Consider the following 141,636-nt stretch of genomic DNA (forward strand, 5'->3'; position numbering starts at 1 on the left):
TTTGTGTAGCACGGCTGACAATTATCTACATCAAATTTAAATCCTTTTATGACGAATTAAATTGAAGGACAAAGCTCGTTTACAGTTTTAAAATCGGCTTCTTTATGTTCAGGAGGAATTTTAGGAGTTTTGTGCCAACAGCCACTCCACACCTCGGTCATCAGATTATTGTGAGGCCTGGGTTGACAAACTGACAGAAGATCCTGTATCACATGACCAAGGAAACGGCATTAAATTTTAATTTTCCCGGAAGTTACCCATGCGACCTGGAGGCGCACCGGCTTCACAGACTAGAAACACCGCACTATGGCCTCGCTCTGAGACTCCTCACACGACAGTGGTGTACGTACCGAACCGGCAATCCGTCACCATCGACGCCTGATCATGGACCTGCGGTCCAGAGGCTTTTCCCGGGGCCATCGGAGTTGTCAGTAGTACTCCCAAAGTACTATATTGTTTGATTTTGAGCACTGTCACTTTTGCACGCCCGGGGATTTAAACCGAAGTGACAGCAACAGCACTCACCCCGGCTGCCGGTTAGCTAACTAGCTCGCTAAGTCAGTAGCCAAGAAAAGGGCATCACTTTTCTTTTGGAGTAAACGGACAAGGAATTTACAACACCACTACTTTCATTAACAGAAGACTGATCAGAAGCCGATCCCCGAGTTCACATCTTACAAAATATTCACTACTGATTCCCGGTAAGCCTAAAAACATCTGACGGTGCTAGGGGTAGTGCTAGCTTGAAGTGCACCGGAGCCTGGTTTCATTTTTGTCAAAGGCACACAGGCTAGTTAGTGTTAGCTGGTGTTAGCAGGCCCCGCCGGCTGTCAGTCCACACACTGGGAGGGCTAGCCATCTTATCTTGGCCGGAATATGATAAGGGATAAAACAAGTGTAATCTGAACGTTTTAACGTCTTTTTGGTGGTTGTTGTATCTTGTACGGTGCTTGGCTGAAGTTAACCTAACATTAGCTGAAGTGACAGCCAGGGTTACTCGCTCTCGTGGCTAATGGTCACCGTTGTCACCGCAGGCTCAGTGAGGTAACGGCAGTTAGCCCTAACGCTAACGGATTTATAGTTTAAAAACGATTTTCACTGTGTTTTTATACCTAGCGACACTTTGATTCAAACCCTGAACTTAATCGCCCTTTTCGCATGATATTAGCTCCAGATGTATGTCAGGCTGATGGTTTGTGCCCGCGGAGCTTGTTGGGCCCGTAATTAAATACACCTCGGAGGACAGGGTTGGGCTAAACCCAACAATAGCTCAACTGTAACCTAATCGTTGTCAAGTGTTGCAACATCACTGCCACAACCGGGTTATTTGTTGTCCTTGAGATTTTATTAGTAAACACACCGTCCATCGGCACGGCAAAAAACCACCTGGGCTCTGCGCAAGTTAAGGTTAAATGTGGACTCAGCGTTGAGCCACGTAGCGTAACTAAGAGAAGTGTCTATGATAGTGGGACACGTAACGTTAGCCGGCTGTTAGCTAACGATTTAACCAGCTTCGATCGGGAACGCTGCCACGCTAGCGGGCCAGTAAAATGCCTTTTATTGTATAACTTGGGTAAGACACCGTTGTAATCTTTTCCTAGAGTACTTGTCATATTTAATGCCGGCTCATAAGGCTGTTGGCCATCACTGCTGGCAGAACCATATGGTAGCTTTTTGCATTGATGCCTCGTCTAAAAGAAGCATGGCACTAACTAGCAGCTAACGGCAGTTTCTGTGTCAGCAGGTGGATGGTGTATGACACGTCTGCTAGTAATATTCATCAGTCTATAAAAATCATACCATGTCTCCACTACTCGAGCACCTGTAAAACAATAATTTCTCATATTAGAAAGCTGTATTCAGGTTTTGAAATGGTTATCGATTTAAGGTTATTTGAGTGGATTATTTGCACATGTAGCTAGCACATCCAGGGGGCAGTAGCCACTGTTAACATAGTAAATGAACTTTGACCTGAGGTATCCATTTTCTTAAATTCACTCAAAACCGAACCAGCCCAAGTGGTTTGGTGGCAGTCACATGAGCTAAAAGTAGATCCACAAACCACTGCAAGTCATCTCCATTAGTATTTGCTTTTTGCTGTTTGTCCAGGGCATGATGTTTTTTTTTTTCCGTTTTTTTTTTTTTTTCTTTTTTTAACGCACCATCTGTTCAGTAGTTGATTTCAAAGGGGGTCTGGAACAATTGTTAAGGATTGTAAGTCCAATGCCCCTCCTTTGGAGTGATTTAGTAACCACCACGACCCTTTTTCTACATAAACAATAGGCAGTTTTCGGTGGAGGGTAACACACACTGTTGCAATCTGATTTCAGCAAGGAATCCGCGAAGGGTATTAACACTAACTGCTCAAAAGACTACATGCATGACCTATGCAATTTAGAAGTGAACAAGATTGTGAGAGGTGGGAGTGTTATCATAGGCGAAACCACAGACCACACCCTCACTGCTTGGTTAGATGTTGCCACACTAATGGTTCATGTCTTCATACTGTGTTGTCTGATATCTGACCTGCAATGCTGCAATTATTATTTGTAATGGAGATGAGCTACACCACTGTCTGCTGGTAAAACATTTTTAAAATCAATTTTGAATTGAAAATAATTTAATCTTATTGCCTTTGATTATACTTGGCTAACAGCTAGTTGTTGTTGTTTTTTGTATTTATTGCTCCTCTCTTCCTCAGAAAGGCTGGCAACACACCGCCACCCTAATGCAGAACCATAAAAGAACGTGAAATGAACAAACCACCACAGCCTATAACGGGACCCACTTCTGTCCCAAACCCTGCCCCTTCCCCTGGATTGACACAGGTGAGAGTCACTGACCTTGTAGAATTCAAGTTGTTTAGGGAGTTTAAAGTTTGGTAACATCTATTTTTGCTCTATTCTCTCCTGTCAAGGCTGCCTACGGCCCTGGGCAACCCCCTTCTCTTGTTTTTGCCACCCCTCCACCTCCACAAATGAACTCTGCACCACAGCCAAGACAGGTATTGTGCATCGCATGTTTTTTACCTCTTTGCTAAGGTTTTTGCATTCAGAGTCTAAGTATGTGATATGTTTTGCCTTGTTTGAGAACCCTCCCTTTCCTGCTATTTCACAAAGATCTCTGACATGGCTTCTCCTGCTATAAGGCTTTGGCTAAATCTGTGTATGTGTTTGCTTGTTATAGCCTATTTGTCATCTTTCTCCTTGAATGTCAATCTTGACTTCTTTCCTCTCTTCTGCTGTCCTCCCAGTTTGCTGCAGGGCCCCGTACTTTACACCAACAGGTACTAACACCCCTCTCTTTTCCTTACATCCCCTCTGACTCCTTAGTTTAATGCATGCTTTAAGTTCCACATGTTGGAGAATTGGACGAGAACGCAGTAGTGTCTGTGAGATGAGTTAACTTTTCCTGAGGTCCAGTAATGCTTCCATATCTCATTCTAGAAATGTGTATTTCTCCATAAGACCCATTGTGCAGGGTCACAATGTTTTAAAAGCAGAGCCCACCCAGGCCTAGGGCTGGGCGATTTTATTGTATTAAAATTTTTGTTTTTGAACAATTGAAAATGCCTAAAATGCAAAATTGAGATGATTATTCTGCTGCCACTCAAATGCCAGCACCAGCAGTTCTCTGTAGTTACAACACAATCGTAGGCTTTCGCTGTATCCTTGGGCATACCTGCATGTCTGAGCTTTGCTGGTCAACAACAAGTTTGAGTATTGGCAGCCGCAGTCACTGAAGACAACGAAACAAAAGTAGTCATGTTACCTCACTGATATGGAAATAGTTTGGTTTTGCAAGGCCCGATGTGGAGCAGAGAACCTTGCTGTGTGAACTTTCTGAAAACTCTTATTAAAATTAAAAGTAAGCACGACAGACCTGTTCCAGCACCTGAAACAAAAGCATTCTGTGGAATGGGAGCAATTTGTGTCTCATGCTATCCCCCGTCACAATTCCAAAACCACATCTGAAAAACAGTCAACTTAAGCTGCCTGATTTTTCCACCTTCACAATGAATGGCAAAACAGGTAATTGTTATTGTTTGTTGATAATGCACAGATACAGCTATAGTTCTTAATAAAGAAAAGTATATTTTTGAATTGCATCTTGTCTTGAATTCATGTAGGCAGAAAAAAAATCAATTGAAATCGTGACTCATCCGTAACAAGGGGAAAAAAATCGAGATTTAATTATTTGGCCATATCGCCCAGCCCTACCCAGGAATTATTTATTCACTTCATTCGTCCTGCATCTGCATATACCTGCAGTATATTATATATTATAGTATTTTATTTTTTTTTACCCCCCTGCTTCTCTGCAAAACATCATACCAAACTTGTCATATTGACAGAGTAACTGACTGTACAGTGTACTGTCATTTTTTTTTTTTTTTTTAATCATTTTGTGGTCACGTTGAAAATCAAAACTGGAACTGGCTTATTTGCAACTTTAGATAACCCTTACATGCATTGACACTGTTGACGCCTGACTGGGGGTCAGCTTAAAATTTTAATGTTAAAGTGAATTGAATTTTGGTACTTGCAGCATTCTAACATGAGTTTCTGCATGCGCCTGCAGCCCTTAAAACGATTCTCTAATCACTCAAAACTGGGATTGACGAGACTTGAGGGGATCCTACGTGTATGCAGACCTGTAGAGTTGCATGTGCCGCTAAGATTGTTTGAGCTCACTGTTCATGACTCAGAGATACACTGCTGCCTTTCATCCCCTTCCTTCTTACACCTTGTAATCTCAACCTTCCTCATTGTCTGTTGTCCTCAATCTCACTCCCTCTCTTGCTCTCTGCTCATGTGTTGTGCGGCTGAAGGGTGGATACAGAGCATTACAGGTAACAGCTTTTTTTCTTCGTTTCGCCCCCCCCCCTTAACCTTGGCTAACCTCAGTGTGTCAGGGAGACATGACACCCAGTACAATTTAGACTCTGTGTAACCCAAGAACTGAACTTGCTGTACACATTGGCAGTTGCTGTGAGTGCATTGCTTCCAGTAAAGACACTAAGTGCACAAGCAGAACAAGAGGCTTGGCCGTGCTAAAATACATTCTTCATCGTTCTTTCCCTCCGTTTCTTCTAATCTGTTCTCCAGAGTTACTATCCAAACCGACCGGCCATGGCAACCAGTGCTCCAAGGGTACAGACAAGTAGTGGCCCTCGACCTGTTGGACCTACTCACGTCTACCCGCCCAGCTCCCAGATGATGATGATTTCCCAGCAACAGCTGTCTTTCGCTGGCTCCCCTCAGGGCTACTTCATCACCCCCCCTGGACAGGTTGGTTCACATTAATAATCATCAGTTCGTTAAAATGGCACTCTCATTACTGCTCTACCCAACAACCTGCCCATATAATACTGTGTGCCTGCTCCTTATACTAGGCTACTGAGTTCCTTAATGTGGTGTCTTTTAGACTTAGTCAGCCCTACAATTATTTAGGAATCCCTATTTAACCTACTGGATTTTCTGAGGGCTCATGTAATGTGTTTTGCTGCCACAGAGGACTTCAGTTCTTCAGGGATCAGATCAGGGTATAAATCATCTCTTCAGCAGCCCAGAATTACTGGTGTCACAGAAAGTCATGATGGGAAGCATAGAAAAACTGTGTAAAAAATGCTAACAGCCAGAGAAAATGATTCTGACCGCTTCCAAGAGCCTGACAGGAGAGTGTGTGAGCATGTGACTGATAGAAACAAATGAAGAATTAGCTACATTTGAAAACACATTTGGACAAACTACACAAATGTTATAGGTTCTATTCTTCCAAAAACAGGTGTTTTGAAAAGGTGGGTCATCTTTCATTAGTGTCAGTACAGTACCTTACTGTGGGAGATGGCAGAGATAGACCTGAAGCTCCCGTATCTCAATTATTCCCTATATTGTAGTTTTTTCTGACTCTTTATTTTGTGTCTGCAGTACCGGGCCCCATACATGCCTCCTACTCAGCAGTATCCCGTGACCAGCGGTACAGCAGGCTTCTACCCGGGAACCAGCCCTGCTGAATACCCCACTTATGGTGAGGGGTTTTTACCCAAGACCAACAACAACCAAGCACAACCATAAACATGATAATTATCTTTCAAAAGAGGTTAAACCTATCGTAAGCATCAAAAACCCAAATTTATTTTAAGTTGAAGCATCTGGTTTCAGTCCACACCCATTTGCACACCTCTTTGCCCACTACATGTCGCTGGATGTGTCATGGTTTTGCCTGGCGGGTTGCTGTGTTTTAATGTTTCTCTGGGTCAAAACACTACTATATGTGGTGAACTGCCACTTGCATGTGGTCTGGCTTAATTCTGCTTTGGCCTGTGTTCTCTCTATCTGCAGTCTCACCTGATGCTGCCTCACAGGTTCCATGAAATGGCTTTGAGACTTTTGCTTCTGCTTCTTTTTTGTTCTTTAGCTGGATATATGTCCATATGAAACAGGATGTTGGGGTGGGATTTAATGATAAGATGGAACTAATTTGAATATTAATGACTTTTAAAAGATTAAGCAGGACAAAGAGTCCAAAATGAAAGGCAAGCATTTATTTAAGTATGATCGTAACCACTGCGCTTTTTTCAATTTATTTATACATTTATTTTTATTTATTTATTTTGAACATTATTGGAAAATGTCTCCCTAAACAGACCTGTGTTACTGGTGCAAATGCTCATGTTCATGACAAATGTTGTTCTGCAGATTTTTTTATTTTTTTTTTCTCCCCCCCATGAAGGATCAAACTAAAACCTCACATTTTATTGGCTTATACAATACACACCCCTGAGTGCAAAATGGTACAGTGATGAAAACTTTAAACTCTCCAGGCAGAAGAGAATGATTTTGATTTTAATTATTTGCAAAAAAGCTGATATTTGTTTGGCATAAAAGAACAAGATGCAGCCAGGAACATGAGGAAAGAGTGCAGTAAAGGCATTGTTCATTTCATGGGACCTTTTTTAACACCCTGCTTCCTCTGGATCCTCTCATTAACTCATTCTGCATCTGTCTCTTCCTGCCCTCTCTCCTTCTTATCTTCCTCTCCCGTCCCTCACTCCCTTCCTCTCCTTTGCTGCGTTGGTTCAGAGCCCTCTCTTGCTGCGAGGGAGAGGCGGGGTGGTGGAGGGAGAGGAGGCGGGCGAGAGAACGGCCGTCTCTCTCTCCACGGTGCTCCTCTCACCTCCCAGCGCTACCCCGGTGAGTAGTGTGTGTGTGTTGGTCAGCAGGCTTCGGTGGCAAAAATCTCTGTAGCACTTCCTGTCTCTAGTAGTGTTGTTAATGTGTTTTTCTTTTTGCAACAGGTATACATTTTACATGTAAATGGGATGCAAAGTGTAGGCCACATACACAAAATAAAGGGGTGATATTCTTAATTTCAAGAACTATTCGCAAGCACCAAAAAAAAAAATTCACATGCTAAATATTTTTAATAAAATGGTGGAGCGTTAGCAAAATGAATAATGGCACACTTTACCATCCTCTGATCCATGAAATCAGCTGACTTAAATTTTCTGCTGACAAGCAGCCTGCCTACACAGTGCCGATGTTGAGCTGAGAAGTCCGGTACAGTGTGCTGCTGCCGGCCAGCAGATCTCCTGCTAGCTGGGTACTCTACGCACATTTCCTAGCCACGGTCTGGAATTGAAGGTCATTACTTCAAAAGCTTGCGTCCTAACCGATGGCATTCTGAATATGGAAGTCACACAGGCTAGCTTCTTCTGTAGGAGGGGGCAATTGCATACTAAACTCCCATGGTTTCATAGTTTCAAAGGTTATATTTGTATGTATCTTGAGCCACACAGCTCATATAGGCTCTCAGTGCGGACCCTAGTTTTTGTGTTCCTCCAGGAATCTCCACTCTGTAACTGCAAAATCTGGGTTTTTTTGTGTATGCGTGTTTGTCGATCATCAGTAGGGCTTCCAGCTGTGGAGACACTGATATGGATTTTTAGCAAACACAGAAGTTTTCAACAAGCAAACGTGTATATATAGCGGCACCTTGAAGCCCTGTTTATGACAGTTACACACGTAATTGCATGCCAAACATGCCAAATACAGAATTTTTGGTCATAACCACAGGAACAAAAAATCTTGTGAATCTTGGCTGGATAGTCATTTAATCTAAAATTGCACTTGAGTATTGTTTTCTTTTCATTAATGCTTTTTGTTTCATTCCAACCTTACAGCAGGAGCATACTATCCAGCTCAGCCGCAGTACTCTCCATCTGTCCAGCCTGCACCGGTCATGATCAACCCCGCCCAGCAACAGCAACAAGCCCCCCCTCCTCAGCAACCACCGGCACAGTCACAAGGCCCACTAAAGAGGGAACGCAAACCGGTAGTGTGTCACAACAAAAGAGCAGCATATCTCTTGTCTGGGGTCAAAAAAAAAATTGAATGGAGAGAGAGTGTATTGTCTGTTCAATGTGGAACTTTCCCTTTTACCTCAAAATAACAATAGTATTTATTATGGTGGGTGGCAGCTATAGATCAGGATCGTTACATACTGTTTGTACTTTATTGTTGCATACGTGTTTTGTGGAAACGTAACCAATATTTGCGGTTTCTCTCGATAGATAAGAATACGGGACCCCAACCAGGGTGGGCGTGATATCACAGAGGAGATTATGTCAGGTGGAAGGTCCACTACCACACCAACTCCCCCACAGGTAAGAATGCTTTGGGGAAGACCACTTTCTGTTGACTTAATGAAACTCTGATCTTAAGTACACAAGGTTATGTACATAGTTGAAGACAGAATTGTTTCATAAATTATATCACTGATTGTAAGTAAAGTTTTTCTTATTTTAGAAATATAAACTGCTGTCAGCTATTCTTTACTGACTTAAGGTACTGTTGTGTGGAAAATTAAGTAATGAAAAGCACAGTAAAGGACAGAGCTCTAACTGGTGAAACTGGACATGTAAAAGAACATTTTCAGTTTGCAATTCTGACTTAAACTGATAGTTGACTTTCCAACGATGCAGCAATTTTCCTAAATTTGAAGCAAGAAATATGAGTATTGTACAGTTTAAGGTCTTAAGATGTAACTACATGTAAGGAAATAACTAACAAAACATATAGCTTTAGTAGGAGATCATTGCTTTAATCCATTTTGTAAGAAAAGCCCGTGCTGATGGAGAGAGAGCGCGCCCCCCCCCCCCTTCGGAATTCTCTACATACTACCCCCGAACTTATTTATTTTTCACAAAGGTGGTTGCATGTTTTCACATCTCTATGGTAACATCTCATAATTAACAACTCAAATCTAACATGGAGTTTCACAGAACAAGCAGAAAGCCAAAGGAAGTGTACACAGTTATGCACTGTTGTTGTTTTATTTGAGCTATGGTTACATTTTTAGGCTTGTTTGCATTAACTTGCAACTGCATTGAGTTGCCAGAAGGGAAAAACCAGGAAAAATACGAGAAGCACTTTTTTAAATAAAAAAACACTACAGCATTCAAAATAAGCACTGAGTTGAATCAGTACCTCTTTGATGCAGTCTCTAAAAGTAAAAATGCCATTTTGTAATGAATTGTATTGAATATGTGTAGGGGTACATAACAAGCTGGCAACTTGGTGTTTTTCCTATTGAATCGGTGGTTTAAAAACAGCTATTTTATGATTGTAGGCCTCCATAGCAGATGTAAGTCCTGCACAGACCAACGGTGAAGTTGTACAGCCTGTCACTACAATGACGAGAAGAGGTGAGTACATTTTTCTCATTTTGGTTTGCACAAAAATACAAGCTTCCCATGTTCCCCATTTTCCTTTATGACTGATATGTGACTATTTCATGTCTTTCATTGGGCAGATGAAAATGTGGAGCCTCCTGTTAGCACTGAAACCCCTCCACCTCCTGTCACAGCAAACACAGAGCCTGTGGTGGAAGCCAAACAGGAAATGGACAGCCAGATGACACCATCTGCCGAATCAGCTACACAATCTGTAGGCCCCACAGCTGCTACTGAGGTGCCATCCCCGTTGATAAAGGACCAGCAGTCTCCCTCTTCCCTCTCTCCTGCAGTAGCATCTACTACTACTCCTGATGAGGTGGTAAATAAAGACGATACTAAAGTCAGTGACACAGTAGACGCTCCTGTTGGCCCTTCAGCATCAGTAGCAGACGCACCTGCCAAAATGGAGGAACCACAGGCCTCTCCCCCAGCTCTAGCTGAGAGGGGACCAGAAAAGGTGGAAAAGAAATCAGAGCAAGTGAAGAAAACTGAAAAAGAGGGGCAGGTCACCAGCTCCAAGTTAGAGCATGCAGTTGAGGTTGCAGCAGTAGTTACCCCTGTTAAAGTAGCAAAAGAAGAAACAGCTACAAAGACAGAAGATGAAATGTCGCAGCCTCCACTCTCTACACAGGAACCGGCTGCTCCACAAACCCAGAATGCTGCCCCGAGCTCTGGCCCCGAACCTGAATTCACACCGGTTGAAACAGCAAAGCCTCTTCTCTCAAACGGCCTTCCTCAGGACATTGAGGAATTATCTGTGGGCAGGGGACTTTCACACACTACACCCCTTGACCAGCCCGACGCTTCTCAATCTCAGGAATCCACACCTGTAGCTAAAACAGCAACGCCAGCTGAGGAGAGGGAAGAGGAGGGAGGAGAGGGAAGAGGAGAGGGAGGAGGAGGGGGAGGAAAAGGAGGAGGAGGAAAGGGAGGAGAGGGAGGAGGAGGAGAGGGAGGAGGAGGGGGAGGAGAGGGAGGAGGAGGAGGAGAGAGAGGAGGAGGAGAGAGGAGGAGGAGGAGGTGAAGGAGAAGGAAAAGGAGGAGGGGGAGGAGGTGGAGGAGGTGGAGGAGGTGAAGGAGAAAATTGAGGAATCTCCTCCCGCCTCTGTAAGCTGCCCTACAGAGGAATCTACTATGCAAGGTAGTTGATTCTCAGTTACATTTATGATTGTCATTTTTATCATTCTGCTGTTACGTGAGATTTTTAATGTCACCAATTTATCCTTTCTTTGAAGCTGCTATGTCTGTGCCAAAGAAGAGGAAGAACATGAAGGAACTCAACAAGAAAGAGGCCATTGGGGACCTCCTGGATGCCTTCACAGAGGTGTGTATCAATCCAGATAGAGCTTAAGAGTCTCAGCAGTTTCAGCTGAATAAATACTATTTTTGAGGATATGACATTCTGTCTATTCATCTCTTCCTGTTTTGTTTGCTGCAGGAGCAGGGTTCCAAGCCTGCTTCTGAACCTTCGTCCACTCAGGCCGACCCGGTCCCTGTTGCTCCAGCTGAACCTCCCGTCGAGGCTGCAGATGAGACCTGGGAGGAGAAAGAGGACAAGCAGAATGCAGAACACGACGGGCCCAAAGCCACACCTAAGCCAACTGAGCAGAAATACCAGTACAAAGAAGGTAGTGTGTTGTGTATAGTTGAACAGTAACAGCAACTGTTGCTACAATGATTATTTTAGGTGTGCGTGCACCCTAAAGTTAAAATTTTAGGGGTAAATTTAAAAAAAATGAAAGGGTACACGATAAATGTGAGGTCGGATGAAGATTTCTTTGCGGCTTAGGTCTTCAAGTTTCAGAAAGAACTATATACAGGTCCTCTTTTTTAAGAACACAATTGGTTAACAATTCAAATCAGCACTGGCAGTGTGGAATATCAGGAGCGAGATTTGGAGAAACCGACTCACTGTACGACAAGTTTGTGCCTCTTCACGTGTCCCCTTTAAGGCTCATTACAAAGTTTTCCTACCCTCCTCAGTGCTACAAAGCTGTACATAACTCTAAGCTCCTTTATGTTTAAGAGACGATGTGTCCTCAAGAATATGTTTTCCACATTACATTTAATCCTCTGCATTTTCACGTCTCTTGTACATCCCTCAGAACAATGGAAGCCGATAGACCCAGAAGAGAAGAAGCGGTACGACAGGGAGTTCCTCCTGGGCTTCCAGTTTATCAGCGCCAGTATGAACAAACCCGAGGGCCTGCCTGTCATCAGTGATGTGGTCCTGGACAAGGTAAGTGATGTTTTGCCTAATGCGGCTGTGGAGTAATAGGCGCTTTGGTTGCATTTGTATCTGCAGTCTATAACATTTAACTTCTATTATGCTGAAAACTTACGAGTCATAAAGAAGTAGAACCGTATATTAAAATGGCTGGTAAGGATTAAGCTGATGCTGCGGGAGGCATATTCCCCTTAAGCTGATATTTTATTACAAGTTAATATGTAAATAACATTGCGCTGTGATAATTAGTCAGTGGCTGTTAAATATCCTCTCTTCTGAGCAGGTTGAGTAAACCCACAAATATAAAGATCATTTAGGCGTTTTAATAATTTGTTACCATTACTGTCACAAATAGATGCAACTGATGACAGAAAATTAACTTTGCCAACATCTTTCCTTAAACTTGTCCATACAGCGTAGCAGTCTCCCCAACCTTGGTGTATTTGTGTTAATGGTGGCATCTCTTTTCTTGTAACTGTGACTGTAGAACATCACATTATAGAAAGCTCATGCTTGCTTCACAAGTACCCACTATAAAACTATTATTCTAATTAGACTTTGGAACTTCAAAATAGAGGTTGGCATCCTTTTGGAATATTCTGGTTTTCTGCATTAACTGGTCATGAAATGTTATCTGATTTTCAGCTCAGTATAGACAGTATAGACAAACGTGTTGTGATTATGTTAATAACACCGAAACAGTTATAATCCTTTGTCTTTATTGAACATACCTCACAGTGCTGGTGGAAAAAGTAAGTGAATCCTCACTCTTCAGGTCATTCCACAGCATCGCTATTGGGTTAAGGTCTGGGCTCCAAATCTAAAAGCCAGAGTTCCTTTGTTTGAAGTCATTCTGTAGCAGATTTACTTTGATGTTTTGGGTCATTGTCCTGCTGCATCTCCCAACTAAAGATACCTTTGGGTACTTCACCTATGGCATTATGTTTTCATCTTCCCAAAAAAATCAACCTTAGTTTCATCAGTCCACAAGACATCCTGTCAATATTGTTGTGGAGTGTTAAGCTGCTCTTTGGCAAACTTTGGTGTGCAGTGATGTTTCTTTGAAGAGCACCAGCTTTCTCCGAGGTGTCCTGCCATGGACACCATGCTCCATTGCAACCATGCACCATGATTTGTGCAAGGTAGACCCATGAATAGAGATGTTATCAACCTCGGATGATTCCTTTAAGCCTTTAGCTGTTACTGAGTTTCTTTTTGACCTCACTGATCATTCTGCATTGTGCCTTTTGTAGTCATCTTAGCTGGGAGCCCACTTCTAGGGAGAGTATTCACAGAAATAAATCCTCTCCATTTATAGACAGTTTGTCTGACTTTGGACTGATGAATATCTAAACTCATCAAGATGACTTTGTGATCCTTTTGCAGCTTTATGCAAATCAACAATTCTTGATCATGAATCTTTTTTGTGAGGCATGGTTCACATCCTCAAATGCTTCTTCTGAATAACAAACTCGCACCTCCAATCTCGTTTCCTTGACTGGACTCCAGGTTTGCTAACTCCTGACTCAAATTAGCATTTGTTATTGTCATTAGCTGAGGGATTCACATACGTTTTCCAACCCACACTGTGCATGTTTGAACGATGTATTCAGTTTGGACAAGAACAATACAATGATTTGTGTGTTACTTAAAATAAATAGTTTGTACCCTAAAGAGATGACCATATATTAAGACACATTATTACATAAATGCAGGTAATTCCAAAGGATTCACTTACTTTTTTTCAATTACTCGTTTCTTTTTTTGCATATTGAAGAGACTTTTTCTTAAAACTACTTGATGCGTAATAATTTAGTACTTTCAGTGTTGTTTGTGTGTGAACTAGACACAATGACCACTCGGTGGTCACTGACATAGAAGCTGCAAGGAAGTATGTGTGTCATTTTACTTCTTACTGTACCTTCAGGTGAACAAGACTCCCCTTCGGCCTGCTGACCCAGCTCGACTGATGAGCGTTGGTCCTGATTTTACTCCCTCGTATTTGGGGAATCTTGGGAGCAGATCAGTGGGAGGACCACGAGGCCCAGTGAGTGAATTTGTTTGTTCCCTTTCCTGGGTGGTTTGTTGTTAAAACGAAAAAGGGACAAGAATTTCTGTTAGATTTGTTGAGGTTTATTTCTACAAACATTTCCAAATATGTATCCCTACTACTCCCTTCAGCCTCCCGGGCCACGTCGCTCCCAGCAGGGTCAGCGTAAAGAACCCAGGAAAATCATCAGCAGCATGTCCCTAAATGATGACGTACAACTCAACAAGGCTGAGAAGGCCTGGAAACCCTCGGCGAAGAAGTCCACTCGCAGCCGCGGCAGTGAAGAAGCTGAAGAAGACGATACAGAACAGGGCAAGACTCGAGAGCTGTTCAAGCGTCTGCGCAGTATCCTCAACAAGCTGACTCCTCAGAAGTTTCAGGAACTGATGAAACAGGTGACAGAGCTGACAATAGACACGGAGGAGAGGTTGAAAGGAGCCATTGACCTCATCTTTGAGAAGGCCATCTCAGAGCCCAACTTCTCTGTGGCCTACGCCAACATGTGCCGCTGCCTAATGGGAGTAAGTCATGTGATTGTGTCTGAATCTTGTGCCTGTATTATTTGCTCCAATGATGACTTCTGTTTTGAGCCACGTGTCTGGGCCACTGAAAGTTCATGATGGTATTGAGGAACTGAAGGAGCACACTCTAATCACTGTAAACTTTCATTTTCTGTTAAATAATTTTAACTTTTTATGCCATATAATTATTAGTGAGATGAAAAATGTATATTCATTAAAAGATACTAATTGCACTCAATGTTTTCCTCCTTCAGTTGAAAGTTCCTACTTCGGACAAGCCCGGAGTTTTTGTCAACTTCCGTAAACTGCTGCTCAACCGGTGCCAGAAAGAGTTTGAGAAGGACCAAGATGATGATGAGATCTTTGAGAAGAAGCAAAAAGAGATGGAGGCTTCCAAAGATGTAAGAAAAGCAATCCTCCACGTCCCAACCACCACAGCCTGTTGTTTATTTAGACTAAACTGATTATTTAACACCCAAAAGTAAGCATAAACATCTACTTGTATCTGACCTCAGGAAGAAGAGCGTGAGCGCTTGAGGGTGGAGCTGGAAGAGGCCCGAGACCAGGCCCGCCGCCGTTCACTGGGTAACATAAAGTTCATAGGCGAGCTCTTTAAGTTGAAGATGCTGACAGAGGCCATTATGCACGACTGTGTAGTGAAACTACTTAAGAATCATGATGAAGAGTCTCTAGAGTGTCTCTGCAGGCTGCTCTCCACTATTGGCAAAGACCTGGACTTTGAGAAGGCCAAGGTAAGAAAAGCATGAACTCAGATGGATGAAGGGTGAATTGTGAATTACGTCTCCAGTGATGACTTTTATTTTTGTGCCACGTGTCTGGGCCACTGATAATTAGTGATGGGATTGAGGAGCTGAGGAGACAAACACATAAATCAATCATTTATTCATATACACTCACGGTCCATAGCCATGACTAAAAAGCCGCTTTTTTTTCTGTCCCTGTCAGCCTCGTATGGATCAGTATTTTAACCAGATGGACAAGATCATCAAAGAGAGAAAGACCTCATCCAGAATCCGCTTCATGCTGCAAGACGTCCTGGACCTCAGGAGGGTAAATATTAATTCATCCATAACAGTATATTGAAATAAAGAGCTGATAAGAGTCTAAAGGTAGTGACTAATACTCAGAAGTATTTCTGATTGAGCAGAATTGTGTTATACTGTGTGTGAAGTGAGAGATTATAAATCACATGGGAATCTTGAATGTTGATATCAAACGACTGGTGTTGGAACATTTCAAACTGTTTTATAACCATCTTCCGTCTGTGATCCACAGAGTAACTGGGTGCCTCGTAGAGGAGACCAGGGTCCTAAAACAATCGACCAAATCCACAAGGAGGCAGAGATGGAGGAACACAGGGAACAGATCAAAGTCCAGCAGCAGCTCATGTCCAAGAAAGAGGGAGGTGGAGGCAGGATGGGAGGCAGCATGGGGGGCCGAGGCCCTCACACACCAGGAGGTGGCCGGCCTACCCAGCCTCAGGATGAGGGGTGGAACACAGTGCCCATCTCCAAGAACAGGCCCATCGACACCACCCGCCTTAGCAAGATCACAAAGGTAATGGAAGTTTTCACGAAAATTCTTGCCTAAAATCTTGGTGCCTGGAACCCTAAGCTTCAGCTTTTCATTCCGTTTCTCTCATGGCCTTGATGCTTCTCAGCATAGTCACATATAGTGTTTGAAGTCTTGATTTCTTTTGCTAAGTTTTTTTTTTTTAGATTTAAATTTTCTTAAGTTTAACTTGATGATTTGAGACTTGGCCGAATGTAAATGTAACTGGTTTGTAAATGTAACTTTTTCTGTTTCCATGCAGCCTGGTGCTCTAGACTAGGAAGCAGGACAGAGGAAGCAGGACAGAGGAAGCAGGGACAGAGGAAGCAGGACAGAGGAAGCAGGGACAGAGGAAGCAGGACAGAGGAAGCAGGACAGAGGAAGCAGGACAGAGGAAGCAGGACAGAGGAAGCAGGACAGAGGAAGCAGGACAGAGGAAGCAGGACAGAGGAAGCAGGACAGAGGAAGCAGGACAGAGGAAGCAGGGACAGAGGAAGCAGGACAGAGGAAGCAGGACAGAGGAAGCAGGGACAGAGGAAGCAGGGACAGAGGAAGCAAGGGACAGAGGAAGCAAGGGACAGAGGAAGCAGGGACAGAGGAAGCAAGGGACAGAGGAAGCAGGGACAGAGGAAGCAAGGGACAGAGGAAGCAGGACAGAGGAAGCAGGGACAGAGGAAGCAGGACAGAGGAAGCAGGGACAGAGGAAGCAGGGACAGAGGAAGCAGGGACAGAGGAAGCAGGACAGAGGAAGCAGGACAGAGGAAGCAGGGACAGAGGAAGCAAGGGACAGAGGAAGCAGGGACAGAGGAAGCAAGGGACAGAGGAAGCAGGACAGAGGAAGCAGGACAGAGGAAGCAGGGACAGAGGAAGCAGGGACAGAGGAAGCAGGACAGAGGAAGCAGGGACAGAGGAAGCAGGACAGAGGAAGCAGGACAGAGGAAGCAGGACAGAGGAAGCAGGACAGAGGAAGCAGGACAGAGGAAGCAGGGACAGAGGAAGCAGGACAGAGGAAGCAGGACAGAGGAAGCAGGACAGAGGAAGCAGGACAGAGGAAGCAGGACAGAGGAAGCAGGGACAGAGGAAGCAGGGACAGAGGAAGCAAGGGACAGAGGAAGCAGGACAGAGGAAGCAGGGACAGAGGAAGCAAGGGACAGAGGAAGCAAGGGACAGAGGAAGCAGGACAGAGGAAGCAGGACAGAGGAAGCAGGACAGAGGAAGCAGGGACAGAGGAAGCAGGGACAGAGGAAGCAAGGGACAGAGGAAGCAGGACAGAGGAAGCAGGGACAGAGGAAGCAGGACAGAGGAAGCAGGGACAGAGGAAGCAGGGACAGAGGAAGCAGGACAGAGGAAGCAGGGACAGAGGAAGCAGGACAGAGGAAGCAGGACAGAGGAAGCAGGACAGAGGAAGCAGGGACAGAGGAAGCAGGGACAGAGGAAGCAGGACAGAGGAAGCAGGGACAGAGGAAGCAGGACAGAGGAAGCAGGACAGAGGAAGCAGGACAGAGGAAGCAGGACAGAGGAAGCAGGGACAGAGGAAGCAGGACAGAGGAAGCAGGGACAGAGGAAGCAGGACAGAGGAAGCAGGACAGAGGAAGCAGGGACAGAGGAAGCAAGGGACAGAGGAAGCAGGGACAGAGGAAGCAGGACAGAGGAAGCAGGGACAGAGGAAGCAAGGGACAGAGGAAGCAGGACAGAGGAAGCAGGGACAGAGGAAGCAGGACAGAGGAAGCAGGACAGAGGAAGCAGGACAGAGGAAGCAGGGACAGAGGAAGCAAGGGACAGAGGAAGCAGGGACAGAGGAAGCAAGGGACAGAGGAAGCAGGACAGAGGAAGCAGGGACAGAGGAAGCAAGGGACAGAGGAAGCAGGACAGAGGAAGCAGGACAGAGGAAGCAGGGACAGAGGAAGCAAGGGACAGAGGAAGCAGGACAGAGGAAGCAGGACAGAGGAAGCAGGACAGAGGAAGCAGGACAGAGGAAGCAGGACAGAGGAAGCAGGGACAGAGGAAGCAGGGACAGAGGAAGCAGGACAGAGGAAGCAGGACAGAGGAAGCAGGGACAGAGGAAGCAAGGGACAGAGGAAGCAAGGGACAGAGGAAGCAGGGACAGAGGAAGCAGGGACAGAGGAAGCAGGACAGAGGAAGCAGGACAGAGGAAGCAGGACAGAGGAAGCAGGACAGAGGAAGCAGGACAGAGGAAGCAGGGACAGAGGAAGCAGGACAGAGGAAGCAGGGACAGAGGAAGCAGGGACAGAGGAAGCAGGACAGAGGAAGCAGGACAGAGGAAGCAGGACAGAGGAAGCAGGGACAGAGGAAGCAGGACAGAGGAAGCAGGACAGAGGAAGCAGGGACAGAGGAAGCAGGACAGAGGAAGCAGGGACAGAGGAAGCAAGGGACAGAGGAAGCAGGACAGAGGAAGCAGGGACAGAGGAAGCAAGGGACAGAGGAAGCAGGGACAGAGGAAGCAGGGACAGAGGAAGCAGGACAGAGGAAGCAGGGACAGAGGAAGCAAGGGACAGAGGAAGCAGGACAGAGGAAGCAGGACAGAGGAAGCAGGACAGAGGAAGCAGGACAGAGGAAGCAGGACAGAGGAAGCAGGGACAGAGGAAGCAGGGACAGAGGAAGCAGGACAGAGGAAGCAGGGACAGAGGAAGCAAGGGACAGAGGAAGCAGGACAGAGGAAGCAGGGACAGAGGAAGCAAGGGACAGAGGAAGCAGGGACAGAGGAAGCAGGGACAGAGGAAGCAGGACAGAGGAAGCAGGACAGAGGAAGCAGGACAGAGGAAGCAGGACAGAGGAAGCAGGGACAGAGGAAGCAGGGACAGAGGAAGCAGGACAGAGGAAGCAGGACAGAGGAAGCAGGACAGAGGAAGCAGGGACAGAGGAAGCAGGACAGAGGAAGCAGGACAGAGGAAGCAGGGACAGAGGAAGCAGGGACAGAGGAAGCAGGGACAGAGGAAGCAAGGGACAGAGGAAGCAGGGACAGAGGAAGCAAGGGACAGAGGAAGCAGGGACAGAGGAAGCAAGGGACAGAGGAAGCAGGACAGAGGAAGCAGGGACAGAGGAAGCAGGACAGAGGAAGCAGGGACAGAGGAAGCAGGACAGAGGAAGCAGGACAGAGGAAGCAGGACAGAGGAAGCAGGGACAGAGGAAGCAAGGGACAGAGGAAGCAGGACAGAGGAAGCAGGACAGAGGAAGCAGGACAGAGGAAGCAGGACAGAGGAAGCAGGACAGAGGAAGCAGGACAGAGGAAGCAGGGACAGAGGAAGCAGGACAGAGGAAGCAGGACAGAGGAAGCATGACAGAGGAAGCAGGGACAGAGGAAGCAGGGACAGAGGAAGCAGGGACAGAGGAAGCAGGGACAGAGGAAGCACGGACCGAGGAGCCAGAGACAGGGGTCCAAGCAAAGATCTCGCAGGTATAAAGCCCAAACAGTAAAAGCAAAGATTTAAAATGGATATAATAGGAGAAGAAAGAAGTTAGAAGTAGAAGTAGAATTGTGTATACTAATGAAATGAACATGCAGGAATGAGGAGTACTGCGCTTTGACTTGCATTGTTACCTTACTTTTCTGCAGCTAAGCGTGAGAGTGCCCCCACTCCTCCTCCTTCTCTTCCTAAACCTGCTTTGACTGAGGAGGAAGTGGAGAAGAAGACGAACGCCATCATTGAAGAATATCTCCACATCAATGACTTGAAGGTACAAACATAACACCATGCACACATGCATCCCAACACTGAATTTTACTTAAACACATGCATGTTAACAGGTTTGCAAGGAAATGCTTGGATTATAAAGCCACTCTGATGGCCAGCATCTCTCCTTGTTGTTCTGGTGCTGTAGGAGGCGTTGCAATGTGTGGCGGAGCTCAACAGTGCCTCTCTGCTCTATGTGTTTGTGCGGAATGGCGTGGAGTCGACACTTGAGCGCAGCACCATTGCTAGAGAGCACATGGGCCTGTTGCTACACCAACTTATAAAGGCAGGGACATTGCCCACACAGCAGTACTACAAAGGGTGAGTATTTAACAGGAAACACATCACACTGTGTTCCCAATGCCTGAAAGGTTTTTTTTTTTTTTTTCCTTTTCCCACATCGAGTGCATTTTCTGAACTCTTGACGGTGAGATTTGAGAAAATGAAACTAAAGAGCATTTAAAGTGAGATTGATTGCTTTGTGTTTTTGGGGTTGTAGGCTACAAGAGATCCTGGAGGCAGCAGAAGACATGGCCATAGATATACCTCACATCTGGCTCTACCTGGCTGAACTCATTACCCCCATGCTCCATGAGGGCGGCATCCCTATGGGAAAGCTCTTCAGGTGAACTTCCATGCTGGAACTCAGCAAAAAAGGATTTAATCAAATAAGTCTAATCAAGCCTAGTTCCTTTTGATTAAGGATAGAGGCTGACGGACGTTGATACCTCTGACTGATGGCTCCCTGTCTGTAAATAGCATTTGATCCTTTGTTTGCATAGATTGAGCAAGATACGTCCTTAATTTTTTTTGTTTTTATTTATTTTTTTAATGTATATGTCAGTAGGATGTAAAGCAGCATTTTCAGGGTTTTTGGCAGTTCTTGAGGCCTAAACACGCAACTCGAAAACATCAAACCTGAATCAGTAGGATAACTCGGACAACCTTTTATCAGCTTCTCACAAATGTTCCGAATGTCTGAGTCAGATTTATGGACATATTTAATACATCTTATGGTCAGTTCACGTATCCTGGCACAGATGTTACAGAATCACACTCTTTTTACTGCAGGAACTCAAAGTTACTCAAATGTCACTGAGCCATCTACCATCTGCCGTCTGAAATAAGGAAGTTTGCAAGTCAAACATAAAACTAGGTCACTTATTAGCAGTTGGACCACTTTAAAAAAAGGGCTAAATTTTTTTTTTTTTTTTTTTTTTTTTTTTAAACACATCAAATATTTAGAACAATCTTGCTTTTTTTTACCCTGAGTGTAACTATGGCTTTATTAATAATGGCAGTAAATAAAACAACAGAATAATAATTTGGTTTAAAGAAAGTGAAAAGATTAATTTAGTATAATTGTGTTTTCAGGGAGATCTCAAAGCCTCTCGTGCCTCTGGGGAAGGCCGCCGTGCTGCTGGTACAGATCCTCAAGTTGCTCTGCAAAGGAATGGTGCGTCCTACTCCAATCTCAAAAATCCGATCCTGGATGCTTTCACATGCATACTGAGCTCTCATTTAAACAGCTCTTTCGTCACGGCCTGTTGTACTTCAAAAAACTCCCTCATACTTTGTAGAGATTTCAGAATGACTGGATTTAAATTATTTTTTTTTCTTTCCCCCTCATTAGACCCCTAAGAAGGTCGGAGCCATGTGGACAGAGGCTGGGCTGAACTGGAGCGATTTCTTGCCTAAGGATGAAGACGTCAACAAGTTTGTCACAGAACAGGTGTGTAGGAATTGGTACTGGACGATATAACACAAATAACTTAAGACAACCACTCAGGCTGGGTTGGGAGCGTTGGGAAGAAGCTTTTCTTGATGGGGATAGATGGTTCTCTGATTTGTTTTGTTTGTTTTTTGTTTAACATAAGGAGAGACTGTAAGCACTCATATAGAGAAGGCACACTCCATAATTAACAGCATACAGTCTAATAGAAAAATTACACAATTTGCCAATATTTGTCTTAAATATTTATAATATAGAAATAAATGCTGCAAATCATCGACACAAATGCAGACCTAATGCGCTATTAGGGGTATGATATTTTCAAAAAGATCCAGGTCAAACGATTTTGAACTGGCACATAATTCATTTGAAATAATTTGAACGAAATCCACAAGTCAGTAGGGCAGAAATAGGTTGAGCCCTCAGCCTCCCCACAAGGCGAACTACTTGAAGTGGCCTGTTGTGCCTATAGACTTTAAATATTGAATTCGAACAGGTCAGAACAGTTTGGAATTTTTTTTTTTTAAATTGTTTTTTTGTTGTTTTTTTAAAACCATGTTCAGAAGAATGTTCACATTTCACATAAAAAGTAACAGCTCTATGCCCTATAGCTGTAACTCCATGGTTGCAGAAAAGAATAACAATAAATAAATATAACTCTAATATATTACAATGAAATTGTGACTATTATGGTGCTGTTTTTTTAATTTTTGGTTTGGTTTGTTTCTGTGTTGGATTTTGGCGGTAAAAATTAAAGCCAAAAACAAAAAAAAACTTGTTTCAAGAAAAGATTGCTGCAATATTTAAAAGTAAACAACAAGTCAATTACTTACAAGAGTATCCTCAAGCTTTCTTTTTTGGTTACGTATTTCAGAAAGTGGATTTCACCACAGGAGAGGAGATGGAGTCAAAGGAGGTGGGTAAGAAGAAGGTCCTGAGTGGAGAAGAGCTCAGCAAACAGCTGGACAGACTCCTTCAGGACAAGGCCAACAACCAGCGTATCAGAGACTGGGTTGAGGTGTGTGACAGTACTAGCGATGTTGCTCATGTTTTTCTCAGTGGGTTTTACGTCACACTGGAATATTCCATGCAAGTTTTTTAATAGTTATAAAAGTTACATTAGTAATTTAAGTTCCCCCGTTAAACTTTTTTTTTTTTTTTTTTTTGGGGTGCGGGGGTTCTCAGGCTAACTTGGATGAACAGCAGATGGCTTCCAACCAGTTTGTACGGGCATTGATGACATCAGTGTGCCAGTCTGCCATCATATGTAAGTATGACTGATGCAGCAAGTTAGAAGTAAGAGCTGCCTTGTTAGTCACCACTGTCGAAACTGTTTCAGTATTGCTGATATACCAGTATCACAGAACACCAATCACAATATGTGGTTGATTTTTGCTGCTCAGGAATTAAATGTTTATAGTGGCAAAAGAGAAGTTTGATCTCTGATCGTGGTTTGTCCTGCAAATGTTTGTTACTCCTCTCTTCAGGCGACAACCCGTACAGGGTGGATGCACGGCAGATCAACCAGAGGGCCAGTCTGCTGCAGAAATACCTGTGTGACGAGCAGAAAGAGCTGCAGGCCCTTTACGCCCTCCAGGCTCTGATGGTGCACATGGAGCAGCCTGCAAGTCAGTGTCCTGCTATTAGTCTACGTCTGCTAGGAGTAAAGTTAGAGCTAGACATAGGTAGAAGTAGACAGAATAACAAATACCATACAATACAGTAGACCTATAAGAAATTGATGGAGCTCCTAGTTTTTTGAGTATTGATTTTTAGGATTCAGTCAAATATGCTTTATTATTGAGACCTTGCAAACGTTGTGATATTTGTGACTAAATAAGCAAAAAACCGTTTAAATGAATCTTCTTTATAACTTAGGTTTTTTTTTTTTTTAAACTCTCAAAACTGTCAAGAGAGTGAAGCTGCAAAAAAAGTCTTCCTGCCGTTTTATTTGTGTCCAAATTCTGAATGTGACATTTATGCAGTACATTAAAAAAAAAAAAAAAATAATGCCGCAATGCTACAACAAAAGTGGTTTCCATGACACGTTCACTACTCTCTGCTCACTGTCCAACGATGCAATGCTTCCATTTGATAGATGCAACACTACACCTGTGATCCCTATATTAAATTCTGATTGGTTGGAGGAAAAGTGATTTTATTTATTTATTTATTTAGCCAACTTCAAACCATTGAGAAGAGCGGCGATAAAAACACTGACAGAGAGATAAACAGTATTGTTCTAAATTCCGCAGAGGGTAGTAGGTTCATGTGATGTTTAGGGCATTTCATCAAATATGATAGTAATAGTTAAACATCCACTTTTGGTAAGGATCTGTTTATTTCTTTACCAGCCATTAAGACTCCCATCCACACTAAGTAGATGCTGTTTTCGTGTGAAAACGACTTGTCTCCACACGAGTGTTTCTAGGTCATTTTCATAGAGACCTCTGCTCGTGGTGAAACACCTGAACCACAGACAAACAGAATACAAAATCAACATGAATGGAAGTTAATGATTACTACTGTAATCGACTACATCAATGTTTAATATGAGAGATCCAAAAAAGTCAGAAGCAACAGGAAGTTCTATTTACTGCTACACAGCTCTAGACAGTGACTGGGCAGTCTGCGTGAGCATTTTTGCAAAAGCTTAGTTTTCCCTGCATACACTGAAACACCAAACCAGCGTTGTAAGACTCATCCACTCCAGAGAGCATTCTGAAAAACCCAAAAGCATTTTTTTAGGTGAGAAAAATGCAGTTTCAGCCTTTCATCCAGTCTAAAACAGAGAGAGAGAGATGCATTTTTTTCAAATTTAAATAGCTTAATGTGGACATAATCTCAGAAGATCTCTCAAGACTTCTCTAAATACTGACATTTGTTGAAAATTGGTATTTGACAAGTGTAGCTGCTTTTGCAATTGGTTAATTGTGGTCTCTTTTATTTTTAAGTAGGAAATAATGAACTGTGGCAAGACAAAAGTCTGCATTATGATGCCATTTGCCAAACACAGGAGATATGCATTAGCAAAAATGACTTTGCATTGACTGAAGGACATTGGTTATTTGGTTAAAAACAGCCCAACCAGACAAACCTTCAACATGCAGCAGACACTGAGCCTGTATGAGCCTGTATTTATTGCAGGGCTGTTGTATCGTATAGTTTGTGTTACTTTTTGTTCTTCCCCCCCAGCAACAAAAATCGGGTGCGGTCTAATTTGCTGCAACAGAACCGTCAGTTATTTCATTATCAACGTCAGATCGGAACTGACCTGACCTGTGTGTTCTGTCTCTGCAGACTTGCTGCGGATGTTCTTCGACGCCCTGTACGATGAGGACGTTATTAAAGAGGAGGCTTTCTACAAGTGGGAATCCAGCAAAGACCCTGCGGAGCAAACGGGCAAAGGTGTGGCCTTGAAATCCGTCACCGCCTTCTTCACCTGGCTCCGCGAGGCCGAGGAGGAGTCTGACAAGGACTAAAAGACTGAACTGAAAGCTGCCGCCCCCCTTTGGCAAAGCGGGGGCTCTGCCGGCGGCTGTGGAGAGTTATGGACAATATTGCCAGAGAGGCAGACTCAAATCAATCCTCAGTGAGGATAAATCTTTATTTCTTCTTTTCTTTGAGGGATGAACTCAGAAAACAATCATTTCTCTCTACCTTCCCTCTCTTGCTTCCTCATTATTTCCCCCACCTGCTTGTCACAGCAAGTGTCCTAATCAAATAAACTTGAAAACTGATTCAGCAGGATTGCTTGTTAACAAGGTGTGAAGTATCCCACATCACTACGAAACTTTTTCCCCCACAATAATAGAAACCAACAGGCTCCTTTTCTATGTTTCCAGATACTTATAATGCCTAACATCCTATCTGATCTGCAAGAATAAACAGCAGGGCGTTTGGTGTAGTGGGTTCCCTGATACGTGGGTATCATCATGCCATAATGTGTGTTCAATCCAAACACAGCTCTTCTATGTCTTTGTCCCTTACTGGAGTGTGCAGCATGACCGAAGTGTGTTTCTATTAATTATACAGGGGATGAAGCCTTGCTAGAAAAAATGTACATGAACTAATCTTAATTTGATGGATGGAGTTTTTAAAGCAAAGGTTGTCTATTTTCTCTTCCTGTTTCTTATCATGAACCTACAGAGAACAGAAACATGGAGGACTGTTGTTGACCTTTGACCTTGACTACTAGGGGGTGGTCTTAATGCTTCCTCTAAGCCATCCTCACCCATCCCCAGTAGTGAACCACACTGACTGACTCTTCATCTTTACCTCGTAGAGGACACTTAATGACCCAATCACCATTAAAACTTGAAATCTACAGAAAATTGACTTGATGAAATATATAAAGTTTAAAAAAAACAAAAAACAAAAAAAAAAAACCACAGAAATGATCCGAAAGCCTTTTCTACTTTAAGTGGAAACTCATTTCAGGAGCGTTCTGTAAATATATGATAATAATAATTACAAAAAAAACACTTTTTTTTTTTTTTTTTTTTTTCCAGTTTTATTTTTCAGAAACGATAAATTGCTGATGTAATTGCAGTGTATCCTTTTCCAACAGCAGTTGTCCAGATGCAGAGAGGTGCTTTAGATAATCCATTGATTATTAGTTTTATTGGAATTTTGTAAATATTTTTTTGCTTTCTTTATTTAAGAAATTATTGCTTCTTTTGCATCGGAAACTGGAAAGATGAGGTAACGGAACATTGCAAATAAAGGACTTATTAAGTTGCTGAGCAGAGTTTTGTATAAGTCTGTCTGAAACATGTTGGATGTCCACGTTATTTTTTCAAGTTCCGCATGACGTGGTTATGGGTTTTTTTTTTTTTTTAGGGAAGCATCAATCTGACACTGACCTTATTAAGCAGATCGGGTATCAGCCATGACTTTACCAATCCACATTAAATACAGTTTCTGTGCCACAAAACTTCAGTGTGACCAATATCAGCTACATTTATTCATTCACAGCGAGCTGCTCATAGTACAGTTCATAGACTTGGAACAGGAGGGCACTGGTGTCCGATCGGTTTAGGTAAGATTGAATATGTGCACCTGTATGTTTTACCGAAAAACCCAAAGAATCTTCACAATTGAGAAAGTAAAACCAGTGACAGCTGGAGTCATCTGACAAGCCAAAAATGTTTTCATTCAGTTTGCCTATTGATTCATTGACTAGTGGTTTCAGCTACTGTAATATGTCTGCAGTTGTATGCCGTAACACTATCTGGACCCTGGTCGACTGCACAACATATTATTCTGTAGTAATGTGATTTAGAAACACGCTCCATTTATTTAAAAAAAAAAAAAAAATCACCACAAACCCGCCCTCAAAAAAAAAAATTGACTCAAAGTGCCTCCAAAAGACAGAGCCTCAGTTGTATTTGATAATTTGCTTTTAAGGCCTTCGTCATTTCAGTTGATATTGTGATTTTGTGGTGTGTGTTTGCACTGAATCAGATTACACACACCCACAGAGAGAAACCAACTGATACCGAAGCGTCATATTCACTGTGTGGCCCCTGGAGGTCCGGGCCCCCAGGGCTTTCGGCCGCTGTGCGGCTTTGGGTGGTGCGCATGTGTCCCGTTATGCCATTGCACTGCAGGTTACATAGCTGAACAAATCGGGTCAAATTGTCGTGGCATCCTGCTTTTCTTGACACCGGGCTGTACTAGATTTCCCATCCCGCATGCGTCCGGTTGAATCTGTTCACAACATTACCGCTGATGAGTGGGATAAAATATATCTTAAAGAAAGAAAGAAAAAAAAAGAGATGGCAAGTACACGCTGCAGTGCTTTTCTATGAGCAAAGCTGCAGGTTACTGTATCTTGATGTTGGCTGCAGGGCGGGGGGTGAGGGGGGGGCGGGGGGTGACACCGCCTCGCGTTGATGACGCTTGCCATCGGGAGACATTTGGACAGCCTATGTAACCCACATACCGAGCAACAAATGGTGCGTGTGTGCTGGGGATGTAACGCGCTGGGGTGAGGAAGATGTCTCCGCCGACTGTGTGGCATTAACGCTGCACCGCGGGGGCCCTGCGGCACGAGGACCGACGGCGCGGTATCATCTGTTGATCGGATCGGAGACAATTAAGCGCATTGTCATGAGCCGGCGCGGTCCGACCCGCAGGTGAGTACCGCGAGCCGCCGTGCGGGAAAAAACATGTACAGCCAGGCGAGCATCGGTAGCGCTGCCAAGGTGGGTAGGAGGCGCAGGGGTTCCCGAGCCGTTTGTCCGATGCAGGTAGGGAGCCATTGGTATGCAATCGGAGACTTCAGAGGCTGCCGGGAGACCCGCCGCTGCCTCCGCGCCTGCCGCGCGTTATTTTTCCCCGTAATTGCAGGGCTACAGGCCTGCACCCATCAATGGCGGGGTGATGTGTTATTCAACCGCTTCTGTTGCATGAATGCACCATTTCCAGAAAAAAAAAAAAAAACTGCTGCAGCTCCCTCCATTCATGCCGGATACAGGCTCAGGGCTGAAGATGTCTGGATGCAGACTCTCTGACTCAACTCGCTCCCACTTGTTGGTCCCATAAGTCACATCACTGGCTCCGAGGGATGTCAGCGGAGGCATCACTCCGGTTAGACATGTTTAGTAACATCACGTTCACGCCGGTCTGGCTCTGCGGGGAGCAGACAAGATAATCCAAACACTGCAAGGGGAAAGGACTTCAAGGAACTTGGTAGTAACTGCAGACGCCGCTGCGCATGCGGTTGTTACCAGGATGAATGCCAATTAGCAGCAGTTGTCGGCTGCTAAAGAGGTCTGGCCAAGAGCACGGCGAGGTGTGAGTTTTTAAAAGCAACATCACGCAGTTAAATTAAATTAAAAAAAAGTAAAAATATCCATCAAGGCGAACAGTCTCAAAAATCCTGACAAATTGAATGTCTAACAGACTGGGGCTGCAACTTCCATTTAGTTTTTTAGTCTCTAAAGAGTAGAAAATAGGAGAATCAGTCTCCCAGAGCCCAAGGTGATATCTTTAAATTACTTATTTTCTCCAATCAACGGTCCGTAACACCAAAATATTCAATTTACAGTTCTTTAAAACAAAGAAAAGCAGCAAATCTTAGATTTGAGAAGCCGGGACCAGTAACTGTTTGGCCTTCTTGCTCGTTAAATGACTTAAACAATTATTTGCAACTATCAGCAAAACTGTTTGACATCTATGTCATTCAAATAATTGACTAACTGTTTCAGGTCTAAAATAGAAAAGTGCATCAACTGACCAGCAACAGTCACAAGTGTGCACCAAAAGGAAACTAAAGGGATGTGACTTATATACTGTTTACTGTATCCGGGTTCCCACCCTGGGGACGGACCTTTCCAATGGGTCTAGAGATGAATCTGAGTGGCGGCGAAGTAACTAATGGGATAGGAAAGAAGAAGTAAACATTGTTCCTCAATATAAATTTCTATTTTGTCTCAAATTGGATAGCGTGTCTAGTGGCTACACATCATTCAAATGAAACTCATGAGCTCATAGACGCATGCAAGCGGCGACGAGGGGTCGCAAGTGGATACTGCTGAGGACACCAACCAAAGAGGCGATGGGGCTTGACAATTGCTGCCGCCTGGATACGTCTACATGTGTAGCAGTGTTTGCAGTTGCGAGGAGCAAAGGCCATTCTCCGTGGAGCCTCTCGTTTTGACTGCCTGCTCGCAACGAGATTCTTCAAAAGGCGAAACCCGTGCGTCTGAGATTCAGGAGGGAGCCGTGCAGAGCTCCACATGCTCCACATGCGTTGTGTTTATCGTCTTTTGGGCATGAGGGACATCTGCAGAGGTGACATCTCACAGGTGTGTTTCGCAGCTTAAGCTCTCCTCTGAGGAGCGCTGAACGTCACAAGGGCGGTGGTAGCTCTTCACTCCCTGCCTGCCCGTTTGCCTCTGACACACATTTACTGTCATCTTTGGCTCTATCATAAGCCTTTAACCACAGTCAGGAGACTCTTCTTTCTTAGCTGCTTTGGGAGCAAATCTGCTTAAGGATATCTGTCAAGTCATGCACGTGCTCACGGTTGTGTTGAGGCAACAGTTTTCCTGCTTGGTGAAAGACTCACCTGCCCTAAAAAAACACAATGTATTTCAAGCCTATCCCATGTACTGCTGGCACAGGTTCGGCCGACCCACGAGACATGCGGCCATACGTGTATTTGTTTCGGACATGGAGAGAGTTATGCAGTGCTATCACTTTTAATAGGGATCAGCAGCTTCGGGGTGAGCAGGCCCGGCTGGAGCTGCTTACCGGAGCTGGTCACACGCCATGTGTTAGCCCGGTTGCATGGAGAATGTCACCACTGCCCTCAACTCCCTCAACCCCCAACCATTTTAACTGGTTTCACCGGCTTACCGTGGCTTTAGCATCTGTGCAGTATATTTAGGGCATAGCTGTTTGCTTGTCTGCCCGGTGGTTTAAACCGTCAAACCCAAGCTGTGACTCTTAGTTGTGTTGGTCTGCTGCGCTGTGACACCATCTCTGCATGGCCATGATGAGGCTGAGGTCGAGGAGTAGGGAGAGAAGGGAGAGACAAATGGAGCAAGAGGTAGGAAAAAGACCTTTTAACAGTAAATATCTCCGTTTGGGATAAAGCGTTGATTTTGGCATGGAGGCTAGATCAGTAGTGTTTGTCATGTGATTTGTATTTGAGTTTGAGCCTTTCATTTAGATGCTATTACAATGTAAATATCAGACACAGTAAATATTGCCAAAGTAAACATTTTCTGCTTTTGGGAATATTGAAATAACTGGGTAGTGCTGCACCAGGCACACACAAATGTTGACAAAACAGAGCGTATTTTTTCTATTTTCATGCACTGGTGGCACTAAGGAGTTTAGCTTAAATCTAATCTTTTTTTGCAGGTGAAATTTGAGGAGAGTGAAATGATTCCAAAGTCAGGCAAATCTCCAGCAGACTCACGGAAAACTGTCAGCATCCATGAGTTTGCAGCACTTGCCAGATCCTCCCTAAATGGTAACAGCCTTTTTAACTTTGAATAAATGCCTTTAATTCTTTCGAGCTACAACTGCAGACTCCGACCTCCACCTCTCTATCTCTGTGTCCAGGGATCTCGCAGGCAGTGAGGGACCATGTGACAAAGCCCACGTCCCTGGCTCAGGGACGTGTCGCCCACCTCATAGAGTGGAAAGGTTGGCCCAAACCTGCGGGCCCTCCACCGGCCGCCCACTCCCACTTCAGCTCCTACTGCCATCTGACTGAAGGAGAGAAGGAGGCCCGGTTTGCCGCAGGTATTTATTTCGGTGACCTTTACTTGTCCCTCAGACAAAGATATGCTCCCTGTCCAGTTTTTACGGTTCTAAAATACTCTGTGGCAAGACACCAGTGCAGTGTAACCAGCTGGTGTCTGTATGTCACTTGTCTGATTGTCGGGGCATATGGATCCTCTTATTTAGCTTAGTTTAACTCCAGCATCCTCTCCTGGCGGACCCCACCTTCTGTCATGCACCTAATCCCCTAAAAGTCCTGTATGTCGGCGGTCCGCCCCGCCCCGCCCTCTGCGCTGTCTCTTAGGTGACGACTTGTCTTGGCAGCAGATGGTGGCCTCTTAGACACTCTCCCCAAACACTTCACTGCCCACCAATGGTCCGGCAGCTCCTATTGTTTCGCTGTGGCTCATCCACTCTGCCGCCAGTGACATTGGTGGGGTTTGATCGAGAGGGTTGGGGGGTTGGAAAGTAGGGTACGCAGTGAGTGTACACCATTTACAGTATAAAGTCTGTATTTTTTCCTCAAAACCTGATCAACACACAAATAAAGCCATTTTTTCTTGCTTTCTAGGTTTCAAAAAAGCTTGAGACTTGAGTTGAAACAATCAGTCAACTGACAAAATATTAACGTAAACTATTTTGATCATCGATTAACCGCTTTTCAAGAAAAACTGAAAAAAAATTAGCTGGTACTAGCATCTTAAATGTGTGTATTTTCTGCTTTTCTCTATTTTATGGAATTGCAAACTGAGTATTTTTGTGTTTTAGCTTACTCTAGACGAAACAAGCAATTTGAGGACGTAATCTTAGGTTGTGGGAAATTGTGATGAACATTTTTCTTAATTTTCTAATGTTTTATAGATTAAACTATTCAAGAAAATAATTGCCAGATTATAAAACCTTACTTTTCACTTGATCTGGCGTAAGAGTTTGTTTCTTAAAATGATTGAAAATGATATAGGAGGAAAACGTATGATACATACATTTTTTTTGTAAAAAATGGCAATATGGAAACAAATGAACCCCCCAAAAAGGAGACTATAAGTCTGGTTGACAGAATTACTCCAGCCTTGTTTAATATAGATATTGATATGTTGGCAAAGCCACCGGAACAAACGGATTTCCCCGGTCTCTCTCTGTTAGATAAATTCACTGTGATTTTCATCCCTTTCAGTGAGTCACAAGACAAGTCTGAGGCATCAAGGGAGGATTAGCAGGAAGCAAAATCAGAAAAAAATACATTTTTGCTACATGATGAATGTCAAATTTTTTTTTAATGTTAATTTCTTCCGATTTTCCTGTAATCTTTGCTTTTTAAAATTCTTGGAAAATTTTACACCTGAAAGTTCAAATAAGACAAGGGTGATCACATACAACCAATCAGCCATTCTTTCATTTCACCTCACCCAAAGAAATTAAGTCATATGCCGCAAATATTGTTGTTTGGATATATTTCAGATAGGTGTCTGGACACAATCAAACAGTATGTATCCCTCAATTTTCTCTACCAAATTATATTGAAAAGCATGTAAAGGAGGCCTAGGTACACTGCTTACTAATTGCCCGGTAAAACCTTGGAACTTTTAATATCAACCTAAAATTTTGTTGACTTACTGAAAAGAAGTGTGGGAACCAGGAAATGTAAAATTTAAAGAGTTTCATTATCCGTGTTGTTCACTGTAGAACAAAAATATGTGTGATTTTCTTTTTTTCCCAGAAGTAAAAATTATGTATTCAATGTCCTAAATTTTCATGTAGATAAGAAAATTAAGTAATTTATGTTTATACATTTAATGGTACTGGTGTCTTCCTCAGTTGACCATGTTTCTGTGATGTTTACATGAGAAGTTACTAAGCGTTAAATGGAGGTGAGTAAAATCAGGCAGAATCATTTGGGAAACCACTGCATTCATTTATTGGAGTTGTGTTCCTGTTAGGAGTAGCTGAGCAGTTTGCCATTGCTGAGGCTAAGCTGCGTGCCTGGGCATCTATGGACGACGACGAGGAAGACTCCAACGACGAAGACTCGCACAGCAGCGGACAGACTCACACCTTCTCCAGCCAGAGTTCAGGTATCCACAGACTCCCCCATTTTGTTCATTCCATCTCATTTCACACATCGTCTTCATTTTGTGCGTCATCACTGACAAAACGCCTCATCTTCCCACCCCCTACCCCAATAATCCATCCACCCCCAGGTGTTCTGACTCTTTACTCCTCCCTCAGACGCCGCCAGGTCCACTCCTATCACCGGAGCGCCATGCCAGCCTGAGGGTGACGGCGGTGAGGCGCCGAGCTCCGACAGTCCCCTAGACTCCAGCAGCAGCAGCGGCAGCCTGCTCTGTGGTAGGCCTGCATCTGACCATGACCCACATTCATCCCAGACCAATTCACCTACTTTACCGAGCGACTGCATGAGTCCCTTCCTGGAGGAGGAGAGGCTGGGTGATCATGGGGAGCAGCTGGCCCCTTTGCAGGAGCAGCGCAGTGAGGTCTGCGTTCACCACAAGCCTGAGTGGAGGCCTCCGGGCCGGAGCAGCAGGTTCGACTCCTGCTACTCCACCTCTCACTCCGAGTCTCCCGGAGAGGAGGAGGAGGAGGAGGAGGACGAGGAGGAGGAAGGCAGCGTGTTTCATGAGGTTCGGGTGTGGCACTGCAGCCCGAGGAGTTTCTTCTCCGACCGGGCTTCTTCCGGAGTGGCCTCCTTCGATGAGGAGGAGGAGAGGGAAGAAGTAGAGGAGAAGAAGGAGGAAAAAGAGTATTTGATGTGATGTGTTGTCCACCTTTATGTCTCTTCGAGTCAGTGTTGATTCTGGATATGACATAATCTATTCTGCTTTCACCGTAAACCTCTCTCCACCTCCTCCTCCTCTCCTTTCCTTCCTCTGATCATCTCTTCCCCACTCGCTGCCTTCTGTCTCATCCTCCAGAGCTTTCATGTACTGATCTCGCTCCACCATTTATCGCTGCTGTAAACAGTATGTACATTGGAGAGTTACACCAGAATGTAAAGCTGTTGTTCAAACTGAGTTTTGTACATTTTTTGTGAAGAGTCATGTGCTGCTATTGCATTGGTTTTCTATGGATATTTTGTAGTGTTGTTTTATTCTGGGTCATGCTGCGTCACGTGGGTCGGGCTATGTTTGATACTGAATGTCTGAATGTTCTGCATATATAAATATGATTTTTTTTGAAAGAACATTCTTTGTCTTTTTTTCCCCCCACAAACACAAAGTAAACACATGAGGAAGAAACACAATTTTTCAACTCGTCTTTTAAAGGTGTTTTCCTTTGAATTTAATTGTTCACTCATGTACAAAAACAATTTCATGTTCTCTGAAAAATAACAATGGCTGTTGGATTTCAAATGCATAATTCTCCTATGTACAGAGCATGTACTTAGATCTCGTCCGTGTATTTTCATATGTACAAAGCATATACAGGCCAGTGCCATATAAAGGGAGATACTACAGACTTATTGCTTAACTAGATACGCTGCAAATTAGCTTATACACTCTCTACATTTAACTCCTTATACATTATCTTATATGGCGAGCACTACTTCACATTCTATATGCAAACAAAAAGACGTTAATAATTTGTTGCACAAATGTTTACATAGACAAAAAAAGAGACTGACTTGGTGTGCTGCAGAGATATCACATAAGGTTGAAAAATGGCTCAAAATTGTTGCGTGAAGCTAAAATACTTACACCAACTTGAAGGTCGTAACAAGGACTCTCTCACACACACACACACACACACACACACATTGCTCTACAACAGCTTTTGGACGTGTGGTTTCATACAGTAGTTATGCTTCTCAACACTGCTTTAGAGGCCAGGCTGGATTTAATGTACACTGTCATTAGATATGTATAACATATCACCGTGTAAATATCTACAGGCCGCATACAGTATATGTGTGTGTAAGAGTGTGTGTGTGGGTATGTGCGCTCTGTACAACAGCCAGTATCTTGCTGTCACTCGGAGCTCAAGGGTTGTTTCTTTATCATGCTAGAAATACGTTAAACACAGTAAATTCACATAGAGTATGTAGATGAAGAGACTGACAGTCTACATTGCCCTTATTGGATCAGCCTCAATGAAGCCAAACAAGGCTACATGTGCAGTAAATTATGTTCATGGTAATTACACTGTGCTTCACTGTATTTGGAGCCCTGTACTAAGCTTGGTGGACCTTTGGAAGCTGCCTTGGTCATCGTGTGAATAGATCCCAGCTGATGGTGGATTTTTAGGGCTGATATGGATACCAATATTTGACAGTAAAATGTAAAAAGCATGCTGCTAATGATGCAGAGCCTGCAGAGTTAGTGGCAAACTAATGATGATACTGTTGCCATTCAGTTACCTTTTACTGCATTATTACTGTATAACCACATATAAACAACACAAATATATCTTAATAATATTAGCCAACAATTCTGTGTCAACAACCCTCTGATGCATTAGTCCAGTGCTAGTAAATAGGTAGTTGTATAAATTCATATCATCATGTGCTCATTAGAATAATTTTCCATGTCTTTGTTCTTCTGTGCTTTCTTCTCCATTATTTGCTCCTTTTATTTGTCACCCCCCCCCCGTTATTTGCATGCAACTTATTTCTCTCCTCGTAATATCTGAAGTCACGTTTACAGGATGTTTGTTTGGCATTAAGCCTCAAAAGATGATTAAGAGGCTTGACCGGATTTGAGCATGGCGAGGAAGGTGTCAAAAAGTCTCTCACACAGATATACGCACACACACACACACACACATCCACATGCAAACACATTTAAAAGATAAAGCTTGGAATATTCCATATTTCTTATGGTCATCAAATGCCCTGAATAGACCACACTTGTGTTTTTCTGTGTAAACAAAGCCTGATATAGTTTATTCCTCTGCACCATAGACCTCCATTGTTGTCCAAAAACAATTAAAAACACAACCAAATACATTGTTGCACTGGTTGATATTATCCCCAATTACAATAAACATGGGCACTGTAGCACCGCATTTCAAAAGTCAATTGCAATTTCATATTTTTAGCAAACATTACTTATTTCAGTAACGTTTGCTAAAAACCACAGCGCCCACCAATTTAAGATATTATTTTGTAGTTTTTTTTTTTAATGGGGAGCCACATTGCTGCACTGGGTGACATGTTCATGATGAATTTGGGAAATATCCCGAATACAGTCCTGGAACGTCCTGGTTCTGTAAATAGTTACTTGAGGAGAAGATGAGTATTTTTCCATGGCTGAAAATAGTCCTGAACAAATGCACTGCTCTTGTTTGAGTGAAATTTGCTAAAACCTACAGTGCCCAGCTGTTTTAGAAAATTACTTTTTACTTATTTATATATTTATTTTAGAAAAAAATGAAACTGTATTGACAACATAATCTCACCTTAAGGTCCTTTTAGTTGCTGTCCCCAAGCTTTCAATTATTCCACATGAGCAGAGTTTGCTTAATTGCCATGAAACTGAGTTTCCAAGGGCATTCTTGACCTTGGAAACTGCAGTTTCAACTCAAACTTAATGCAAACGTGGGTAAGGAGTCCTTAAAGTGCTGAGAATAAATGAAGATTTGAAAATCTACAATTAAATTACAACAGAGAAAACTATCTGCTGATGAAGATCATGTGATATGCTCGAAAGCTCCAAAACAGCAATTACGTGGTATGTGTGGTGTGACTGTTTTGCTAACTGCTGGTTCCAAGGTCAAGAATAAACCGTCAAACTCAGTTAAGCCAAATATTTACCAGCTGTGACAGCGTGGCTGGTATTGTTTTCACCTTGTGAGTCTGTGTGTGGGCCTGTTTTACTATATTTGTGGGGTCCGACAATTTTGTTGTTTAAAATGCTGTTTGAGGGTTAAGACTTGGTTTTAGGGTTCAGATTAGAATTAAGTTAGGGGTAGGGTAAGGGTTGGGGTTAGGCATTGAGTTTTAATGGTCACGGTTAGGGTAAGGAGCAAGGGAAGGCATTATGACAATGACGTTGACACAAATATAGTAAAACAAAGATGTGGGTCTGTGAGTTTGTGTGTGTGTGTGTGTGTGTCATCATGGCAAAATGTGGTCCTGGAGACACCTACCGTAGCAGGAAGTACCACAGATGTGGTTTTGAGTACTTTGGGAGGTGTCTCTCTGTCTCTCTGTCTGTGGACAGAAATCGTCACCGTGATAGCGTCACAAACGTGCAAGATGCAGTTCCAAAACTTACAGGTGTGTACTTAAGATGGGCGAGGTCCGACCAATGAATGCTGAGCAAATGGACTGAACTTTTCTAGTCTTATTGACCACTCAAAGCGCTTTACACTACATACCATTCGCCCATTGACACACACACACACACACACACACACACACACATTCATACATATCATTCATACACACTCACGCGTGCACAGCCATCAGGGGCAATTTGGAGTTCAGTATTTTGCTCAAGGACAGCTCAACATGCGGAGGAGCCAGGAATCAAACCACCGACCTAGTTAGTGGACACTCCGCTCTACCTCCTGAGCTGCCCAACTCATGTAATAACAGTAATGACTTCTGAGTATTCATGTGTCTGAACATCAACATGTTGACAGGCGTCGCGGCTGGGTTGATCCCATCGCAAGATGGTCTCTGGTTGTTACTTGTTTTTTAAAAGGGTATTCCAACAATTTAACATTACACTCCTTCAACACTGGTAAACTCATGATGGACAGTTTAAGAGCAAAATGTTCAAAATTGGTGCAGCAGAACCAGAGTTGCTGTCTTTTTCATTCCACACATTCGTCTTCCTTGTCAAAACCTGGCACCTACATTACCCGCGACACACCTCGACCATCGACAATCTGGTCGAAGTTTCGGGTGTGTTATGCTAGTAGCGGCTAATGTAGCCTTGCGCTGCTAGCCTCAAGCAGAGATGAGGAGCGGGCTAGAACAGGTCTGGTGAACTCACTATTTTCTGACTCCACACCCTCCGATTGTTTTCATTTTCAAACTTTTAGTCTTCAGACCAAGCCGAGTTCAAAGGTTCACGTCTTCAATAGGAACGAATGAGCTTGGGGCTGAGAGCCACAGGCATGGCAGGGATGTCAGAAAGTGTTAGTAGACAGACAAACCCATCGTTGCTTTTTGTCTTTTCACAGGATTTGTTGACAGTAATAAAAAATGTAGAATAAAACTGGATTTATCCTTTAAAACAGGCATCAACACAGTTTGAAACACAATACTAAATGTCACATCTACTCATGCTCACTCTCACTCGCTCACTCAGACCACAACAACGTTAGAAACTCAGGTATTTAGGCTGGTCTTGGAGGTGAGTGTGACCCCTACAAACGTAAGAAACGCCATCCTTCATGAGGCGACAGTATGGATCTGATCATTCTGATTGATCCTCAATGTTGGCGGGGCTACCCTCTCCCGCAGGTTCTGATTGGTCCTTGTTTAGAGATGGACGGCCCTGTTCTTGCTCTGTTTCATCCGACTCAGGAGTTTGGGTGGGGGGGTCATAGTCACAGGCCAGCTCTGATTCCTCAGTGTGGGAGGGACTGCAGTCAAAAGTAAACTCTGATTGGTCCTCGGTGAACGAGGGGCTTTCCTGGAGCACCAACTCCGACGACTGATTTGTGATGTCACTGGGGCTGGTTTCAAACTGCAAATTGGTTTGGTCCGAGAAGTTGATAGGGATCTCTTTGTATGGGAGATCAGGCTGGTCCTCCACGTCAGGAAGGTTGGGTTCCCGTGGCAACGAGAGCCCCCTGTGACGGATGCACAGCTTGTGTAGTTCAGTTACCTCGGATACGTTTGTGCTGTTCCCACTGTCACGGAAACTGGCCAGAGGAGGGCGCACTTTCACTCCAGTCACTGTCACTGAGCCCTCGATGGCCTTACGCAACTGGAGAGCCAATAGCCAGCAGGAAAAAAGAAAGAACGCACAGCCAGTGGAAGCATAAGAAGAGGTAAAAAAAAAAAAAAAAAAGGGAATAGGGAGAGAGAGGGTGAGGTTTAATGATCATATACAAAAAAACATTCTTCATCAGATCTCAACACCTGAAGGAAACACACATATGCACACCTCTTTGAGCGAGACCACTCCAACCAGACGTCCCATGCTGGTCACATAGGCGTGATCCAGACCCAGCAGAGAGAAGATAGTGTGAGTCTGTGGAGGAGGAGAGATGGGTCTTGGCCTGGATACAGACTCAGAGAGGGGGTTCATTTGCATTTTGGAATGGGCTAATACTGGGATCAGACTGCATAATATTTTTGCCCCTCAAGATGGTCGTTGTGCCAGACTAAGCAATCCTAGAGTCAAAAAACTCTTGCTCTTGTGAGACATGGCAGACTACACTTTGGATATCAATCAATCATAGATTGCTGTATTTTATGATCTTCGTGACGTTCAGAGGTGATCGCAAAGGAGTTGCCATGGACCTGTCAACACAAAAACCCAAGGTTTTAGTGTGTAAATCAAAGTTTTATGAATGAAAGTGAAACTGAAACAATTCACAGTCATTCAGCGGTGACGGTGGGCTTTGTCTTTTTCCTTCCCAGCTGGCAGAAAGAGGGTGAGTGTGTGGGTGTGCAGAGGTTGATGCTGTATCCACAGGTATGATTGATTTGGTGCAACGCTCCCTACCCAAGGGGGACAGTCAAATGGTTGCAGGTTCACTGGAATGCAGTAAATCGTCATTCCTCCCTTGCTTTGCTGTGTTTACAGTTGTATAAATAAGACAGCTCTGTATTCCTATGGGTCAAGGTAAAGGTAAACAGGAAAAGGAAAAAAAGCATGTCTGAAGCTATTTTTGTTCCCAACACCTCACATCTGTCCAGTCAGGGTATTACTAGGCTGATATAGTTTAGTCTGATCCCAGCATTAGTAAAGGCACGGAAACCACAGTGAAGAATTGACCAGAAACATGTCATGCGATGGACACATTCATTTGATGCACTGTTCACGGACTTCATGAGACCTGCAGTGTTAGTGTCTGTTCTGTACATTAGGTTGTAACACCAGAGAGGTGCCATTTAAACTAGGCTTACTCTAATGGTTACACTCATAATGAAACTACATTTTGAAAGCATCGATTTTGGGTAATTTGACATATTTCCACTATTTCCACAAGACTTAGTGAGTTAAGTGCTAAAATATATTAACAGAAATTAAAAAAACCAACAATGCTTAGCACATTTTTCTGGGAATTTATTGTTAAATATTCCTATTTTATGATGAGGAAAATGACCAACTACGCTGAAAAGATCGATTTCATTTTACAGCGTGTTCAGGGCTTTTTTGTTGATATTTTACCTTATGTAGAGATGTCTGCTCCACCAGCTGGAAGGGCGCAGGATCAATCTTGCAGTTCTTGAAATCCACCGGTTCATCGAGCTGCTGCTCCTCCCACTCTGCTATCTGAGATGAGAAGGATGACGAGACACTGAAAACTTCTAAACTGTGAAGTGGAAAACTCAATTTTGTATATTTTTTACTTGTGTAGGTCTCACCTCTGATGGTGTCATGCAATCTTCCACTTCAGTAGAGTCCTAAAGGAAAAAAAAAAAAGAAAGACATACATTGTCCCACCAAGTACACAAAGTGAGACTGTACACCAGAACTACACACCATTATGTACATGCAGTGTACCAACACATTACACCTTAAACTAGGAGCAATCTGAGGGGTGTCTGCCTGTGCTTGTACAGTATGTAAAATACACAACTGTAAACCAATGAAACATTTATATATCTTATGTCTACTGGAGTTTCTAAGGTAAAGGTCGGGGAGAAGGTTGGTTTACTGGTCAAACAGTGCACCCAGTACCCAGAACATCATACTGACAGCACCAATTACTTTAAGAATCAACCACCTTCAAATAAAAACATAGAACATTTTTTTTTTCCACAACACAAAACCACACACAGAACAAGCATTAACAGCAGTTTAGCCTGACAGCTGATGAAACATTTGGTTTATCACTAGCAATTAAACCTTCACCACTTAACGAAATCCCCCACCTCTCTCTCTCACACACACACACACACACACACACACACACACACACACACACACACACACACACTTTCTCTCAACCTCTCTGCAAAGCCACTCTAATGCTTTGGTTGTAGCACCACAAATATTTTGGTCCAGCACTCACTACGTGAGTGTCGCAAGGCAACGGTTACTAGGCAACAGTTTCTAGGCAGCGGACAATCTTACCGCCATGGAGATCCTCACTCGTTTGGGCTTGGGCTTTCTTTTTTCAGGAGGAGCCGGCCCAGCCGGGCTCTTCCAGCCGGGGAGAGAAGGCATCAACACAGCACAACATTAACACAACATCAGTGACACTGAACAGTTTTATCCCCTTAACATGGTGTCGCTGCAACATTGGATCCCAGTCTGACTTCTATAGAGAGAATTATCAGTGATGTGAGCACAATGTTGCTGAAAGCGTATAATTACCACACCGCAGATGAAGGTGAGGACACAAAATCTGTACAAGAAACCCAATGTCAATACAACATTAGATGATAGATACACTGCCAGAGTAAAGGGTTTAAAACACCATATATTTAAGCATTTATGTGCAGTGGTTTTGAGCCCTTATGTTTTCCCTAAAACGTCCCCTTTAGTATTCTCATTTTATTCCACAGTGTCTGACGACCTCTTTCAGCTGCCACTGCACATGAGCAGGGGGATAAATGTGAAGCTAAACTTAAGTTGAAGAGACTCTCTTTCACAACAGATACATTAACATTATTAATTTCTCTATAGCCTTACAATAAGTGCTAGAATCGAGCCCTCGTTATTATCTCCACTCGTGTTTTTCCTGCTATTACAAGTCAAAATGTGGGTGAAAAAGGTCGATGAATTTGATTTGTTTGGGAACAATAAAATAAGGGTGCTGGACATATTTTCAGAGAACAAAATGACTTGTAAAAGGACTAGATGGACAGAGGACAGATTTTTGACAGGGAAGAAAAGAAAAACAGATGATACTCACTGAGCAAACACGTCCAAAATATGGTGAGGCTCATCTTGCTCATGAGTTCACTGTCAATAGGCCTTTTAAAGTGAAGACATTTTGACATATAACAGTAGGAAAAAGACAAGTGTAAATAATCAAATCAATGATGACTGCATTCTGTGTAGGTGCTGCAGTTTCAGAGTCTCGGTGTTGTTCAGCCTGCTACACTGTCACACTGTCATGGCTTACTGGGACACTTGAACAGAGCATCGATTGTATTGTTAATGTGGGTAACACCTGTGCTTTCCTACTATCACAAGTTAAAATGTCTGCTGTGGAAAAAACCTATCCAGCAGTAGAGACTTGGCAGTTTGAGTAAGTTTAACTTGCTTTTCCTTTTACTACAGAAAGTGGTAAAAAAAAAAAAAAAAAAAAGAGAGAAAAGAAAATGCCAGTTACAATTTCTAGGAGCCTGGGGTGATATCTTCAAATAACTTATTTTGTCCTACCACCAGTTAAAAACAATGATATAAAACAAGAGAAAAGTAGAAATTCCTAACATTTGAGAATGTGGTATAAGAGAGGGTTTGGCTTTTTCGTTTCATAAATTGAATGAACTTAACAGTTCAGTGATTATCAAATTAATGCCGATTAATTTTCTGTCAATGGCCGATAAAATCAACTCATCATTTCAGCCCTACTTAAATAGTTTCAGCTTTTAAAGACAAAACTACTGTGCGAAATAATGTGTAAACCGAGTGAAATATTCAAACCCAAGAATCCAGGCTTTTTGTGACTGCACTGTTTTATCAAGTTGAAATCTTCTAGATGTCTTGTGCGTCACTGTATCCACATTTCCCAAAAAACCAGCCTGACATATTTAGTATCTTTTGAAACTTTCATCTCCACTAGAATTGAATAAATAAATAAATAAATCTTGTGGGTTTGAATGTTTGGCAGCATGGAGTGAGTTTACGATGACTGAGCCACCTGCGCATCGGATTCAACCAAAAATGCTGAAATGTAGGATGTTCAAAAACATCTGACTGGCAGTGAATGCATTGTGTATTGATGGGGCAATGACTCACAGAGGATTTAAAACTAAAAAGCTACGTCCACAGCATGACATCTCACAGGAAAACCCTGCTGCCTGTAGGTGTATCCTGCCTGTGAGCAGGAGCAGCAGGAGGAGGAGGAGGAGGTAGACGGCATATGCGTGGGACTCGGAGAGCACACACACAGTTGCATACCATACGCGTCAAACTCTTACAGCACACTTGCACCCATGCATTTTTTTTATATCCTTCTCTCTTTCTCGCTCTTGTGCTCACCTCCAGCAGCTCCTTGTCTTGTTCAGCACTGGAGAGCGTCTGAGAGCCTCGGAGAGAAAACAACAATCAGTTTTTATTAAATTTGGATTTGAACTCTGACCTTTTTTTTTAAAAATCAGTTTGTCCTCTGTACCCCACATCAGTGTTACTCTAATGTGTCCTACTTTGTGTAAAGTACATACTATTTGGCGTCTCTGTGTCGCTGATGGCAGACACAGTTTTCAAGGCAGATTTCAGAGGAAGCTGAACATTGGTGACCACAGGGCTGAAGGAGGAAGACTCCTCTGTGGAGATCTACATGGAAAATATATTAACAGAAGAAGCCAGACACAGGCGTACATGCACGCACGCAAACACACACACACACGCAGATAACACAGAAAAGACAAATACGAGCACATGCATGTAAACAAACAGGACAGCACAGGTAAGGGCACAGACGACAGAGACATAGGAGACATGTGTTAATGTAAAAGTAGTAATAAAGGACATTTCCACAGTATGCAAACACTTACCACAACAGCTGTCCAAAAACTCCATCTGTGCCTTTACCTACTGCTACATGCTTCACACATGCTGTGTCTGATCCACTTTTAGTCTATTGCTACAACCCAACCCAAGCCAGACTTCGCCCCAGCCCAGCCCTGGCGCCCCCGGACGCCTCACACCTGTTGGGTGCTCACCAGGAAGCGGACCCCTTGGCGAGCGCTGGTCGAGGCGTTGATGTGGGTGTGGGCACAGGGCGAGCTGGGGGTGCTGTCAGTGGTCAGGCTAGGCAGGTGATCGTGGGTGCCGTTGTCCTGGGCAAGCTGGCGGAGGTACTCCAGCCTCCGCTGGCGCCCCAGCTGATGAGAGAGCAGAGACTGGAGCTGCAATCGTTCTATGGAGCCCAGGAGGATCATAGAGTCTGCAGGAGAAAGAATGAGAGAGGAATGATAGACAGCATTGGCAAGAAAAAGCACAAAATTGACAAAGGGGAAATCAAATTATCAAAGTGGTAGCCAACAGATTGGGATAACAGTGCAAAAATAACAAAGGAAATTGGACTGTTTGAGATTTTTCTATAGTAGTGTTCATATAAGTTTCGGTATAGTCACCAAACAATACTTTTTTGATAGCTCTATTTGAAATCTAAATATGTTTTTATGCAAAAATTTTTCCATTTAACAATAGAGGAAAAACTTCAGTCGTTCAAGAACTTCGCCAAAATAAAATAATCTAAAATTGGAAACATTTTGATTTAACTCAAGAACTCCTTTTTTAGTAAAAGTAAACATTCAGAACCAGCTTTCAGGACTAGATAGTTTTAAATACTTGGTGCTACAGACACATTTCGTTACATAACAAAAAAGTATTAAGGTTTGATAATTGGCCGTCGTTGCATATATTTTTGAAGTGAATGTTTCTTTTCTAAGACATTTTTTCAAAATCTTATCAGACATGTGAATTCGACTGACTTAAGTCCTCCATCCTGTAACATTAATAGATTGCTATAATGTAAGTTGAACCCAGTTAGTACATTTTATTTATTTCAAGATGGATTTTAGATTGAAATACATGACTTGTAAGAGCGGCCATAAGTGTCTGGACTAAAATCACAGCCAAATTGTATGTAATTGTGGAAAACCTGAAGCCAGAAGAGTGGAGGCTGTTACAGCAGCGTGTTTATGCCTGTGGTTTTGGAATGAAATGTTCAACAAGATTTTAGAACTGGCTGCGGGGATTCGCTCCCATCCAGCATAAACAACATTAGTGAGGTCTGACACTGATGTTAGGCAATAAGGCCTGGCTGATCACAGTTCATCTCAAAGGTGGTGGATGGGGTTGAGGCCAGGGCTCTGTGCAAGGCAGTCAAGTCCTTCCAGACCAAACTCAGAAAACCTTTTCTTTATTGACCTTGTGTTGTGCATGGGGGCATCGCTTGCTGAAACAGGAAAGGGCCTCCCCTATACGGTTTCCACAAAGTTGGAGGAGAGTTTGTTTAAACAGAATTGTATCCAGGAGTATGAAGATTTCTCTTAATTGGAACTAAGAGCCCAAGAACAAACCATGAAAAACAGCTGCGTACAATACATATATTGTGTATGCACTTACCTCTGGATTCCACCAGGGCCAGTGTTTTGAGCTGACCAGTCAGCAGCATCTCCTGCAGGTCCCGATAGGAAGAGTTAAGAGTGATGTAGCGCACATCCCTGACCATGATGTCCTCCACACGGATATTATACTTCCTGAGACGTGGGGGAGGGGAGAAGATAGAGGTTAAGTGATGAGAAGGGGGAGCGGGAAGAAGTGGAACTAAGAGAGGGAAGGAAACGACAGGCAAGAGAGGCAGAAAGAAGTGAAGAGAGAAGCGAAGTAGTGGAACATAGAACAAATGGGGGCACATAATCACTGTGGAAAGAATAAAGAAACGCAGGACAAGTGTCTCCTGGGAATTCAAACAAACAGGTGGGTAGAACAAGCAGGGACACAGATTGGACACACTGACTCACTCGTGATGTCCCATGCCCAGCTCAGGCAGATAAGGAAGTTTCTTGATGCGGATGATGGAGTCGTAGAGAGATGGTTGGAGCGCCTGGGCCACTGCATTGGCCAGGATGACGGCAATCATCACAGGCAGGATGTGAGAGATCTGACCGGTCAGCTCAAACACTATGACCGCTGTGGATACAGTGTGAGTGACTGCGCCAGACAATGCTGCAGCACCTGTGTAGGAGGGAAGCGAAGAGAAATCATTATTTGTCTGTTCTCTTTACAGCCCATCATATTTAGTTTATAGGGGAGGATTTAGTGTATGATCAATCATGTTTTCGACAGGAATTGAAAATTAGACTGTTCATTACGCAATGTTGATTGTGAAAAGTAATCAGAAACGATTAATCAGAGAAGAGTTTAAAGCAAGACTGCAAATCCAAACAGGATTTTCTGCAGGATGTCATTCTAATTCATAACACATAACGCCATCCTGTCGCACTAACCAGTGAGACACGAATGTGGCAATTTTGTGTTGAACAGTTTTATATTTTACTCCGGTCCAAAATGTAATGTTCAACTTAAGTGGAATCAATTTTCATCAGTCACTTTCTATAAGCTGGTATGAAGTGATAAAAATGGCTGCAGCTTTGCAGCAGCAGCGATTTCAATCACGCAGGAGAGAGGAGGGGTGAGAAGTGGTCGGAAAATTAGATATGACGGCAAATTAGACACAAAATGGTGAATTAAAGTGCAGCATATATATATAAAGAACAGATTTAGAGCACTCACCAACTACAGCATAGCCACCAGGAACTATGGGATACACACTGCCATCAGCATGTATGCCATCAGGAAACATGGCTGCCATGATCTCTCCAACGAGTCTGCCAAATGCTGCACCTGTCCATCACCAACAGATACAGAAACAAGTTATCTTAAGGGGTTCTTATAGCTACAGGAGAAACCAATAGAAAAGTAGATTTTATTCACCAATAAGGAAAACTGGCATGAAGGCCCCACATGGAACAGGCATGGTGGTGGCCACAGCAGACATCCAGAACTGAAACAGGGAGAGACACGTTTGTTTGAGAAGAAATAAACATCGATACATCATCATCAAATGCTACATGTTGCCAAGGCCTACCTTCATAATGATGAAGAGGATGAGTGTGATGAAGACGTTGACCTGGGGGTGTTTCCAGGCATGGTGGTGGCTGATGTAGTCAAACTCCTCGGCCACGCCCTGGCGGCACCACGTACGGTTGTCGAACAGCGCGACCAGAGACTCATGCTGTGTCAGCTGACAGGTCGAAACAAGGAGGAAAAGTTATCTGAATCTCTGTGAATTGCACCGTCATACCTGACTGGCCTGTTTAGGAGCAGCAAACGGTCAGCAGCAAAGACTTTGGTGGGATCCGCATCCCCTTGAAATCCCTGCAGCCAAAATGCTGCATTCAAGAGCAGCTTGTTGTGTTAGTGGTGCTTTCTGAAATCACCCAGACGTGTTTACACGGGAACAAACTACTGGACAGACTTTCAAATGTAAACTGAAATCTGGACATCTTGTATACCTGAGTCAACGACATGTCTTCAATACTGGTTGATATGTTTTTAATTATTTTAAAAAGCATTTAATGTATTTGCCCAGGGCTCCCTAGAATGTAGTAATGATACTGAGGGGAATATCCTGGTGAAATACAGTATACTGAACTGTCAGTTTTTGCTCTGCAAACAAATAAACAAACAAAACTCTGTCTTAACTGGTCACTTTGGGATATTGTTGGGTTTTAAATTTGTGTGAAAACAAAACTAAGACTTGTCTGTCATGCTAGCAGCTCTGAGACTGTACTTAGACACAGCATTGGTTTGAGCTAAATGCTAACACTGACATGCTAACATGTTCACAGTGACAATACTAACATGATGACCTTTAGTAGGTGTAGACTGATGAGAATGTCACTGTTTTCAAGGTATTTGGTCATAAACTTAAGTATTGGACAAACTGAAAATTTGACATGATTGTGGCGAAAGAGGAAAAGGATCACTAACATCATGGGGGTTTATCCTCTGGGAACCATGAATGACTAGAAGTTTTCATGACAATGTTTCATGAAAATTTCATGTTGATTTATTTCAGGCGGAACCAAAGTGGTGGAACAGCTGACTGACAGAATCGTCCCTAGAGCTGTGCTAGCATGACTAAAACTCTCCTTTCAGGGTTAGATCATTTCACCTGCTTCCAGCACAGCGCTGCTTGTTTCAAATATTGATATTAATATAACTTTCTTGATACGAGTGCAGCAATGTGTTTTATTCCGTCTTGTTTCAGAACTTCACATAAATGTGCATCACTATCTGAAAAGCAGGAAAACTGCACTGGAAAAAAAAAAAAAAACTCAACCGGCCAGCATTTTTTTTTTCTTGTTATGAGAGTCTGAAACTAAAAGGCTTGTGATGCAGGATGAGTTTGCAGTGTGGCAAACATCAGTTTTCTCTTGGTTGCATTAGTTCAAAAATTCATTAGAAACGAAAATATTTGATTTACATTTTGCTAACATATTTTAAGCTCCAGGCACTGCACACACTCTTTGGCTATAACTCGTCTTAAGAATAATCCATCGGAAAACATGACAGCACTGGGTAGCTTAAGCTATAAAATATGAGGAACAAAAAATGACCCACAACCCGACACAAATTCTGACTTCATTTAAAATGATCAATCAATCATTTATCAACAATAGAAACATGCTTTCATACTGTCAGAAGAGTGTGAAAGTTATTTTCTTCTCACCTGTCCAGCCATGAACTGCCCAAAGCCCGGAGGGAACGTGAGAGTGGAGACCAGCAGGGTGACGAGAGCAGGGTACACCAGACGCCTGACAGGAAGAGAGGGACTGAGGGGTCATTAATGGGTGCACTTGTCACACTGTATGTGCATACTTGATTTCTGGGTGGTGAGGATGGAAAGGCTATAAATAGCTCCCTGCAATGTGGGTGAAACTGACCCAATTTATCAAAGGACTTCACCTAAGTATCCCACTACTAACATTGTGACGTAAGACACCAAGCCAATATTAAACAAAAGTTATGGGCACATTAGGTATAATTACAGTTTAACATGTTGAAATATTTATTGTGATTTTAAAGAAACAGTACAAAATTTTAGGTAAATACATTTGTTCGATTTCTGGAGGAGTAAGATGAGAAAATTGATAGCACTCTCTTTTCTGTCTGTTAAATATCAAGCAAGAGCCAGGAGCCAGTTAGCGTAGCTTAGCTTAGCACAAAGACTGTAACTGCCAGCTAGCCTGGCTCTGTCCGAAGATAAATAACTCCACTTACCAGCATCGTTAGAGCTTTAGAGGTGCTAGTAGGCAGATTTTCTTACCTTTGGACAAAGCCAGGCTAACTGTTTCCTTCTGTTTCAAGACTTTGTGTTAAGCTAAGCTAACTGACCCTTGGCTGTAGTCTCGTATTTACTGTATAGACATGAGAGTTGTGTCAATCTTATTATTTAACTCTCAGTATGAAAGCCAACAAATGCATTTTGCAAAATGTCAAACGGTTCCTTTAAGGTGGAAAAAGGGACATAGGTTTTATCCACAAAAGTGTAAAGGTTCTGTGTAACATGAGGGTTCAGATACTCACTTCCTCAGCAAGAACTTGTTTATAGTCTTCTGTTTCCTCATGCACTCTACAATCAGCCGGTTCAGGTAGACAAACAGAGCGCCACCAAAACCACAGGCAATCCTACAGACAAAGACACACCTGTTTGGCCTGTTGAACGTGAAACAGAAGAGCATCCTGGGACAAAACAAAGCCTGAAAAAGAATCACTCCTCTACCGAAATACAGTCAACCACTTTTCTAAGGCTCTTAGACAGAAAAGCCAACCAATGTTAATTTATTGTTTTCTCTAATAAAACATTTTGGCATCACACAAATCAAATGTGGCGCGTGGTGATCTTGATACAGGCTCTACTTGTAATCAGCAGAGTAAAAAGTTAATTTCATGCCCTTCTCATTGAATACAAATCAACCTTCAGACTTTCAACAGGAATATGAATGTGGAAGGAGAGGCTGAATGACAGCTCAGATCTCCTCATTAACTCAGGCACCAAACTGCTCTGGGATCAGCTCGATGTGGTGTTGGTCCAGAGAAACAGACTCACCCGAGGATGGCGAATGCTGGCAGCTCCTGAAGGTCAAATGGGAAGTCCAGACGGAAACGGGTCTTAAAGAGAGCAGTGATGGTCTCTGAGGAAAAAGAAAATTGTTCTCACTGTGTGGAGACTGTACAACAATGTTAATTACATTACTCTGATATCCAGTATACACAACAACAACAACAACAACTACTACTACTACTACTACTACTACTACTACTACTAATACTACTAATAATAATAATAATAATAATAATAATACTAATAGGTATGATATAATATAAATTATTCTGTGATGCTTTAATCATTTTAAATGATAGTACTGACCCTTGCCCATTGCAGTGACTGATAATATCATATTCAGTATTTCTTGTTTCAGATCAAATTTTTAGATCTTTATTATCATTGTTTCAGATAACACATGACGACACAGGTAAGTCTCAAACAAACAGAGATAAACAAACACAAATATCGTCATCAAAAAAAGGTAGGAAAGGAACATTGATGAAGTCATAGAACAAGTGATATTTTCTTATGTTTTACCTTCCTCCTGATTCCACACTGCCAGGACTCTGAATATGAAGGCACTGAAGGTGGCAGCAAAGAAGCCCCTCCAGTAGTTCCTCACCGCAAAAAATGTTGAAGTTACCTCAATACTAAACAGCACCCCTGCATCGCAGAAACACGCATCTTTAATCCCACACAAAAACTTTACAGAACTATTTCCTGATCCCACTTTAATCACGTCCCAGAAAGCATCATTATTAGGGTTGCAATTAACAATTATTTTCATTATCGGTTAATCTTTGGATTATTTTCCCAATTAATCAATTAATCATTTTGTCTATTAAAGATCAGAAAGTAGTATAAAATGCCAGTTATAATTTCCCAAAGCCCAAGGTAACGTGACAGTCTAAAACACAAAGACATTTTGTTTAATCTTATTCATAGCAAAGGAAAGCATCAAATAATCAACTGTTTCAGCTCTAAGTTCTCTAGCTCTAAGTTTTTGTTTTGGTAACACTGACTTAGCAGAAGAAAAAAAAAAAAAGTTTTAGCACATCATCCCACAGGCCTCCACACTTATAGGCAGCTCTCGCCAGTCATTATTAGTATCTAGCACACCTTGAAATAAGCCAACACAGTAACTTCCACCTTCTAAAATCACCCGTTTGTGTTGCTCATTGTTTTGAAAATGCTAACAAGCTCCATAACATGTCTGTGAATCCTCCTGAATCCTGTCTGGTTACTGAATGTGTAGTAGATACTATACTGTATGTCAGTATGATCAGAATGAATGAGGAGAAGTGTCAATCATGTGCCAAAAACAAGCTTCACTTGCTTCATGTTGTGTAGCCACAAGCATCTATTCTATTCTACCCTGCACAAACAATACACACAAGAATCTGACAAAAAAAATCATGACTCAAGGCTTTCTTGCTGGCTTTTTTGGTCTTCATTATCACAGTGATGTGAGACGCTGATAAAAAAAAAAAGCTAAAAGATCTGTAAACAAAGCTAGCAAGGACCTTGAGTTAAGATTACCTTGTCAAACTATTATCTCCAAGATTAGACATTAACTTTCACACTCAAGGCTGGACACACACATTACAACAAAACTTATAGTCTAAAGCCTTGCTAGTGACAGAGGCTTCTAAAAGCTCAAGTGTTTATGTCTCAGCCCAGTACAAAAGTGTTTGACTGAACAAATAACAGACTGATGATTTTGATCTAGGGTAAATTCAAACCTGACAGTGGCACAAGAGGAAAGGTAAGGAGGTCACCAAAATTCTACACAAATGAGCCAAACAATTATGACCACTCAAAGATGAAGCAAATAACGGTGATCCTTAACAACAGCACATGTCAAGATCTGGGATATATTAGGTGATAACTGAACAGTTGGTTCTTGTAGTCAACATGTTGCCTCAGACCTGAGCAACTTTGACAATGGCCAAATCGGTATGGCCATACAACTGGGTCAGAGCATCTCCAAAACAGCAAGACTCGTGGCGCACTTCCCGCCAGCATAAGTATCTATTAACAGTGGTCCGAGGAGGGACAAACCACTGACCAGCGCATCATCGATACGCAATGGCAACAAAGGCTATACCGACTGGTCTGAACAAACAGGAGAGCTACTGTGGCACAAGTCACAGAAAATTTTGTCCCATATGCAGCAGGAGGAATGTGTTGGGACACATTCCCCCTGCTGCATGTGGGGCTGCGTAGCCGCAAAAACAGTCAGACCATTCCGGTCATAATGCTTTGGCTCATCAGTGCAAGGATTCATCTTCTGGAGTCGAGGAATATCTACAGCAGAGTAGTTGGATATGTAAGCAAACTTTTTTGGGCCATTTTGGGCAGCAGAAACAAGTTGTGAACACAACACTGTCGTATTATCACCTTTTAAGTTAATATGGTGAAACTGTTGCTTATTTACATATTGAAATGTTATGGAGCAACATTATTGTTCATCTGGAGTCGTGTTTACTTGATAGCTCTGTTTTTGGTCTCTACCAACTCCTGAAGGATATATCTAGTTCTTTAGCCGCTAAATGCTCCACTATGTGCACCGGCTACATGCTAACTGTGTCTGTCTGCTGTTTGGTGCTGACAAGGTACTGTACTGTGGGTTTTTAGAGCTGAAAACATGAGTGGTGGGAATGAATCAAAACGACTAAACAATGTGCTAAAACTCTCTATAAAGCTCCTTAAAGCCAAGGCCAGCTGCTATGTGTGTTCACATAGATATTGATTATGCCACATTAAAGATAACTTGATATGGACTAAAGTGTTGATTGAGAGAAAATTTTTTGACCTGTCTAGAGGAATTGTAACTGGGTCATCTAAAACAATGGGAAATATCCTTTGACATAAATACTGAATTTAATATCAGTCTGACCAGTGAGATACAGTACATTGCTCTGAATCAGAATTAGATTGATGGACTGACCAAGACTGACATCCTCTGCTGCTTCCGGGGTAAATATTCTCATCTAATCAGCTCCCATAATTTTCTATCATTATTAGATACCATTCAATCCGAGGCTGCAGCCATGTTGTCTTACCTCCAATAGGGGCAGCAAAGCAGCAGCCCACACCCACTGCACACGCAGCCGACAGCATCTCTGTGTTCCTCAACTCGTTCTGTCCGAACAGAGTCAGACACACACACAGACACACAAATCCCAACAAGTGTACATATACATGCAAATGCCACAAACACAAAATACACAACAGATGCATTTCTCATGAAAAACCAAAGTCACCACCTGTTTACAAAAAGCTATTGCTGAATCTTCTTACATTTGATGAGATTACAAATATGAGCGATGGGATATGGGAGGCCATAATTGAAAACAGAGGATTGAGTGTTGAAATCATGGAATGAGATGTTTGCATTGAAGCAAAGGCAACACAGATCGATGCCTCGCTGTGACGGTTCACTGAACAGAATCAAACATAGCACAGACAAATGGAAAGGCATCAATCTATCTCAGCCTCTGAAATGGGCAGCATGGATTATTAATGTTGATGGAATTGGTAATAAAGTTACTATCTGACTCATGCATTCATACCTTGCTTCCCTCAAAGGGCTCTTCCTTTAGCAGTAAAAGTGAAACATAAAAAAAAAAAAAAAAAAAAAGACAGAAATATGTGTGAGTGCCATCTGTGCGAGGGGAGAGGTTACCTTTTTTTTTATCCTCCTCCTGAAAGACATCCAACTCATTATCCAAACCACACAAAATCAAACAAGCAGCAAATGAGCTTCAGCAAACACAGTCTTGATTCCACGGTGGACTAAACTAACACGTTCCCAGACAGATTATGTTTAATGGCCGTAGTTGGCCCCTGGACTATTTGAGTCTTTCTAACTATGCTGACACGCGTTTTTCTTCCTCCACATCACTGTAGTCTATCTTCCTCCGTTACTGATGGGGATGTCGGTGTTGTTGGTACACAGAGGAGAGCTCTCCCAGTAGGAGACGCACAGCACATTTTCCAGTGTAGAAATAGACAGGAGCCCAGGGTGAGTTCTCACATGAGTGAAGGCGAGAGTGTGTCCTGGAGAGTGGCAGAAAGTCAAGGAAATGTCAAAGACTTTTCATAGTTTGTGTGTTATTTCTCTTTCTTTTGTACATACTGACGAGGACCAAAGTGTAGAACAGAAACATGAAGAAGATCCTCTGAAATTGGTCAAATCTGCCTGGTCTTGTTTCTTTCAAGCCCCTTTTTTGGAAGCCTGTTGCAGCAGTTCCTTCTTTTTACTCATTTTTGGCTTTTCTCTTCCATTTCGTATTGGCTTCTATTATATACAGTATAACACAACTCTATTTTTCACGTATATCTCGTATTCACTGTTATATCTATATAACAACTAGAACTATATTTATATTATGTATATTTTATATGTTACATCTATAACAATTAAACCTCAATAAGGCCTGCAGAGGTGTACAACTTGACTCTTACCTCTGTAAATATATATGTGCACAGCTTCATATACAATTCTCAAGTCATGTTATATGTAATACAGTAATGTAAATAGCCTCTGAATGCCATTTAATTTAATTGTCTTGTATTGTTGTATTTATTATTTTAATTTAGTTTAAGGGTTAAAGGAAAAATCCAACCTAAACCATTGCTGATGTTCCGTGAATTTCTGAGCACATTTTATTGTTTGCAAATAACTGGCCAAACATAGATCATATAAACGTTTTCTACTATATTAATCATCAATGGTAAACATCAATATTTGGAATAAGTCCCTCAAGGTACATTAAAACAAATGTCTTATTGGAAACCACAATTTGGCACATTAAGTAGAGAGGCATAAAGGGCGGAGCTGGTCTGATGGTCAAAGAAACGGCTAGTGATAGAAAGGTCCCCAAATTAGAGATGGCTAATGAGGTGGCCCTTAACACTTAATTGCTCCAGTGGAGAGGGTCACTGGCCAACAGATCAGACTGTGGTTGTACTGGTGTACATCAAATTGCGTGAGTGTGAACAGAGTATTTCTGAAAAAGAGATCATCAGTCTCTGTGAAATTTCCCTTGATTAAAAACAGGTTAAAAAAAAAAAAAAAAAAAAAGAAATACAGCAATTACAGTTTTGAGTGAGGGGCAACTGGCAAAACATCTAAAGAGATACAGTATAACGCCCAGCTACCGAACAGGTTCAATTCATTCATTATTAATTAAATTAATGAGGATTTATTCAAGTCCTGAATTAATCATCGTTACCTCAAACGATTATACAAAAGTAAATGAGGCAGATTTTGAGGAACAACACTTTAAATCATTTTTTGATTTTAGAACTACTAAAGAATTCACCTATGAAACTGACCAATTTGAATGGAATTTCATTTTTTATTTATTCATTTAATTGTTTAACTCTATAAATTTTATCTCCCCAGATTGTGGCCTGCTGGAGAATACTGAAATCCTTTTACTTAGTTTTTTACCTATTCACAATCAAATTTGGCAAAACAAAAACAAAAACAAAAAAACCCAATTAGAATCAACCTTTAAAAACCAGCATGTTTTATACGGTACTGTGTGAAAGTTTTAGGAACTTTAAATGATTAGATTCGTATCCATCACACAGTACTATCAGGGAAGCGTCTGATTGGTCCTACATTCATTGGGCAGTATGACAACAACCTCAAACATACAGCCAGAGTCATAAAGAGCTATTTTCAGTGGCCAACAAGAAGAACAAAGAGCCCTGCGGCAGATGGTCTGGCCCCCACAGAGCCCTGATCTCAACAACATGGAGTCAGTCTGTTATCACATGAAGAGACAGAAGATACTGAGACAGCCTCAGTCCAAAGAAGAACTGTAGCAAGTTCTCCAAGATGCTTGGATCAATCATCCTGCCAAGTACCTTGAAAAACTGTGCATAAGTGTACGGAGGAGAACTGGTGCTATTTTAAAAAGGCAAAGGGTGGTCACAGCAAATATTCATTTGAAGTTAATTGATAAATAAAGTATTCGTGGCATTATTTATTTTTTAAAGCATCCACACTTTCCTTTTAGCGCTTAAAACCTTTGCACAGTAATGTATGTGCATCATGATAAATCCCCCAACTTTTAAGAAATATTACATGACAACACTGTCTTCTAAAGTAGGCACAGTCATGCTTTATCACAAAAATAAGTCTGGAATACACTGATCAGAGACATAAACCTAATTCGCGAAATGTCGGGTAGCTGCAATCTGTAAGAGGCATAATCAGGAAATGTCCTCAAAGCTCAGTAACTCAAACAAGTTTGAAGTTGTGCGTCTGTGTGTGCGTGAAAATCTGTTTAAAAGTTTTAATGTAGTTACCATTTTCACCATGTAAATCCCACCAAAAACAGCAGCCATGAATTTGCTAAGGAGAGCAGCACACAAGCTGGCAACATGAACGAAGGGTCCCTGAGAGGGAGGACGGGAGAGAGATAAGGATGTTAGCCGACAGAATAGGACTGAAAGCCCATTTCAGCAGTGTACTCAAGTTCAGGGGCATTATTTAAAACCTCTGCAAGATTGAACCTTAACAGTAAATCTGTTTTATATTTTTGCAGCCATGACGTTAATGATACTGCAAGATTATTCTATCCTCCCAGCAGGAAACTTCAAAAACTGTTAAGCCAACTGTCTTGTGTAATTTGTACAGCCAAGAAGACAGTGATCAGAAGAGATGAAAGAAGAATAAAACCTCTACCTCCTTCCCGAGGGGCATCCCACTGCCCAGGGCACAAGTCAGGCCAATGACTTTGGCCACAAACGTCTTAAAAGTCAGATACTCCTTCAAGACCACCCCCCTCAGAATCGTCTTCATCTCAGGAATACCTGAACCTGCAAAATCAAAACAGAGATATGCCAGGTGGGATGATGGAGTGGAGAGGAAAAGTGAGTTGAAAGAGAGCAATTACAGAGAGAGGGATGAGAAGAATAAATGAAGAGCAAGGGGGATGAGGTGAGGGGAAAAGCTGTTTAATAATCATTGTTTTCCATATCTCATCACAGGTATAATTTTAATGGATTTCCTGCAGACGTGACCACTGAGAAACGTACAGCACATGTCCTTGGATGCCTTATGGTGCATTATAGGGCAAATTACATTATTCAAACACAGAAATGTGACCATGAATTAGAGATATGGATACATATCTTTATGCATAAACTGTTTAAGTGTGTGTGTGTGTGTGTGCGTGCATGCACTCGTGTATCTTACCCACAGCCTGAGGTGCCAGTATCTGTGTGAATCCTGCTGAGAAAGTGATGAGCACTACAGGGTAGGTGACCCAGGCGATGTACTGCAGAAGCATGTTACTGTCCAGTCCACCATACATCCACTTCTGTGCTGCACATACACACACATAAGTAACTTCATCACAGTATGATGCAGTAGAAAACTAAATCCTTTAATGACCAATTCATACATCTATCAAGGTTTATCAGTTGTGAACAGATTCGAACAGATTTGTTTTTTCCTCTTTCCTATGTTGCTAATCTCGCAAACCCTTTAGGACCCTATGTGATCTCTCCTTTTAAATGTCAGTATTGCCAGCCACACAATATACAGTATTTGTTGTTATTGAGCTGTACCTATGTTTCTTTTGTTAAACAACTTTGCGGCCGTAAAATAGTGACTTGATTGTCAGTTTGCCTAGTTAACTGACAGTGTTTATGAGTGGCAATCAATCAGATCCCTATTTTCTGCTCGCTCAGTAGTTGGGTAGCAAAACAGAAAAATACATAAATGAAAATGACTAAACCATAAGTTGTAAGGTGATCACAGAGAGCAGGAGGGGACTAAACCAGAATGTCCGCCCCGCTCTTTAACAGATGTTGGCTGTGATGAAGTTTGTTGTCTGCCTATGTTTTCAGATTCATCAAAATTGGTCTGGGTGTAAAAGGAGCTCTTGATGCACAGGTGAATAATCTCTCCAAGAAAGGAGAAAAAAATCCCCAGCAAAATGTAATATTCTGAAGACTTTTTTTCCCTCTCTTGCTACAATTCCCTGCTTTCTACTTCCCTGTTCCTCACACTTGTACGACACATCTGGGGAAACGCTACACAAAGCAGAAAAACAGTTTAAGATTTTTTTTTCCAATATACAAATGTATACATGGATGAATGTTCCAACACCTTCAAAAAAAAAAAAAATCATTTAAAAAAAAAACAAAAAAAACCATATCTTATTGACAATAGAAAGAGAAACTAAAACTTTAATTTAAAAGAAAAATAATCAAAAAGTAATCTGTACTTAGGAATTTACAATTGTATTAAGGTCAAAATCAGGTCAAAATTTTCTGTCTAGTTAAATTGGTTATTAAAAGCAGAAATCTCAGCACCGAGTTAATTGAGTGTCAGCGTTGAATTTGGTGAATGTGGTGCTACGTGGGAGTAAAACCATATTTATTGATCCTTTAAATGTTAATAAAAGCCATTTTGTTTGCTACTGTTCAAAATCAATATAACTCAGCGGGCAGTACACCAGTCAATTTGTATTAACATTTTACTTCTCCTTCTGACTGTCTGTCTCTTTCCTACCTTCTTGGCAGAAGGCGATGGCGTAGTCCATGACCCAGCTGACCAGAGCCATGAGCAGCCCCAGCAGAATGAGGAAGATCCAGTCCTCGCCCACCCGCGAGATCAGGAACTTCTGGCAGCGAGACGCACACACTGAGGGCACCGTGACAAAGACAAAAGAGAGGCTGAAGGAAAGCAACGGTAAACTCTCTGGAATAAATCTTCAACGTGTGATGGGACTCCAGAGAGACACATGTTGGTATGAGACTCAAAGAACCAGCAGTGTCAGAGAGGAAGGAGAAGAAAGAGGCGAATATGTAACGACAGAGGAGAAAGGGAACGAATGGAAGGATTTAGGCAAGGGAAGACAAAACAGGTATATTTCATACACATAGGCAATTCAAAGTGCTTTATATGTACATATTGTAACGCATTAAATACATTAAACAAAAAAACAAAAAAATTCCATAAGAGAACACTGATTGTACCTACAATATAATACTGAAACAAAAATTAAAAGGGAAATTTTAAAGAAATTTAAAAGATAAAATGTAAAAATAATCATGAAAAATAATTACAAGAAAGGTTAAGGCATAAGTGCAAGGAATAGTTGTGCAATATAATAATATATAAGAAATATATTTTCATATATATAAATCACCATACAATTTAATATTATCAATTAAATTGCACCAGCATATTAACTGTTGCAGATCAATGAGGAAGTCTGATTTATGGGATACTGGATTCAAGGTATGTTTGCCTGGATGTACAATTGTCAGGTATTTAATTAACTGAAAATAGCCACAAAGAGACATTAGTGTTTTAAATCTATAAATGTTTTCTCAGCGCAATTTCCAGAAGTATTACTATATTCATTGTATTCATTATTTTATGATGTATGTTTAGATGAATCTGAGAGGCAGCAGGGCTTCATATCAGAAAATCATAGTCATGAGATGTATTTTGGTCCTTAATTAGATGAGAGATTTATAGACAAGCAGTAGTGAATTGACGTCTATTTTGTGACACACTGTAAACACACTGGTGTTATTTTTTCTATTTAATTTGTCTTTGTGAGGACTCAATGAGATGATGTTTATTGACACTTCTTTGAGGGATGCCTGAAAAAGAATAAATTAATTAATAAAAAAAAACATGACGTTAGTGTAGCTTGGTGGAAGTAAAAGTCATGATTGGATATGAATCCTCTAATTATTTATGGGGACAAATAAAGAGAGGGGAAAAACAACCAGTTATTCTCATGCTGTGTGAATAAAAGGATCCGTTTTTAGGCGAAAACTAAAGAAGACTGGGGATTGATAAACACAGTGAGTAGAGTGGACAGAGAGGTGTTGTGTATTTACCAGGTACTAGTGAGCAGTGAAAGAACAATCACTCTGTCCTCAGCCACCTCAAATATGAGAATACAGAGACAAAACAAAGCTGGGTCACAGTTATAAATTCTGCCATTACATTATAATCTATAACTCTGAGCTAGGTCAGCTAAAAGAAGCATCACTGGACTAATTTCTTCTCTCTTGTCTGCGGACACTGCCAAAGCCTGGAATTCACTTCGATATCCAGAGCAGTCATGGATGTGGCCGTCCCCAGAGAAGCTAAAAATGTGCTACTAACACATTTGCCAGATCCATATTTCAGAAAAAAAACGCTACAGTCAAGATACCCAATCATCCTGGTTGGAAGTCATTTAGTGACGCTCGTCATGGAGAAAACTGTCAAATATTAGGAGAAACCAACAGAGCAACAGATGTGTCAGTGACGGAAAAACAGGGTGATGGGAAAGAGAGAGACAGGAAGACATAGACCAGGCAGACCATACTGCTTAAAAAGGATAAAGCTGGTGATTTTGTGTTATATTTTCTTACTGTCAAAAAAATCCCATTCTACTAAAGCTGTGAGTTTTGCCTGGGAAGACAGAGCCAGACATAGATTCTTCAGTGCCACAGGCTTCCATTACTTTCTGTTCAAAAACTATTTAAAAAAAACAAACAAAAAAAACGCTGTACTTCGTGACATGTAAGGCTGGAACAATTATTTTCATCGTTAACTATCTGCCTATTATTTTTTCAATCAGAGTTCAAGGTTATGGCATCGGATCGCCATCGTCTTGCTTTGTCTGTACAACAGTCCAAAAATATTCAGTTTTCTAATGTAAGACAAGTAAAAGCAGTAAGTCCTCAGTTCTGAGAAGGTGGAACCCTCTAATATTGGGTATTTTTGCCTGGAAAACTACTTATTTAATCTGCGATCTATTTTCAGTGAATCGACTGATTTAATGACAAATAGTTGCAGGTCTGGTGATGTGTTCCTTTGATGCAATGAACATGAGCACTGACGCACATTGTGCGGCTGAAAATAGTCTCCAACGGATGTTTAACATTTACTGAAAGCTACAGTTCCCAGTTGTTTTAGGAAATTACTGAGCGTTGTTGAAAAATGAGAGTAAATATATTCATGACTAATTTTTTTTTAAATTTATGTCTTCTATACGAACCCACAGGCTTGGGGCGAAATGCCACAGACAGTATAGGGAAGTCAGAAAGAATTCACAGAGATTCACACATCGTTGACTTTGGTTTTTTTTTTTTTTCCTTTTACATGGGATTTGTAGCCAAGAAAAAAAAAAAAAAAAAAAAAAAAATGATACCGTGTAGATATAATAGACAAAGTAATGAATTTAAAAAAAAAAAAAAAAAGACATTGCAGCAGTCTTTCTGGTGCAGGATTCAGGTCATGGGGGGGATGCTGAGTATCCCGAGGGAGGTGGGGCACAACTGTGTGCATGACGGGGCAAGCTGTCCAGTAGCCAGGCCACCTGCTTGATGGCAAGTAGCCGACAGAACATGCACGCGGAGTACACAGGCAAACACACATGTGAAGACAAACCTGTCACACAGTGGATACAGAGTTTACAAAAAAAAAAAAAAAAAAAAAAAAAAAAAGGAGCATTTCACTGAGAGAGGGAGAGAAATCGATCTGTGTATATTTGCTTGGGGTGTGATTTTTTTTTTTTTTTTTTTTCCCCTCCCACAGTTCATGTGAGAGAAGCTGGGCAAAGTCCCATTCCCACAGCTTCTCTGCCCCCCTCCCACCCACACACACACACTCCCATTTTGTCTGGCACATGCCATACTTCCATGTGTGTCTTGGCTTGCACTCACATCCGCAGGCTCAGTGGCATTCACAGATGTCTTCTTCTGATCCCATAATAAAAAAAAAAAAAAAAAAAAATCACACCCCAAGCCAGACATGTTCGATGTTTGGCTTCAGGTGACGTACACAACATGTGACACAGTACATGATGCTGATCCGCGGAGTAACTGGTGGACAGAGATCTGAGAAACGTCAGCTATGAAATCCTAGAAAGATTCACCCCATGAGTCAAAATAAACACAGTGAGGCAGTACGTATTTAGCTCTCCATGAAGACCGGCAGTGGAGCCTTTAGCAGCATGTGTAGGCTGCCTTGTTCAAAAGCTGCAGCTTCAGTTACTGATCTGAACCGAGGCACACACTCGTAGTCCATCACCCACAGAGATGATGTTCCCACACACGTATATATGAGAGGAAAAACACTACAACTCCCACTTCCATCAAATCTGAGGGTTCTCTCCTTACACATTACCTAACAAGACAAAAGCAAAACCCGTCCAGCTTGAGCGTCTATCCAGAGATGAGTCCAAAAATATAAACGCCTTTTGAGCTATGAGCAAACAGCACGCAGACAGTGAGCACGCAAATCACTCTGGCTGGCTCATGATCTGAGAGTGATTGTTTTAAATGGCCCCCATTACAGCCAGCGAGCGAGGCTGAGCTGATATAGTGTAGCTTTCACCTATGGTGCAATTTATCGAGCTTTAATCAAATCACTAGTCACAAGGGCAAAGAGGCAGAGACGGAGCCTGGAAAACAGCCACACGGGCTCACTTGTGCAAGCACGTGTCAGAGCAAAGACTCGGCCTCACTCTCCTTTTTCCTTTTCTCCCTTCTTCTGAGATTATCCAATATGTGTTAAGACTTTGTGTATTGATTTTTGTACTTAAACTAAGACTGTTTTCATTATCAGTCATCACTGTCAGTTATTTTCTCAAAAAGTCAAACACTGTGGGCCCTCCAAGAAACAAACAATCAATAAAAACTGCAACTACATTTCCCATTTCCCATAATTTGGGAGATTCAGTGAGTTACACTGTGGGCTACAACTTAAGCCCCATTTTTTTTTTTTTTTTTTGTATGTTTTTGTTTACATTTTGGCACGATGGCACCGTTAAAAGTATGCTGAATTACTTATTAGAAGTCCCTGTGTGCAATGTATCCATGGATGTACTGACAACTAGTACTCGACTACCTTGATACTGAAGAAAATTTCAAAAAGTTATAATTCTAATGCAATTTCTGGGGTTACAAAGATTGCTGTTACAAAGAGCATCTTTTTAGTGAGATTTCTAAGCAGATTTAACAGCCTACACCCAAAAGACATTTAACTTAATATCACAGAAGACTAAGAAAGAAAGAAGACTATCAAAACCAGTGAATTTTTGGCATTTTTACTAGACAATGACAAATTATTTAATAGTGTGTTTTCAATTAATAACTGGAAAATAATTTTCTGTTGATCAACTAATCAAATAATGGACTACACATTTCAGCCCAGGGAGCTAATTTGGGGTTTTATTTTACTACGTTATAAGATATCCATCTCTAAATTTCATCCACCACATCAATACCGAGCAGGTGAGGGAAATTTCATTTGTGGAGCTCACAGCATTGAAAAAAAATAAAATAAAAAAGGCTCTTTTACTATTACTGTGGATAATCCCCCGACTTCAACGTGAATTGTTCTTTTACAGTGAGTGAAAAACTCCCCCCCCGAAGTTCTAGTAAATTAATTTGGGTGAACTGACCCTTTTAGAAATGCATTTCCACTCTATTGACTTGCAAAATGATCCCTTTAATTTCGGTAACCTGCATAAATGAAGGATGACTAAAGTGTAAAGAAAAATAAGAACAACTGGAGGAAACACACACACACACACACACACACACACACACACACACACACACACACACACACACACACACACAGTCACAATCCTTCACTCTGTTATTGTTGCGTACATCAGTCTTAAGTGGAGCTGTCTTCTGGTGCCACTCCCTCATCTGCAGTCAACTGGGAAGGCTAGATATAAAATAATCTGACAGTTCAGATCAGAGTTCCGCTCACAAAAACAAAAATACACCCAGAGCAGAGCATCATCTCTACACACACACAGAGGCGTGTACACGGTGGGCCACTGGCAGCCGGCAGAGGGGGCTGTCTGAGTCTGACATTGACACAGCCCTATTGGCTGGAGGTCATTGCTCAGATCAGTCACATGTAATTGTGTTCACATCCTCTCCTGCTCCCTTGCGTCAGGTAGCCTCTCTGCTGTACTTTAAGGAGTCAGTGTTTTCACACAACTTTCACGCTTGCTTGAGCGCTGCAATCTGCTGCACAAGGCTACTGCAGGGCCAGACACACACACAAGATCCATTTTGTTAACGTGCATTAAATACTGCTCTGGTCTGACCTTCAGGACATGTCTGTGCACTTCACTACCTGCATTCTGCAGGCACACTCCGAAGAGGATATGTTACATGATCATCACTTACATTGGCACTTTGCACAGGGGTCTTTCTCATACTCCAGCAGATCTGCAGCACGACTGCGCACGCTGGTGTTCCGCCGCAGTCCTCCGCCGTCCCGCGCTCCTCCATCCCTTAGGCGGGCTGCTTCCTCCTTGGCATACACACCCAGCTCCTGGGTGTACCGCCCATACATCTGTGTGTATGAAAGACAGAAAAAGAGAGCTTTTGTTCAGGTACTGCAGGTGGGAGGCAGTGAAAGAAATGGCAGTTTGAAGCAGTAGTTTTTTCCATTAATAGGGTGTTAGGTCACAGAGTAAACAGAGCCAGGTGTCACGAAATGTACCGACTTCAACTCACAACTGTGCGAAATTCACAGCTTTTCCCGAGTCTCTTTTAGAAAAAAAATATCCACTCCACTTTGACTCAACAGCCATGACTCCTTTTCAGACAGATGAGCAGACAATAAGCTCCACCTGTCAGCTCCCAGCTGATAACTCTGCAGGGCTGCCACACAGTTGACTCCCTAACGATGAGGGGCAGTGCTCTTTGAAGATTACACATAATCAATCGTGTATAAAGCCTGCGTCGGAGGCAACAGGTGCCGTTGTTGCAGCTTTGGTCAGTGTGTGGTTACTACCACCATAATGGAGCTTTTCAAGTGTCTGTTTGGTGTGGTGCTAGTTTTTGTTTCAGCTTGTGATGTTACTGCCCAGCCTTACTGGACGCTGCCTCTGCAGAAACATCAACCTCCTCTTCCTTCTCGGCTGCCTCAGCAACCGTTGAAGGTTCCTCCACCTTCAGCTCCCTCTGATAAGTGCCAGGTGGGGGAGAGTGAGAAGATCCAGTGTGGGACTTCAGATATCGCAGCCGAGCAGTGTGAGAGCATAAACTGCTGCTTTGATGGGCAGCAGTGCTACTACGGGAAAGCAGGTATCTATGCTCTCGTGCAGTTTCTAGTGCCTCTTATGCAAACACTACATGGTGAGTAATAAAAAAAAAAAAATGGAACTACATCAGTGAAATTCATCTGTCATCTTCTCACCCAGTGACTGTGCAGTGTACCAGGGATGGCCAGTTTGTGGTGGTGGTGGCTCAAGCTGCCACTCTGCCCCACATATCTGTGGATTCAGTCAGCCTGCTGGAAACTAACAACCCCTCTTGTACCCCTGTTGGTGTCACCTCTGCCTTTGCCATCTTTCAGTTCCCTGTGACTGCATGTGGTACTACAATCAAGGTGGGTGGGTTGTTGTTGTTGTTTTTTTTTTTTTTAAATTGATGTGCTGACAAAGTTTTAGGCTCAAGTTATTTCCTTAAATTTTTAAAATTATCATTCAGTCTATAAATATCATAGCTGAGTCTACATCCATGTAACTGTAGCCAAAATAATTTTTTTTTTTTTTTTTTTAAGTTCCAAAACTTGAATGTATTCAGTTAAAAAATAAAACTGGGCTGGGACCTTTACTCCAAGACATAACCCATTTATTTCTCTTGTCTTCACCTGTCCACTAAAGGCAAAATGCCAAAAAAAACTTAGCCAGCCTCACTTTAGAATGAAGAAATGTAGGATAAGTGGGATTTTTAATTATGACCCAAACTGTAAAAGCTTATATTAAATCTTTGAATCTATTTCAACACTACTTTTCTGCAGGAGGAAGATGGTTATGTGGTGTACGAGAACCACATGTCGTCTTCATATGAAGTGGGAATTGGCCCCAGAGGATCAATCACCAGGGACAGTCATTTTGAGTGAGTTGACATAAAATCAATCAGCCTTTGAGTTTGCTCCACTGCTGAGGTTTCCTGAGATGTTGGGTCCTCTGCCCTTTCCTGACAGGTTGCTGTTCCAGTGTAGATACTCTGGTGCTACTGTGGAGGCTCTTGTCATGGAGGTGAACGCAGTTCCACCTCCTGTGCCAGTCGCAGCTGCAGGACCCCTCAGAGCAGAGCTCAGACTGGGCAACGGACAGTGTCACTCAAAGGGATGTGTGGAGGGTGAGCAGCACAAGAGCTTTATAACAATACCAGCTAATTCAGAATTGCTCAATTTTATATACTGACACTTGGCCTCTCCTGGTTCCAGAAGAGGCAGCGTATAGCTCCTTCTACACTCCAGCAAACTATCCCATCACTAAAATGCTGAGGGAGCCTGTGTATGTTGAGGTGCGAATCCTGGAGAGGTCTGATCCAAACATTATCTTGACCCTGGAGCACTGCTGGGCCACCTCCACCCCTAACCCTCACAGCCTGCCACAATGGGACCTTCTGGTTGATGGGTATAAACATAAGAATATGAATTTAATCACTGGAAAATTTTTGTAACTTCCAGCATCTTGGGTTCATGTTTGATATTAACCTGAGGTATTCTTGGATATAGTTGTCCCTACCATGATGACCGTTACATAACAACAGTGGTGCCTGTGGATGGCTCCTCTGGGCTTCCTTACCCATCACACTACAAACGTTTCATCATCAAGCTGTTCACATTTGTGGATCAAACCACCTTTACCTCTCAGAAGGACATGGTACAGTTTAGCACTTTAACATTAGTTTCAATAACTGAAATGTAACACTAGTTTCCTCAATTTTGTGTAATAAAAATCAACTTGCATTCTCATTTCAGGTCTTCATCCACTGTGCTACAGCAGTGTGTTATCCCAGCAGAACAAACTCTTGTGAACAGCCATGCCACCGGCAACGTGAGTAGCACCTTACGCCAGCCACTAAATTTCATTTGTGTTTATATAAAATAACAATATTAAAATGCTTGTCAATGCGGTTAAATACAGCTACTTTGGCCATGTCATAAAATTCAGGGAGGTCCAAACTTTTGTGTTTAAATTGAGTGGAATCAAAACTGATTCACTATTGTGAGAATACATAGATGTAAAGTGACATGTCATTTTTTTTTTTGTTTTTTTTTCTCCAGGGAGAGCAGTGGCTGCAGTGAGGAAAGTGTCCTCAAACCAGAGGGCTCTAGTCTCAAGCAGAGAGGTGATCCTGATTGAACAGAAGACTACATCTGCTCCCAACACCAAATCAAAATGATGATGGGCTGCTGGCAGCCATATCTGGCCAAAATTTTCTTTTAAATAAAAGCTTGTCAAAAGCGCATGCTTAACTGGCTCATGTCTGAAATGCTAGTTGAAGGTCACTATTTTAACATTTTTTGTTGAGTGCTGATTTCTCAGCACAAAATCAGCAAGGTTTAGTACAACTGACCACTTTACTGCAAGTTTATACTTAACTGACATATGTAGTACAGAACAATGAAGACATTTGTACATTCTAGTTAACAGCTCCGACTCAGTGCTTATAGCTGAGGAAAAGGAAGTGAGTCTTAATGCAGTGGTATGGCATGAACATGGGTGGGGTTTTTTTATTTTTTTTTTTGGGTAATTAAAGTGATCTTTCAAGCATGCCACGTTAAGATGAGCATCACGATTCCTCCAGACTCACTGGTCGTCTCATTTCTCTTCTCCCTTACAATGTTTGCCTGATAATGGCACGTTTAAGTTTGTGTATACTACAACTTGCAACATCTCTCCTCCACTGCTTTGCGCACCACCTCCTTTTTAGTCCCACTCCAAATCCTCCACCCCACCCCCCCAATCTTCATTGAAATGGGCATCACGACTTGCTCCTTCTGCTCATGTGAACAGGAGCAGAGCAGCTGTTTAGGTTTGGCTCTGACTGACAAGTAGAGGACCATCCACTGTCTGGATGCTCATCTCCCTGCACTTCAACCTCCAATGTGCTGGGAAGCATTTAAGCAAGATGCGGCTATAAATCACATTCAGACAGCAGCACTGCCTCATCAATAAGCCACACAGCAAAATCCCAGAGGGATCAGCCAATAGGTGCAAGACGAGACACTAACAGCTGCTGCATGAACATAAACATGTCAGGATTGAAATGTAAACAGGTTTTGCAACTGATTAAAAATGCTGTTAATTAAAGCAACCTGATGGAGACAGTTTGACTATTTTTGAGAGACATGTAACAAAGGTCCGCATCCAAAATCGAACTGGAGACACTGTAGTACATGATACTGTAAGCCTACCAGGAAAGTAGGCAATGGCATCGGGCTTGAATACACCTGTAGGTGAACTGCAACGACATTCATCGCTGACTCTGACTCTTCCGTTCAGTACATTCAGTCTGTTGCCTGTTTAAACTGTTACGTTCAGTTCATTGTAAAACTTGGCCTACAAAAGCGTTGTTTATAAGGTCAATAGCTCAGCGGCCAGCTATTTGCAACAGTATTATATAATAGTTTCTGTGGCTTTTGCAATAAATAAGCCTTTAATGAAGTATTGACAATGCAGCTCTCAGTCACCAGTGAGCGGAGCTGCACTGCTAAAAGACTCAAACATTGACTGTCATTTAGTATAGTCAGTTCACTTTAAGATTCGGTTTCAAAGATGAATGTACTAAACACAACAGGACACCCCGTTTTCTCAATTTTGAGAACGAAACGGTCATATTTGATACGAAAATCCAATTTTGAACACATAAAATACAAAAGCAAACAGAATCTGAAAACCCCAAAATGACGGCAATTTAGAGGGGAGTTCCACCTCACGTACATCAAAAGAGAACCATAATGGCTGTAAGTATTGCCTAAATTAAATGACCCATATCTGTCAACTTATAAAGATTTTAACCAGTGAAACATTGCAATGATGGTTTTCCTGTTTGGTAACCGGTCTACATTTTATCATCGCTACACCGCTAAATGAAACTTATCTACGCTCAATTTCCACTTTCCTTCTGAATCTTTACGTGTTGGCAAAGACATTTCCATGCACCCACACATACAGCATAGACACATACAAACCCACAACCAGCACCAGACAAACTCCCACAAGGAGTATAAACAGGGCCTGTTTGTGTTTCTTTCTTGGGCCTGTGTGAAACCAATCACTGGCCATCTGGAGCACGGCCCCCTGGGAGAGCAGCAGGTGGGACCCTGTGGGTTAAATGAGCTGTTATCTGTAACCAGTTTACCTCCCACATGACCAACTTCTGTATCTACATTAGTCAGTTTGCCTCCTACATCACAACCCTTTAAACCAGTTCAGCTCCTGCCTCCCACAGGTTGCTATTGACTGGTTTTTCATAGACCATAATGCCTACAAAGAGTAGTGTTCCAGTTCAGCGCAAAATTATTTTACAACAAAAGAAAGTTTGTTTACACGCAATTAAATTTTTGTCTAAAACTGAAAGATCATCCAACTCACATTCATCTAACTAACTACATTGGCCAATGATAGACTGACCAGCATCCTGGAGCCAGAGAAATTCATATGGGAACAACCAAGGAGAGGAAGCCTGAGTAGAGTCGACTCCTTATTTGAACAATAATTCTCATAGTCACCTCCTAGAAACAAATTAGAAGAAGCCAAATAAACTATAAAGGAATCCAACTTCTTGTAGAAAAAAATCCTGACTTTGCATCTGGAGGCATGAGAGAAACTGCAGACGGAGCTGAAGCTTTTGATCAGTTGAGATATTCTGGGGGTACGAGTCAGTGACCACCTCTGCTTAAAAAAAAAATAGAAAAATATGCATAAATATTGTGTAGTCTGTCAGTAGTGCCTACAGGCTCCTTAAAAAAAGCATTTCCCCCCACATTACACGTACAGGTTTAAAGATATTAAATTAAGGATTTCTGTTCAGATGATTACCATCAGCTTTTACAGTGGCATGAAAAGGTTTGGGCACCGCAGGTCTACTGTGAATAGTTAAGTGAGTAGAAGATGAACTGATCTCCAAAAGGCATAAAGTCAAAGATGAAACATTTTTTTAATATTTTAAGCAAGATTACTTTTTTATTTCCATCATTTACAGTTTCAAAATAAACCCAAAAAAAGGAAAAAGGGCCCGAAACAAAAGTTTTGGCACCCTGCATGGTCAGTACTTAGTAAAACTCCCTTGGCAAGTATCACAGCTTGACGACTGTTCCCTGAAAGTCATGTTTGTGCAGGTGTTGCTACAAAGTAGAACAGTGCGCCACCAATCCAGACTCTGTTAAATCTTCCTGAAGGTCTTTAGCAGTCAAACCTCTTAGCAGTCAAGTTCTCTCTAAGAGTTTTCTTTGTCTTCCAGACTTCAACTTGACCTCAACCATTCCTATTAACTGCCATTTCTTGATTACATGACGAACTGAGGGAACGGTTACCTGAAAACACTTTCTTATCTTCTTATAGCCTTCTCCTGCTTTGTGGACATCCATTATTTTAATTTTCAGAGAGCTAGGCAGCTGCTTAGAGGAGTCCATGGCTGCTGATTGTTAGGATGTGGTTTGGGGAGTCCGAGTATTTATGAAGAAATTTGCATCACTTGGCCTTTCCTAACGATGACTGCGGACAAGCCATAGCCCTAACAGGCTAACTGAGGGCTGAGACCTTGGTAAAAGTTATCCGAGAGCTCAGATCTCTCGGGGTGCCCAAACGTTTGCATGGTGCTCCTTTCCTTTTTTTACTCTAAAATTGTACAAAACAAAAATAATGCACTAATCTTGCTTGAAATGTTGAAAAGAATGTTTCATCTTTAACTTTATGCCTTTGAAGATCAGTTAATCTTCTATTCACAGTAACAGAAATTTTGACCAGGGGTGCCCAAACCTTTTCATGCCACTGTAACTCTAATTTTTCCCAAAACGAACACTCGGTTTTCCCCTTGTGAAATGTCTACTCGTCATACTGGAACCTGTTCTGGACACTTCAGTACTTCTGCCATGTGGCTCCCATACTGCAGTTGACGGTAATTTGTAGGGGTGGCGAATATAAAGAAACTGTATATACTGTTGTTATTTGTTCGCTGTCAGTTTTTGACATACCATTTTTATTATGGCAGCTATCCCTTTAAACCTAAAATAACCTTTTTTTTTGGCCACTTGGGGGCAGCGGAAACAAGTTGCGAAAAATTTGTTAGCAAATGGTTGCTTATTTACTCATGCTCATACACTAGAAACAGAAATGGTTTCTCAACCGATTTTCTAGAAAATGTACAATTTTATGTCAGTGCCTTGATATTAAATACCATAACAGATGACTTTATCCATATTATCCACTACAATTAGAACACTGAATAACAAGAAATTGCAGAACAGAAATGCCATAACATAGTTTGTTTACTGGAGAGATTTTTGGTTGACTTTTCAACTGTAAAATCTCCCACTCAGTATGTATCTTGATCAGAATTAAAGGGATCTGTAACAAGATTACCTCCACCAAAGAAGTTATGTTCTCACCAATGTGTTTGTCGGTGTGTTTGTTTGTTTGTTTGTCAGCAAGATTACACAATAAGTACAGAACCAATTTGCACCAAACTTGGTGGAGGGATTGGGCATGGGCCAGCGAAGAACCCATGAAACTTTTGTACCGATCTGGTTAAAGTGGCGGATCCCAGAAATGTTTTTATCACTTTCCCTAATGTTGCAAGATAGGGGGTTTTTCGACATTTTCGTCAACGTTTGGCCTTGGCAGAGGTATGCACTCTACTGAGTGCCATTCTAGTTTGTTTATGTTTAAAAAGTACTATCATCGGATATACTGTTCCCAAATATGTACCAACAAGGGACACACTTCCATTTACCAGCTACCCTACTGCGACTTACATTTCACTCTACAGCAATACTTACCGTGCACCCAATGACTTTTTCACAAGAAGAGAGCCCCACATGCCCACTGACTTTCTTCTGCGTAAGATCCCCCACTTTACTGCTACATCACTTGCTTTGCCAACTTTTAAGTCACACCATGTGCAAGCCTAGCACAACAGATGAGATAAAAAGTCCTCTATTATTCAGCAATTTCCAAGGGACTGCAGGATAATTAATTCATTGTGAGGAGACGGTAAGGACAAATATTTGACACTATAATCAAGAAGGCTTGAATATCTAAAACTGTCTTCCTTGCTCCTTTTCAGTAATACATATTCATAAAATGAATTTAATCTCCTCTTTTTTGTAGTGTTTGAGAGTTAACGCACACACAACACACACACACAAACACACACACACACAAACACACACTGACAGTGAAATAAACATGAAAATCCTTGATGCTGTAGAGCGGACCTGTTCAAACGTGTTAAACTGAGGAGGTGAAAATACAACACCACACACTCCGATCATATTAGTAGAAAGCAGCACATAGGATGGGGGAGGGGTGGATGTCAGCGAGATTGAAGGATCAAGCTAAGAGAGTGGCATCTTGTCAGAGAGGACTTGAGGGGGGAGCAGGTTGTTTTGCCTACATTATGACACTCATCCGCGGAGATTACGTTTGCAGGGGGTTTAAATTGAGCATTACCAGAAGTCAGAACAAGAAGATAAAATACACACTGAAAACTCTGTCTATTGTTTTGTAAACACACACACAAGATGTAAAGAAATGGCAATATTTTATTCTAAAGAGGTTTTCCTGTGGAGGAAAGTACCTACATTTCAGGTGCATAGGTTTTACGCACAGTAATTTTAACCTCTAAGGTACAATTCTGAGGAACTGAGGTACTTCACTTCAGTATTCCCATTTTTGCTGCTTTATACTTCTATACTCCACTACAATGGTGCTGTTAAACTGTATTGCATTATACAGAGAGGTGTTTCTGTTATTTAGAAACACCTCTCAGGTCAACAGCAACATAAACTACATCCTCAAAAATGATCACAGTTGAATCAACACCTCCCTAAAACTGTTTCAACACAAACTGAACATTATGACCTTCATGAGGGAGAATTTATTGCAGGACTGTTGTATGAGGCTGCATTAGCTTTACATATGTGTACCTAATAAACTGGTACGTGTATCACACTTTTATCCACAGCGCCTCTCATTCACCCATTCACATACTGGCACATAACTATTTTGATAATAGACTCCAGCGGTTCCAGCTTCTCAAATGACAGAATTTGCCACTTTTTTTTTTTTTTGTCTTACATGATAGTTAACTAAATATTAACTTTGGTTTTCCGAAGGTTGATTGGACAAAACAAGGAATTTGAACCTCTGGGAGGTTGTGATGAGCATTTTTCATTATTTTCTGACATTTTGTAGAGTAAAATGTATAAATTCTTTTTCAATTAATCAAGAAAAAAAATACACAGATTAATCAATAAAGACATTAATTTTGTAGCCCTATTTGAAAGCTATAAACACTACTAAGATTGTACATAAAAACTTAAATAGGAAATAAAAATTAATTTGATGATTTTTTATAGAATAAACCACCAAACAGTGTATAAAGTCATTTGAATTAGCTCCACCTTGGCCAACTACAGCATTAAAATGTTGCTTACATGTTAATGCATCAATAATATTAATATACGTCACTAATAATAGGATAATAATAAAAAGAATGAAACACTTTTAGAGAGCCATTTTGCATAAGGAATACTTTTACTGTGTATTTTGTATGCAATACTTCCATACTTTTGCTGAAGTAAAAGAGAAAAGTATTTTGTATTGCTACTTTTACCTAAATAAAGAATTTCAATACTTCTTCTGGCGCTGTTTATTTCACATTAGTAATCATTCATTTTGGGTTGTCAAGTAATGTTTATCATTACACATTATTAGGCCCTGCATCATCTGTGGGGTTTTAGAACAGAGTGTACAAGTACATTACATTTACATTCATTCATTTGGCAGACACCTTTATTCAAAGTGTCTTACAAGTGAGGAAACTTAGGGCTCAGTGTCTTGCCCAAGGACACTTTGGCACGTGGACAGGACTCAGGGGTTGAACCGCCAACCCTGCGATCAGTGGACAACCTGCTCTACCACCAGAGCAACAGTTGCCCCAAATTACATTTTTAAATGGCCGTTTTGCCATTAAAAAAAAATGAAAAAAAGGACTCTTTGGTTCGTGAACACACCTGATAAACTACAATGAGCACAGTCTATTTTAGGAGTCAAATGAATTGAGATAGATTTCTTTCTGCCTGCAGTCTCTGCAGTGTTCTGTTCAGTTGTGTGCAGGTAACAGCACTATTTGGAAGTGACAGGACCTTAAATGGACTCCAGCCAGCCTCTGTGTGCGAGAACAGACTGAATGCTGACTATGAGGAACTAGACCCCCCTGAAGGGACATCACTTTTAAGTGTGTGCATCCGTGTGTCTGTGTGGACAACAGGGACAGAGGGAGAGAGAGATGCTGGTTACTGGATAGATATATACAGTATGCTATCCAAATTCTATTCAAAAATCGGAGTTTTCTCTCTAGAGCACAACGAAAGTTCTCATGATAGCTGCACCAAATGGCAATGAGAGGTACGGTAACAATGTTTAATTTCAAGACCCAGAAATCCTTAAATGTGATAGTAGTAAACTGCAAAAAGGATGCTCATATTTACCCAAACAGACTGGTCTGTGACACTTTACACCAAACAACACGAAAGAGTGAAGAGAGGCAACAGATCTCACAATGGTAAGTCCACTTTTCTGTGGACAGAGTTCTTAGTCACTGCCGCTCAGGAGGCAATCTGTGTCTGAATTCTAAACAATACACACAAACAGTATACACATGCAGTCTTAGTGCTGTATGCACAATTGTAGCCATCGTACATACTAAAATGTATGCACTACTATTCATTATGTAGAATTAAACAGAATTCAGACACCGATATTCTACATTTTTACTTTCAGTTTTATTGGTGGTTGGGAAATTGTCCACAATTAATACAAGAATTTTATTTGGGCAAACCAGCAGCCAGCACTGTCTCACTGAGGGAAAATAACACCATCCTCTCTTCTCCTGCACCACTGTGTTTGTATTTTACATACAATTGTTAAAGTAGCGTGGCTTTAAATATTGATCAACCACACACATATGGAAAGAGATGAGAAAGAGAGAAAATTGGATCTTCTCAGTGGTGTGTCTTGATAGTCAGTGCAGCAGGTTGCTCAGAGACAAACACACAGGTGCATGGATCCCGAAAGACCATGTGTACTGTATATCATTTCTGTGCTCCTGCAGTGCCCAATGGCGGTGGTGGGAAGTGGGGTGAGGCGAGATGTGGGGTGGCAGATTTTCCTCTTCAGGTGAGTTATGACTTTAATACCTGCACCGGCCAACTCCTCAAGCCTCCTGCTGCTGGAACGACATGAACATGCTGTCTCTAACATCTGCTCTGACAGAGACTTACCACTTACCATAACTTACCACCACCATTCGTTTAAGCATGCGTGATGCGTAGGCACAGTACATACCCTCCTTCACACACATACACACACACCAACAATCTATATGCGCATGCAAGATCTATGAGGCAAACTGGCACGTTTCTGAAGAGAGAAAACGCATGCATACACGTGAACCATATGACACATCCAGACCCCCCACATATCTGAATAGAGTTTCTGAAAAGGTTTCAGATGGAGGGCTGCAACGCTTTGACACCAAGTCACCACAATACTGCCTGTGCCTTGTCCTCTTCTCTTCTCAGTCTCTGGCCTGCCTCTTCTCTAATTTACCTGCTCCATGCCTCCATCCCACAATATGCTGGGGCAGCAGGCAGACGCTGCACCTGACAGCAGTTGTAGAAGCCAGTGACCCATGCACCAGACCCTGGTTGCTTCCAACTGTCAGTCACCGCTCACAGGATCTCTCCTGCATCTCCAGGCCGGGCCCAGAAAACAACGGCTACTGCATAAAATAAAGACCTGAATTCATTCACAGTGCTTGGTTCATGAAAATCTTAATTATTATAAATGGCTTGTTTATTTGCTGTTTTACTATTCCCTTTAGATAATGAGTTCAGAGAGGTTAGTGAGGATTGTGAAATGCTTTCTAAGAAATGTCCAAGAAATCTGTTTGGTACAGCGGTTTAAAATACATCATCAGACAATAAATGAATGGATATCTTTTACATATCAAATAACTGTTTTCTTTAGGGTTGATTTTCCACAGCTGGAAATATAATCATGGCTATTTGCAATGTAATTATATCAATTATTCAGTCGTTAGCTCATGTATATGATAATTTTATGATACCCACCACATTTTATCTTAATGGATTCTCACAGCAATGCCCACTGATTGTAAGACTCCAGCAAAAACAGCAGCCATAAATTAAAGGGTTATTTTTATTCCAGTGTATCAGTAAAAACTAAAGTATCAGCTGCTGATTCTGTAAAAATATTCTTGCCAGAAATGTATAAATACTCGAGGGAAATGGCATTTTTTAGTACTATAACTGTGAATGACGAGAAGACATTTCCGTGCTGCTTCTTTCTGAAGAAGTTATCAGACAGATCTCTATTTTTCTCTATCAACTCCATGTCATCTGCTCAGTCCTGCAGCGTTTCTGTGCTGATAAAATCCAACCAAACGAGTGACCGACAATCCCCTGAATCTTGCTGATGCCAAAGAATAAAACACAGAGGCTCCTTTTGTCAACAACAGGATCCAATTTTAGACTGCAGCTACACCTGCAGGAAAACCATGTGAGCGCTCACTTATCTCATTTAAATTTTTGTCTGTCAATATGTATCTCTACATGTCATTCAGTTTTCCAAGAGGAAACACAGATGCTTTTTTCACCTGACGGGAGGTATTTGATGAATAGTGCTGCCCCTTTATACTTAAAAAGTATCAAGACACAGGCTGCAGAAACACACACACACACACACACACACACACACACACACACACACACACACACACACACACACAAACACAAACACAGAGCTGCATCTATTTTTGGGTAATGGACTGGTATGGAGGGAGTAAATGAAAAAGACATTGATCAGAGCGCCATGGTCAGAGGATCCAATCCTCAGAGACTCTGGGTGCCATTTTACATTACTATTGATCTTTACACTGAGCTGGCATCGATCTTCACACCAACAAGAGCAGAAAAACACCTTTATATCATTTGGGCCCAACACAGCTGCCTGAACACAGACCGCATGCCCAATAGATCGTGCACATGTACATACATGCATGCACGGACACAAAAAGAAGAGAGAAAAGGGAGAAAGAAGATGAGAGACAACTGCAGTCACAGATACACAAATCAGGTTGGACGGATACTTTAATCCACTGTTTGCCTGATTGCCTGCCTGTCTGTCTTTCTGTCCCTTTATCTCAAGATAGATATCCCTGTGTGAAGTGCTCCAGGGTATCACTATTAGTCCTGGGCGACATGAGTGGGGAAAACTGGTGCATGAGGCAATGAATGTTCAGAAACACTCCACTTTTAGTTCATGAGTAGAAGGGGCCGCTCTATCAAACAGGAAGGGCTGAGGGGAAGATGACAGAGGAATAGATGAGGGGGCATAAGGAGGGACAGGCTCTGCAGGAGAAACAGAGGCGATAAGGAAGTCACGGGACATGAGCAAAATACATTAGAGCTTGGTGTGCAGAGTGAGGCTCTAATCTTAGTCTTACACCTATATTTCAATGGTAATAAGATCTTAATAATGACCCATTAGGCCATACTGTACATAAAGTAATCAGAGATAACCATACATGCCACGCATTTCTTCAAACTGAACAAATGAATCTGTGATGGCTTGGTGAAATCTAAATTGATAAGATTTCATTATGAGGGTGGGTGCAGGCAGAGGTCGAGAGTGATGCAACACCTGTGGATCAAGGTGAATGAAGGGAGTGCAGGGGGGGATACTGAATAGCAAAGCTGCAACTAGAGGGAGACCAAGGGACCGGAAAATCAGCCAATAAAGACGCTTCTATTTCATTGGGAATTGATCTATAGGAATATTCAATAAAAAGCTGAAGACAACCTCGTGCTGTCCTCCTACAGGACACAGCTGAGCAAGCAGCAGCTGTAGCTCCGTCCTCCGGCCACACGAGCGTCCGTGAAACCCCTACGTGCCCGACATATGACTGAAAACAGAATATATGCCCTCATCCGAAACTCACCAAAGTTTGCTGATACTGAAGCGTCCGGTTTTCGGCCTTGTCCTTCGCCATTGCCGCAATATCCTCATCAAGACACCCAGTCCGAGACTCCCAGGGGCGCAAGCCGCCCCGCTAATTAATCTGCGGAGGAGGACGCGGCGCGGCTGCCTGCAATCACATGTGCAGTGTGTAACAGGTTTCTCATCATAAGACCTCCTGCATGATGCAAAGCGCCCTCGCCGCCGCCGCCTGGTGTGTGTGTGTGTGTGTGTGTGTGTGTGCGTGCGTGTGCGCGCGCGCGCGAGCGCCAGATGAGCGTATGGCTGGCCGTCGCCTCGCAGCAGCGCTGGTGCGGTTTGACTGCGAAACACCGCCCCCCTCCTCCACGCTCACTGTGCTGCCGTCTCCCCCTGGAGTTACCGGACTTGATGGTGTTCGGGATTTTTTTGCGCGTGCAGGCGCAGGTGTAATAAAGGACTGTTTGGACAAATTGTGATGAGGAGGGCATGTTTTGCTTTGTTTTTTTTTTATAAAGAAAAAAACAAAGAGAAAAAGGTTCTTGCTTGTTATGTATCAACGACTCAGCTGGTCTTTGCTCCCGGTTTGAATCATCACTGGACCGATGGAGTGTGATGAGTAATTCAAGAGGGTGAGGCTTGTGGTGGGCTCAGATTTGTGGCTCCATCAATGTCATGAAGATATCTTTACAATAACCCCGTTAGTAGCTGAAAGGGGCTGAAAGAAAGGTGTCTGTGCACCCATTAGTGACTTCTTCTCATGTATGGCATCTTTTGCTGCCATTAGTACACCCCTCACACAGGATGTTAAATGTTGGCTAATGTATGAATACACTGAATTTTCAAAATAAGATACTGCCCCGCTCATTTTTCCTCAGTTGTTTCAACTGAAAACACCTCTTTATCTCGTCTGTGTTTATTCATTAGCTCCTCCAAAACCCAACTCATGCCTGACATTGACTCTTTTATGCCATTACTGTACTTGCATTTAACAGGATAAGAGTCCAAATTGCTCCAATATTTTGTAAAATCAGTTTATACTTCATAGATTACATTTCAGATTATCTTTCTAAATCCCATTTCAATATTTTTTCCTACAATTTAGTATTACACTATAATAAAGATGGGGGTGAGAAGAATGGTAAAATTTAAGTAACAGCAGAGGCTGAGATATCCTAACTTTTAGTCTATAGTATTGGTCACGCTCCAAAAACCGGATCCTCTATCGCATACTGTGACTCAGTAGCGTACTTACATAGACCCTTTCCATCTGGTAAATCTCCGTGTATATCTCTCAGACTTTAGAGAGCTCCTTTTAAGGCAAGAGAATTCATGCAACTGTTTTCACAGGCTGTATAATACTCCCCATGACAAATACCCTAAACTGCATATGTAAAATCTGCAATACCCCTTTAAATTTTAAATCTTCTTATGCTGATGCAATCTGACCCAGAATGGCAGTGACACTCTGACTCTTTGAAGCATGAAGGCAATAAGCGCCCTGGACTTTGAATGACTGAATTGATTATTGAATGATGGATTGTTAGGCTGAAGGGCAACGTGATGAACAGCAACACCACGATGAAGGAAATAGAAAGGCTTGAAAGGTCCCCTATTTTTGATATCCTCAAATTTCTTTCTCTCTGTCTGTCTCTTTAGGTTTTTCATTCTTCCAAAAGTGCAGACAACATCAGCATTTTCTGACAATTCATCCAGAGAATAAAAAGCACACGCACGCAAATACAAACAGGTGACATTGTGTTTCTCTATTCAATAGAGTTTAGAAACTTGTACAATCAATGCAAAGGTGCACTAAAGTTGTTCCGGAGGTTTGTAGTGGTCCAACACCTTATGTTGGTTTTTCCTTTAATTTGTCAGCCATTTGTATGAATGAATGTATTTGACCACAAGAGAGTCAGAATTTATGGATTGCCTCATATTCAATGTATTTTACACAGGAGAACCACTGATTTCTGTTGGCTGTCGAACATCCCCATAAGGGGGAATTGGCTAGTGAAGTGCCATGCTCATGGGAACCACAGCAATCCCTTTTGAGTATGTGTTACTTGCTCATCGCGCCTCTCATGTGCCATAAAACTGCCTTGTGTGTTCATGCGGGCGCAGAAGCTTGCAGAAGCACTTCTCAGGGGAGCTTGTATCCAACACTAAACACTCACACATGAAGGTTTATTACACTCTCAGATCATTTCCTTTCCTTAGATGACACATGTATTATGATACTGTGAGCTCATCTCTCTGGGCTTTCACTAAAGGCTTTTTGGAGGTGCTACTCACTGGCAGCAAAATCTACAGCACTGAAAGATGTGGTGCCAAGTGAGACTCAAACCTGAAAGATAACCACGGTTCCAAGGATTCACTGCTGCTTTGTCAGGAGCCAAATATCCATCAGGTTTGCCTATGTGCCTTCAGTTCGATGGAAAAGTTAAAATTTTCACTTTCTCAGGCCAAAGTAAATAGTCGATTCATTGCATAGTTATGAAACTGTACCACCAAAACAGTGGGTCAACAAAGAATTCAAGCTTTAAATTGATGGTATCACATTAAACAGTTTAATTGCAGGCCAATAGCAATTGAATAGCGAACTAACTGATCTAAGAAGACTTAATTTCTCTGAGGGTAAAACCTATGACTGGCTGACAGATAAAACAGTCCTGCACAAGAGTGCAGCTGATTGCCTGTTGGCAAGGCAACCAGTTCAAAGCTTAGGACCACAGGCACCAGAATGAACCAGGGCCTTGGAGAGCGCCTGTGGGATTTCTCCCAAAGACACACACTCTCACAAACAAACACTTCCAGCCACAAATCTCATCATTCATGCTCTTCAGGTTCATATACACCTTGGGCCTACAGCTTGTCATTACATCACATCCCTCCCTCGTATGTGAGGGTAAAGAGTGTCATCGCCTTCATTTTCTCGGGGAGCTGGCAGCCACAGACAAGCTGAGGTACCGTGACCCCGGCAGCAGAGGAACTGGGTGTTCTGCAGCCCCGAGCACCAGCACACTGACCCACATCTCTCCATCTCCACAGGATTCTTTAGAAATACACCATCCACCTCGGCATGGAGGCCAGTGTGGTACCAGCAAAGTCAATGAAAGACGACATGTTTCCTGTCCTTGTTTGTGACAGTGAAGAGAAAAATCAATGGTTTTCTTGTCTTAAGAGAGCTCAGCCTCCACATGATGAGAAAACACAAGAAAATTGTCATATGTATTTGCCAGTCCTTAATATAAAAAATGGTTCTTAAATGGTTAATAAAGCAGTTTAGGGCTTTGATAAGAACTAAATCAAGGTTTGGTTTAGTCAAATGTAATTCTAAATTAATTGTTTCTCATTGTAAGGAAAGTTATTTATTATCATGGGCTTAAGAGTAATATTGCATTTTCTCACACAAATGTTTTACTGCAATACATCTACAGCACTACAAGGACAATGAGTCGTTGATGTGCAACATTAAGATCTACAACCACCTGTGCCCCTTTCTGTTTTGTGTAGCAATTGTCAGTCATTCCTGTTGGCTATAGCTGGCAGAAGACCTAATGGGAAATAACCACAAGATGACACCAGAATAACAGCAAATACATCACAACCCAATCAGACCTTCAATTACCATTTGCCCTTGAGCCGGATATGTACAAAGTTTGGGAGATACGCATGGATTTGAGAGAGAGAGAGAGAAAAGAGACAGTGATCCATCTTGTCAGTACGCAGCATACTTACGGTTTCCACTGGGGCTGCTGTCTTCCTCTTTTTTCTTCTCTCCTCCTCGGGGCTATATTCAGAACCGTCAGCTGTGTTCCTCCATCACGCCTTAGCGGAATAATGACCGAAATAAAGGGGCACACAGCTACAGGTTGCAGCGCACACTTAATCGACGATGTGATCGGGCTGCGGATGACTCCCGTGGATGCCACTTAACTCCACCGGAGGTAAATCTCAGTAGATCCCAGAGACTGGCCCGATGCAGATGCGCACGCCATATAGCACCGCGCCAAAGTTGTCAACACGGCGCGTAATTACCGGCTTTGAGCCTCCAGAGCAGCGCACAGCGGAGCAGGCAGCTGCCGGATGGCTTTGGAGACCAGGAGCGACAACGGCCAGCCGTCTGGGAGCGCGGCTGCATGGGATTGTGAGTCAAAGAAACTCTAGGATAAGATGCTACAGTCTCCTCGTCGGCTCCAGCAGAGGTGGGAGGGAAACAGCGGGGTACCGGGTGTCGTGTCCGTGATGCAATGCGGGTACAGTCAGTGCCATGGCCCGCAGTTGTCTCCTTGTGTGCAGATATCCAGGCGTCCCGGTCATTATCTGCGGAGCCGCGACGCACATTTGTCTAAATTAACGGCGGTCGGGACTGTCTGCAGAGATAGGTGGTGGCTTGGAGGGAGAAAAACAGAACATGTGTTTAGTATTCATGCTCTCTCTGTTTCTCTGCATCTCTCTCTCTCTCTCTCTCTCGCCCTCGCTCTCTCTCTCCTTGTATGTGACAACACACACGCGCACACACACTTGGAGGTCTAATATTAGGCGTCATGCGTCTTAATTATGGCACACATATACAGCTTGGGGCAAATAGAATAGGGCAGGGGCTCAGTCAATGTCCAGGCTGGGGTGATGGAGGTGAGCACGTGTGCCTGGAGTCAGAATGGATGGTGCATTCCCCCATGTTTTCTCCCAGCCATGTCTTTGACAGCTATTATAGATCCTCAAACCCCCACATGGCAATTGTGTTGGAGCATCACCGCGTCCTCCAGCTGCGCCCCCCTGGATGACTGTCTGTATCCGGGTGAAGACCGTTTGTTCACTCCTCGTACTGGGTGATAAATACAGCCACTAAGGCTATTAAACGAACCTCGGATGGATAATCACGTTGGCAGTGTTTTCACCTTGTCCTGCCTACAAAGACCACATGCCTTTTAAAATAGACAATACCGCATGGTCAAAATTGAAGTGTAATTATCACGACAAACGTTACAAGAAAAAAAAAAAAGGTTTGAACTTATTGTGTAAGCTTTTATGAACCTAAATGTGAAAACAATCTGGCTTGCCAGCAACCTTCGACACAGGGTTGTGGGTGTTTAAATTTTGATAAAAAAAACCCCCACTCTTCTCTAAGTCAGGTACATGCATTATGTCAGACAGATAAGTCAACACACACAGGCTGCACAACCACAGACCTCACACACACCCACATGCTGTGTGTGGGCTGTGAAGCTCCCTCTGACATCACTTTTGTGAATTATATGAACTCAAGCTGCTACCTGCATTGGCCAGAACAAACCTTGACAAAAAGCAAATAGCCTGCAACAGTAGTGATTGGATTTGATATCAGCTGTGTAAATTGAGTCTTTCACAATAATAAATCATTAACCTTTTGGTGAGCAAGCATGCTGTCCCTTGAACACTCCAGAAGCCAACTCTGGCCAAACAAGAACCACAATAGTCCCGCTAATAGCAATCAAAGAAATTTCATTTCAGTCTATACCATTTTGTTATGCTGCGCAGCAGGAAAGTTGGAGCGCATCCTGCTCTCAGGCTAGATAACACTCGCACTTCCCACCATTGAATGAGAAGGTTGGAAATCAAGTGGTGAGAAGACAAAAAGGATACACAGCTCCTCTTTACGAGACGCTACAGTGGACACAGGGCATTTTCCACCTGGCAGATCTCTTAATGGAACAAATGTGGACTCATCGGGAGAGGCCAAGCAGGGCATGGCTTTAAGCAGTGAGTAGTGAGCCTAAACTAATCAAAGTTTTACTCATGAAGAAGTGGAAGTGCTATAAAGTGAATAAGGTGGCTTGTGGCGCCTCAGCTTCAGGGTGTGCTTATGTATTGGTCCAGGACTCCTGCTGCTCTGTATGGTAGCCTCTGAGGTGTGGGATGCTGAGACCAAACCCATAGACTTTGTGTGTAACAGATCCGCCAGGAGGGCTATGAATATTGTGGCAGAAATGGAGAGTGCACTGGTGAGTATATAACTGAGTTTCTTTGCAGTTGAGAGATACATTTTCCCAACATTTCTCCATCTCTCTTCCACCAGCTGGGCTGATGTATCTGTTCTTTCTGTTTATCTGTTGTTACCTGTAGTCTCCCATCAGTCTGTGTCTCTGTTGTCCCCGTTTTGTCTGGCTTCTGTCACCTCTTCTCCATGTCTCCTCCTTGGCAGAGTGACTGCAATGGCATCATGACCCTCTCCACACCGGTTCAGCTACCGTGCACAGAGCTTCATGTAGCATCTTGGGAAAACAAATCAGTATGTTGGCAATTGTATGAATACAAAATCCTCCACCATAGTGGATTTATTACTTGTTTACTTTGGATTTTAGCGGTCTACCTTGTTTTTAATCATTCTCTCTAAAAACAGATTTCGTTGCCTTTCTTTTTCTGTATATGTGTTACTGTAGCACCAGGAGAAGCGAGGAGACATAGTTGCATCCTTAAGGCTTCTTATTGAAAGTGTGAAGGTTGTGAGGGCCCTGAGTCAGCCAGGATGTGGTGCTTCAATACTACAGAGGTTGGAGAACAACATCAACAACTACCTGGTCATTCTCACACACCTTCATCTGAGTGTAAGAGGCTTTCATGGTGTACGTGCAAACAAGTGTATAAGCATCCCCAGTGAGCACTGATTTGGTTATTTGTGTGTCAAAAAAGGGAGTGTCAATGTGAGGTTAAAATAGCTATAAATTTGGTTGCAAAGTTTCTGGATGTCTTGAATTCATGTTACCATTTGAATGGGCATATTTCACTGTCAAGAAGATCCTAATTTACAGTTAAATATAGACACTGACATCCTGTTAAAACAGCACTTCACTGTCTAGGAAACTTCTAGGAAATTTTCACTTTTGACTTTAACCTACACGCCTACATGCCTTTTGACCTGCAAACGACCAAATCAAAGATAACTGGGCTCAATCTGTCTCTGTCACTCACACACAAACACAAAATTTGCACGTAGTAACTGAAAACATGTTGATGGGCTTTTCTAAGACTGGTTTGTATTTGATTCAGAGGCACTATCAGTTTCCTCTGGTGTGGAAATATCCTGGTTTCTCATAAGTCTGTGGCTCTCTGGATTGTCTGTGCCTTGGGGGTGATGATATTATGTTGTGTGACCCCGAGCCTTCCTTCCTCAGGACAAGATGAAGATAGCAGCGCATACTTTCCCAGGGAGACAGTTTTTTCAAAAGTCACACAAGTGCAAGCTTGATGTCCTGTTATCGGTGTTTTACATATTTTTCAAATTTGGGAAGTTAATTTGTGGATTTCTGCTGTCAAGAATCAGTTTTTATCAGTAAATAGTGACATTTTTGAAATGTTGGGTGTTTTGTCACCCTCCCTTTTGGTTTGATGTCCAGCCACCATTTCTCACTTTTGTTCATATTCTTTCTGTTCATTTTAACATTATCTTCATTATTGTGTTTTCCAGCAGGGGCCAGTGGTGAGTCCATTATTGTCTTGTGTGCCTGGAAGCTCCCAGAGTCTGAGCGCAATCCTGTTGAGCTACAACCAACTGATCTCAGGCAAACTGGAGCTGTTCATGGTTAAACTGGAAGACAGATGCACTTACCAGTGACACAAAAACAACTTCAGTGGATCCATTATTCTTCACAAATGGGTGATGATTTCAACTCTACTGGAGGCCCAAGTCAATAAGGTCCACTAGTGCAAAATGGCAGGACTGATCTGGATTTTCTCCTCACCCTTTCTCAAAATTCTCATGTGTAAAAGGTGTGCTCTTCTACCTTATGTAGACTCATACTCTTTAAGGGTAAAAAAACAGAAATACACCCATTTCTGCTGGTTACTGACAGGAACTACATCTGGATAAGTAGAGGAAAATAAAAGACAGCAATATGTCTGTGATGATGAGCATCATGGACAAATGAATGTATGATAGGATGGGCAGTTCTACGTAAAATTCTACATAAAGCTAAGGATGCTTTATATTTGGTTTTAGGCTTCTGAAAAAAATTCAAGCCTGCAATCTTCCAAAAGGCAAGTAGCTTCTCTGTTTCCATGTAGCTCACCGGCAGCTTCTCCAAGTCTCCACTGTATGCAAAATGATCAAAATCTAAAAGACTGTTTCATGTTAGAGACTGTTCTCCAGTTTGATCACATGGCCAGAACCAAAACGTCAACTTGGTTTTTTGAATTCATGTTTTCAGGACAGATTTGTTTTGCTCCTTAATCAGTGGTACAAAGGTCTTGCAAAGTGGTTACTATGCTAATAGCGCCAGACAGTCATTGCACATTAAATTAGAAATCGTATATGGGCTACTTATCAAAAACACTTACTGAAGAATAATGATGACTGGAAAATACTGCCGTATCTTTCTGGTATAAATATAGTGATCAGATTTTTGTTTATTTTCATTGCACTTTCAGATCTTATTTCTGTTTACATTTTTTTTTTAAAGGTTATGCTTTGCTGTAGATGTGTGCATGTTCCTATGTATTGCTTTTTTTTCAATTCAGGAAAGCTTCGGTTTCTTTGTGAATGTCTGTAAATGTAAATGCCCAGATTTTGTATCTAAGGACATTTTTGCAACACTATACCAATACGAATGCTGTTTAAGATGAGACAAAATCTTTGCAATATAAAATGCAATAAACTATCAGAATCATTCAACCCATTATTTAATTATTCGTGACTTTTTTTTTTTTTTTTTTGTATTTCAGCTGGGTTAGTTTGTTAGCTGGGTTAGTTAGGTAGATGGTTGTTTTGCTTTTAGGTAGGCTAGTTATTTGCTAAATGCTGTCAACAGATACAGCGCGTAAACAAATTAGCCGGCGGATATCAATCAAGGCTGAAATGCTGAGTGATTGGATGAGCCAATTACGGGAAGCAACGTCATTTTCCAGCTCATTAGTAGATCGCCGTTACCTGCAGAAGGTGAGCCGGGCCTGGTATAGGGGGGCATACGGAGGTGAATGGCGGCTAACCAGGTAGCTAACGCTGGTAGATATCACCATAGCTACAACACTTTAGAGGTTAGATTTTAGTTGAGCACGTGCGCTTTAAGGGTTTTTCAGTCGACGCTGCAGTCGCCGTTAATTGCCGTTAACTTAACCGCCATGTCAGAAAAGGCTCCACTTCTACATTACCGACTCACCACCAGCACCGGTCCGGAGCCGAGAGATGTAGCCCAACACAGCCGGGCCAAGGCGGACAGAGACGGTCGACGGTCCAAGGACAAAACCGCCCGAAAGCTCGGAGTGGTGTTTGGAGTGGTCATACCAACTTTACTGTCCATGTTCAGCGTCGTCGTCTTCCTGCGAATCGGTGAGTAGGGGTCTTCCACTATAGAAGTACTAAAAGAAACGCTTTTACAGGAATTTTTTACAGGAATAAATCTTCGGGGGAAATTGTTGCCTTCGCTCAATTTACCCCAGGCTAGCAGTAGGCGAGTTTAGGGCTGCAACCAAATGAGATTGTTTTCGTTATCGAATAATCTGTTATCTCAATCGTTATTTCCTCGATTAGTTAAGTAATCGTTTTGTCAAAATAAATAATGCCCATTATAAGTTCCCACAGCTCAAACTGAGTCTTTTAAACGTCACGTTTTGTCCAAACTCAAGAGAGATTCAGTTTCCTATCATGTATGAAAACAAAAAGCATCTAATCCCTCACATTTGGCATTTTTAGATTAGTTGATTAAAAAATAGTTGCTGATTAATTTTCTGTTGATCGACAGTTCAGTTAATTTAGTTAACTAATTGTTGCAGCTCTCACTGAATTAGATCAATTCAATAGGGTCTTGGTAAAATACAAATGCTATCTCAACTGATTTCACTTGAAAAAAATACTTATTGAAATTTTGCTTGGCTTGTGTTTTCAGGGACTGCAGCCAGAAGGATCAACATATCTAGCTAGTCGATAAAATGATGCAAAACTGTTTCTGAAGCAGAGGGTGACATCTTCATTTTGCGTATTTGGTCCTATTAACTGTACCAAATTCAAAGAGTCGGTTTACTACGATTTATAATACAGTGAAAAGCAGCAATTTTTTTCAAATTTAAGAATCTGGAAGAAAAGGTTTTGACACACTGCTTGAGAAATAACTGAAACAAGTAATATATTTTTCAGACTTGTTAAGTTTTCTGTTGAACAACTAAACGATGAATCACCTAATCATTTAAGCATTATTTTCATCCATATCTAAATGATGGAATAGAGCTGTTGAGAAAAAGTTTCAGCATGTTACTCAGCAAACAATAGTAATGCGGTAGGCCTGAGATAAACATTAGGCTACATTATAAATAAAAGATTTCCTCCTACTTTTTGCAGGATTTGTTGTGGGTCAAGCAGGGCTCTATCAGTCTATTGCCATGTTCCTGGTGGCCTACTTCATTATCACCATGACTGTGCTTTCTGTGTCCGCCATCTCCACCAATGGAGCTGTAGACGCTGGAGGCGCCTACTGTATCCTTTACTGCTGAGAGAGACTTGGGCTCTAGCCTAAAAACCTTACTTGTGTGTTTGTGTTGAAGACTGACTATTGAATGGACAAAAGATGTCCCTGGACTGAAATTCTCCCCATGATTTTCTTTATCCACAGATGGCAAAGGTTTCCTCTTGGTGTAATTCTCACTAGTGGTTGATTCTTCAGTCTTTATTAGATGAAATATTGTGTCCAGTCTTACGTGGTTTACATTTATGAATTTGGAGTCAGAAATTCCTCAACTTGCATCCCCAGACATGATCAGCCGAGCCCTGGGTCCAGAGTTTGGCGGCAGCATTGGGATCATGTTTTTCTTTGCCAATGTGTGCGGCAGTGCTCTCTACATTTTGGGTCTGGTTGAGGCTATCGTGTCTGTCTTTGGCATCCCTGAAGGTAAAGCCCATTTGGACATGATGCAACATCCAGGGACGTGTGTGTTGATACATTGATTAACCCTTTTTTAATGTCACTTCTCAGAGGGTGCTGCAGCTGTTGCAGGTCATCATCAGGTGTTGCCTTCAGGATACTGGTGGTCTGTGCTTTATGGTACTGTCCTGCTCTTCCTGTGTTTCATTGTCTGCTTGGTGAGATGTCATTATTTTCATTTTATTTATTTTTTTTTAAATTAGATACATTTTTTCACCCCTCTTGGGTTTATAAAAATTGTGTAGATCCTTGGTCTCGGACCAACCTGACAATCAAGCGAAAACCCGAACTTGACATTGGTTCAAGGGTTAAAGTCAGAGGTTCAGCAAATATTTTATTACTCATCACTGGTCCATAAATGGCCGAATCAAATTTTATTGCTGTCTGTTTTTCATATCTAGCTTTGGACCAAGATGTTTGATGGACAAATGCTCTGGCCATATACTGACTGATGTCGCCAACCTGTTGCAAGGGGGACAAAAATGCTTATCTAGATATATGATATGTGCCACTAATTCCTCAATGCACCATGTTTGTCATCACAGGTGGGAGCCCACATCTATGCCAAAGCCACCTTTATCATTTTCATCATAGTCATGACAGTCCTGGCTTCCATATTCGTCAGTTTCTTCATTGTGGGGCCTGTTATGGTTTTTCTGCCAGATACTTCTGTTCTAAATAGCACCAGCCTGACCACCGCCAATTATACTGGTTTCCGGCTCCACACCTTGAAGGGCAACCTATTGCGTAAGAGTGGGACATGTTACCGTTATATTGTAAAATGTAATGGATGCACATTTCATAGGCTCTGAAGTCTTTTTAAACAATGTTGGACCTGCGGTGAAAAAAACTTACAATATCAGTTCTGATTAGTTAGCTCAGGACTTTGATCTGTTCAAGCAGACTGCATAAAAATATGCTGTATCGAATATGCTGTAGATCCCTGTTTGAACAGGTGATCTGATATGTATGAATCATCAAGCCTCCTGTAACTCCTTCTAGCCAGTTACACAGCAGACTACACCACCGGAGCCATGATGAGTTTTGCCACTGTGTTTGCTGTCATGTTCAATGGCTGCACTGGAATCATGGCAGGCTCCAACATGTCAGGTAAGATGGTGTTTAAAATAACTTCAATAAATAAACAGTGGAAGGGCAAACAAAAGTTTTTTTTTTTTTTTTTTTATTATATCTTGCTGTGTGCCACTAGAAGAAGGAAGGAACCCATAGTTTTTTCTCAATTCAGGGGCTGGATTATGTGACAATCACAAAACCCAAAGCCCATCAAGGTATCTGCATCTCCTCTCCCAATCAGATGGTCCAGCCTCATAGGGCCCAGAACTAAGGATGCATTCATGCGATGCTCATCAACATGAACAAACACGAAGTACAAACATTTCCAAGTTTAGCACCAAAAAGCTGCCCTTAAACAGCCAACAAAGTGTTAATACCAGTTGTAAACTGGGACAGGTTTACATTATACTGTAATATCGGACATTTAACGTAAGCACATGATGGATAGGTTGCAAATGGTGGTCAGATAAATAATAAATATATCTATTTCTATTTCTCTAATGTCCTGATTATTCAACATGTCCAGGCTGCTTAGGATGACAGTAATTGAAATTTATGATTTGTATTTATTTATTTATTTATTTTTAGACTTTTCAGTAATTATTTCTGCTTCATGAGATTTATTTTACCACTGACAAGTGACCAACGTGTGATATTTGGTAAGTGGATGAGGATCACCTGATTGAACCTTGAAACAACTGACCAGCACACAACAGATTATGAGATGCTGAGGGAAATGCGAGTTTCATTTGTCAAACTTTGGCAGAAGAAAGCTGCTTTTCTCAGCAACATTTGATGAGGGGACATGTAACTGGAACAGGAAATACAGATTTTAGTGGATCCAGCCCTTAATTCAAGACAAAGTATATATAAACTTTTAATGTGTTTTGCAGGTGATCTGAAAAACCCCAGCTATTCCATCCCAAGAGGAACTCTTGCGGCTGTCCTTATAACTTTCATCACATACAATCTGCTTAGTCTGCTGGCTGCATGGTCCTGTGACCGGTTAGACACACACATGCAGACAAACACACTTTAAATACAACTAGCACAAATAAGCAGCAATATAACAAATGTTTCTGTAGGTGTCATTGGCATCAAAGTCTGATCTGTAAAAAATTTGCCAATAACACTGTGGTCACGTAAATATTTAATGGAGGATTATTCAAAAGAAGTTGCTGCATTCAAGCACTTTTTCTTTTGCATATTTTTGCTGTCTATTTCAGAGATAGAATATCTTAGTTGTAGTTTGAGATTTTACTCATGGATTTATTTTGTTTTCAGACATGTTAATTGATTTAAAATAATGTGGTAACCTGCCGAATCAGTTATTTAGTACATTGACTCATTTCATATTTGGAATTTTATCCATCATTCCTAGTCACCTACTCCAAAGAGACTACAGTTTCCTGGGAGACATCAATATATGGCCGCCCCTGGTGACAGTCGGGATTTACTCCTCCACTATGTCTGCTGCCATGAGTAATCTGATAGGAGCCTCCAGGATCCTATATGCTCTGTCCAAAGACAACCTGTTTGGTGAGATTCTTGACCTTGTGTCCTGCTGCCAGATTTTTGGTTAAAATATATTGCCCATTGTCCCTAACATTAAGAATTACATACTAAAGAGCAGCAAATGATTTTATGTTAATTGGCAGAGTGGGTTTTTAGCTGATGTGGCCTCTATTCCTGTGGTGAAAGGGATTTAATCACGAATCTTGATAGTTAGGTTATGACCAGGCTTAAATAGATGATCCAGAGTAAATGAAAGCATATCCAACTACAGCTGGTCTTCTATAAAGCGGAGTCAACATTTTTAATAATCATAACCTACGTCTCAAATGTGAGAAATTGAGTTATTTCATAATTTCTCGTTTTTCCTAGTGCAGGCATGTTAATTTGGAAAGCATCATTTGATAACAGATGGCTTGCAGTGTTGACTTTCTCAGAAGAAAAAAAATCCCCTCATTGTGTCTTTGGCTTAAGGACGAGTGCAGGATGACTCAGTTCATCTGATTTAGCACGCTGAGAAATAACGGATAGAGAGTGGCTGTTTTTGTTAATGTTATAGAGTCCTGTTTGAAATTATTGGAACCCCTGAATTTTAAGTGCAGAATTTAGAATATCTTCAGAAATGAATGCAAATTGACCAATTTTGTATAATCAAAATATTTTTAATTAAATGTCCAAAGTTACTGGACACAAAAATAAATATAAAAAACAAAACTTGCATAATAGTGAAATAATGTAAACACAGAATTTACCCCAATACAATTATTGGCACCCTTCATTAATATTTGGTTGCAGAACGTTTGGCAACAATAGCAGCCTCAATGTTTTTTGTAGCCGTCTAGTGAGTACTGCCACTCTTCCATTGCCATGCATTCAAGCTCTTTTAAGTCTGCAAGAGTCCTTTTTGCAATGGCAGATTTCAGCTCTCTACAAAGGTTTTCAATGGGATTAAGGTCGGGACTCATTACTGCCCAGTTTAAAACAATTAAAAATAATAAAAATACATTCAGTGCTTCCAGAGGCAGCAAAGCAACCCCACAGCATGATGGAACCTCCACCATGTTTTACAGTAGGTAGGGTCGTCTTTTCCTTATGGGCTTCAATTTGTCGTCTATAAAGAAACTGATGTACTGCATTCCCAAAGACCTCTACTTTGTTTTCATCTGTCCATAGAACATTATCCCAGAAAGACTGTGGGTTGTCTATGAAAGTTTTTGCAAACATTAGTCTTGCCATTTTGAGTCTTTCAATACTGGTGTCCTCCTTGCTCTTGCCCATGGAGCCCTACTTGGTTTAGTGTGTGGTGTATGGTACAAGCTGAAACCACCCCTCCGGATTGCTCCAGGTAACTCTAAAGCTCTTTAGATGTCATGCGTGGTGTTTTTTCTCTCCTCATATCAAACTTCAAACTTTACTCATTGAGTTTCTTCTTAGCTCCACTTCCTTGGAAGCGTCTTAACAGTTTTATGACTGTGAAACTTGTTTAACATTACAAACTGTTGAAACAAGGATTTCACAATATTTGGCGATTGCCTTTCGATTTGTTATGTTTTCTTATGGTAGCATTTCTGGTGCTCTCAGACAGCTCACTTGTCTCAGCCAGTGTGATAAAAAGAATATGGAAACAATCAGCCCCTTTAATGCAGTAAAACCACCATTCATTGGTAAATTCAGGTCAGGTAAACACTGGTAATTGTGTCAAGAATGCATTTCATGTCTATCTTTTTTTATTTCACTATATGAAAGCTTTTTGTTGTTCAGTAACTTTGGACATTTTATTAAATATTCTGATTATACAAAACTGGTTTAGTTTGCATTTATTTCTGAAGATATTCTAAATTCTGTACTTAAAATTCAAGGGTGCCAATAATTTCAACCAGGACTGTAAATCTCCACAGGTGGTGTCCTGGCTCTAGCGAGGAAAACATCTCGGAGTGGGAACCCTTGGGCCTCTGTGCTGGTCTCCTGGTTGCTTGTACAGGTAGGATATTACAATGTATACAAGGAGTTATGACAATTTTCCTGTGCTTAGTCTACAGCGACTCCACTTGAGCTCTGCTTAAGCTCAAACTGTCACTTCCCTTGCCCGTTTAGTCAGCACCTTCCTGTTCGTATTGCTCTTTCACCTTCCTTTTTATACTGTGCTTTTCACTAGTGACCCATTTCAAAATTTTGGCTTCTATGTCTGTTTAGCCACACTCCAAATGGATATTTTTATTTTTTTTTTCACCATTGTGCATAGACAGCTACCCATAACCCCTGGAAATAATGCCTGAAGAAGGAATATCAACAGTAAGGGCAGTAATAAAAAAATTAAACTGATGATGAGAAATTACAGCCCTCTACACCCAAATTGTTTTTCTTTAGTTGTAGTTTCGCTTTCTGGTTCTAATGTGTAAAAGCAATGGGAGGCATCCCTTTCAGTAGTGGGGTGGAAAAAGTCTGAACATTCTTGCCCTAATTTTATAATACACTGTTACTGCAATTGCAGTAACATTTACATTATACTGCATATTGCCACTGCTTTTTAGAGCTGGAATGGAGACAGATATATTAGCAGCTAAGATCTGGATTGTCTGATCCTCCCCTACCACTCAGCGGTGAAAACATTTTGTGTGTTGTCGTGCTTGGCTTCGGATTTGCTGAACGTTTGTCAAATGAATAGCACTAAAAGCTTGAAAGGTTTTGCCAGGGAGACAGAGCAGGGTACTGTCCTTTTTACACTAGTAAGTGAACCATTCATTTCACTACCATATTTAGCCTCAGCATATTAGCTAGATAAACAAGGTTTGTAACATTTTATGTTGCTTTAATTTTCAAGCAAAGTCATGGACGTGTATAATATAGCTGTAATAAGAACCAGTAAAGTTGTTTATTGTTATGGTTTATATTGGTCAAGCGACACCAGGGTTCTGAAGCTTCCCATGTAGTCTAGATTTAGGGAGCTATATTGTTTGTATACATTGTTCCCAGTTACACTAATGTGTGTGCCAAAGCCGGCTCAGATGTATTGCTAGATTTATTACATATTTGAATTGTTAGTTTAAAATGTTCCAACGTGAATAAGATCTAAGCAGCTAAAACTACTTTTCTGTACTAAAACTGAATTAACAACAACAAAATAAATTCGTAGGTGGTCATTTTGGTAAATCTCTAACAGCCTAGTCTTTAGAGCCTCTTGTGTTTTACACAGCTGTTCCTTTTTAAGTGGTGCTTTGAATGGAGAGTGTAAGCCAAATGAATGTTCTTTATTCCTCCCACTAGGTGGTGCTGTTTGCTGGTAAATTGAACACCATAGCTGGTATTGTAACTATCTTCTTCCTGTTGGTCTATGCTGCTGTGAACCTGGCCTGTTTGGCTCTCGAATGGGCTTCTGCACCAAACTTCAGGTAAAGTGTAAGATGCTGTAGTAAGCGAAGTTTTCTATTCTGGATTTTATTTACAAAAACATAATTAAAAATCATTTTTATTCCATATCCTGTCATTCTCCTAATTTTTTTTTTTTTTTTTTTTTTTTTAAATGTAGACCCTCATTCCGTTGTTTTACCTGGCATACTTGCACACTGGGCATCCTTGGCTGCCTGGTCATGATGTTCCTGATCAGTGCCATTTATGCCTTTGCCAGCATAGCCTTTATGCTGCTGCTCGTGATGCTTATCCACTACCTTGGTCCCATCAGCAACTGGGGATACATCAGCCAGGCTCTCATCTTCCACCAGGTGCAAAAAACAAACCATCTTTCTCACATAAAGCAATATTATTAAAAAAATTTCCATGACTAAATAAATCACCACATCCCACTTTTCATTCACTCAGGTACGTAAGTACCTGTTGATGTTGGATGTGCGTAAAGACCACGTGAAGTTCTGGAGGCCCCAGGTCTTGCTGATGGTGGCAAATCCTCGCAGCTGTACAGGTCTCATGACCTTCATTAATGACTTGAAGAAAAGTGGCCTCTATGTACTGGGACATGTAAGGCTGGGTTTACTAGGTATGAATTTTTAGGTAGGAGACGGGCAAAATTAACATTTATAGTATTGAGCCCTCTGTGTGCTTTAAAGCTATTGAAGCCTTTAGAGGTGGCTTTTTAATAGTTGATAGTTAAAGCCTTTGACGAGAACAACAGTCATGGTAAGCTTCCTACATATCAGTTGCAATGATTTCTAATGAGTTTTCACAATGAGGTTAAAGTATAAAAATGTCCAGAGAAACTTATTAAACCCCCCCCCCCCCCCCCTACTGGTAACTCACAACCAACACATACTGCCATTGAATGATGGGTCTCTTCTCTCTGCAGATGAGTTGCCCTCTGATCCTTTGCAGAGCCATTACGATTCCTGGCTGTCTCTAGTGGACCATCTAAACATCAAGGCATTTGTCAACCTTACCCTGGCTGACTCTATTCGACACGGAGTTCAGAACCTGCTTTTCATTACAGGATTTGGTAGGCAAGTTTACCTTATTGCTGTACGGTGATGTCAGTTTTCCATCACTGGACTTTGATAATGTATTACAAAGCTTACAGTTGTTATCCAAAATGCACATTTCATACATATGCTTGCTTCTAGGTGGAATGAGGCCAAACACCATTGTCTTGGGTTTCTATGATGACTGCACCCCTCAAGACCACCTCCAAGGTAAAATTCTTGTGTCTACAGGCTATGGCTTAGATGCAGTCTGTCCAACCAAAGACCCTGGAGACCAAAGGTCCCCCTTCTTCCCCAATGTGCGGGCTGCTGAGGAAGCCAAAGACCTTCAGGAAGAGGAATATGTGTCAGTGATTGCTGACGCTGTAAAAATGGGGAAGAATGTGACACTGGCTCGTTACTTCAACCAGTTCAACCGTGAAGAGGTCTTGGGGTCAGAAAGAAAAATTGGAGGCCACCAAAGCATGACAGGACCCTTTGTTGATGTGTGGCCTCTGAATCTGCTTCGACCAGACAGCCGTGGCTATGTCGACATCTGCTCACTGTTCCTCCTGCAGCTGGCCTGCGTGCTTAAAGAGACCCGTGCCTGGAAGCAGGCAAAACTCCGCCTCTTCCTGTGTGTGGAGGCTGGTTGCAGTCTGCAGGAAGAGGAGGAGACGAAACTCAGGGTGATGCTAAAGGAACTAAGAATCTCAGCCCAGGTGCAGATGGTGGCTTGGGACCAGGTGGTAGCGCTGCACTGGCAGAGACAAGGAGGAAGGGAGAGAGGGAATCTAATAGAGTCTGCACAGAATGAAGAGAGTATGGAGAGAGAAGAAGCTGAAGCTGAAAATGAAAAGGGTATCCAGACATTCCCCAATAATGCTGCTCATCTAACAGATGAATATATCTGTGCTGTGAACAATCTGATTCACCGACATGGAGCCCCTAAGCCTGCTGTGCGTTTCCTGTATTTGCCACGCCCACCAGCAGACACAAGCCGCTACTGTGCCTACCTGCACCAGGTGGACCTGTTGAGTCGAGACCTCGGCCCAACATTACTCATTCACGGAGTCACACCTGTGGTCACTACTGATCTCTAGATTTTTTACTATCAACTCTTGATCCATCATTGATCCTGATTCTGTATTGTTCATCAATGGAAGTGCTTGTTGCCACCAGTTTATTCACCTGAGATTTGAGCTGTGAAGCACAGTATCTGACCTGGGACTGAGATCAGAAAGTCATACCCAAATTTAGCATTTATACAGTTAATATTTCCCCTACATAAATAAGACACTACAAAATGGTTTTGAATTCAAGGTTACTTCTGTGATCCTGAAAGTTATGAGCTGTGGCATGCGATTGTATAATTTCTACGTTTGGGGAGGGAAAGGAGGGCAATTTCTTACAGTTCTCTCCCTCAGTTAAATTTGGTATGAGAAAGTATTAGTCCCATACTCTTGCTTAACTTGCTTAACATACTCTTGTATTCGTTAAAGTAATTACATGCTGGAACCGAGCTTCAACATTGTGATTGTTTTTTGTTTGTTCATGTTAATAGAAAAAATAAATTGAATTGTTATATTACCTCTTTCTCTTTTCTACAGTTTTATTATAATTGAGCAGAGAAAGGCCTGCTGCTAGTAAATAACTTTTGATTAGTCTCCTGGATCTTACAAAGCTATCTTGAAATCCATATATCCAGTTTGGTCTACCAAGAGCAGAGCTGAAGCATAACTGAGACCTCCCTGTTGACCACCTGCAGAGGGCGATATATGTCCAGCATCATGGCTGTGGTGATTTGTTGCTGAATCAAGCCTGCCTTTACTAGGCTGTTAGCATACTACAGTAATAGTGCTAATGCCAGTTGATAAATATGATTCTGTACATTTGGCACATGTAGGCTAATCTGGTGTGTCACAGGTTTTCTGTATCTCAAACTAGCAGCCGCTGACTCACCAGACCAGTACTGATCTCATGGTTGACTGCTGGCATAATCTCAGATTATATCCTGTTTGCAAGATGTTGAAATGCTATTGCTTCACAAGGGTGTGTTTGTATTGTAAATGGCACAAAATGATTTTAAAGTAACTACCATTTTCTTCATCTTTATCTAAATGTGTACGTATGAATGTGCGGCAACTTCCTGTTACCTCCCCAAAGGAGCAGAAATTATGTGATTGTCCATAACCAGAACATCTGCATTTCAGTGGCTCTGTAGGAATGAAATTTGGTATACACATCACATGGACATTTACAAGAAGAAACAACCTGCAGATATGACAAAGCTCATGCAAAGCTAATGTCATACATAATACTTAGTACTCGCACACTGCTGTCCCATTCACACTGTCACATTCAAAGAATTTTTAGCCCATACAACCCCTTAACATTTTCACTGAGCACATATATTAAAATTTCTAATTCTCCAGCACTTCGGACTTCGAGAGGATTTGGAGAGGCCAGTATTCGGTGTTTACATACATACTCCAAACATTTAGATATTCATCGAATTCAATATCATGAGTCTGATATGTTGAATCTGGCTTTTCTAACATTTCTGACTTTGACTTTTGTACAGGAGGATGCTTCATGTATGCATGTAGTTAAGTTATCAACATAATTTGGTTTGCCAATTGCCAAATGAAGCAGCTCTCATCCGGGCTACGAGCTGTTTAATCAGGAGAGGCTAACAGATGGAGATGTTTAAAGAGTAGGAAAAAGGCCCATGGACACTGGTTCTAATGAAAACTGGAGGTGAATGGGATGGATGGTTGCATCGATCTCGAAGGTAAATAGACCATGAACGTAGTTCTGATTGAACTTTCACTAAGGTTCATTCGAGTATTAAGTTACAATACACTGAACTACCCGAATGACGCAGTATATCATTTGGCACAGGAACTATGTGGTGGGCAATGGTAAGACTGTACCTACTGACGTAGAGCCAGCGTCATCTGTGGCATATATCACGTTTGGATAGAGAGAATTGAATGAATTTGTACAGAGGAGTATTGAGACCCACCTACACATCACTGACAAACTGCATGTGGGAAGGAGTGTGTTCACAGATGGAGGCAGATTGGGCTCAAAGTACTATTAAGGGATACCACATTCACAGATGAAGAAACATGACCATCTAAGACTATCAATAATGGACTAGATATTTTCTTTTCTACAAATTTATTTGGAAATCACAAAGACGCTATAGTGCAGCTGTAGACATACCCAAATGGTTGGAGCAGTTTTTGGCGTCAGATTGAGCGTTGTCCTTTTTGTCTGCCTAAGCCAACAAGTGGAAAGCTGGAAGGACTGAATCCCTTCTGACTGGTGATTGGCCGGGAGAAAGATTTGCTGATGCAGGAAAAAATAATGAGGTCTTCTGCAATACTCGTGTTTTTTGAAAGAGCAGTCAGGGATATAGGCACTTGGTGTATTAGTTTCCCCTGAAAAAAATCCAGAAAGTGTTTTTCTCTAAAATCAAACGTACGGTATAAAATAATGAATATAAATAGTTGGAGCATTATTTTTGATTCAAGGTAGACTTGGTTATCAATATTTAGAGACTGGAGATGGAAAAAGACTTTTTATATACTCTAGCCTACAGCATCTGTCTGAGGTAGTTGAGTAAGAAGTGTTTTCCATATGCTAAAGACATTAATTTCATCTTTAGTACCAGTTTTGAGGAGAAGGGGAAACTGCTGGCTGTCTGCAAATTTCTTTTTGTCAATTTTAAACAGCTGTTGAGGACTCTGTTATCAAAAGCATTTCATTTTGATGACATTAATTCATCTTACCCACTTCATTTGAAAGAGCATTGGAAGAGTGCACATGTATCATCATCACCATCATCAACCACACGGTTCAAGGTGTGAAGTGGTGTTTGCAGCCTGCTGACTAATATCTTTAGTTTCCGTCTCCCACATTTAGAGTGGGATCGTCACAGAATCTTGACGTGGAAATAATTCTGATCTGCACAGCATCCTCAAACATCCTCCATCAGTGCAGGAATTGAGCCATAAAAGGGGCCTGGACATCCTGTCACCCGCCCCCAGAATCAGAATGCCAAAATGAGAAAAGAGTGGAATTCCTATGGAACTAATATGACAGAAAACAAGTATTTCAAAAAAGAATAACTCAGCATCGGTGAACACTGAAGATCTTACTGATTAGTCCCCGTAACCTCGCTTTGACAAGAACAATATTTTACTCATCAGACAAATTTGTTGGCTGATTCAGTAGCTTCAGCACATCGGGCAGATAAAATTACTTTAGCTACAGAGTTTCTTGTACTTAACCCTTAAAATCATTTGAGAAAAATGCCTTTTGATTTTACTGGCATGGGAAGGGGTGTGCATTTGACTAAACCAGCAGTCATTGTAAACTTTTAAGTTGTCTTAAGATACAGCTAATCTAATTTCCATTAGATTTTAGCCCTGATTTAGGGAGAAAACAATCAAATTCTCTCCCGATGATAATCGGTGCTCTCCAATAAAAAGTTAGGGTCCCAGTAGTTTAAAACCCCCTACTGTTTGTTGCAGTGTTGATGCTGTAAATTACTGTTCCAATGTTAAGATATTAAGGCTTAAAGTTGGGAATTTTGGGGGGAATTTTTGCTCAACTGACAGGTGTCTCAGACCAGCCTTGGTGGTTGCCACTTGCTCATCCCACCTAAAGGGCTGAAGTGATGAAATATCTGATTGACAGTGGTTTGGTGGCTGGAAGGTAGAAAAGACGACGCCATCTGTGGCGTACGTCATGTTTGCGGCAGAATTCCATGAATTTTCATATGAGTTCCGACATGCGCCTACACGTCACTGACAAACTACGTGTGGGAGGGAGTGTGTTCACAGACAGAGGCAGCCTGGGCTCTAAGTTCTATAAAGGGATACCACGTTCACAGTCATGCAAGTAACCCAGACACCTGCTAAAATGGACTGAATACAGCATAGCAGTCCTACACACTTCCTGCACGAAGCAAAATAGTTGTGCTCGCAACAAAATTTGCACATATTTTCCCTACAGCTCTGGATGTCAGTTTTGGGTGGATCCCTCCATGCACACAGGATGAAGGGACTGAATCACTTCCGACTGTTTGGCTGTGGGATGGAGATGTTCTGATGTATGAAAAGCGTAAAGAGCTGTCAATTTAAAAAAAAAAAAAAAACGTGATCTGGGTGTGGACCTTTTATTAGGCACTTTTGTTTAATAGTAGAAAAGAGTATTGACAGTTATTTTTTGATGAATGGGGGATACATTGGTGCCCACTTAACAGAGAGTGGGCACTTCTGCAAGTGTTTTATCTTCAATAAAATGGACAATGAGTTTATGAAAATTCTCAATCAAAGGCAAATGTATTGACACATCCAACAGGCATCAGCACTTCTGGTGGACTAGATGAAATAAAAGGTATGAAATGTGGCAAATTAATTTTTCATCCAGAAAGTTGTAGCTCTGCCATATCTGCTAGGTCACTTTTGTTTCAAGGAACATGGGAATCAAAACACAGACACCTTAGACACACTTTAGGATTGTCATATTACTGAAGAAGAAAAGAGTTTTTAATCAAAGAGTGCACGGTGGAGAAATATTTTTATAGTCTTTTTTGGTTTTCAGTCCAAAACTATTTAACATACAGCATTTACTCTGAAAAATTGTTTAAATAATCAGTGCTTTCACAAGCCGCTAAAGCATCAGAACCTTTTTTTGCCGACCGTCAGATAAAACTGCATGTAAATGAACTGTACACTGACTTTAAAGTAACACATTACAGTAACACCGACAAATCACACAAAGATTGTAGATAGTAGTAGCATTAGCGAAAATGCTAATGACCTGTGGCTGGGTCTTCTAAAATAGTACTTAGTAACCTCTGTACCGGCATGGTTACCCATCATAAAAAAGTGGATCCTTACGGAGACAAAGTCCAGAGCTGAATGTTGGTGTGTGAATCAAACATACTCAAAGCCGCTGGGATGATCAGATCTTTTGAAATTTTCTATTCTAAAATCTGTTTTTAAGAAATCAGCTGGCTTTGATTTGAAATAGTCTGCTCATCTCCCTCCTGGCTTAATTTGCCGAGGTTTTCACATTCCAGAGTTTTCTGTTCTGCTGTGATGTATTGGAGGCATGCTATATGTTCTGTATAATTAAGTAGGGAAAACTTGTAGTTAATTTCCTTCAGGCACTTTAATAATGATCATAGCAGGGTTTTGGGTTGTTATACACACATAGTCGTGTGCCATTATGGTATGTTTCTTAACAGCAGTATGTGGCTCAAACTCAAATTTGCTCAGTTGAGAGAAATTAAAATGTCAGCTTTACCATCTGCCATCAATCTACTGAAAGTACTTTGAAAATCCAGAAGTGTTTTTTCTGCCTCCGCGCTGGCGACAGTTTTTGGGTTGTCCGTCAGGAACGCCTCGAGGGAATTTCGTCAAATGTGGCACAAATTACTGTAACTTTCTTGGTAAGAGGCAATACTGTAATGCATTTTTGTGTACAGTCCACTCACATTCTCTAGTACCGTCAAATAATTACCTAGGCAGGCAACAAAGCCACATAATCTTTAACTCTCTGTAAACAGATTATCCAGGTTTGAGTCTCTCCATGACACTGAAACCTGGATTAATGTTTTTGCTGTCATCGTGTCTCTGGTGGTATCAACAGTAAATCTCTAGTGTCACAGGGCATGATTTCAGTGTCATCAAAACATCTGGCAATATGTTTCTAATTCCTAGATATCCTTATCTGTCAATTTTTCTTTAGTTTTGCCATCATCAAGGCTCTGAAAAGATACAACTACAGTTTCTGATAAACTGTCCGCTACATTTTTCTTCAAGTATGACAACCGATGAAATGTAAAGTAATGGTGTGTGGGAGGTGGTAGCAGTCCATCCCATAGTGCCGCTAATATCTGTAGCCTGATGTGAGACTATCCCACATCATCAGCATCTCGTCTCTGGATCTGTACTAGTGACGTAATTCAAACTGCTCTCACTGTGGAAATAGCAGCACTTCATTTAAGCGTGGAAGGAAGAGTGCAGACTGTTTTATCCTGTGGGAGTATACGCTTCTTTCTACAACATGTAAATTATATTACTGTGACTTAGGATGCCAGTTTTTTGGTATCCACTAGTATTTCAAGTGGTACTGGAAGCACATTATTTTTTTCACTGATTCATTCCATTTAATGTTGCGTTGGTGGATATTTTAAATGCTAAGGGCCATTTTTTATTCAGGCTTTGTTAGTAGAACAAAAAATGAAGTGACTATCCAGAAGTAATGTTTCTGTACAGTATCCTATTGTTCACTTCATGCCCATACTGTGTGAAATGGTGCCCTCACTAAAAGGAGTCCTTTTCATACATCAGTAGGTATAGTATTTCTATTTGATATGATTTCATGATATCTATTAAAATGTGGAAATACTTCAGTATTTGAAGCAATGGCAGTGACGAGAACAATTTTTACTTCATTTTTGCATCATTTTGTAATTTTTAATGAATATCACTGAATCAAACACGAAAGCAAGCTAAGCCTAAAAAAAAAAGACCATATCCTCACATACAGTATGCCCTTTCTCTGTGCTGTTGATACAAGCTGGAGAACGCTGTCTAACACGTGGGTCCAAAATCTCCCATAGGTGTTCAGTTGGGTTGAGACCTGGTGATTTCTTTTTACATTGGCTCAGCCTGACGCAGAGCACAGGGCAACCAGCACCAGTCAAAACTGGCTAGTTCCTTCTGCCTTCTGCTACTCTGTTCCTTATGTGGAAGCTTGTTTTTCTGTGCAAGTATAGATCACACTGCAGTCTGTTCCATCTGTGGTCCCAGGCGCTGAATTAGATCATGAAGGAATCAAGACAACAACCATTTTGAATGTCTTATTTTTTTGTTTTGTTTCAGCGATAAAGAATTACAGTATCTTAATACTAAAATGTCAAAGACTATTACCTGCTCTGTAGATTATAATTTTATATGTATACACTATGTCGCTTAATTTTTGAGCGCACAACAAATCAGTCAATTTTATACATTTTTGACAGCCCTACCCATTCAAATCATATGTTCAGAACTCTCTCCATGGCTTTCTTCCAGTTATAACACTTTGGGAAGTCTTCACATTTACAGATAAATGCAAATGAAAACAATAATTTGCATATTGTGAAAAATGTGTAGTGATAATTTCTTAATGCTGATTCATTTCTTTTAGGGGCATCTCTGCCCAGGGCAGGTGGTAATACGGTATTACAGCACCTCTCTCAGTGTGTGAATGGAGGTCAGTATAGTGTGAGATAGATGTTAATTTCTTACTGGTGTGTCGGGATGGAAGTAAGTAGGGCTGGTTAAAGGCAAGATACAGTTTTATTTTTGGGTGATGCTTTATACCTCCTAGTTTACAGTTGAATCTTCTTTTGTGTCTGCAGAACACTTTGAAAAGTGCTATATAAACAGTTGTTTTTGGCTGGACCGCAACAACGGGACCGGCCTTTTAAACGCCAATGTCGCTGACCTACTGACTGACGGAGTGAATGATGAAGTTACACCATGGGTAAGCCAGGTGCGTGTTGGAGTTTCCCCATTGGCCGTTGCTCTTTCAAAATGAATTGACGCTAACAATTTCTCTTACATCATCAGGGGGTGTTTACAGGCTGTGTTGCCAACTTAGTGCCTTTTTTGCTGAATTTACCGACTTTTCGGACACCTTTGGCAACTTTTTTCTTTCAAAAAAGCACCTAGTGAAAAATGTAGTGACTTTTTGGACAAACCTTAGCTACTTTCCATGGAAGAGAGTCGCCAGCTCTGCCCTGCGAGTGGGAGTTTGGGTTTCCCTCTGCAGGCACACCTCTCTATGCATCTCATTCGATCGACCGCACAGCAGCTGACACAGACGTGAATGAGCTTCCGACTGTCTCTCTGAGTGATCATTTTACAATCTTCTGTCTGACAACAGAACCAGAAAAAGGTGTAAACGAGAAACACCTTTATTAGGAATTTGGCTTTATTAAAATAGTGTATATGTGAGCACAGAGAGTAGGAGAGAAGCAAACGGATCAAGGGCTGAAACCAGCTGACACTGGGCAGAATGCAAATGCAACGCGATGATGTCATGAATATGGAAATTCACGTAGTGCATCTTCTAGCAACATTTAGCGACTGTTCAAGCAGACTTTCATTACTTTCCATTAAAAGTAGTCGTTTACAGCAGTTCCACAACAGTTTTCAACTACGTCCTCAGTTTTGCAGACATTACACTGTCTGGCCATATACTAGGTTTTGACCTAGTCTTATTATTAGGGAAGGAATATGCGTGTGGGCTGCCTAATGGCTGAGTCGTTAGCAATGTGTCCTGGATTTGAATCCAGCCAATTATTCTTTTCTGTGTGGAAAGTGGTTTGCATGTGTCTCCCTATATCTCAGTGCGTTTCCTCCAGGCTCTCATACAGTCAAGAAATGCAGGTCAATTGGAGACTCCAAATTGCCTATAGGTGTGTGTCATGTGGTTTGTCCACAGGTGTTAGTCCTATGATGGACTAGCGACCTGTCCAGGGTGTTCCCCACCTCTCACCCATTTGTGAGCTGGGAAACACTCCGACCCCGCCGGACTCTGAACATGATAAGTAGATTTTGAAAAAGCATAGAGTGAAGTATTACGGATAGGAAGAAAGATATTGGCTGATTCAACTTTAATGCATTGAATTTATTTTATGGAGCACGGTAGGTCATTGATGCAGAGTTCTCACACACAGATGCAAGTTGCAGAAGGTATCATTGATATGCAATGATATGCATTTACAACTTTTAATACATGTTTTAGATATAAGTAATAGACCTTAAGCCTACTTAAACTGCAGTATAAATTTGCATTAAAAGCAGATTGCCAAAATAAGAGCACACAGCATGGCATTATTTCAAAGATTGCCACATCAGGCGCAGGCTTTGCTATTTTTTGACAAAAGAGTAAAAGAATGGATTGATATTACTGGCCGCATAAATTTCACCAATGTTTCTTCTGCATACTGAAAGCCATCCAGAGTTATTCATTGTTTGCACGGGAATACAGCCCAAGTCCAAGTAAAAAAATATTGATAAAGTGAATGAAATATCCAGCCTCCTCTAATCAGGGCTCTCTGTATCAACTGTGGGAGTATTTGTTGTAAGTGCGTTCCATTTCAGGTATCTGCCTGAATATAGTGAAAACAAAGAGCTCCCAAGAGGTCAACAAGCTTAAAAAAAAAAAAAAAAAAAAAAAAAACCATAAAGAAAAGAATCTAGAAAGCCACTAAAGGAAATTTTTACTGGCTTTAGTTGACTAAAAACACACAGGACCTTATTGGCAGTGAGAACAAAAAGCAGGCTTGGTGTAGCAGCCACTTCAATACACATTTCTGACTTGGCACTATTCCTCGGGGAGTTAATAAACGTTATTGCAGAGGACAGAAAGAAATGTCAAAATAAGGGTACAAACACATTTTGATAAACAGAGGGGGTGTGAAGCTTATGAATTTCATTACACAATATTTGACTGTGTTATTGGAGTAACGGACGTTGGCATCGGTCACCAAACCTTTGCTGCCAAAGGCAAGTCCGTAAATTCACCACTGACAAGGGGTTTGACCAGCAGCTGACATGGGTCCAAACCCAGCCACTAGGGGAACAGTTCGACTTTTGACTCACCCCTCTGAGGAAAAGAATTCAAAACTATCCCAAATATTCAGTTGTGATGATAAAAGGTTGGAACTGGACAAATGAATATTTTATGTATGTATGTACATACAGTGTGTATTATTTGTATGTATGTTTGTTTCGCCATTGACCTATTAATATGCAAGAACTGGTGTTTAAATATACTTGGATCTCCATACGCCTTTCAACTTGAACAGAACTTCAAGTTGCACACACAGTATACACATATATAGTGTGTGTGTATGTGTGTGTGAACACAACTCTGCAACATGAGATCATGCTCGGGAAGAAAAAACAAAATAGCACACACACAAAAAAAGTGATTTGTTATTTCATATGTATCACAACATGCGAGACGCAATGCCGTTGCGAAACAAACACTGAAACATTATCACATTAACATTGCACTGGTTTTTATGTAAGGATGGCGATGAATTAAATAACAGTCACGATCAAAGACACCTTGTGTTATATCACAGTTGTAGGAGAGTCAAGGAACTTTAATGCTATGTTAATGATTGCGCACCAAATGGTTCACACACATTGGCCACACACACACACTTGTATAACCGTTTAGATAACAGTCGGCCGTGCTGAGCCGCTGAGAGCCAACCATCGGCACCGCTTCATTCACCGGCAGCTGCCTCGTAGTGATTTGCTCTCGCCTCCCTCACGCCGGCGGTAGCCGTGGGTTTCCACGTGAAAACTGTGACATCCTTATGTAAAGCGACTGACTGCGCTGGCGACCAGTAGCAGCGCGGAGCGGCAGTTACCGTAACCGCCCCCCTGGAGGCAGGGCGCGTCGATTGGTTCAGACCGCCGTGAGCCGGAGACGGGCAGCCCCCGGGACCAATGGGCGCGGAGCCGGCGGTGGATTGGGGGGTGGGGCTTAGGGAGGAGCTCGAAATGAGGTCACTGCCTCCGCTGGAGATCCAGGGCACAGTCCCGGTGTGTGTGGAAACCTGAACGGGCAGAAAGCAGTGTGTCAGACCAGCCTAGGACCGGCGGCACTCGTACGCTGCATGTGGTCGGGATTCAACAAGAAATACCTTCAGAAACAAGCTCTTCTTTAACGGAGACACCGGGAACCGTGGAGGATCTGCCTTTTCGTGAGGTTGGTGCAGTTCACTTGTTCGCGCGAGCTCTGGCGTCCAGCATCGGCGTCGTTGTGTGTTTCTAAAAGGTTGTCAAATGAAGATAACGACACCGTTCGCGTAAAACACCGTGTTAGTGGCAATCGTGGAAGTTGCATAACTGTGTCAGCGCGAGCGTCGGTCCCGGTCACTAGACTACCGTAGAGTCCAACGAGCTACTAGCCCTGCCCACATGACAGCGGGGACGCGAGTCCGTCCGCCGGGGAATAAACCCCTCCGAGCCGTAGACTCGAATACCGCGGCCGGTCCGCGCCGTACGGGACTTAGATTTCCTGCAAGGAGGGTAAATGCACTCTAACGTGGGGCCGATGGTGTGTGACGTCGCGGCAGAGTTGTCGGAGTTGACGTGGGGGGGGGCGACCGCGGTCGTGGTGGAGACCGGTCCCATATGGTGCATTGTAGACGTGCTTTCTGGTGCCGCCGTCACACGAAAACTCCGGCATAACGCCTTATATAAAGAGTCTGCCGCGGCAGCACATGGCGCGAGTTCGCATGCAGCGCCGATTGGGGAGTTTGCGAGCCGCGGCTCTCCCCCCCGAGGAGACCGCCGGACGCGCTGCGGTGCTTGCGTCGGGCGGTTTGGGCAGAAGAGAGAAAAATCCTCACGTTAGGGATGGACTGCCTCTTGGACGCACTCATTCACGGTAATGGGCTTTGACAGTGGCGATTGTTCAGTGTGGCTGAAGTGAGTAGTGAGTCTTTCCTTTTTGTTGAAGTTTACTTCTTGATGCACAACAGACGTTGGGCAGGGGTACTCTTGTAAGGCTGTAGTTACAACCTCGCAGGGAAGATAATTAACTACCGGCAAAGTATCGGGTTACATCCTTCATGCTGTTGTCCTCCAAAAAATCTCGTATCTCCAAAAAAAACTGTGTAGTTTTAGCCTGATGACAAAGCATTTTTTTTTATTTTTATTTTTTTACATTATGTAAAGGGTTTTAATACTAGGGTTTAGAGATTTTTCTTAGCCTGTGTAGCAAAGTCATAATCTGAAAACCTGAATATCCCTTCAAAACTGGAGATACGAGTTTTTTTTTTTTACCTGGCATGGACAGTGTCAAGCATCGCTGGGGTTCAAACACAATCATTTACATGATTAAAATACTGCCTACTGCTCAGTGTATTGATAATGACGCCCTCTCAAGGCAGCCCCTTTTACTTTTGATACCGGTTTGCATTTTACTTCTACTACTTGTTTGCTGTTTTCTATTGTCATTTTTATTTATTAACGGAGGTGTTGCCGGCCCAAATAGGAGGGGGTTGAACAGATGAATTAAAAGTCATGGCATATTTGTGCATGGTTCCTGGTCACTTTGGTTCAAAACTCTGCCTCAAGCAACATAAAGCCAAGTCAAGAAAGAAATAATCAGAAAATCGAGTGTTGGGGTTACAGATGTGGCTAGGATGTGTTTAAGCTTGAAATTAAATTTTGCACTTAATCCTTTCGATAAAAGGGTCAGTATTTAGCATTGAAAGATGGAACTTAATTTAACAGTGATTCTCTGTGTTAGACACCATTAAGCAGTCCAGCACAATGCAGTATATCAGCAACGAGTCTGATGTGGTGAGAGACATACTGAGGTTTCCCCTTTTTGACTGGAGAGGGAGGAGACAGGGTGACTGCCGCATGTACGGCTGGCGAGGGAGAAGTCATTTAGATGTGTTCATCTTACTGTTCTCACTATATCTTATTGCGGTCAGTGGGAGGTTTGGCATCGCGCCGGTTACAAATTTCCCTGCCCAAAATTGCAGCGTGAGAAGAGGGTGCTCGCAAATGACTTTTTTTCTACTTATAGTCGGGCAAACTTTATTCAAGGACTGAATTGTTGCTCTCAAAGCAGATCATGTTACATGAGAGTCTAGCATACCCTGGTTTTTCTAATGCAGACATTTTTAACCGTTGTGTTTCTAATTGGGAGGCTGCCAAAGCATCTATGCAGCAGTTGGTTTGGATTATATCTTATCCTGTCAGTCTGCTGCTTTATGTAGAGTTCTCTAACTGAACTCTGGTGGTCTAGGAATTGAGAAAGAAAAAAGACAAAGTTAATCCTCGCTCTGTAATTGGACGGTTCCTTCTCAATCTGAACGCGAAGGTTTCTGTCCCCCTTTTTAGCCACTTGGAAAATGGATAAAGCCTTATGTGGTCTTGGAAGGCGCAATTCAGTGTGCAGAGTGCAGTGTGCATCTGATCCATATGGCTATTGAAGATGTCATTGAGGATAGATGTAGGTCAGCGAAGGAGGAAACAAGCAACAGAGCAACCTCAGCCATGTCTTCACGTGAAAAAACTCGCGGCACTCGTTTCCTCTAAGGATTACAGAATAAAAACTATGTTTGCTTACATAAAAGAATCCAGATTACTATGATAAATCGCATTAAAGTAGGAAAAAATAATAACAAGTATGAGGCAATAGACTGATAAAACACCAGATTACACAGTGATGGTCTGGAAGCAGATTTACAAAGTACACACACTTTAGAGACTTGGTTAAAGGTTTAGTAATCAGTAATCTAGTAACGAGGTTTCTTCGGCAGAAGTCTGCCTATGTTGCGTACAGAAGACATGTTTTCTTTGTTTTTTTTCCATTTACATGATGTTTCACAAAAGTAAAAGTGTATCACTGACAGATATTTAAGAGTTTATTTTCTTGGAGCAAAAATTATATTAATGCTGTTAAGTGTGCCTGTCAGACTTAGAGCAGGTGAACATTTTCTTAATTTATGCCGATGAGATATCCAAGTTTTTTGTATCAAGACTGAAGCAAAGTTTTCCGAGTTCATTTTTGTCTTAACACAAACTGTAGCATAGGAACCTTGTTTGAATAAGAAACATTCATAAAATAAGATTATGAATTACATCAGGAAATGTCTAATCAAAGACGAAGTAAATAAGACCAAAAATCTGCCAAAGCTATCGGTGCTGACTGTTGGTACTGAAATTGGATACCCAGCTGTAATTGGAGTTTTTAAAGCCATTGTTGCAGTTTGTGTGCTTCACTTTCTAGCGTTGATCTCAGCGGTTTCTCAGTAACTGGACCTGGCAGGGGAGTCGCTACGTGACCTAAGAGATGCAGTCGCTTTTGGGGTAACGTGCTGTAATAACTGTAAACGAAGCTGCGGGGTTGCACTCAAGTTTTCGCTAAACTTTAAAGTCTCCCTAAAATTTGAGTCCACTGCACAAGATGGTGACTACACGCTGTCATTGATAAAATGAATTCTTCCAAGATGATGCCCAGCTATAAAACTGCAGCCACTTCAGCATGGTTGTATAAGATCATACATAGATTATGTATTGTGTAACACATTAGATAATATGATCAGACTACTTTGAAATAAATATTTTTTACGATGGACAAAAGAGAACTGGAATGTTTTTTTATTTGGAATTACAACTTATACAATTCATGAGACAATGAAGTGGTAGATTAAAGCATGAATGAATTCTCAGCAGGTCTTTTATTTGGTGCAACTGCATGATCTGTCCCTTCCAGAGAGGGAGCTGTTTTTAAAACTAGAACCTCTGAACCCATAGCCTCTCTGTTTGATGCCTAATTTCTACCTTACATGTTATAAACTGTAGTTAGGTCAGGGTGAAATGGTTTAAATCAATGTGTCAATACTGAAATATTCATTTATTCATATATGCAGTAATGAAAGCCTCAGGAAGCCAGTTGATATTGACAATATGCTGCTGAGACCAAAAATTAAAAATTCATTTGAGCACAGACAGAAGAATTTAACTGTTTTGAATGTAAAAATCTTGAGTCTCTGCCCATCATATCTACCTAACATAATTAATTTTTGTCTTTGTCTTTTTTTCTAGTACTGGCTGCAAATAGTTCCTTTTTACAAATTGTATTTGCAGCATTGCAAGGTTAAATTGTCTGGGTAAGGTAAAGGTTTCAGTCATTCATCAATAAATCTTCTGTTTAGAAAAAGGATATGGCAAGCCCGTTTCTTACATTACATTAAGATTTCAAGAAGATCTGGGTATTTCTTGTAGTCACTTGTGGCAGTCATTGAGATCTACAGCAACTTGGAAAACAGGGATGAGACAGATGAAGATCACAGGCCCCCTTTCCAACAGTCTAGGAAAGCCGCATTCGCCACCACAGTGGTGGCTAGACCTAAGAACGTAAACAAATACAATCACATTTTAATTTCCAACCTTAGCTTTAATGATTATAAGCCCTGTCTGAAAGTAGTGTCCCAACTTTTTACAAAGAAAAAGTGATTTATTTTAAATCATCTCTTAAAGTCTCCTAAGATCCTCATTGTAGGATGTAACTGCTTCTTAGACCTGCTACCAGACACCATGCATTTTGACAGGGAAAGCATCATAACTGACATTTCAATGCGTCATGGCCAGTGTTTATGGGTCTGGTGACTGACTGAAAAGTGGTTTTCTTAGTGGGGGCACAGGAAATTTACAATGCTCTTTTCTCTGCTTCCTTCCCTGCAGCAGCAGCTCAGCAGGATGAAATAGATTTAGTTCTTGACAGGAAAAAAAGTGAAGAAAAAAAACAAACGTGTTGATTTACCCTCAGATAACCCCTACTACCAAGGTAGCCTGGACATTTATAAACTCTAATCAAAAATAGTAAGCAGGTGGTTTTCAAAAGATAAATGTTCAGTATAAAACACTGTTAAGGACTTCAATTGTATGCTGTTTATCGGCTGTTCTTGTTTATTATCTTGAAGCCATTTGAGTGAGTCATCAATTTTGAGTAAGATCTATGTTTCTGTCAACACAGGTCTTTGGTGAATCCGTATAATAAACCATCTCATGCATTTTTGGGTGTTGCTGGAGTAAATATTTGATTCCATTCTTGGTACTGGAACATCATGTACCATGCACGGGCCAAACAAGCCAGACCTATTCTGCAGAAAATAGCTTAATCACAAAGCTGATCTAAAGTGCTGCATTCTGCGCAGAATCCAAGTCATTGCCAAACTCATTGCTCCATTTAGCTTACCACGCTCACCTACTGTATGCTTTTCTTGATTGTCGTGGTAGTGTTTCCACCGTATGCTGACCCATTTCACACAGCAGCAGGGACGAAAAAAAACCCCTACTGTGCAGCAGGTCAGTGACAGCAGACATGGCTATGAGTTCACGGCTTGCTACCAACTGGCACAGGGCCCCCGGATAAGTTAATTATTAATGGACGTATTTTACTGCAGTCACTTAGCCATAAAGTTTTGGCAAAATCATGACATCGCCATCCGAGTTCCAGGTCGTCAGCTGCACACAGGCACTGAACGTTACTGTATAAGTAACCAGCTTTTAAAGACAAATTCAGGAACACACATCAATGCATGCAGCTTTATGTACCTTACCCACCATTTGTAGAATTGTTCATTTGAGCCAGTTTTGCTTCTTTGGTCTTCAGTTTTTTTTGTCCAGGTTTTTGTATGTAGTATATTGTTAACTGCCTGACTACGTTCCCAAACTGTACTTTACTTGTGAGTCGAGTCTGTATTATTATTTGGCTTATGTGTGCTTTTTCTGTTGAACTCAAGCTCTGAACCTATTGATTAGGTACACTATAAATAGAAATCAAGGGAGGATCCCGGGGTTGCGATCTTTAATACTTTAAAATGTTCAATAAAAACATTCTTAAAAATTAAACAAGGTTGCTGACAAATCCGGTGTTTTAAAAATACTCCCATAACAAGGAGAGATATTAAACATTGAGGCATAAGTTTATCAAGGCTTTTTGCATCAACACCAACCCCGCTTCCAAATCCACTTATTGAATCTGAATCCTTTCGAATCTCTTATCAAGTCTTTTTAAGTAGTTTGTTTGGTCTGTTACAAAAATGTACTGTTTATTTCACTCAGCAGAGTAACAAAACACAGTTTAACTGTCTTGTGTACAGAAAGAAAGAAGTCGATATTTAAGAATCTAGCTTCTTCCAGTCATGTTAATAACACAATTTGTGATTTTAATCGTGATTATGGGACCAATTGCCATACAAGCACGACACTGATACTAAATACAAACTAAGTCACCGTCAAACCCAGACCATTAATATTCTGCTACGCTGACAGGTTTTAGAGCTGTCCCCACAAGTTTTGTCACTGCTCTGTGACATCCATTAACCCTCAGTTTTCCTTTTGCTTTTGCTGCTTTTTGCTCCTCACTGGGGGACTGTGCTGTTGCTGTAGAGCACGTAGAAACCAAAGTAAAAACAACACAGTGAAAGGAATATTAATTGTACTTTATCATTCTGTGAATATCAATTAAGTAAATCATTGACGTTCTGCATGCACAACGCTCTTACCGTTACCAGAAGGTGAACTCATTGTTGTACCGCTACAGGTCACAAAATCTGACGGGTCACAGATTAAGGTTTAACAACAGCAGTAGGCTGAGGCTGAGCACTTCTTTTTTTTTTTAACTATACCAATGCCTGTAGCGTCAGAAAGAGGCAAAACAGACTAACTAAAGAGATTAAGTAAATGTGAATCACAGTTTAAATTAGAGATTAGTCAGCTCTTGAGTTTAACGAATCTAGGTATTTTACCAACTTGGAACCACATCCAAAATTGAACTGGCTATGGGAAACCAGCCGTAGTTATGAAGCATTTGCTGCCTTTCCAGCATTACATACTCACATACTGTACACACAGTGTAACTCACAGCTTTCAACAGATCATTAACAAATCAACAGACAACATGAACGTCACACAAGGTAAAGCCTACGTAACTTGCATGGGCTTGACACACAAGACTAACTTGGAGAGACTATATAAACACACATACACATCTCCATAGAGCTCAGGGGAATTAAGGACGGCATAGAGCTCTGTGTCCTAAGGGTAGAAGTGATAGAATTAAATAGAAATTTTTCCATTGCAGGTCAGAGAGAAAGGTATGCCAGCACCTAGTCAAGTTATCACTGGAAAACAGGCAGGCCGGAGGTTATACTTGGACGATTTGTGGCTTTCGTGTGACTGTAAAATGTTACCCAGGAACAGGATTACTTGAGTGATTTAAAAAAAATTGTTTCTTTGTGCTCTAAATCTAATTTTCTCATAATTAACAAGTCAGACCAGTGTTGGTATCACTGAGTTAAAATTTATTTGTGCAAGAATTCAGTTTGGTAAGTTTACTGCAAAGATGTCAAGACTAAAATACAAATGTGCTTCACACAGAGACAATCATACAAACAATGGGTTACATTCATTACTACGGTATAATTACCATAATTCTGTATCATTATGGGCTGAAGCAGTGCAAACTACCATTTCATCTCAACCGTTTGGTCTTGTACTTTTCGGTACATGTAACTCACAAGATGGTTCTTGCCACATTTTACTTTGCAAATTCTCTTTCGAAATCTTCAGTCTGCCTTTCATTTGCTTCCATTATTTTTTAGTTTTTGAATTAACCAAAAATGTGCATGCACAGTCGTCAGCCATTGTGGTATTTTTGAACTGGATTTCGTTGTGTTGGCTCAACAGTTCGGACACTGCTATATCGTCTTTTGCCATAGATGATCTGTTGAAAGTTTCTTCCTCTGATAATGGTTACTTCACAGTTTTCCTTGTGTTTATTCCAAACACGCCATTGTTGATGCTCCCAAAAATCTAACACACGTCACCTCAAGTAACCAGAGGGTATTTCCTAGGAAAGTTCTACCCAACACTGGGCAGTTTGAACAGTTAGAGTATGTCTCTTTCGCATTCTGCTGAAATCTGGCATCCGTATATGAGATGACACTGGCATTGTACAGGCCAGTGTGTTTATGACCCTGGTTGCTGCATCACTCGACCACTTGAGGACACAGAAATCAGGGCTAGCTGTTGGCGATCAACCTGTGGTGGCATTCAGATAAATGCTGTCTAGTGTTTTATGTGTCCTAGGGTGGATGATCTCTTGAAAGGGCTGGAAGGCTCAGATGGGACAGACCGCTTTTTTCTAAAGGCCACACTGTCTTTACCAGTGAGCATTTTCACTGTGCATCAGAGAAGCACTTGCCAGGGGTCTGCAGAGGTCAGGCGTTACACCCTGCTATGTCTCTGATATCGCACCAGACAAAAGACGGAAAGACACTTGAAGGAGGACTGGCGCAGCATTGATTTTTCTCTCTGAAGCATTTATGAAATGTGCGCATGCGTGCGTGTGTGCTTGCTTGTGTGTGTATATACATTCATATGTAGGCACACACGAATGATGACATAATTGTATTAAAGAACATACAGTGTTTTTGCAGGTTATGACTAATATAATAGAAATTATCTATCTATCTGCTTTATCTACTTTGCCTTTTGCTGATAATTTTCTAAGGCTTACTATAAACTTCATGTCAGTATGGCACTAAAAATGCTCTTGCTGAGACTTTAAACTTACATAGGTGATTTCATTTAGTAAACATTCTGTCGCCTGTCCAGAAGGAGTTGTGTTGTCACTGTGTGGTTATGAAGTCAAAAGGATGCATGCCTTTGTAGTCAGCAGAACATTTTTATTTTCACTTGAGAACTAACTAACAGTGTAATTATGTGTTGTAGTCACAGCATACTACCATATATCTACTCAACCATAAGTTTTCTAAATATTTAAATGATGCATAACTTGCATGTGTATGATGGTTACTTCATTTCTAATATGAATAACCTCCCTCTGTCAACAGACCAGTCCACTTCCTCCCCTATTCCCTGCGGCGACACCCTTTTGAAAATGGGGTGATTGAGTTCTTTCTTCATCCAGTTAACTAACCTGGAACAAGCCCAGGGCAGCACACCTCCTGATGTCCGAAGATTCAGACTCCAAGCCCTATTGCTTCCCAATTCTCAATGACCAGGATGGTGCCTCTTGCAGCTCCATGCCAAGGGGGGCCTCAGGGTGCAGCTCCATAGCGCAGCTGCACCGGATGGGTGGCTACAGCCAAGGTGGGCCTGACCTAGGCCCCCCTTCGGAGGGCAGCGACAGCAGTGGCCAGGACCCCCCCACCTCGTCGCACAACCATCGCAAGAACACCCGCTCCCGCTCACTTCCTGAGGAGGACGTGGAGATGAAGAGCAGCGGGTCTAGTGGGAGTGGGACCGAGTCGCACAGCAATGAAAGCCACGGCAATGAGAGTAATGGCAACGAGAGCCACAGCCATGAGTCATTGGGCAGCTCCAATGGCAACAGCAAAGACTCAGCACTGTTGGAATCATCTGAAAGCAACAAGAGGTCAGTGGTGGGGATGATGACGCCATTAGGAGGGATATTTTTTTTCCTGACTTGCTTTCTGTGATTGCAAGTCTAAAGAAAAAAGACAGAGAGACTTGAGTGGAGAGCTGTTGTCCTTGTTAGCATAAGAGCATTGTGCAGGAATCCTCTCACTATCCAGTGAAGTTTTTTTGGCCAGCAATCTCTGACCCTATTGGGTGACAGTAAATCAAATATTGATTCCTTTTTCGAGAGAAAACTCACCTAATCCAAACTATTCCAAAACTGTTGGTGAGGACAGTCAGGATGACGAGTCAGTAGCAGGAGGTATTAAATGCCGTGAAGACCAAAGGTTACTCTTAGAAACAGGAAAGGCTTACACAGTTTATATGGCTTTGGGAAAAATGTTTTGTAAACGAAGTACTGTCCTATAACTGCCAATACATTTTTGAAGCCAGGCATCTACCAGTAGGTCAGCAGGAAAGATAGATCCAAACAAATAAATCCAAATCACAGCAGTGATCAGCATGGCTCACAAAAAAGCGTCATAGCTGATACATGTCTGTCCAATCCCTCGTAGAAAACAAGATTAAATGAAAAAAAATACTGATGTTTTGTGCAATGGAAATGACAATGCTAAAACTGGCCTGGTGCTAAACTTTTAAGGGAGCTCCAGTGTTAAAGTGGGAAAAATTATGCTGGACTTCTTTTCACTTCCGTTTTCCCTCTTAGTTAATGTTCACATATTCATTAAGACTAACGTCTCCTAAGTTTAAAAGATGAAAACGATGTCTGTTTTGCCTTCCACCACCACAGTCTGGTCATAATGAATGCAGCTATTAGCGCAGGATGTGTTTGTCAGAGTCAAACACTTCCGAAGCCAAGGCTTCAGTGAGGGCCATGGAGCTCTTGGCCAGGAAGCGCATTTGAAACATAAGTGAATCTGCTTTGTCATTTTTCTCTGACCATGAGAGTTTTCCCCCACAAAACTAAAAATGTGAATGGAGATTGATTTGAATAATAGCTTTTAGATTACATTGCTTTCAATTACACTCTTCCTGCCAGCTGAGCACTCCCTGTGAGGGACATTAAATTGAACTTGCCCGACAGACATGTTCATCATAACATTTTCTTTTGGGACTCATGCCAAATGAGGATGAATTGAACATCAGTCCATTTTGCCACAATTATGTTCCCTAAACCAGATCTCTCGCCAGCTCAAGTTACGTACAAGTGAGTCACATTTTTGCGTCTGGTAGAAACAGTTGGAGGTGTTTTTTTTTGTTTTGTTTTGGCAGTTTGTAGCATGGTTAATACAAACTTCTGTTCGTGTTTTCATCTTGGTGAAAGTCTGCAACGTGACAAACATTATCTGATTCGCATGACGGACAGAAAACGTTGGTGTGGTCAAATCCATTCATATTTTTGGATCTATGTAAGTTCAGAGTCACCATAAACTGTAAACCAGACATTCACTCACTCAAGGACACTGAGTGGTTGGTGTTTTTATGTGGAGAGTAAAGTAGCTTCAGCTTGCGTCCTACCTCACTGTACCGAACCAGTTTTGTTTCCAGGTAGAGATTAGAGTTTTTTCAATCAGCTACTCTGGCTTTCATCCATCATAGCAGTACTTGATATCACCCACCAGGGCTGGATTATACAATAAATATTTACCAAGTATTTATTATAATTCTGCTTTTGGATAGAAGTATTGGTATTTAGATAAGATCATATATTCCGAGTGGTTGTGATCTTGTGGGTCAGCAGTGGATAAGTTTGTCTTTGGAGCCACCTTTCAAAATTTCATCAGTTCGTCTAAAGCTGAAACAGTTTGTTGATTAATTGATCAGTTGATCAACCCAAAATGAATCGGCAACTATTTAGATATCCAATTGATAGTTTCAGTCATTTTTCATGCAAAAAATGCCAAACATTTACTAATTCCAGCTTCTCAAATATGATGATTTGCTGCTTTTCTTCATATCATACATGACACTGTATTGAATATCTTTAGATTTGAACCGTTGGGAAGACAAAAGAGGCAACATGGATATGGCATTTTGGGCTATGGCAAATAATAATGTTTTTTGTGGGGTTTTTTTTTTTTTTGGCTGATGTTAATTTAACACTGGCATGGGGCTACAGTACAGTAGAATTACAAAAAACTGGTGTCACGTCTTCTATCTATTTCATTAGACAAAATAAACATTCGCTATGTCATTATGTATACAGATCCAGTCTGATCATTTTTTCTCCAGTGTCTCAAGTGTCTTCCTTGGGTTTTTCGTGACTGGACTGAGTGAGTGAGGGGACAAGGTACGCTCCATTTATTGTTGTGACTGAGAGTAAATATTCGTCTAGTGTCCGTGCGGAATATTTAAGGCCAACTTAAACGTTATTTTAACCATATAGCCTACCTCTGCCACAATGATTTTTACTTTGCCGAGCTTGGAATACAGCACGTTCAGCATGTTGAACCTACTTGTTTGAAGACTTGTTGGTGGCAGTAACTCTAGCAAAGTGTAGTTGTACAGCACGTAACTCTACCACAGAAGAAGGATGTTAGTTGAATTGCAAGGACAAAACATTTCCAAAACTCCCCAAAATTGTCTGGACACGACTACAGCGTGACCAAAAATAAGTTTTGACACGATGCATTCTGCCCAGTAGACTGCCGGAGCTGGCCCTGAGCAGTGGAGAAAAAAATGGCTGTTGCTCCCAGTAAGAAGACTGGATTGATGTCATCCAGGAGGCTGGAGGCTGGCTTTAATGCCAGACGGGTTTTGTCATGCTCTCCAACTCCTTGTTATTGCCACGGTAACGCAGTGTTTGTCCGTGTCTATTAGTGGGCGGAGTGAGCAGAGCTGCCGCTTTCGCATTTTTTCTGTCACTCCCAGCCCTGCCTCTCTTACATCACTTGATCTTTTGAATCCAGATCTTTTTTTTAACCACTCCCTCTTCCTGTATGTATTTTACATCAGTCTCACACCAGCTCCCTGGTGACTGCTGACGTGATGACTTTAACTACTTCTCCATCTCTCACTTTGTTTCTCTGTTTCCCTCTTTGTCTCCCACCCCCCCTTCAGTTGAACTTCCAACCTTTTGTACCAGTTTTTTTGTAAACCACTCCCTCAATGGCAAATACACTCTGTCTCTATTTGTCACTTTTTTACCATTTCCATCTCCAACTTTTTTCTGCTTCTTCTTTTCTCTCCCTCTTTCTCCCACTCTGTCTAATTCATTCAAAAATGTGATGGCAGCTTGTTTGAAAGGCAAATGATATAGGTTACTAAATGAAAAACAAAGTACTTGACAGCCAAACTATTTGCATATTTACACTGAGGTATTGACAGTTTGTGATTCAACAACTGACAATCTTCCAAGAGATCACATTTCAGATTTATTTAGACACCATGTGGGGTTTGGGATTTTTGTTGACTTTGGTGGCCCCTGTGACCAAAAGCCAAAGTATCTGCCTTCTGTGTCAAAGATCCCACTTGGGCCCGCTGTTGCACTCAGCTGTGCAGCGAGAGAGAGATAGAGAGAGAGATTTTAGTTTTGGGACAATGAAGGCCAATATTAGGGGTCAACAGATATGCTTTTTTCAGGGCCGATACTGATTATTAGTAATCAAGGAGACCAATAACCGATATTTGGAACCAATATACATTTGACGTGAAAATGAAAATCTGGGTGTCAAAGTTAAGATGAACGCAAACTCCAAAACAAAATTACTTCTACATAAAGTCTGTGGACACCTGCAGTGGTGTCCAGGTGTTTCTATTATTTTTTCCATCCAATTTATATCAATGAATATAGGCTAAATATCAGAAACACCTCTCTCTATAATGCAATACAGCTCAACAGCATCACACACTATATCCTCCAAAATGGTCATACATTTGATTCAACAACTCTCTAAAACAGTTTTAATAAAAACTGAACATTACAGCCTTCATGAAAGGAGGATTTATTGTCGGACTGTTGTATAGGACTGCATTAGTTGTAGCTAGGTGTACCTAATAAACTGCCAACTGAGTGTGTATTTGTAATTATCAGCTGTATGCACAGGCAGCGAAGTGCCTGAGTGGAATTTATTGGTTGATTTTGGTGCAGTTCTCACCTGGGAACAGCTTATATGCATTCCTGGTAGCCCAAAGATGTTCTTTAATTTATTTGTTTTATCATAAATCATTATAGAATTTTTTTTTTTTTTTTTTACCTCCCCTCCCCCATTTAAACATGTAACGCAGTAACGTTTACTCAGAGTACATTTTAACTGACCTACTTTGTACTTTTATCTGAGTACATTTTTTACAGATTTTTATCAGAGCCAAAGTAGCACATTTTTAATCAATTTATTTTATTGGCAATCAATTTCTAATAAAAATAATGATTCTGATAATCGTAAAAATACGTAAATATTGGATCCGATAATTGGCCAGGCCGATTATCAGTCAACTCCTAGCTAATATACTGCTAAAAGAAATGCTCCCACATTTTGGACAGTGTGATTGATTGCCATCAAATTCACAGTGGAAAACTGTATCATGTTTTACTCTTTTACAACATTTAATCACAGTTGAGGGCTTTTAATAAGGCTTTTATTGTAATATTGTGGGTTGAATTTTCAGAACAAATTTAAAACACAAAATAATTGATTTCGTAGACCTTTTTCAAAGCAAACAATTTGACTTGTCACAGCAAGAAAAGCAGAGGTCTAACTAATAGCATTTAATAATGGATCGGTTCCACTGAATGTCCTAGTGAGCGAGTATGTACCATACCAGAGCCCTGGAACTGGCCTACCTTAATGCTCTGCAGTCCTTATTCATGTTATTAATTCCACCTGTGATTTTCCTGCTTTGACATGTCAACATATCTACTGTTAAAAAGATCTGTAATACAAAAAACATATCTACAATTACAAAATACACAATTACAAAATGCACTTTACAGGTGTGTTTTGTAATCTCCAAAATACACCTGTCCATCTGCTGGTTTATCAAACTGCCTGGAAAAAACAACATCACATAAGGAAACAAACAAATTCACGCCATAAGACACTATACAACCATTGCCTAGTTGCCTCACAGGTTGCAATTTATGGCAAAAAGACATCTGGGCTAGCATTTGTCAGTAGGCCTGTAGAAGAGAAGAAGGTTCTGTATTCTGATGAGACCAGAACTGAGCTGTATGTGGTGTATCTCCACAGCGCTGTGTCAGCATTGAGGAGGGGATCACTGTCATTAAAATGGCTCAACTCCTGCAAAGAAAACGCCACAAAAAACCGTAAAAGACGTACGACGACGACTGTGTGATTGCACAATCCGAATCTTTGTCAAAACTTGCCATTTTCAGCGTGTAGGTCGCCAGCTCGGAAGTTGTTGTTATTTCCCATGGCGAAGGGGATTTTGAAAACGGTAACAAGCAGATAGCAGCAGGCTTATATCTGCAGCCTATATCCGGTGAGTCAGGCTATATTCGGTGTAAACTCTGCTTGATGTCAGAAACACAACATCCCCTCCACGAAGCGTGCTGGTTGCAGCGTCATGCTGACGGGATGTGTCTGTGCAGCAGGAAAAATAAATATAGCAAAATACTGAGAAATCTATAGTAGAGCCTGCTGTAGTCTGCAAGAAATGTGTGACTTGGGGACATTTTCCGGGAGGACAGTGACCTCAAAGATAAAGCAAAAGCTACTGGGGTTTGGTTTCAAAGCAACAATGGCGAAGTCAGAGTCCAGACCTCGGTTTAGTTCAAATTTTGTCTCAGATTTCACTCAAAGTCCCCGTACAACTCGACAGGGCTTTTATCAGTTTCATACTCTGACACTGTCAACAAAAGCTGAACATTACATCGTACAGGTGAATCTTATAAACTGATAACTCGGTGTATTTTGCTGAATTAGGTCCCAGGTTGTGCTTGGAGAGGGTATTTGCAAATGTTGTTTTTATACTAAGTCATTTAATCCCGTTATTTATAGCAACACGTTTTATCTGAAAGGTGAGTCAGTGTCTCTGGAGAGCTGCTGCTGATTTTAGTGGAGAAGGGCACCGATAAGCTTGTTTGCGAATAAAGTGGGCCACATACACGCAAGCCTGAGCCGCACTATGCAGTGTTGTGAATTCAAAGGCTAGATTATGCAAACTTTAATGGCAAAGCGACCATTGCCTTGCTAAATGTGTAACATAATGCTTTGAATGGAGAGACCGTTGACCTAACTGAGGGAATTTCTCTACTAGTGGCTAGACTTGCTTGTAAAGCTCAGCGTAGAGGTTTCTCTTCTAGTCAAAAGAGAAATGGACAAGCCTCACGTCCATGTGCTTCATAGGGAAAATAATCAGCATATAGACTGTCAGAAAGCAACTTATTTCATAGGATCAACCACTGAATTTTGTGGGATGTTAGATACTTTATTTATCCAAAAGAAAACAATCTTTTATACATTTAGTTTGCTCGTGTTGCTCTCATTTATTTCCTCTAAATTCATTTTTTTCAGCGCATAGTTTGTCTATAGTCGTCATACTTAATGGAAAAACACAAACAGACCTTTAGCCCACTGGAGCTCCTCTTTGCCTCATTTATATGCAGTTGATTGACCGTGTTATTCATGTCTCTTCAGTGTAATGGGATATCCTAACACACACCTGATGCGGTAAGAGGTCAGATGTTCATACGGGCTTGCCAGTGGAAGGTTTCTAATTTAACAAGGCCACCTTGCCCCGATCTTCACCTTGAGCAGAGACACATGCTGCACAGGACAGGAACTAAAAGAGGAACTCTTCTGCCTCGTTCAGCGCTCTCTCTTGGCGACATGTTTGACTGACGGACACGCTACAACGTTGCAAATTAGCCTACTGAACACTAATACATGTTCAATCTGTCCAGTCCAGATACCTGCTTGTGCTTGAAGAGGCTATTTGTAAAGGTGTTTGCTATTCTTAGCCAGGTAAGCAGGTTATTCATAGTAACCTCTGTTGTAGCTCAGGTGAATCAGTGTCTCAGACAGCTGTTAATAGTCTTTTAGTTAAGCTTGCCAGGTAATACAGTGGACTACATACTCGCACAGTTAAGTGGAATGCCTACCCTCTTGCAGGAGTCCAGCTACCACACATATGCAGTTCTTGGCTTCGAATTAAATTGGCTAAGAATAGGGCTGGCTTTCTGTGTGTTTATTCGCTCAGTTACTGATTTCCCAGAACCTTTGGATTGCTCTTGCTTTTAGAATGGAAAAAATACCAACAAATACAGATGTGGCACACTCGCCTGGTGCCAAGCACACTGTGCAAACCAAACTCTTGGTGGGGTTGAAGTTAGGACTGAAATAATCAGCAGGGTCTGTCACTCACCACAGTGTTGCCAATGATAGGGTTGGGATTGCTCAGCAAAGTTATTATACAGTTCTGGGCTAAGACGAACTCTAACTATTTTTCCACAAAATATAAACATCACGAATTTTTACCATCACCGTTTACCATCACCTACAATTCAGGGGGCATGTTGTCTAATCTGACCCACAGCCTGTCCCGCGCTGCTCTGCGTGTAAACACCCTATAATTTCTTACTGACATAATATTGTATTCCGGTTCGTCTTGATGTCTGCACGTTCTGTTCCTTTTACCATTGTATGTAATAAAGTAAAATACATCTTGTCAAATGCTGACATGTCGCGCTGCAGTAATTAATAAAAAAATAATAATAATAATAATAGTCCTTACTCATAACAGCCATTTTGACTTGTCATAGTGGGGAAAGCACAGCTGTTCCTAATAACATGAACAATGGCTCTGCTCTATTCAAGTGTGCCAGTAAGCCATGGCAGTGTGACAGTGAACCAGCATGAAAAATACTCAGATAATGAAACTCAAGCAGCTAAATGGAATTCAGCCGTCATTACATTGATTATTTAAACCTTTTCCTACCGTGACTGTGTCAAAATGTCTCCCCTTAAAAAAAGCCTATGGAGTACCCAAACAGAATGTAGGCATTATTATCATTATTAGCCAACTCCATACCAGACACTTATAGCATACATTATGCACTTTATGCTTTCCTAGTTACAGGTAGTATGCAATACACTATTGTACTTTATGTTCTGTATTGACAGGAGATGATGTAATACATCAATCAAATGGCAATTTTGAAGTGTCACTACCATTTAGGGTTGCTCCCCTTTTTCCCTTGTGATTTACGTTGTGGGACACTTATATCCATCAGCAGCAGTCTCCAAGGTTCATTAGGTTTGATAGGTGTACTGACATTTTTAAATATTCGTCACCTGACTGTGTGAATACATTGCATGCTCAAAACTTCCCATTTTAACACGAATCTCTCACTTTCTATGTATTATGGAAATTGGGCAGAGGTTGGTTTTGACAGCCCAAAATGTCCATCGTGAGAAAGCTCTATTTAAACCGACCCGTGATTACACAAAAGCCACCTTGCCCCGATCTTCACCTTGGGCAGAGAAATGTCGTGCACAGAGTGGAAACTAAAACAGAAGCTCCTCTGCCCTCTGCCGCTTTTAGCCTCCTGTTTCGATAACACGTGTCCACAGAGAGTGGCACACAGACTTACTACCACATAGCGAATTAGACTACTCTGATAAAGGGTTTTTAAGTCTCACGCTAATACGCGTTCAGTCTGTCCAGTCTAAAACCAGCTGTTGCATCCTTGAGCACTGAGGGCTATATTTGGCAGAATTAGATACCTGCTTGTGCTTGGAGAGGCTATTTGTAAAGGTGTTTGCTATTCTCAGCCAGGTAAGCAGGTTATTCATAGTAACTTCTTTTGTAGCTCAGGTGAGTCAGTGTCTCTGAGAGCTCTTGATTTTAGTGTATTAGTGCAGTGTTAAGCTCGTAGGTTAATGCAGTGGATCTCCAACACACACACACACACACACACACACACACACACACACACACACACACACACACACACACACACACACACACACACACACACACACACATACTCTTCAGCTGCATGCAGCTTCAGTTGTGCGATAACGGGTTTTGCCATGGTGGTGGTGATCATGACACAAGGACGTTATCATGACAACTAAGCAAACTACTTTTGTCAAGCTCCTGTTAAAGTCTAGAATGAACGTTCACTCTTTACAAGTAAAGATTTACTTCAATATGTATAACTTTTTTTCCAAATTTACTTTTAGTAAACTGGCTTAGGAAGAAATGAGGCCATCGGACCGTTTTTTTGTATTTAAACCTGGTACAATTTCCTGAAGAAAAAAACGGCAGCGCAAATATTGGGCTTTAACCAAAATGATATGGGACTCACTTATCATGGTTCTGTTTGTCCATAAAGGAACTTACTCAAGCATGGGAAAGATAATCTGTGTCAATAAACATGCTTGGTTTCTCACTTATAAACGCATACTCAATGCTATTTGGTTGAACAAGTAATTCTTTTTTTTTTTTTTTTTTTTTTTATAGCCTAAATACTCTCAGTCTGGGGCACTGAAGGGTAGAGGTCCCAAAGTCAGATATGGGGCCTGGAACAAACAAGGATTATAGATATTTACTGTTTTATTGCACCAAGAGAGCTGTTGTTCTTGACCCCAGATCTTCCAGCAGCACCCCTGTTCCCGGTTGTATTTAGGCACCTAATTGTTACTGTATTGGTACCATCTTGCTGTGCAGCCTTCGAGCTACAGATATACTTAAAGTCCTCAGGGAGGTAAGATTGACCTCAGATTTGAAGTGTGGTTTCTTTTATTGCCTGGTTTCTAATTGAGAGGTGAAGCTGCATGCACACTGTTCCCCATTCACTTTCAGAAAGGCAGAAATCAGCTGATCTTTTTTCGGCTCACCTATTGTGAAAATGAGTAAAACCTTTTTTTTACTATTTCCCTTTTTTAATATTATTATCGGGTAACTTAGCGACGTTAGGTGTCTCAGCAGTGTGAGGAGGAGATGCATGTGTTTAATGTGTGAAATTTGTGCTTCAGAAATATCAGAAAAATATGACAACATTTTGTACTGTACTTGTCAGTCTACTGTTTCATTATGTATTTTTGGTAAACTTTAATTTAGTGAGGGAGGATTTCAAATCAGTTTGACTGAATTAGAATCAGTTGTCTCTCTCTCCCTCTTCATTTTGTGTGTCTTTGGGGTATTTTAACCAATTTTTTTCCGAAATCATGTTGCGTAATGTTCAGTTGTCCTTGTCCCCCGCAGCTCGAACTCCCACAGTCCATCTCCTCCCAGCAGCTCAAACGCCTTCAGTCTGCTGAGCTCAGAGCAGGACAACCCCTCAACCAGCGGCTGCAGGTAAGTGCGGTGACTGAAAACATTTGTTGTCACCTCACGGTCTCATTCGTAGTTTACCATCAATGCTGATTAGAAAAAGAAAAATTGTAAGTTATTGCTATTTCCTTTATTTAATCTTTTTTCGAGGGACTGTTTTCCTTGATACAGTATCTGACTTGCCGCTGTGCACTTGCTTTTCACTGTGCAACTTGCAGTAGTCAAGAGTCTGCCAAAGCCAAGACCCAGAAAGAGGTGATTAAAACCCTGAAAGACCTGAAACTTCACCTGCCTGCTGAGAAGAGACACAATAACAAGTCCTCCACATTGAATGCCCTCAAGTACGCGCTGCGCTGTGTCAAACAGGTGGAAGGTAAAGTGCATTTAGCATCACTCTTCTCTGTGCTTCTGTCTTGTGTGTTACTGCCATCCTCTACAAGAACACATTTCTGTGTTTTTGTGGTCTGTTCCTATTCACATTTTGGATCTTTATGAGCCATTCATGAGTAAATGCATAAATGTACTGTAGCTCTTTGATTCTCAAAAAGTCTTAGGAGCTAATGGTGAAGCAAAAAAAAGCAATAAAGACATATTTGGAGCAGGAGGGAACGTTTTAGTAGGCAGTCCTACGCGTGATGGTCCATAAATGCAAAATTCTACCCTGTCTGAATGTTTACAGATAGAAATGGGCGGATGGAGGTTCAACAGTAAAGTCGTCAGCTTGGCTGTTAAAGAATATGATGCGATTTAGTGTAGAACTGAGACATTTTTCATCATTAAAAAATGTCAGTATTAGTAGACCAGCTTTTTATTTGACTCCTTTCCCAGGTTCATCATGATTGTTTTCATGAAAATATCTGTTTCCACATTCCATCTATTTGCTATTGCTTGTATATGTTTTGATCAGACTTTGACAAGTCATTGTACACTATCTGCTTTTGCAGCCAATGAGGAGTATTACCAGCTTCTGATGATCAATGACAGTCAGCCTTCAGGCCTGGATGTATCTTCTTATACAATAGAGGAAATAGACAGTATTACTTCTGAATACACCCTCAAAAACAATGTGAGTAATTGAATTGTTTTCGAAATAATACTGATATTTAATTTCTATCACTGAATTTACCGATGAATGCTTTGATGATTCAGTAAATGCACTCTTCCCTTAAAGCAATTAATTTTGTTTGATCAATGAATGTTTTGAACAACAAAACTTTAAGTTATTGTGTTTGTGCGGTGGGGTAAAAGTTTCCTCACTCATCCCAAAGTTTGGATTTTGTGTCCTCAACAGGACATTTTTGCAGTAGCAGTGTCTCTCATCACAGGAAGGATCGTCTACATTTCTGATCAGGCTGCCTCCATCCTCAACTGCAAAAGGGACGTGTTCAAGAACAGCAAGTTTGTGGAGTTCTTGACACCGCAGGATGTTGGCGTGTTTTACAGCTTCACGACGCCTTACCGCCTGCCCTCCTGGAGCATGTGCACTGGAGCAGGTACAAAAACTACCCAACTCTGGGCAGACACAATATCAATAATCCCATCGAGGGCATCTTTGGTCATAATTGCGCTCATGAGAATAACAATTCAAGTTGATTTTATTTATATGGCACAAAGTCACAAATTTTTGTCTACAACAGAGGACACCCTCTATCCTTAGAACTTTGATCCAGATCAGGAAAAAAAGGGGAGAAACCTCAGGAAGACCAACAGAAGGAAGCTCTCTTCCAGGACAGACAGATTCTCAATAGATGCTGTGTATCCAGAGTAGACAGAAATAACAGTTACAAAATGGAGAAACAGAACAATCAAGTGCAAACATATGTGAAGAATGTTTATCAGAGGAGTCGTCAGGCAGCTTCCAAACGCTGCGAAGGACTGGTAACATCTGCACCACAAAACCTTGTTACTTCATTTGCACTGTCTTTGAGTATTCTTAAAAGTACTTTTTATACATAAAAAAGTGTATTGAAGATGCAAAAATGACTGAGATTTTGGGACAGTTCCTTAGAAATTTGTCTAGCAACAAGTCAGGAAAGCACAGCCTGGAAGTTCATGTCGACCTGACCTTAGTCATTCATAAAACTGATAATTTATGTCCCTTTCAACTAAGCTGGATAGAATAGACTGAGCTGTCTCAGACATTAAAAGGAAAGATTGGAAACCTAATTCTCCAGGAACAGTCCGAATGCACAAATTATGTCTTTATTTCACATGGAAAGCTTATTGACCTCTTCCGATTTTCTGCCTTTGCTTCAGAAACTCAGAGAGCTCATTATATCGTCTCCAGCTTAACCGGTAATGCCCAGATTGACTTGTTGGTCTGTTACCTTTAACCTTTTCTGCACACCAGACCCAGAGCTGCACTTTTTCTGTTGTGATTTGTCTCCCATATGCCTGGAACTAAATAAAGAACCCAACTCATTGCGTAAATTCATTGCACTTTAAGTGCAGATGTGCGCTCCAATATAATGTTTTTTAATGGAATTAATCAAAGCTTGACCGCGTGCAGGAGCTGAGATACCAACTAGCATTTGGCCGAATCCTGTTGCTTTTGAATCAAAACATTTTATTCCCCTTTTCAGAATCATCCCCGCCTGACTGCATGCAGGAGAAATCCTTCTTCTGTCGTATCAGGTGAGTGGGTCTTGGTTCAAACATGTTGTCAGGCCATCTGCTACTCGTATCTGTTTGTGTTCTTTATTCATAATTTCATTCTACTCTAGATGCTTGTCAATTATTTTGTGACATCATAAGCGTTTAGACTGTAATCGGATGCTTTTTCCAGGCCAGTGTTATCCATATAAGCAGACAGACTCACACACACACACACACCCACACCTTATTATATCTGTTAGTAGTTCCATTGACTTTGTTATTTTTGTGATTACAAACCTTAAATCTGATCTTCGTGGTCATCTGATGTAGGTCTGACGATGTCTGCAAAAACATCATCACACCTGAGGTCCCAAACTCACAATAACAGAAATTTAAGAATGTACACATCAACATTTGCTCATTCTCATTAACTGTACACAGATATGGATGGAAAAATAGCTACACAGCGCCCCCAATGTGTTCAGAATCTTAAAATCCCAAATCCATGAGCCAAGATTGAGAGTATTTGTGAATACTTTTATAGAATAGACCATCCTTATTTGATTTGGTTTAATTGAACTCTTTTTCTCTCTATTTTACAGTGGTGGGAAGGAGTGTGAGGGCGACCTGCAGTACTATCCATTTCGCATGACACCCTACCTGATGAAGGTTCAAGACACAGTACATGCTGAAGACCAGTTCTGCTGCCTCCTCCTGGCTGAGAGGGTTCACTCTGGTTATGATGGTAAGAACCTGACTGCAGGTTTTGGAAGACAACGTATGATTTAGACAAAAATCTCAGAAAAGCATTATGAAAAATGCCGATTACTCACATATCTGCTTGCTTTATGGAGGTTTCCAGCCACTGTTAACTTCTGTTAATTTTTTCAGAAATAGTCAAACTGCACACTCACTGTTAGCGTACATTGTAACCAAAATTGGGAACTTAGGGGCTGGGGAAAATATGAATAATTTAAAGTAGAAATTATGTGTTAAATTAGAAGTTAGACCTACCCCTAGTTTTTACTCCTGCTAAAGGTTCATGACTTTTGAAAGATAATGGAATAGTCCCAATTCTTTTTGGGTAAAACATACAACTATTTAATAACAATCTTTTTTCTCTTCCTTAAAGCTCCCAGAATTCCAACAGACAAGCGCATCTTCACCACCACACACACTCCAGGTTGTGTGTTCCAGGATGTGGATGAGCGGTAAGGCATGGCAGGAATCCTTTTACTGCTGAGCTAAAAAACCTTGAGTAATTGCACAGAGCTATACAAGGATCGTACATTTTTTACCATTGCTAGCTACTAACTGAGATAATATATGTTTTGTTTGTATCAGGGCGGTTCCTCTTCTCGGGTACCTCCCCCAGGACCTGATTGGCACACCAGTCCTCCTGCACCTGCATCCCAACGACCGACCGATCATGCTGGCCATTCACAGAAAGAGTGGGTCCACAGAATTAAAAAGATGAAGAAAGAATTTCCTATGTCTGCCGGAAATCTGTCCCCACAGTGTTCTAAATATGTTTTTGTGGCTTCGTCTGCAGTCCTCCAGTACGCAGGGCAGCCATTTGACCACTCATCCATCCGGTTCTTAGCACGAAACGGAGAATACATCATGGTAGACACTAGCTGGTCCAGTTTTGTCAACCCCTGGAGCCGCAAAGTCTCGTTTGTCATCGGGAGACACAAAGTCCGCATGTGAGTATTATTCTTGTAATATCTGAGTGGCTACATAGTCTGTCATACATGTGAATCACGAAGAAAGAAACAAGCGTTGAACTAAAGTTCAAAGCTGTTTGATGGATCTCCATCAACTGATGTTTCTTGTTTTCTAACAGGGGCCCTGTGAATGAAGATGTTTTCGTGGCTCCGGTGTCCCCTGTCGGCGAGATGAAGACTTCGGACAGTGACATCCAGGAGATTACTGAGCAGATCCACCGCCTCCTGCTACAGGTGAGAGAAGTTAAGAAATGAAAGAAATTTAGGAGGTAAGGTATGGATTATAAAAGAAGGTGGGTTATTTAAGCCATGATAGATCATAGAAAGGTAACTAGCTAGTTACAAAAAAAACCAAAACAAATTAAATTAAATTAAAAGAATAAAAAAAAAAGATCACAACAGAGCGGAAGAGCAACGTTAAGACCTTCAGACCAAAAAGGGACCAAACGTCTAACCAAAAAAGTAGAGCGACACGTGGATTATTTTAGGCAGTTCTACATCCTCTGTGCCTTGCGACTCAATTTCTCCATCTCCTCTTTTTCAATCTCCTTCTCCCCTCTCTTTATCTTTGATCAGCCGGTTCATAACAGTGGGTCCAGCGGCTACGATAGTCTGAACAGCAATGACCACCTTCTGGCCATGTCCTCCTCTAGTGAGAGCCTGAACAACAAGATGCGACGGGAGGAGGAGGAGGAAGTGAGCAGCAAAGCCCGACCCGTGAGTAACCCCAAATACTTGCAGTTCAGTACAGTGTGTTCCAGTCCAGGTGGCCATACTTGGACAGGATTATACAAAAATAGTCCATACTGGGTAGTTTGACTTTTCACAGTAACTCTGACAGCCTGATTGTTATTAGACTGTATGGCAGGATCATTTTACGTTACCTTCAGAGTTAAAATTATTCACGTTATTGAAATTAATGTAACCAAGTTGAATTTGTTCCAATTAGTTGTACGTTACTGGACTGTTTGGAATAAATAAAATGTCAATAGAACCTCGTATCTTAAATTCTACAACAGATTGAACCTTCTTTACCATAAATTATACAGACTCTTGAGTCTTGTGTTTTTATTTCACAGCGAACCTTTCAGGAAATCTGCAAGGGTATTCACCTTCAGAAGAGCCAGGAGCAGCAGACAACCAAACCAGACTACAAAAAAAGTAATAGCAGTAAGTTCGGCTGATAAATGTCTGCTTATTAGTGTTTAAATACTTGACAGTGTATCTAAGCCGTAAAGAGAGTAGGAAAGCTGATGTGTCTTTTTGTGACTCAGTTGTTTTTAAAATGTCATATTTTTTGTACAAGTGACTCCATCCTGCACTCGTCCCCTAACTCCTGACGTCTCTCCAATAGAGTCTGTACAGAAGAGCCCAGCGGTGGTGCGGCCCAAACACTCGGCCGCTCCTCGCAACCGGAGGGAGACCAGGTCAACTATGGAGGAGAGTAGTGCATCTTTCCAGGAGGAGTTGACCTTCAATGATCAGTCTGTCTACTCCTACCAGCAGATCAGCTGTTTGGACAGTGTCATCAGGTAGAAAGCTAGCCATGTATTTGGGGAATGGTAGCCATGATCCTGGGGAATGGTAGCCATGATCCTGGATTATCCTGTATAGGACGCAATGTTTATCCAGCCTTTTACACTTAATTGTTATAGGTTATCCACCCCGGGACATGAAATAAGTATGGTAAATGCAATCCCTGGAAACTAATTAAAATGCATCAAAAATAAGGTTTACATAAAATCAAACGCAGAAAACCTTTGACTCAAAATTAACCTCTGATGTGTCTTTCACTAACCGAAAATGCTTCTCCACTTGTTTTGTGATGTTTTTTTACTCTTGCAGATAAGTAGTTGATAATACTAGATGGCTATAATGCAGAAACTCATCAGTGTATTGTTATGATTCCTGTAGGTACTTGGAGAGCTGCAATGTTCCCCTCACCATGAAGAGGAAGTGTCAGTCTTCCTCTAACACCACATCCTCTAACTCGGATGAGGACAAACAGAAAGGATCCAACAACATGCAGGTGTCTGAAGGTATGTGGCACTTCTTCAGTTCATAGACTATTACTGTCACCTCATCATACAAAGACATGGCCTTCTGAGGCCTTCACACACTGCCCTTTAATCTTCTCTCTCTGACTCTACAATGCCAGTACCTTGTCAGTAGCTCTTGTTTTCTGTTCTCTTTGGCAGAACCAGCCTTGTTGAATGATCAGTCTGGTCTCTCCGCTTTGGATGATCGAGACAAAAAGTCCAGTGACGCGGCCACAGCGGTAGTGGGCAGTTCGCTGCCCCTGCCTGTACCTAACAAACCAGAAAGTGTGGTGTCCATAACCAGCCAGTGTAGCTACAGTAGCACCATAGTGCATGTTGGGGACAAGAAACCTCAACCAGAGTCAGGTACAGTGTCATGAAAAAGTATTTACTGCCAACCTGATTTCATCTGTTGTTGCATATTTATTACACGAAGGTATCAGATGTCTAATGTTACATTTTGAAGATCTGAAACTACTCAGTGTGGCAGATATTGACTAATAGAAAAAATTGGGGAAGGGGCAAATGGTTTTTCACAGCACTGTAAACGCAACTTAACACCTGTATGTGTACGCGCTTCTGTCTCAATGTCTTCGCTCGCTCGCGCGTGTGAGTGTGTGTCCAGATGCTTGGCAGACTATATCTCAAACACTTGCACTATTTAAAGTTTTTAGTTGCAGGGTTATTGGGTCCCGTCCAAAATAACTGCAATGATGGTGATAACAATTTTTTTCAGCCTCATGTAGAAACTTTTAAGAATGTGTGATACATTAGTGGCTGCTCTCCTTCCCATTTTTAATCATCATCAGTTTCCTTCATTGAAAAAATTGAGTGTTAAAGTTGCAGTCCATAACAAAAACAAAGCTACTCATGATAATCTAGTCTTGCATTTGTCTCATTGTTAGGATGCAGTGAAAGTTATTATGCATGTAAGTGATGAAGTTAGACAGAAATGGCAAGACTGATAATAATCCAAGTCTAATGTTTATTGGAAAGCGCTTTATCGCAGTACTACAGATCTACATCTGAGTTCTCATTGGCTACCAGGATGCAACAAGCATAAGCAAATTAGCATCAGGGAGGTTGCATTCAGTGCAGCTTGCTCAATGGCCGCTATAATGTACAGTCTATAAACAGTAATTCAGTCCCTTGGAATATGTAATGTTTTATTGTTTCACGGCTTTCACAACAAGCACATATTGGGTTATTTAAGCTTTTTTGACAATGATGAACTGAAAGGCAAAACAAATCTCTACACATTGTTGTAAATTTAGCACAAATATAAAACAGAAGTACTTCCTGTAGGCACTGTAGTAATCACTGTAGCCAGTGATTGAGCCCGACTCCAGGTTAAATGAACAACCCCAGGATGCAGCGAACATGTGATTGGGGCAAACGAAGTATATAAGTGAATAATATCGGTTATACTACACATCAATGACTGCAATTGTTTCACAGCTTTGTCGTTTGACCACTGGCCTCCGATAGTCCTGAAAGTGATTCCCACTTGTATGATTCTTTGAGTGTTTCTTCTATTTTCATTGTTAAGGTGTTTTTTCAATGGTGTCCATTATGTGTTTCAACATAAGCTACTACAATGCTTGGTCAACATTGCTATCGTTTTTTTCAATGCAAATACTGTATTACACAAAAACATGCCAAATTTCATTACTTTGCAGTAAAGTTGTTTTTCCTGCTGTCATCCATGCAGAGATCATAGAGGATGTTCCAGGAAAAGGAGACACGGCAGAATCCCTCCAGACCACTGGGGCTCCTCCTTGTGCTCTTTTGCCTCCCAGTCAGGAGAGGGAGTCCTACAAGAAACTGGGGTTGACCAAGCAGGTTTTGGCAGCCCATACGCATAAGGAAGAGCAGGCCTTTCTGTATCGCTTCAAGGAGCTCCGTGGACTCTCAAAACTCAAACCAAACTGCCCTCATTACCTTGAGCGCCACAGACAACAGATGGCCAGCGATGGTACAACTGAACAACCACACCGACACATCATAAAAGAAAGATAAATCCGGTTTATTACAATTTTGGGCATCACTACAATCTGTATTAATACATTTTGACTCACCAAATTAATTTGTAAGATCTTGGAGCGTGGCAACATCTCCAAAAACAAATCAGACGGGGAAAGAGACACAAGCAGTCAGATTCGTTTCGAAACAAACCCCCAAGGTAGCCAAACTTACTTGGAAGAGAAAATGGTCAACAGCAAAATTATAATTTAAGCATCCATCACAGTTGTACAATGAGGGATTATTATCGACATTTCACGTTGCTCACTTTCAGTCTTATCTCCAGATGAAGTAATTTAGATCAGTGCTCTCCAACTTTTTTGGCCTCTAATCTTCCCAGATTGTTTAATTTTAATGACTGTTCAAAAGGCCCAAAAAGGTGAAACTGTTCATATTTTTTTCAATAAAAGCAAAGATTAGAGGAAGTTTCATAAAAGGTGAATGTAAATTGGTGTAGCAGAACAATGCTCTCTATTCTCTCCCATTGTCTCCTATCTCAGGTGACCCATTAGGGGCTGATGGCCCAGGTGAGGAACCATCATTGGCTAAATGCTCAGGGCTCTTGCCCTGTCAGACTTTGTTGTAGCAATGTTGCTGAGGTCTCACAAATTACTTAGATGACTATAGTGTTTTCAAAGTTCTCAGAAATAATGGCCAAAACTACAAAAAATTAGACCAAAGTTTTAATAAACTGGAATTTTCCTCATACTCTGCCATTGTCCACTCATACTTGCCTCTTACCGACAAATGTCAAATTCACAGATCACCCAACAAATTTTGTTCTACTTGACCCTCTAGCTGTACCCGCTGCTCGATCCTGCATGCAGGGGGGACCCGGTGCAGAGACCACCACGCGGAGAGGCACGAGGAATAAGAAGAGCAAGTCGAAGCGAGCGAAGCACTTCGAGTCCTCGGACAGCACAGTGTCCCATCACAGACAACAACAGCTGCGGCCTCCTCTTCTAAACCATGGCCTTAACCAGACCTCTTGGTCTCCTTCCGACACATCACAGTCCACTTTTCCCATTGCCTACCCTGCTGTGATGCCAGGCTACCCCCTCCAGGTTTACCCCAGAGCCACTTCCATGGCTACCCGCACAGACGCCTCTCCAACAGGCTTTGGGGACAACCAGGGCACCCAATCCCCTCCCTGCCCCCCATCCATGCATCCTGCTCCCTACACTGCCCCCATGGTCACCCCCGTTGTGGCTCTAGTGCTGCCCAACTACATGTACTCTTCAATGGCGCCTGGGCCTACACCACCACAGCCAGTATACCACGCAGAGACTGGGTGCTTCCCCACACAGCCTTTTGGTCAGGCTGCCTTTCCAGGCCACGGCATCTTCACAGCTCAACCTTCCTTTGGTTTTCAGAATCAGTTCAACTCCCAGAACCATTTTGCTCCTCCAGCAGGTTACCTGACCCCTTCGTACTACTTAGCTCCATCCTCGGAAACCCCAGTGGCCCCCGTGGAGGGCCAGTCTCGCCCCTCAACACCACAGTCTGGACGATGTGTAGGCCAGGCATCCCCACCTCTGTTCCAGTCTAGCTGCAGCTCACCCCTCAACCTGCTGGAGCTGGAGCTGTCCGTGGACAGGCAGGACAGCACAGTGCTGCCGTCTGGAGGACAAGGGAATAATACGGCTGAAAGGGAGAAAGGAGCAAGTGGCAACCAGGCCAAGGAGAGAGAGCTGAAGCAGGTAGACAAGGAAATAAACCTCTTTTTGTTTTCTTTCTTCTTTCTCTTTCCCTTTTTCTCCCCAAGTCTTCCAATGCCTATCACTGATATTCTTCACCTGTTACCTTTTTAAACTGTCAACGCTGAACTTTATCACTGTGGGCTGTGTGGACCCCTGTAGGTAGGCTGTGGCATGCCCCCCCCCCAAGACACTAAATCATATGTCTCTCAGCCTTTTGGGATTTAATGCCATCGTCACAGTGATCCCGCCACATTATTCACAGTATTTAATTGCCGTTTTTTGCTGTTGTAATTGCTATGCAATGTGTAAAGTCAAGTTAGTCTAGACTCCTCAGATGAAATGTGGCCCAGGGTGTTAACACATGATGTTATTATCCCTTACACCCTTTAGCCATCTCTCAGTCTCCTTGGTCCACCTGGACCCTTGTATTGCGAAGGCACGCCCTGTGTCTGTGAGCGTTTTTCTTGGGATAAAGTGTTCTCTAGACTGAGGGCTTACAGCAAAGAGGTAGGCGACTCATCAGAAAACCTCCACACTTCTCCAATCCCATTCCTCCCCGATTCCATATGTCAATTGTATCTCTAACAGTTTCTCTTTTTCCCTATTCACGACTTATGATTTACATTTATAGTCTGCACTATTTTTGTCTGTCCAATAAAGCATATCGCATAGGGTAGCATTGATCTTAAAGCATGAGACTGAGAAACTTTAGCAAAACAAGTGATGTAGTGAATTACTTAAATGTCGACCAAGTTAAACTAAAACCATATTATAGTACACAGTAGTACAGTATGTATGGCTTTATGCATACATACAATACATCCACTCTTTGATTTTGCATGTAGGGCCTCGATGGCTTGACCCATACCAGTAACATTAGCAGTGGAATCCTATTTTAGCATCAGAGGGGACATGAAATTGTTTTCTCTGTATTGTATTGTACTGAGATGCTACTGAGATGCACAAAGTGGCTTGCAACTATCGCCTATTACACATGAATCTTTTCCCAAACTCCTAAATGTATTGCACAAACTCCAATTTAGAAATGTAATGATTTGCCATCCTTTAAACCAGCTGGGGAAGGATCAGGATCACTGTCAAGTTCCTAACTAAGCTCAACCTTGACGGTAGGTGATTGGTGAGATGGACCATTTTCCATGCTCACTGCAGTAATAAACTCCCAATTGAATCTTAAAATGGAGAGACAAGATCCAACACGACTCACGATACTGCACCTGCCCGGTTTATAAAGATGCACCAGATGAAGGGAGCACCACAGTCTGTTGGCCAGAGCTAGGAAGTCAAGATCCTCTTTAATGGTATCGCTTTGATGTTTGTGTTTCTGCAGGCAAGCTCACGTGGCGACGAGAACAACAGTGATGCCAACTCTTTGTCCAGCGACATGTTGGACATCATTCTCCATGAGGACTCCTGTTCTGGCACAGGCTCGGCCACCTCGGGGTCCATGGGCTCAGCGTCTAACGGCTGTGGAACTTCAGCCAGTGGGACGTCCAACTGCGGGACATCTAAGAGCAGGACGTCAGCCAGTGGAGCATCGGCTAGTGGGACTTCCGGCAGTCGAACAGGTCTGAATTTAACTTTCAACATCTTATAGATCGCATGAGATAAGGTGAACGTCACACGTCCTCAGGGGTAAATCAGCAGTAATTTTAATATTCAATTCCTAGTTTTTTTTCTCTGTTGACTTTTAGAAGGATAACATGTATATCGTCCCATATTTAACAATATACAAGCCAGAATAAGAAGAAGTGTCCTACTTGGATATTCACATCTTTTAATTGATCTGCACAAAGGTGCATTGTTAGCTATTTATATCACAGTGCTGACAGATGGAAGCACATGTGACCAGAAATGTGTTTAGAAATTTACCAGATCGTACCCACAGGTACTATATTTAATTAAATTACATAATAAGCTGTTGCACAGTTTGACAAAGCTGTGACAAAACTTAGCAGAATCATGTGCCAGTGCTAAAAACTAACACTGGCACATGATCTTTTTCCTTTGAAGTTACAATCTTTTTGTAGTAAAGAAAAACTTGTTCGCAAACTCGTAATACTGAGCTGTTTGGGTGTTCTCAGGAAGCAACAACAGCAGTAAGTACTTTGGCAGCGTGGACTCATCCCAGAACAGCCAGAAGGTCAAAGGTCACTTGAGTAGCAGCGATGGAAGGCCCATGGAGATGGAGCAAAGCGAACACTCAGTCAAGTATGTACCGCAGGACCCGCTCTGGCTTCTCATGGACAGCACAGATAACAAGGTCCTGATGACCTATCAGCTGCCCTCACGGTGAGCAGGAGGAAAGGGGTGTAGCCAGTGAGGAGTAGGATAGTGGCCCTGTAGACACTACTGTTTGATAGTTTATCAACCTTCTGTTTGTTATGGAATTAGGAGGGTATGCATCCAGTCAAACGGTCCTGTGTTGCTGTGTTAGACTATGGAGGATGTGTGTACGGCCAGGTGGCAGAAAACACATAGGTGTCATGATCTCAACTTATCTGTACACAATAAGACGCTAGAGGACAATGAAAAGGTTTTTAAGAAATCAACTTTTATTGGACATTCTTCCTTGATTTTCCACACACCACGCAGCAGTAATATCATTAACCCGGACTACACCAAAAAGTTACGTAACATTTGTCAGTATACAGCATTTGGAGATTCTCTAGCCCAAATAACTCACTGTACACAACAACGCACTAATAAGTGAGTGTGATAAACTGTTAAAAACCTGTCCAGCTTTTTGCCTCACAAGTTTCTGGGATCAATGATCCATCAAGTTACTGAAATCCAGCGCTCTGATTTAATTTGTATAAGATAAAAGAGCTCGGACACCTCTCGGTGTCTAGTGAGATATGGTACTATCGCTAAGGATAACTTTGAGGCCAGCTGATTCCCTCTTTGAGGACATGAGTTTCTCGGCAGGAGTCCAACCTGTCGTCCGTGTTTTCAGCAGCTAATGAAAACCATACACCTGGAGGCCCACAGACATTGGCCAAAGCTGCCAAGTTCAGTTTCCATACTTGCAAATTGGCACAATACATTACAAGTGCCAGAGTATCCCCAATTTATGTACTCACAGCGTCTGATTAGGAACCCCAAGAGAGCCAGTCTCTCGCATACTATTGCCGCCCTATGTGATCAAACAAAAAGGGTTAAAAGTTGTACAGCTTGTTTTTGGTAAACTGTTTGTACCCCCTTCAGTTGCATTGTCTCCTTTGTGCGTGAGAGACAGCACACATGACTTTCTATTGAGGCCAACGTCTCTAAATAGGGACAAGAATCAGCGTGTGTGTGTGTGTGTGTCTCACACTGGAACTCTATGGTTGCAGTGACGGTTATTAACCACCAGATGGCACCCGTATATTAACACACAGTCAGATGAGGAGCCAGATAGTGACTGTGAATGTGACTGTGAGCCGATGACTGTGGACGGCAATCAGCAGTGTATGGTTTTTCTCAGAAAGCATTGTAGAAATTGGCGGGGACAAACAGCTCATGAATATCTGCTTTTTTTTTTTTTTTGGTATGCTTGAATCTGCAGTGACATACAGAGAGTGCTCAGAGAGGACAGGGAGAAGCTGAGGCTGCTGCATAAGAGCCAGCCACGCTTCTCAGAGGAGCAGAAGAAGGAGCTCATTGATGTCCACCCCTGGATCAAGAAGGGAGGTCTACCCAAGGCCATAGACATCAAGGTAGAACCAGAATATTTATTTCAGTTCAGTTTTAGACTCTTCAAATCAATAAAACTCCATTCAGTTAAAAACACCATCCTTTATATGTGATGACTCTTCAAGATAAGCTAGTCCATCCACCCATCAGCTATACCACTTATCTTTTGAGGGTCGCAGGGGAGCTGGAGCCAATCCCAGCTGACATTGGGTGAGAGGCGGGGTACCCCATGGACAGGTTACCAGTCTATCACTAGGCCGACACATAGAGACGAACAACCAGTCACACTCACATTTACACCTACCGGCAATTTAAAGTTACCAGTTAACCTTCATGTCTTTGGACTGTGGGAAGAAGCCGCAGCACCCGGAGAAACCCCACGAATTACATGGATATATATGTATCTAAAAAAATAATACTGAAAACAAAAAAAAAGAACTAAAATAAATAATAACTTACAATATGAATAGAGTTAACAACCAACCGAGGAGTAGTCTCAATCATACTCATTGTCAGAGCTACATGTGTTTAACAGCCAGTGAACCTGTCAGCAGTCTTGAGAATACCAAAAGAGTCAATGCTAGAGACACGTTTTTGACATTGGTAATGATGGATGACCAGGATTTGTAATATTTCCGCCTCTGATCCATGTACAGAGTACATGACTTTCTCCAAATTCAATAGTAGCCTCACCTCCCGGATCCACTGAGAATAAGTCAGAGGACTAACCCTTCCATTAAAGCAATATAAGACATTTATGGAGGCAAGAAAGCCCTTTCCCGACCTTGACTACTGCAAAAATTGCTGTTAAAGGATTAGGGGATATCATTTTGCCGCCTATTACTGAGAGTTTTCAAAAACAGAAGTCCAAAAATGGGCTAGAAACTGACTTGACCAAAACATATGACTGAGGGAAA

General features: G+C 41.7%; 7 protein-coding genes and 2 non-coding genes across 20 annotated transcripts in view; 8 read left to right on the forward strand and 1 right to left on the reverse strand.

Moving 5' to 3' along the window:
• The first annotated feature begins 235 nt into the window (after nt 1–235).
• Nucleotides 236–25,956, forward strand: eif4g1a (eukaryotic translation initiation factor 4 gamma, 1a). Its single transcript, XM_040143757.1, has 31 exons — nt 236–701; nt 2,702–2,828; nt 2,918–3,004; nt 3,254–3,286; nt 5,109–5,291; nt 5,931–6,030; nt 8,186–8,337; nt 8,576–8,668; nt 9,634–9,709; nt 9,817–10,652; nt 10,772–10,880; nt 10,975–11,063; nt 11,178–11,367; nt 11,845–11,978; nt 13,894–14,013; nt 14,148–14,537; nt 14,792–14,938; nt 15,053–15,289; nt 15,504–15,608; nt 15,834–16,115; nt 16,372–16,383; nt 19,398–19,524; nt 19,684–19,805; nt 19,950–20,122; nt 20,301–20,426; nt 21,176–21,257; nt 21,435–21,533; nt 22,408–22,551; nt 22,719–22,800; nt 23,021–23,161; nt 24,834–25,956. Exons 2-31 carry the CDS (start codon nt 2,754–2,756, stop codon nt 25,013–25,015), a joined length of 4,728 nt encoding a protein of 1,575 aa, XP_039999691.1. The 5' UTR covers nt 236–701; nt 2,702–2,753; the 3' UTR covers nt 25,016–25,956.
• On the forward strand, nt 14,582–14,658 carry LOC120799516. Its single transcript, XR_005708841.1, has one exon. It is a non-coding gene; the product is annotated as a small nucleolar RNA SNORD66 (small nucleolar RNA).
• On the forward strand, nt 15,340–15,416 carry LOC120799517. Its single transcript, XR_005708842.1, has one exon. It is a non-coding gene; the product is annotated as a small nucleolar RNA SNORD66 (small nucleolar RNA).
• Nucleotides 25,957–27,458: 1,502 nt separating the features above from the next.
• fam131a (family with sequence similarity 131 member A) lies at nt 27,459–34,059 on the forward strand. 4 transcript variants are annotated; one of them, XM_040142795.1, is made up of 6 exons: nt 28,926–29,347; nt 29,751–30,093; nt 30,411–30,522; nt 30,615–30,797; nt 32,714–32,848; nt 33,003–34,058. In XM_040142795.1, the coding sequence occupies exons 2-6, from the start codon at nt 30,031–30,033 to the stop codon at nt 33,545–33,547; spliced, it is 1,038 nt and encodes a 345-aa protein (XP_039998729.1). In that variant the 5' UTR covers nt 28,926–29,347; nt 29,751–30,030; the 3' UTR covers nt 33,548–34,058. The 4 variants fall into 4 exon arrangements, with proteins under 4 accessions (XP_039998730.1, XP_039998731.1, XP_039998728.1 ...); XM_040142796.1 differs by lacking the exons at nt 28,926–29,347; nt 29,751–30,093 and adding an exon at nt 27,459–27,673; XM_040142797.1 differs by lacking the exons at nt 28,926–29,347; nt 29,751–30,093 and adding an exon at nt 28,140–28,334.
• clcn2a (chloride channel, voltage-sensitive 2a) lies at nt 34,050–77,854 on the reverse strand. 2 transcript variants are annotated; one of them, XM_040142792.1, is made up of 25 exons: nt 77,787–77,854; nt 63,918–64,086; nt 58,264–58,395; nt 56,941–57,069; nt 56,428–56,561; nt 56,058–56,138; nt 53,297–53,320; nt 52,787–52,865; nt 50,259–50,384; nt 49,722–49,806; nt 49,199–49,300; nt 48,342–48,426; nt 46,695–46,850; nt 46,541–46,610; nt 46,340–46,450; nt 45,568–45,781; nt 45,170–45,303; nt 43,759–43,982; nt 43,258–43,369; nt 43,076–43,122; nt 40,997–41,065; nt 40,285–40,323; nt 40,088–40,192; nt 38,855–38,941; nt 34,050–38,674 (listed from the first exon to the last, which is right to left on the reverse strand). In XM_040142792.1, exons 1-25 carry the CDS (start codon nt 77,835–77,837, stop codon nt 38,159–38,161), a joined length of 3,081 nt encoding a protein of 1,026 aa, XP_039998726.1. In that variant the 5' UTR covers nt 77,838–77,854; the 3' UTR covers nt 34,050–38,158. The 2 variants fall into 2 exon arrangements, with proteins under 2 accessions (XP_039998726.1, XP_039998725.1); XM_040142791.1 differs by lacking the exons at nt 53,297–53,320; nt 56,058–56,138; nt 56,428–56,561; ... (2 more) ...; nt 63,918–64,086; nt 77,787–77,854 and having other exon boundaries at nt 48,342–48,444; nt 52,787–53,290.
• LOC120798509 (zona pellucida sperm-binding protein 4-like) lies at nt 64,479–67,005 on the forward strand. Its single transcript, XM_040142793.1, has 8 exons — nt 64,479–64,823; nt 64,940–65,127; nt 65,542–65,639; nt 65,728–65,885; nt 65,974–66,166; nt 66,268–66,415; nt 66,514–66,589; nt 66,820–67,005. Exons 1-8 carry the CDS (start codon nt 64,538–64,540, stop codon nt 66,936–66,938), a joined length of 1,266 nt encoding a protein of 421 aa, XP_039998727.1. The 5' UTR covers nt 64,479–64,537; the 3' UTR covers nt 66,939–67,005.
• A 5,374-nt stretch (nt 77,855–83,228) lies between the features above and the next one.
• Nucleotides 83,229–86,410, forward strand: thpo (thrombopoietin). Of its 2 annotated transcripts, none has more exons than XM_040144107.1 (5): nt 83,229–83,527; nt 83,645–83,769; nt 83,970–84,056; nt 84,208–84,372; nt 85,233–86,410. In XM_040144107.1, the coding sequence occupies exons 1-5, from the start codon at nt 83,515–83,517 to the stop codon at nt 85,377–85,379; spliced, it is 537 nt and encodes a 178-aa protein (XP_040000041.1). In that variant the 5' UTR covers nt 83,229–83,514; the 3' UTR covers nt 85,380–86,410. The 2 variants fall into 2 exon arrangements, with proteins under 2 accessions (XP_040000041.1, XP_040000042.1); XM_040144108.1 differs by having other exon boundaries at nt 85,236–86,410.
• Nucleotides 86,411–86,636: 226 nt separating this feature from the next.
• On the forward strand, nt 86,637–97,256 carry LOC120799249 (solute carrier family 12 member 9-like). 3 transcript variants are annotated; one of them, XM_040144269.1, is made up of 14 exons: nt 86,637–87,089; nt 88,095–88,229; nt 88,504–88,641; nt 88,726–88,832; nt 89,220–89,421; nt 89,677–89,784; nt 90,642–90,753; nt 91,130–91,287; nt 93,159–93,241; nt 94,525–94,649; nt 94,787–94,979; nt 95,077–95,251; nt 95,558–95,708; nt 95,829–95,983. In XM_040144269.1, exons 1-14 carry the CDS (start codon nt 86,882–86,884, stop codon nt 95,866–95,868), a joined length of 1,935 nt encoding a protein of 644 aa, XP_040000203.1. In that variant the 5' UTR covers nt 86,637–86,881; the 3' UTR covers nt 95,869–95,983. The 3 variants fall into 3 exon arrangements, with proteins under 3 accessions (XP_040000203.1, XP_040000202.1, XP_040000201.1); XM_040144268.1 differs by having other exon boundaries at nt 86,638–87,089; nt 88,726–88,794; nt 89,338–89,421; nt 95,558–95,704; nt 95,829–97,256; XM_040144267.1 differs by having other exon boundaries at nt 86,639–87,089; nt 95,558–95,704; nt 95,829–97,256.
• A 10,041-nt stretch (nt 97,257–107,297) lies between these two features.
• Nucleotides 107,298–141,636, forward strand: part of per2 (period circadian clock 2) — a 35,421-nt gene continuing 1,082 nt past the window's right edge. The window contains exons 1-23 of one of the 5 annotated variants that reach the window (XM_040144675.1): nt 107,298–107,471; nt 116,152–116,696; nt 126,875–126,967; nt 127,162–127,316; nt 127,888–128,009; nt 128,235–128,436; nt 129,526–129,577; nt 130,141–130,283; nt 130,671–130,749; nt 130,883–130,989; nt 131,091–131,244; nt 131,385–131,499; nt 131,842–131,982; nt 132,345–132,435; nt 132,620–132,797; nt 133,180–133,304; nt 133,464–133,670; nt 135,016–135,279; nt 136,125–137,026; nt 137,417–137,533; nt 138,375–138,612; nt 139,129–139,336; nt 140,592–140,742. In XM_040144675.1, coding sequence (XP_040000609.1) covers nt 116,269–116,696; nt 126,875–126,967; nt 127,162–127,316; nt 127,888–128,009; nt 128,235–128,436; nt 129,526–129,577; nt 130,141–130,283; nt 130,671–130,749; nt 130,883–130,989; nt 131,091–131,244; nt 131,385–131,499; nt 131,842–131,982; nt 132,345–132,435; nt 132,620–132,797; nt 133,180–133,304; nt 133,464–133,670; nt 135,016–135,279; nt 136,125–137,026; nt 137,417–137,533; nt 138,375–138,612; nt 139,129–139,336; nt 140,592–140,742 — 4,272 coding nt within the window. In that variant the 5' untranslated portion in view covers nt 107,298–107,471; nt 116,152–116,268. The remainder of the gene's footprint in view (nt 107,472–116,151; nt 116,697–126,874; nt 126,968–127,161; nt 127,317–127,887; nt 128,010–128,234; nt 128,437–129,525; nt 129,578–130,140; nt 130,284–130,670; nt 130,750–130,882; nt 130,990–131,090; nt 131,245–131,384; nt 131,500–131,841; nt 131,983–132,344; nt 132,436–132,619; nt 132,798–133,179; nt 133,305–133,463; nt 133,671–135,015; nt 135,280–136,124; nt 137,027–137,416; nt 137,534–138,374; nt 138,613–139,128; nt 139,337–140,591; nt 140,743–141,636) is intronic. The other 4 variants (XM_040144677.1, XM_040144676.1, XM_040144679.1 and 1 more) reach the window with 4 other exon arrangements.

The sequence above is a fragment of the Xiphias gladius genome, chromosome 14, assembly GCF_016859285.1.
Source record: "Xiphias gladius isolate SHS-SW01 ecotype Sanya breed wild chromosome 14, ASM1685928v1, whole genome shotgun sequence".
Lineage (NCBI taxonomy): Eukaryota > Metazoa > Chordata > Actinopteri > Istiophoriformes > Xiphiidae > Xiphias > Xiphias gladius.

Excerpts from the sequence above, each read along its gene's own strand:
- eif4g1a (XM_040143757.1), top strand. The coding sequence starts at position 2,754 with ATGAACAAACCACCACAGCCTATAACGGGACCCACTTCTGTCCCAAAC. Across the intron at positions 5,292-5,930 it reads TCATCACCCCCCCTGGACAG|TACCGGGCCCCATACATGCC; the intron begins GTTGGTTCACAT and ends TTGTGTCTGCAG. Across the intron at positions 8,669-9,633 it reads CCACACCAACTCCCCCACAG|GCCTCCATAGCAGATGTAAG; the intron begins GTAAGAATGCTT and ends TTATGATTGTAG.
- fam131a (XM_040142794.1), top strand. The coding sequence starts at position 29,279 with ATGCTCCACATGCGTTGTGTTTATCGTCTTTTGGGCATGAGGGACATC. Across the intron at positions 29,348-30,410 it reads GCAGAGGTGACATCTCACAG|GTGAAATTTGAGGAGAGTGA; the intron begins GTGTGTTTCGCA and ends CTTTTTTTGCAG. Across the intron at positions 32,849-33,002 it reads CTTCTCCAGCCAGAGTTCAG|ACGCCGCCAGGTCCACTCCT; the intron begins GTATCCACAGAC and ends CTCCTCCCTCAG.
- LOC120798509 (XM_040142793.1), top strand. The coding sequence starts at position 64,538 with ATGGAGCTTTTCAAGTGTCTGTTTGGTGTGGTGCTAGTTTTTGTTTCA. Across the intron at positions 65,886-65,973 it reads CTCAAAGGGATGTGTGGAGG|AAGAGGCAGCGTATAGCTCC; the intron begins GTGAGCAGCACA and ends TCCTGGTTCCAG. Across the intron at positions 66,416-66,513 it reads TTACCTCTCAGAAGGACATG|GTCTTCATCCACTGTGCTAC; the intron begins GTACAGTTTAGC and ends TTCTCATTTCAG.
- clcn2a (XM_040142792.1), bottom strand. The coding sequence starts at position 77,837 with ATGGCGAAGGACAAGGCCGAAAACCGGACGCTTCAGTATCAGCAAACT. Across the intron at positions 46,611-46,694 it reads TCCTCTTCATCATTATGAAG|TTCTGGATGTCTGCTGTGGC; the intron begins GTAGGCCTTGGC and ends TCCCTGTTTCAG. Across the intron at positions 46,451-46,540 it reads CATGCCAGTTTTCCTTATTG|GTGCAGCATTTGGCAGACTC; the intron begins GTGAATAAAATC and ends GGTGATGGACAG.
- thpo (XM_040144107.1), top strand. Across the intron at positions 83,770-83,969 it reads CAGAAATGGAGAGTGCACTG|AGTGACTGCAATGGCATCAT; the intron begins GTGAGTATATAA and ends CCTCCTTGGCAG. Across the intron at positions 84,373-85,232 it reads TCACACACCTTCATCTGAGT|CAGGGGCCAGTGGTGAGTCC; the intron begins GTAAGAGGCTTT and ends TGTGTTTTCCAG.
- LOC120799249 (XM_040144267.1), top strand. The coding sequence starts at position 86,882 with ATGTCAGAAAAGGCTCCACTTCTACATTACCGACTCACCACCAGCACC. Across the intron at positions 91,288-93,158 it reads GTCCAAAGACAACCTGTTTG|GTGGTGTCCTGGCTCTAGCG; the intron begins GTGAGATTCTTG and ends AAATCTCCACAG. Across the intron at positions 94,650-94,786 it reads GCTTCTGCACCAAACTTCAG|ACCCTCATTCCGTTGTTTTA; the intron begins GTAAAGTGTAAG and ends TTTTAAATGTAG.